General features: G+C 35.4%; 5 protein-coding genes, 1 long non-coding RNA gene and 2 other non-coding genes across 8 annotated transcripts; 5 read left to right on the forward strand and 3 right to left on the reverse strand.

Moving 5' to 3' along the window:
* Nucleotides 1–18,656: 18,656 nt before the first annotated feature.
* On the forward strand, nucleotides 18,657–19,862 carry LOC145637080 (uncharacterized). Its single transcript, XM_081688591.1, has 2 exons — nucleotides 18,657–19,185; nucleotides 19,689–19,862. Exons 1-2 carry the CDS (start codon nucleotides 18,832–18,834, stop codon nucleotides 19,860–19,862), a joined length of 528 nt encoding a protein of 175 aa, XP_081544717.1. The 5' UTR covers nucleotides 18,657–18,831.
* A 1,319-nt stretch (nucleotides 19,863–21,181) lies between these two features.
* Nucleotides 21,182–22,835, forward strand: LOC145635033 (uncharacterized). The gene is made up of 5 exons (XM_081686336.1): nucleotides 21,182–21,279; nucleotides 21,382–21,483; nucleotides 21,561–21,671; nucleotides 21,806–22,210; nucleotides 22,578–22,835. The coding sequence occupies exons 1-5, from the start codon at nucleotides 21,196–21,198 to the stop codon at nucleotides 22,644–22,646; spliced, it is 771 nt and encodes a 256-aa protein (XP_081542462.1). The 5' UTR covers nucleotides 21,182–21,195; the 3' UTR covers nucleotides 22,647–22,835.
* Nucleotides 22,836–24,773: 1,938 nt separating this feature from the next.
* LOC145637081 (cysteine-rich receptor-like protein kinase 10) lies at nucleotides 24,774–112,050 on the forward strand. Its single transcript, XM_081688592.1, has 11 exons — nucleotides 24,774–24,810; nucleotides 26,415–26,984; nucleotides 58,753–58,790; nucleotides 82,846–82,957; nucleotides 83,049–83,170; nucleotides 85,982–86,192; nucleotides 90,483–90,625; nucleotides 99,781–99,886; nucleotides 102,167–102,315; nucleotides 102,410–102,759; nucleotides 111,594–112,050. Exons 1-11 carry the CDS (start codon nucleotides 24,774–24,776, stop codon nucleotides 112,048–112,050), a joined length of 2,295 nt encoding a protein of 764 aa, XP_081544718.1.
* Nucleotides 36,807–38,070, forward strand: LOC145636013 (uncharacterized). The gene is made up of 4 exons (XM_081687452.1): nucleotides 36,807–37,001; nucleotides 37,085–37,357; nucleotides 37,446–37,561; nucleotides 38,061–38,070. The coding sequence occupies exons 1-4, from the start codon at nucleotides 36,978–36,980 to the stop codon at nucleotides 38,068–38,070; spliced, it is 423 nt and encodes a 140-aa protein (XP_081543578.1). The 5' UTR covers nucleotides 36,807–36,977.
* Nucleotides 56,024–56,129, forward strand: LOC145637549 (small nucleolar RNA R71). The gene has a single exon (XR_014114321.1). It is a non-coding gene; the product is annotated as a small nucleolar RNA R71 (small nucleolar RNA).
* LOC145635034 (uncharacterized) lies at nucleotides 59,941–61,217 on the reverse strand. Its single transcript, XR_014113749.1, has 3 exons — nucleotides 61,204–61,217; nucleotides 60,999–61,097; nucleotides 59,941–59,975 (listed from the first exon to the last, which is right to left on the reverse strand). It is a non-coding gene; the product is annotated as an uncharacterized LOC145635034 (long non-coding RNA).
* LOC145637413 (small nucleolar RNA R71) lies at nucleotides 111,323–111,429 on the reverse strand. Its single transcript, XR_014114201.1, has one exon. It is a non-coding gene; the product is annotated as a small nucleolar RNA R71 (small nucleolar RNA).
* Nucleotides 112,051–129,136: 17,086 nt separating the features above from the next.
* LOC145637082 (uncharacterized) lies at nucleotides 129,137–135,244 on the reverse strand. The gene is made up of 6 exons (XM_081688593.1): nucleotides 134,906–135,244; nucleotides 134,752–134,823; nucleotides 134,391–134,654; nucleotides 130,601–130,965; nucleotides 130,317–130,499; nucleotides 129,137–130,224 (listed from the first exon to the last, which is right to left on the reverse strand). The coding sequence occupies exons 1-6, from the start codon at nucleotides 135,242–135,244 to the stop codon at nucleotides 130,116–130,118; spliced, it is 1,332 nt and encodes a 443-aa protein (XP_081544719.1). The 3' UTR covers nucleotides 129,137–130,115.
* Between the last annotated feature and the right edge of the window lie 8,935 nt (nucleotides 135,245–144,179).

Genomic DNA, 144,179 nt, shown 5'->3' on the forward strand with positions numbered 1-144,179 from the left:
TTCCAAAAATGGATTGTCGTGCATTTTCTTCAAACGACAATTTTTCCAAGATTGGATTGTCATCTTTGGCAAAGTTTCCAAGTGTGGATTGTCGTGCTCCTTCTCTGTTTGGCAATTTTTTCCAAGTTCGGATTGTCATCGCTGGTAAGTTTTCCGAGATTGGATTGTCATACACCCAGTTCCCTATGGCAAACCAAAGGATTGTTGTAGGTCTCTGTTCATCATAAATTTCAGTAAAGGTTCCTCAACGTGGATTGTCATTAATTTCAGTAAGTGGCAAATTTTCCCGAAGTGGATTGTCGGTCGACTCTTTTTTGCAAATGTTCCAAGACGCGGATTGTCAATTGTGGCAATATTTTCCTAAAAGGATTGTCGCATAGCGTTGGCAAATTTCGAAGGTGAATTGCTTTCAAGAGTTATATTCCAAGATGTGGATTGTCGATCGTAGAAAAATTCTTATGACAGATTGTTATGAAGCATTGGCAACTTTTCCCAAAAAAATTGGATTTTGGCAAATTTTCCGAGATACGGATTGTCACTTCATCGTAGCAACATTTCCAAGGATGGATTGTTACGAAGCATTGACAACTTTCCCTAAATCGGATTGTCATACATCATACAAGAGTTGTGTTGGCAACTATTCCCAAAGAAAAGAGGATTGTCATCACAGCAAAAGGCACCGACACACTGGTTCATTTAGAAAGGCACCGACATACTGGTTCATTCAACGAAAGGCACCGACATACAGGTTCAAAGCAGCAGAAGCGCTGACGTATAGGCATAGCAGAAGCAAAGTTCAAGCAAGCTTTTAAAGATCGACAAGCGGAGGTCTTCGATAATTTCCTTTGGAATATTATCACAACAAATGAGGATATCTTCAAGCGAGGATATCTTCTACAGCATTCCCTAGCTTGCGGAGAGTTGTCACAAACAACTGAAGGTGATTTCAAGCGAAGTTGTCTTCGATCGTGTTCCCTAAGATGTGGAAGATGGTCACAAAGCGGAAGAGGATCGTTTCAAGCAAAGCAATCTTCGATAGTGTTCCATGGCTTTCGGAAGATTATCAAGGCAAAAATTGGAGGCAGTTACAAGCGTAGCAGTCTTCAAGCAGGATGGCATTCTGTAGCTTGCAGGAGGTTGTCAAAAATACAGAAATACAGCAATACAGCAGCAAATCGGATACTTTAGAGACGTGTGCTCGACGGTGCAAGATACGCGTTTCTTAATTGATTTTATCTGTTTAACTAACGCTAGTTTGTAGGTATCGGCATTACAAGAATGATTTAGGATCGCAGAACGTCCTGAATCATTCTCCGTCCCTATCGCTACTTTGACTTTTATTTTCGAAACTTGCGTTTCTCCAAACTCAGTCAAAGTGGGGGGTTCTGTAGACACCCATTTGTGTCTCCCCAAAACCAAACCCAGTGATGAGTATCTTTCACGTCGAATCATAATCGAATGAAGTGAAAGTGTGGAAAGTTTAGTGTTGCAGAAAGTTTTAATTTCTTTTCTCATCTCTCTGTTTTTTTTAAAATCTATTTTAAGAAAACAGCCAATATAGTTTTGTTGGTCCATGATATGGGTAAAACAATAGTGTAGTTGGATAGGGCTTGAAAAGAGCTTTCCAACGATATATTATAGGCCCAATTCCGATGAATATTGAGGAAGTTATGGCCAAATTACTGAACTGGGCCTGGTTTGAGCCTTATATGCGGCCCAATGATCTAGGGGAGGGCCTAACATAGATTTATCATTCCTAATGCAATTAGGAATGGTTTTAGTCTTCTAGATTCTTCTAGAAGGTTCTTTTCATTCCTAATTCAATTAGCATTGATAAATTGACTTTTGTTGACTTTTTAGAGTTTTAATCAGAATAAAAGAACGTTTTTGAGGAAAATACGATTTTATCCTCCTGTACAGCAATTTCTATCTGATTTTTAAGAAAACGCGTCATTTTCTTAGTCAGCGCCAAACGCCAACTGTAGCGCCTGACGCTACGCTTGGCGCCTGGCGCTAGCCTTAGCGTCTGGCGCTAACGTCAGCGTTTGGCGCTAATCTCGTTTTTTGCGTCATAACTCTGTTTTTGATGTTTTATCTTTTTGGCTAATTTTTCTATAAATAGCTTCTTAAAAACTCCGTTTTTATTCACCAATTCTCTCTCTCTCACCAACTCTCATCAAGAATTTCTTGATTCTCTCTCTCTCTTTCTAGCCTAGCTTTTTACAAACACAATTCCTCATACATTAGCACTAGAAACACCTAGCATAATTTGAAGTTGCCTTCGCCCTAGACGTGAAAGGTTTTAATATTTATGAGGGTTTGGTCCCAAATCTCTATTTCAATTATTTAATTTAATTGTTTTAATTATTATTTTCCTTGAAGTTACTAACGTGTGTATTTTGTTATTAGAAAGAGGTACGAGGCATCAAAATAAGTATTTTAATGGTTTAATTGATATTATGATATAGAAATCTTGTTTAGGTTGTTATTATGATATTCCTAGTATCATGTCTAGGGTAAATTTAGTACTAAATATGATTGTTATGATGCCTTTTATGTTTTTCCTAATATATGATTATTAGTATCATGTTAGGGCTATATATTTGATTTTTATTGTTTAGTGACATGCTAGGGTTTGTTATTAATCTTGTTAGTATCATGCCTAGGATCTTGATATTCTTATGCTTTAACATGATTCCTGATTATTTTATCCTTATTATTATTTTTGTTTATAATTTATTGTTATTATATTTATTATTTATTGCATGATCACACCTTTTATGCATGTTTAAAGGGAATTCGTACTTGTAATCATGCTTAATAAGATAATTAATAATCTTGTTTAGGGTTAATATGATTATAATTCAAGTGATCACCAATAATAGATTTATTTGTGCATTAATATTTAACCAACATAGATAAACAGGTTTAGGGTTAATCCTACTGATTGCATGTTAGTCAGAAAGCGCACATGAATACGATCAGAATAAAGTAGAGGCCTATTATTAGGGCAAGTTCAATCTCTTTTAGGTTGGATTTTTACCTTCATCCCCGAACCCTATTTGGTTCAAGACCTTATGGAGTTGACGATCTCTTGGATCGTTAAGGGGTGTAACCTTCACCTCGTGAACGGTTTACAAATTCCTAAAAAAACTTGTTGGCGACTCTTTTGCTCTATCTTCTTTCCCTTTGGACGCCAGCGTACTTTAGTGTATGATTAAAGTGGGGTTCAAGCTGGTGATTAATGCTTGAAATATTCCCTACAGTGTTACACTTGTTAAAACACGACAACATTTGGTAAGTGTAACCTTTATTAAAACACAAATAGAGTAATAAAATAATCATTAATATTATGAGTAAATTAATATAAAAATATAATGTGACCAATGATAATAATTTTTTTTTACATTGTACCAAATGAAAAATGAGAAATTAAAGATGGGTGTTGCAAAGATAACTTTTCAATTGAAATTAAAGCATATATTTAATTCTAAAGCTTCAATAAACAAAGATATTGGAAATTGACCCTTGTTTTCTTGGTAGTTGGTTTTCTAGGTAGTTTTTGGTGGGGCTTAGGGTTTCGTGGACCGAAAACATGTGATTGGTTTGAGGTCGATATGAGGGGCCAATTTCTGGAGTGGTTTTGGGTAGGGGTTGGGGGTCGAGTTTTGGTAAATGGATGGATCGGAGGGGTATGGTAGGGTGTCAAGTGGTGGAAATGAGAAGGAATGGGGGAAGAGAGGAGGTCGAGGTGGGGGCGCGGGGGGTTGGGGGGTGGGGTGGGGTGGGGGCGTCGTCGATGATCGGGATGTCTAACTAGAGGTAGGGTCACCACCCCCTTACTAGCAGCCCCCTCCCCTTCCCCGGCGATGGGGAGGAAGGGGGTCAAATGAGAAGAGCCTTATAATGAGAAGAATGAGAAGGAATCTCATTCATTGAAATAGAAAGATCTAATGACTCTAATGACATACTTCACTAATGGCAAAACCGTAAATGTTGTAAAAAAAATTGTCATTTCATTATTTCCTCACGTGTTCATCTTCCTTTCATTTCCTCCATACATTCCCCCATTTTTTTCTCTGATTTCTTTTTCCATCTATTTCTCTTTCTCTCTCCTCCCATTCATGATTGCTCTCCTTCTATGTGAAATTTTTTCTGTGGAGGCGGATGCACCATGCTTGGTGCATCCAGTGTTCTTTAAAAAAAGGCGGAATGAACATTTAGCTATTCAGTAAAGAACATATAGGTTTTTTGTAAAGAACATATAGCTATTTTATAAAGAACATCCAGTTTTATATGTTTTTTTGTAAATCTAAAGAACATTTGTAATATTAGTAAAGAACATGATAATATTAAAGAACATTATTCATATAGTAAATGTACATTTGGTATAAATGATCATGTATGTATATGAAAATGTACATTTTACTGTATTATAATGTACATTGTATTATATTCTAATGAACATACACTACAAAAAAAAATGAGAAAAGGCAACGGACAAAATTGCAACAAAATGACAAACGTTGCCTTTGGTAGTAAAAGGCAACAATACTTGTTTGTTACCTTGATCTTGAACAATTTGTACTATATGACAATGCAACGGTTTAAAAAGTGTTGCTTTATATTATGTAAGACAACAATATGTAAAATGTAGCCATTTATTTTTACATAAGAAAACAATTATTTTAAATGTTGTCTAAAAATATCACAACAATTAAATTCTTGCTAATGCAATAATTTTAAAAATGTTTTTTCAAGGTATCTAAGACAACGAATGTTTTATGTGTTTTCATTTCCTTGCATAATACATGTTATTATTTAGAACATTGGTTTTAAAATAATAATAATAAACAAATTATTGTCAATAGGAACAAAATTATTATCTATTCAATAATTTGAAAACGTTAACGTCAAGTTGTGTATGACAATGATAGTTGATGATTAGAAAAAATGACTAGCACTGGTAATTCTAACCTTAAAGGCTCACAAATTCAACCAGGCCAGTGCATATATGGTTGGTGAATTTGACATTTCACAACAGCATTTTTAAGCTAAATCAATGTAGAAAATAGAATATATATGTAAAAGTTTTTATTTACATACAATTAGAATTTGATGTTAATTATACCATACAAATAATTTAAAAATAAAAAGAATTACAAAAAACTGGCTTCTATGTAAAAAAAAAAAAATAGGAAAAAGAAGACAATAATAATGTGCAGCAGCAGCGCAATGTAGAAGGCGCGAAGGCGGGTAGCAGTAGTATAGCAAGGTAGCAGCAGGCCATTAGTAGGCACTTCTTAAAATCAAATTAGAACACAAATCTAATCATATTCAGAGAAAAAATGTGCTAGTGATACAAACAGAATGTGAATAACTCAAGTATCATTAAAGTCTCCTGCCAGTTCAAATGACTGTCAAATGTTTTCAAGAACTCTTCACAAACTGCAACTTCTTTCTTTTGATTACATTATTCATCTTCTTGCTATAGCAAAATAGGCTGATAGCCTCTTCCTCCCTTGGTGGCAGTATTGTGTGGCATCTTTAATTATTTTTAGGGTAAATATGAAAATCATTCCAGGTTTTCTGTACTCTACAATCCCTTCACATCAATCAGGAATATGATTGATGTGAAGGGATTGTTCCAACTGCCTACTGCTAGAAGCTAGCTGCTGCTGATGGTGATTGCCTGTTGGTGGCAGCTAGCTGCTGCTTGTGGTTGGCTGCTTGCTGATTGGGACAAAAACTCGGTTGTTACAAGACCAGCACTTATCAGACGCCACCCACATATCAGCACCTCTTCTTCTGCTGATTTGTACAATGTGCAGTGTGAGATTAAGATAAAGGCATCCGGAAAACATAAATCATATTTATAAACATGGAAATGCATCCTAAAGAAACCATGTTTATAAAATAGCTTTTAAACAAAAAAATATATATATATATATATATATCATTATTTCAGCCCAAAATCTAATTCTAAAAAATTATAATTCCAAAATCTAAAATGGCAGCAGTAAAAATATCATCAATATAATCAACTCACAAAATCCCCACAATATGATAACTTTTGTGTATAATTGGGATATATACCATTTATCTGTGAGAATTCTAGTACGTATAAGTATCTAATTTTAGTTACCAACATGATTTCATCCAAAATAAAATTTTCTCAAACGAATTCTTATTCTTTGTCCGAATTAATCAATACTTTTGTAACCAAACCAAACCAAAACTGCTAAAGCTAGAATGCTTAATTAAGCATGACGTAAATTCAGCATATTTTTACCCGATTTAAGCAAGAACTGATATTATTCCAACATCTACATGCTGCTGCCTGTTGCCTATGGCTAGCTACTGCTGCTGCATGTTGCCTGTGGCTAACTGCTGGCTGGATGTAGTCGCCTGCTGGTGGCAGCTGGTTGCTCCCTGCTGCTTATCAATATGCATTATCAAGCTGATAAAGCTCAAACATTGAATAGCAAATTAAGATAATCAAACTAAAACCCATAAAACAAAAGCAAATTGATCCTAAAACTTTACAAATCAAACTCTCAATCAAAAACTAATATGAGAATTGTAAAATCAAGCTACAAATCTAACATATCACATGCAATTCATTGTTGAATGAAATCATATAACAGGAATGATAAAATGCTTAAATACACACAAAACTTGAGCGAAAGGCTAAGAAGTGGTAGGGTCTTTCCATCTGGAGATGCAGCAGAATGATCATGATTAGCTTCACCACCTGCACATGCCTCATCAGGTGTAAATAGTTGCTCAGAACCATGAGTTTCACTTCTAAGTCGCTCCTGTAGTATCCTTGAATGTACAACCTCTTCTGCATGATCATTTTGCCTAAGGTTAAGAGCAAGTTGACATCAACACTTCACCAAAGAAAACGACATTTTACCCTCAAAGAAGCACATCCTTTAATCTCGATCATTTCTAAGCTAAACAGTTTCATTTAAGAGGAATATTAATGCAAGGGCTTAATGCTTTAACATGTAGCCAGAGAAATTCTCTTGTAGACGTATTGCTAATAAGTAACCTGTAAATCTTCCCTACAGTCATGTGTAATGTCCCACATTACCTAGGATGTGGTATACTTCAAGATAATTACTCAGCTGGCTCTTATCTTCATGAACCTCAAGAAGCGTTGTATCTTCTACATCAAGAGACGTGGCAGGATGATCCATTGTTGTTTAATAAACTGCAGATTAAATAGGGGTGGGCGTAATGACTAAAGAGAAAACAACATTGTATTTAGAATATTCTCTGTAGTATGTACGCAAAAATGTTGCAGCAACTTACAGGTTTGGGTGGAATTGGTTCGCAAAATCTATTGTAACCAAAGTCTAGCAACTCCAACTCTTTCAAATTTCTATATTCTTCAGGTATGAATCCAGAAAAGGAATTGTTCCTTAATATGCTGCAAAAGACTTCAGAGTGACATAAATGCAAGATAAAAGAGAACAACAACTATATACAGTATTACACTTCATTTGTTTTAATACTACGTATATTCTTACATAGACTTTATGTGTAGCAGTTGGTGAAGTTCCGGAGCTAGTGTTCCCTTAAGGCAAAGAATTTTCAAGTTCCTGTTAAATTTACTTCAGCTTAGGACATAAACAACACATGAATGAATGTATACTTGAATACTCAACAAACACCAGCACAATAATATTCCAAAAGTGTACCACTATACCTATTATAAAGCTCATAATTTTACATACATAAAATTTTCATGCATCACTTAGCTAATGTAAACAAGCATATCATAAAAATCAATGAAATAGATTGAGAGGAACTCATGCTTTACTCCAATTCAGAGCAAAAATTGTGTGTAAAGGACTAGAGAGAACTTTTTGGCAGCTAATGGCAGAACGAGGGGAGATTTAGCTGATACATGGTTGTAAACTTGGAACTGAAAATGCTTCATTAACACAAAACTAGACCTAAAATGATCAAATCATGACTTAATACCCCTAACTATGTGTGTTAGTGTCTTAAAACATGAAACAAAGGTTATTACTCATTAGGATTAATAATAGTGTTATTAGTTGATTTTTGCAAAGTTGGGATAAAAATCAGCTGTATTTATGCAAAACATAATCCAGATTTATCGAACAATGATTTAATGCCCCTTACTATGAGAGTTAGTGTCTTGACAGAATCCAATTTGGTATTGTTCTTCAATCTAAATCAATACCACGCAAAGAAGCACAGGTATACATAATCACACACGCAAAATCGTGCCATACTGCCATGTCACATCACCATATGGGCTAACATCTCATCAGCAGCAACCTTGTGGCACTGCCACATTGGCAGCAAGTGTATAGTTAGGGGTGCAACAACTCAAATCAACTGGGCAACAGAATTAGAGTTTCAACAGCAACAGGTAACAACAACAGTATAGCAGCAGCAGTACACTAAGACATCAACAAAGAGAGGTAGAGGTCAGAGCAGGGCAGCAGGTGTATAAGGTCTGGCCATTAGGAAGGAATACAACAAAAGGAAACTTCTCACTACCTTTCGAAATCTGTAGAGAAGTGGAAAATTTGCTATCAGTACGTGTTTAGAGTTAATAGCAAATCAGAACATTCAAACAAATTTCTTTACGACATTATTCAAGCCTGAAAGCAATTGCTCTAGATAGAGTTTGGGAGTAGAGGGAAACACACCTCATCAAGGCTTGATCACTACCAATAGAAATTATAGCATTGGCATCCTTTTTAATAGCCTATTAAATAAAACTAGAAAATGAAATCAGTGCAGCCAACAAAAAATTGAAGATAACAAGTTACTAATTTTTTTTAAGGAAAATACCAGAAGTTATACCTCTCTTATTATATCAGTTACGTGGCTGGGACCTGCTGTAGAAGACTAACATATCTGGATAAAATGAAAGTAGCTTCAGTAACCAGCAAAGGTGTATAAGTGCAAAAACAGTCTATATAATCCTTTCCTTTGAAAGATAATAAGAAACCATACCAAAAACTCATCATACCTCATTGTTGCACAATCATTTCTCAATATTCAACCATACCCCTATGACAATATGATATCTTCAACTATTACTAATCAAGCATCAACAGATTAACAAATAATCCCAAAAAAAAAAGACACATTTGATCATTAAAACAAAAACATTTTTGCAGTCAAACCAAATAAAAACTGTTTAAGCTAAAATCCATAAGCTTTTATTACTTCATAGTACACTAAAAAAAAAGAATACTAGAAAGGACCAATCATATTTCCTAAGCTTCATCTTCACTTGCTTGCATGAAATCCCATAGAGTATCGTCCTCGATTTCATCATCCGAATCATCAATTTCCGGCTCTGCTTGCATATCTAACATGTATTCTGGAACGTCGACAGTAGTGGCAGGCAAGTCCTCTCTCAACCAACTAACATCATAGTCATCATCAATAGTTGCCCCTGGGTGAGCACCATCGCTAGTAGATTCATTCCAATAAGAAACTCCAACATCACCATCTGATTCTTCAATCATATCAAAGAAGTCTCCGGGGATAGTTTCCATAACATAATGCAAATGCTTTTCCTTGGAATCTTGCACATAAAAAACTTGGTTTACTTTATTAGCAATCACAAAAGGGTCATTAGTATAGCAAAACCTTTTAAAATTTGCACATGTTAGCCCAAACTCATCTTGCTCCACTTGGAACCATTTACAGCGAAACAATAACACTTTAAAATGTCCAAAATAATCTAACTCAATAATATCCTCCACCACGCCATAATATTTGACGTCCCCTACAACAGGATTTTGATCCCTAGAACTTGCAAAACTCGACATTGAAGATGTTACACTAACTCCACTACATTGAGTTTTCCTTTTTGACTCATGTGCAGTTGTATGAAATTTGTTACCATTTATTAGGTACCCTTTAAAACTTCTCACAGTATAGTCAGGCCCTTGGGATAAAGCCTTGATTTCTTTGGAAACATTTTCTTCCCGTACACGGTCCTTGAACCATGCTCCAATATAATGACTATGTTCTTGTGCTCTCGCCCACCTACTCCGCTTACTCCGTGTACCTTGACTTCTTTGACGATTCACTAAATCTTGATGTTCACTACATATATATCACAAAGCAACTTAATTGTATAAGTCAATTATAAATAATAAAGATTAAATATAGTTAATATGAAATTATACCAATTTAAAATTACTTACTGACCTTATGTAATCACTGATTTCATCACAATTAAAGAGTACATAGCGATGAGCTTTCATCAAAGTGTCTTCATCTAAAGAAACCTTTTTGCCTTTACTTTTCTTTTTTACCCCTAAAGGTCGTCCAACATTTGGAAAAAGGCTTTCATCTTCATTGGATGCAGTATCATCATCATTTCTAGGAGCTCGATTCAACTTTGAACTAAAATCATCGTGAAGATACCGAGAACAAAACACAAGGCATTCTTCTTCCAAGTAGGCCTCTGCAATGGAGCCTTCCGGTCGACTTCTATTTTTCACATATGACTTCAATTTACCCAAATAACGCTCTTTTGGATACATCCAACGGCCTTGAACAGGGCCCCCAAGCCTTACCTCATCAACAAGATGAAGTGGAAGGTGGACCATTATGTCAAAGAAACTTGGGGGGAATATCTTCTCAAGTAGGCAAAGTATCTCTATGATTTCGGATTCAAGATCGTCAAGATCTTTAGGCTTTAGAACTTTTTTACATAGACCCTTAAAAAAGGATCCTAGCCTAATAAAAGTCGATGCTACTTGTTTAGGCAAGGTATTCTTTACAGCAACTTGGAGCAAATAATGAAGCATAAAGTGGGCATCATGGCTCTTGTAACCAGTGACCTTCCGCTCATTGGATTGGACATATCTGGAGATGTTTGATGCACAACCATCGGGAAACTTAGCACCTTTTATCACACTGCAGAACAAGTCTTTTTCATTAGAAGATAACAAAAAACAAGCTTTGGAGTATAAACGCTTCCCTCTATTATTAGTTCTCTTTGGATGGAGTTCATTTCTTATACCCATATCTTGTAAATCAAAGCGGGCTGCCACATGGTCCTTAGTCTTTCCTGGAATATCCAGCAAAGTACCAAGCACACTGTCACAAATATTTTTCTCAATGTGCATTACATCAAGATTATGACGCAAGGTATTTGTTTCCCAATAAGGAAGCTCAAAGAAAATTGATTTCTTCTTCCAAGGAAAATTCTTCCTGCCCTTCTTTTGAGTTTTCCCAAACTTATTTTCAAACCCTTCTAAATCTTCCAATACATCAGAACCCGACAATCTAGTAGGAGGAGGCCTTGTCTCTACATTACCATCAAAAGCTCTTTTATTACGACGCCATGGATGATTTTCTTTCAAAGAGCTACGATGCCCCATGTAACACATTTTCTTACTATACTTCAGGTATTTGGACCAAGTCTTATGATTACAATTCGGGCAAGAAAATTTTCCTTTTGTGCTCCATCCCGACAACATTGCATAAGCAGGAAAGTCACTAATTGTCCATAAAAGGCTGCCCTTAAAGAAAATGTTTCATCTTTCACAACATCATAAGTGTCGACTCCAACTTCACATAACTCCTTCAATTCCTCGATTAATGGTTGCAAGTACACATCTATATCATAACCTGGAGAAGATGGACCAGGTATAATCAAAGACATGATATTATACTCAAACTTATTATACAACCAAGGAGGCAAATTATAAATGGATAAAACGACTGGCCAAATGCTATATGACACACTCATAGTTCTGAAAGGGTTTAAACCATCAGTCGTAAGACCAAGCCTCACATTTCGAAAATCACTTCCAAATTGAGGATGTGTAATATCGAAATCTTTCCAAGCTTGTCCATCGGCAGGGTGCCTTAATTTGTCATCTTTCTTACGATCAGTTTCATGCCATGTCATGAGTTCAGCCGTCTTAGAGCACATGAACAACCTTTGTAGACGAGGTTTCAGAAGAAAGTAACGCAAAACTTTTGCAGGAACTCCTTCGTCGGGTAGTGCACCTTCCTCTTTTTGTTTCTCATTTAGTTTCCACCTAGAAGCTTTACAAACATGGCAAGACTTGTCATTTGCACGCTCTTTCCAGTACAACATACAATCATTGGGACACGCATCAATTCGTTTGTAATCAAGTCCAAGGTTCTTCACCATTTTTTTAGCATGATGAAAAGAAGTAGGGAGCTTTGCAAATGGAAAGGCAGCACACTGAAGCTTCATCAACTCATCGAAAGAAGAATTGCTCCACCCATTAAAGCATTTAAGGAGATATAGTCGCACTGTGTATGAAAGCACTGAAAAATCCTTAAAACCTGGATATAATTCCTCTTTTGCATCTTCTAACAGTTTATAAAACTTTTTAGCAGTCTCATCAAGACCCTTGTGAACCCCTTCTGCTTCGGAGATTGAACCTCCCATAACATCTCTGAATAAATCATTAATCATCTCACCCATATTGTCTAATGTGTTTTGATTATCACGTTGATGCCCGCCTCCGCTTAAAGAAGACCCTGCTGTCAATCCTTCGCCATGAAAATTCCACACTTTATACCTCTTGTTAAATCTATGAGCAATTAAGTGATTATATACCACTTCTCTAGGGAACCAGTATCTATTAACACACTTCGTACATGGGCATAAAATTTCTGGTTCATCATCTTCCTCAACGTCCATGGGTGAATTTAGAAATGCAAAATCAAGAAAATTCTCAATTCCTTTGATATACTCTTCGGAAATTTAGGGTGCATCAATCCAATCTTTATTGGATTTTTCCATAACTTAATACTCTGTAAGGACTGTAACACTATAAGTTATAAGGAGAGTCAACAACAAGGGTAATAAAGTAAGAGACAACTAATAAATCCTTGGTCAGGCTAAAACAAAATAAAAAAACAATAATTATGTGATTAAAATGCATATTTGGAAGCTTTATCAACAAATTCTGGAAATAGCTACCTCATACTAAATGTCCCTACTATTTGAAAGCTACTTTGATACCTTAAATAAAAGGGTAATTTGAATTTTAGTACCTCGAATATGGGGGTAATTGAATTTTAGTACCCATCTAAAATTTTATTTTAAATTAGTACCTCCAAAATGACAAAACTATAGGTTTCAGTACCTCCGTCTAGTTCCGTTAAGTTTTCCGTTAGTGGGGCCCATTAACTAATTATTTAATAATTTAATTTATTAAAAAAAAGGAAAAAATTTTGTAAAAAAAAAAACTAAAAAAATAATAATAATAAAGACAGCCACTGCCACCAACGCCGGCGCCGGCTTCCGGCTGTTGGTGGCCGAATTCCCCTGGCACCGGCGCCGGCCACCCCTTCCCTTTCCCTCCCTGTTTTCCCCTTCCCTGGCACCGGCGCAACCACCACCATCTTCCCTCCCTTCCTCGTTCCTGGTCGCGACACCCCACCCCTCCCTTTCCCTCCCTGTTTTCCCCTTCCCCGAAACCCTAGCGCAACGGTGGCCGTCACCCTAACCCAGCCCCATCGTTCGTTGTCTCCCCGACACGAAGCCGTCGCCGAACTACCCAGATCAGACCCCAACCCAAACCAGCCCAGCGAGAAGCCCCCATCGTCATCTCCCGACTCCAAACCAGCGTCGAACCACCTAAACTAGCCCAGCAAGAAGCCGACTGCAACAAATCAACCCACCACCGCCCCAGTTTTCCTCTCCCTTACCCAAAATTGTCGTCAAACCAAGGTACAGTTGGGCTCGTTTCGAAGGTCGATCGAGCTGAGGGTGGTCGGACGGCTGGTTTCGTGGTTCGAGGAAGGTCGGCCGGCTGACTTTGTGGGTCGAGGGTGGTCAATTGGGATGGGTGACGGCGGTGGGGGTTGGCGGCGCCGGTGGTGGCTGGTTAAGATTTTAGGGATTTTTCATTTTTTTTATTTTTTTAATTATTTTTTTAAGTTTTTTTTTTATAAAATGTTTTTTCTTGTTTTTTTTAATAAATTAAATTATTAAATAATTAGAAATGGGCCCCACTAACGAAAAACTTAACGGAACATGGACGGAGGTACTGAAATCTACAGTTTTGTGTTTTTGGAGGTACTAATTTAAAATAAAATTTTAGATGGGTACTAAAATTCAATTACCCCCATATTTGAAGTACTAAAATTCAAATTTTCCTAAATAAAAGCCACATTATTTTACAAAATGTAGTTTTATAAAAGCAACATATCATCTTATATTGAGGACAAAAGGTTAGATCAGCAAAGTTCACTCACATCAAAACTTAGATGATAAACAGTCAAAGAAAAAGTAGTATATTTTATTCCAAATTAATTAAAGATTACAATACCATAATTGAGTCATACCCTAGAGAGGGGAGTACAGAAATTGCAAGATTTCATAACTAGCACAGACACACACAAAAGAACAATTATAGCTACTTATGCTAGTTGAAAAGGAATACAACACGATTATGATTGTAACATAAGCATGGAAATCAATTAAACCCATGAGTACCAAATAAAAAATGTAAAAGCTCACAGTCAAACTTGGATGTAAGAAAAGAACTTTAGCCAGAGTGAACAATAACAAAAACCAGAAGATCCAATACATCGTATTCTAATGACAACACAGGATCATCTACTTATGTTACCCCCGCAATACATCGTATACTGTTAACTATGATATAGTGTCATTCTCTAGATTGCTTATGTTAGTAATAAAAAATTTAAACAGGAAAAAGGGAATAGCAGAGCACCATAGGAGGAAGTAGGCAATAGCTAAAGCCAAATCAAGAACGACTATTGTCTACTAATCTTGAAAAGGTCCATGAGTGTACAATATATAACTTGGCATACCATATTAATTAACCTATGCATTTTATATGATTGTGACAATAAAAACGAGCTGAGTTCAGACTACTGAGCTATAATACAAATATCAAACTAATTACAAAATTAGCTACCTATAAGCCTTTATTTCAGCAATGATAATCAATAGTTCATAATCCACATTATAATTTGATGAATTGTCAATTTAATACTACATTCACAATTGAAATAAAAATTAGGTAATAATGTAATATCAAAACCTAGATTGTGAAATTGACATTCTAGCAATTATAGAATGAAATCTTACCTCGGAAGATATATCAATGGTGGAGAGAAATCTTAAAAGATGCTTCAATGCAGATTTTAGAGTACGCTTCAATGGAGGAGAAAGAAGAGAAGGAGTGTTGCTGCATAAAATTGAATAGTTAGGTATGAAATAAAAACGAAACCATTTGAGGAAGATTAATGACATGATGTTAATTCGGGCACCATAGTTTTGGGCCAGGTTAAATCGGGTCATGAGCAGTTTTGGATATAAAAATGGTTTTAGAAGTTTCGAGTTAGATCGAAATTTTTTTAACTAAAGTTAGATCGAATTTAGATCTTCAATCATTGGAATTTATTGGTTTTGAATAAATAATGAGTTGATCACAATTCAGTTTAGATTGCTAAGTACCGGGTAAAGTCGATTTGAGGCAACTTTGGGTTTAGTTAAGGTCAACACCAAGTCTAGTAATTGGATTTTTTCAGGTCGAATTTTAGATAAGGTCAACACCAAGTCAGGTAATTGAATATTTTCAAGTCGAATTTTAATCAAATTGAGTATAAAATGAATTAATAAAAGTGTTGTTAGGTTGATTAGATCGAATAAAATCGGTATGTAGTTTAGTTTTATTTTATTTTATTTTTTTTTGAAAGAAGTATATAGTTGAGCATAGGGCCTGTTCACATTTAATGAACTGAGCTGAACTGAACTGAACTGATTGGAGCTGAACTGAACTAAACTGAACTGAACTGAGCTGAAATAAATATTTTATGAGAGAAGGAAATTAGGAGCTGAACTGAACTGAACTGATTGGAGTTGAACTAAACTGAACTGAACTGAACTGATTGGAGCTGAACTGAACTGAGCTGAAATAAATATTTTACGAGAAAAGGAAATTAGGAGCTGAACTAAACTGAACTGAACTAAACTGATTGGAGCTGAACTGAACTGAAATTAAGTAAATATGAGCAGGCCCTAAGTCATGAAAATCCTTAGTTTGATCAACTAATGCCTAAACACAACAATGGATGGAGTTTGGTTAGATATAATTGCATGGACATTTTGTGACTATTGAATTAAATACTTTATTTCCCTAATAATCTATACAATTTTACTTTCACATTTGTGGGGATTGTAGTATTTGGTTATTTTGATAGTTTTTGTTCATTTGTGTATCATAAAAAGAGGGGGTCTTTGGTTCTCCTTGTAATTGAGTGTGTATAATTTTTTTTTCATATTCCAAAGACTGTAAGTTTATTTTTACTTATTTTATGACATATAAGTTAACAGAAGGTTTTGAAAAGGTAATTTTTTAAAAGTTCATACGAGGGACTAATAAGTGACTTTCAAGTACCGAGTACAATTTACCATTCAACCAAGGGGGTGTTTGATTTGGTTCATTAAAATGTACCGAAATGATATACTTGGAATCGATCGATCTCATACCAGAAATAACTCATACTAGTGTAATTATAGTTGTTTAGTTATTATTGTTGGAATGGATTCTATACTTCTTCATTAATACAATGAATTGAAATTTTTTATGGGGGGAGGTGGGTATGAGAATTGAGATTATAGGGTATTGGGTAGATTTAGAAACCCTTAGGTATTGAGGATTGATATTTATTTTGATCTCTACATGTTTTTCATTAATCTATCTATCTATACTATAAACTAATATCAACTTAACTAACCCATCCATCTTAAATTTAAAGTCTTTATCTTGATTTATTCTTCAAAAATAATCTTTACTCACATATTCACATGATCTGTTAATTTTATTATAGTGAAAAGTATAGATTGGTCAAATAAATTATATTTATTGTTAAGTTTCATTATTGCTAAAGAGTTTGAAATGAGCTGAAATGAATATTTTATAAGAGAAGAAAATTAAGAACTGAATTGAAATGAACAGATTTTAAAGTACCAATTATTTTCACCAAAATAAAAACCCTTCATTTAATGATTTACAGGGTCACTTGTATGTGTTACTTGTATTCTGAGTAACTCCTACCAGTAACCTCCGACCAAACCCCATACCAAACCAGTAACACCCTACAAGTAACCCCAGAATATAAGTAACACCTATAAGTAACACCCCGACAAAAATCAGTAACACCTTACAAGTAACCCCAAAATACAATTAACGCCATACAAGTAACCCTTGTCGCACCATGTGACCAGCCGCGTACAAAATTTGTAAATGTTTTATTTGTGAATAGATAAGAGTGAAAATAAATTAATAAATTTAAAAAAAAAAAAAAAAAAGTAGTACACTAGTACCGTTGGATGGGTGATGAAACCTATGAATCTAGACAATATATTAAGCTATACTAAGATTATATACAAGAATAACAGATAGAACTTGGACATTTATTTCCAAAAAAAAAAAACAAAGGTTTGCCGGTTTCATCTCCAAAACCCGCGAACATGGTGAAATTTTTTTGGCTCCAACAATTTCCCACTAAGAAACAGTTACTCACGTTTCACTTCTTGATCTGCTTCCCTCACTATCCAGTTACACAATTGCCTTTATATATGCTGAGGTGCGAATTGATTAAGGGTGTATTTATTTTGCAATGAATTAGTTGATTTGCTTTTTTCTGAACCGCTCCTTTGCTTTTGAGATTGACCTTTGGTACTGGCGAAAACGCCGTTGTTCTCTGTATCTCATTAGTAAGTCTTCATTGCCTCCTTTTATATCTGAAGTAAATGGTTTCTTTATAATTGGTTGTTTAATTTTGATGTTAGATCTGAGTTGATTTTTATGACGGGTATATACTAATTTGTTTTGATCTGAGTTGATTTTTATGACGGGTATATACTAATTTGTTTTGGATGTCTTTGAATTCCATAGATTTTACTTGAAAAGCATGTGTTGATTTTACTCTAACGATTGTATTATATGCATGTAATTTTAATTTTCATTTATTGTACTGTGGAATTTCATCAATAATGTAAGTTAGGCACTTTGGCATACAAACAGTGACGTTGAAAGAAAACATCTAATTTTGGATGTATAATTTCAAATATTAATACTATAAGAAATACCCACTTTCATTTACTCTATTTTGCATATTATTCATTGGTGAGAGAGATAAAGAGAGAGAGGGGGTGGGGGGAGGTTTAAGACAAGTTATGGGTAGGTCGTAGGCTATAGGGTTCTATTATGTACTATTGTACATTACCAAAATTTAAATTGAAATTGAGAAACTAGATGTTGAGGACTAGTATTAGTTACTAACAACACATGATGCTGACTATGCAATAATTCATGATCCAATTGATTGACCAATAACAAAGTGCTCTAATCCAATCTTAATTTCGTTTGGTTTCTTATGTGTACTTCAATTTTTCATAAATTTAAATTCCACTTATAGTTTGATTCATACTTCGAGGATTTCTATTTTCATAATGTTGTAGATGAACTCTAATTGAGTTTTAAAGGTTTGATTTGGCGTATGGATAGTGCATAAAGTTCAAACCCACATAGCATGAGACTAGTAGTTGCAGAAACCTGATTTACTACGGTTTAACACTACTGCGTCATCAACTTGATGCTTTATTTTTTTTTTCTCTTTGATTAATTATTTGTGTTTTGTTGGTTAGTTTACATATATTTACCCCTTAGCTTAGTTTTTGCTTTTCATTTTATACAAGCTTGCTTTGTGACAGCTTATATTTGTACATATATGTGTTTTTTTCTTCTGTTTCATTGGATTTATTTTTAAATTTTATTAGCTTCAAGTATGGCAAAGAAAAAATTAACTAAGCTTGGTGCTATAAGAGGTTCTGGTGATCAGCATCAGACTCGTGAACCAAGAACACTGGGATATGAGAGAGTTAGAATGGAAAGGATCAAAGAAAATGTGTCTAAAATGAAAGAGCTAGGTTTGAAGGATCAGGCCAAGTCATTGATGGCACTAGTTCAAAACAATAGAGGCAGTCGTAGTAAGGCTAAAATAAAAAAGGTTTCAAAGGATAATGAGCTTTATCAGCCTAACCAAGATTCTGATATGGAGCATGAGCTTGTTTCCTGCGGTGAAGAGTTACCTATTCCACATTCTAAATGTAATCTCAAGTCCAAGTCTATTCCATGGAAGGTAATTATATTCATGAAATGAATTATCTTAGCATGTCTCTATTCTTTACACTTGTTAATGCTGCTTAAATAATAAAGTGTTGTGATGTTATGTGCATTTTAATTGTAGTTGCTTAAAAAGTTTCTAATGTGTGCACTATTCCCATCCTTATGGCCATGAAAATATTTTATTGTTGTTTTGTTTGTATGCATAATATATATTGTGAAGGTTAGAGATTATTAGAGTATGGAAAACTTAAACAAAGAATAGATGAATACACCTCAAAATAATCTGATCAAATATTCTAAGAATATATCAAAAGAGTTGTGTCTTATCTTGATTTTGATACTATTTAATTATTCTTCCATGGAGATTGAGGAAGCTATAAAGCATGGTCAAAGATAATTTAATATTGAGTGTGGAACTTTTTTTTAATTAGATAGACATTGTTCTTTTTCATATAATGTATGTATATATGTTAGAGTATCGTACTTCTTTCTTTATTTTTTTTTTCACATTCACAGATTCGCAAAATGAAGGCTGTGACTCAAAAATCAGTGAAAATTGCTTCAGCTTTTAAGAAATGTCGACAGAAAGTTCATATGGCTTCTTCATCTTCTTCATCTGGTGGCTCATCTACCCCTAGTCATGCATCACAACATCATGTTATAAGAAGAGAACCTGTAGAAACACTATAATTGGAAGTCAGACACTTAGATCAAAATGAGAATGATAAAGAAAATGGCAAGCTCTCTTTCTTTTCTATATTTAAAAATTATAAAATGTATACCTACATATGATCAATCATTATTTTATATAATTTTGGAATATCTTTGTTCATGTTAGGTGGAATGGATAAGCCTAGAAGAGGACCAACTATGTGCTATAAAGTCCATGGACGCAGCGAAGAAGAACGTTTAGAAATTACCTTGAATGAGCATGGACAGCCTATTGGTCCTGATGACAAAACTTGCAACGAGTTCACTAGCTTCTTAGGAACAATATCTCGAAAAGTAAATATCCTACCATTAACTGTCCAAAATTGGCCCATATTAAGGAACGAGAAGAAAGATGAGCTGTGGGAATATGTCATGGTGAGTTACTTTAATCAATTAAGTAATTATGCTATCATTGTTATATAAGTGTCTATACTATATGGCTTTTATATGCTGTAAATTAGTTTTATAAATTTAAGACATTTTTGCAGAGATTTTAAGATTTTTAATCGTCTTGCTGGTACTGCTGGAATGTCTCCTGTTCTTGGCACTCCCTATCAGTGTGTGTGGCTGACGTTTGTTGGGTATATAATATGTGCTAGAAGAACACAGTGGTGCAAAAGTGTGATGTAGGTGTTTCCGTGTGTGCAGCAGTAGTGTATTTTAAGAACTCTCACAAGTCTACCCTCAACTAGGTAGCCAATGAAATTTGTTTTAATCAAATAACCTGTAAAAGAATGGACTTGAGCATTCAAATGTGCTACAAACAAAATTAACAAGAATAAATAGAAAACAATTCTACGTGCTAGTAGCTACTAGTAAGAGCTAATTCTTGCCTCCAGAAGCATGAAGTAACTCCAGTTTTCCTATAGTTTCTTTTCTGATTAGTCAAACTCTCATGTAACTTAGAAACACCAGTGCTGTTTTGGTCCAGTTCTTTGCATTAAATAACCTGTCATACTATATCTGTTTTATAAATATATGTCCAATTACTAGTAACATCAAATTAACAAACTTCATTACTTCCAATATATACACAATGCAATTTTTTATGCAAATAGTCTACACTCCTTTATGTCATTTAATAAGTAATTCTACTAGGATCTCTGAATAATTTTGAAGAATTGGAAACATTGCTTTTTCTATATTGTTCAGATTTAGTATTACTTACTTTTTTTTTGTATTGCTGCAGAAACATTACATAGTTCCTATTGAGGGTAAGAAATGGGTTTTGCAAACCATTGGTGCTTGTTGGAGAGCCTACAAGTGTAGTCTGAAAAAAAATCATTATTTTAAAAAATATGACAATGATAAGATGAGGATGAAGAAGCGCCCAATACGGGTTCCAAAAATAATGTTTAAAGAATTATTGAAAATTTGGCATAGTGACAAGCATAAGGTATGTAAAATAATAATTTGCTTTGACTTCCCTCCCTTATAAATGAAGTATGTAAATTCCTTGTGTTATAAAGATATTTATTAAGGTAAAATTTTTTTTCAGGAAATTAGTGAGCGAAATACAGCAAATCGTCTAGTGGGAAAAGAAAAAAATGTTATGCATACGGCAGGGCCAAAGAGTTTTGCTAGGGTCCAAGAAAAGTGGGTAAGTATTTACTTATCACATAATATGTTTATTTCATTTACAAATTAATATTATCAATATTTACCAAACATGTGTAGAAAAAGGAGAGAAAAACAACAAAAAAACCAACACTAGCAGAAATGTTTATTGAAACACGCAAGGAAAAGCAGACAAAGCGCACGCCGGGTGACCCAAGGGACAAACTAATTGTAAGATTCAAATTATATATATATATATATATATATATATATATATATATATATATATATATATATATATATACTAAATTCACTTGCTGCACACATTATTCTTTGCATTAATTTTCTTATCTTTTCAAAACTAGAGAGAACTCAGAGATATAAATTCACCAAAAGATGGTGATAGTGTCGTTGCTGCTGTATTTAATTCTGGTGACAAAAAGAAGGGTAAGTTATGCCTTCAAGGAAGAGGTGTTTCTTCTACTCAATTAAATCAAAAGGCTATGATGAAGGAGACCGAAAAGAAGCATGCAAACGAAGTTAAAGCTATTGAAAAATATTATGAAGATAGGAGGCAGCAAGATAGAGTGGAGTTAGCCAATGGTCTTCGATCCCTCTTCTCTCAACTTCAACAACAAATTCCTCACACGTCTTTTGACCTTGGTGTGTTTGGCTCTTTATTGCTTGATGATCACTTGGAGAAGGATGCTAATTGTCAAGATAATATGGAAGGAATGCTTCCACTTCAGTCTGCATCTACATCTAATCAGGTACATAATATTTTTAAAAAGAGTAAATTAATAGTGTAATGCTGAATTTGAGGACTGTTTTAATACCAACTTAAGACATACTACTAATCAGTAATAATCATCTCAAATACTTAGTTGGAGAGGAGGTTATTTTGAGCGAAGTTAGTTTTGACATTGTATAGATTATTTGTAATGAAATCATCCCAATTGTGATTATTCAATGGGCAACTCTATTTCAGGAATTGATTTGAAATTATAAATATTTTTATTCATGTACTACAATTTCCATTATCTATAATACAACACTAACAAAACAATAATAAAATTTTATCACGAAAATTCCTATTTAGGAATGTTGTTGAATTATTTATTTCATTTTATTTTACAGGGGGTGAACCACATGACTGATGAACAAGAAGAAGAAGCCATTGAAGACGAAGATGAAGACTTAATTTGATCATGCATGATTGACACTTATGCTAGTCCATTATTGTCACTCCATGGAGTTGTATAAACTCTACTGTCTAAATTTTCTTTATTTTGTTATATATATTTATAAGTAGTATGTACAATCTTAGACATCAAGTTTATTGCACTATGTGAATCTAATTGGGGATCAAAATTTATGTAGTTATGGATGCTAATATTTGCTTGAATCTTTGAAGTTTATTGTAAAAATTTTTATTATGATAATTGTTTCTTACCTAGTGATTAACAAATTTGTCTTAAAAAATTATTAACATCACAATGAATATTTCACAGGGATCGCATATGGTGCTCAATTTAAGAATAATTCAAACAATTATCATAATAAACAATAATTATTTGGTGGGCAGCAAATTCTAGGAGGTTGTATTTACGGGCAACAACTTATAGTTGTTGCTTTTGAAACAATTGGCAACACTCCCTTTTAATTATTAACATATACGACAAACAAATAATTGTTGCGTATTGGAGATTAGGTGATAGTTTTAAATTGTCACTAAAGGATGCAACAATTATAACATGTTGCCTTTGTAAAACTGTTGCCTTAGGTATCTCTTAGACTTGTTTTTAAAATTGTTGCCTTTGTATCAAAATGTGTTGCCTAAAGAATAGGCCACGGAGGTAAATGCTACGCCTCAATTGTGTTGCCTTAGATACAAGGCAACACTTTTTTAACATTAGGTAACACTTTTTTGTTGTTACTGATGTCTTATTTTGTTGTAGTGATATATGTTATAATGTTGGTTACATGTTTTATGTACATTGTATTATTTGCATCATATAAGTATATGAAAAAAGATTATTTTACTGTATTTTAATGTACATTGTATTATTTGCATCTACAACTTTTTCTAAATTTGTCTATTTGCTTGCTTTCTTCTTCCAAAATATATTAAACGGTTGATCTTCTTCAAGAATTTCATTTTACTTCTCATTGCAACAAAAAAATTATATCAAAATCGCAATTAATTTTCAATAAAATCAAATATTACAATTTTCAATCAAATTTATAAAAAACAAACACTCAAACTCAAAATAAACAAGTATGAATATCAAATAAACAAGTATAAATGTCAAATAAACAAGTATAAATGTCGAATTTGGTCTTACCTTTCGTTTTATTTGTCATCTTCAACAATCTTGGGCTCAAAATTTCGAATTTTTTGAAATTTTGTTTGAGGTTTGAGGAATTTAAATGGGTTTGAAGTTTTGTTTGGAGAGAGAAAGTGAACTTTTGGTAAAAAAAAATTGAAATGATTTGTAATTAATGTGTGGTAAAAAAAATTAATTATAGTACTATTTATCTATTTCATTATACAAAATTTCTTATAAAAAAAATATATATACAAAATTGTTGCATAAAAAACTAATGTACATTACAAATGAACACTATGTTCTTTTATGTATATGTCCATGTGCATTATAAATGACTACTATGTTCTTTTATATGACTATGTTCATTAGTATATAGCTGAATGTTCATTCCGCCTTTTTGTATTTTGGAGCGGATGCACCATGTGGATCGTGCATCTGCCTCCACGAACCAACTATTACCTTCTATGTGCTCAATATTCTCTCTTTTCTTAATTTTTCTCCTCGATCTTTAAATTGAATGTGCATCATTCGTATACAAAATATGCCTTACTAATCTACAAAATGTGCATTATTCTTGATCAAAATTGTGCAGATTTTGTGCAGATTTTAAAAGTGATACATGCATATTTACAGATAGAAACGTGCAAATCTTTTGTACTAAAGATGTAAATTATGCTAATGAAATGTGCATAATAATGTTGAATGTTTTGTACGTAGTATATACATGAGGAAGGTATTTCAATCAACCTATGTTCAGTTGATTGATTGATTTTCAAAATCTATATTTGCTAAGTTATAATCTAGATCCTTTTTTTGGTTAACGTTATAAATTTTTATTCCTAGAATAATGTTAAAACACTACGACGAGTTCGAGAATGCGAATCGACAAAAGAACTAATCTACTTAACAAAGCCTCAAATACTATAGAGTATGCAAGTTGTTCACTACCACTATTACTTTCTCATCATTATAAATAAAAGCTTGATCTTTAAAATAAGTTTGAATGGAGAAATCTAAGTGTTTCGTTACTCTAAAGAGAGGTATTGAAAGTAAAGATTTGTGTGCATAAATTTTGTATCAAATATGCAAAACTTTTATATTAAATTTGCATTTCGGCAGATGAAATATGAATCGTGGGATTTACATGTACGATCAAGATTTTTTCTCATTCTTCTCATTTTAATATCCTTCTTATTGGATCACAACCCTATATATATATATATATATATATATATATATATATATATATATATATATATAATATTTGACTATTAGGTAATTAAGGGTTACAAAATATGAGTTTTAATTTTTGCTTTCTAAATTAATAATCACAAAATATAACTTAATTTCAGTTCAGTAAAAATAATTTCAGTTCAGTAAAATTTAGTTTTCTTAAAGAAGAATTATAATAGAAAATCAGTAAAAATAATTTCAGTTCAGTAAAAATAAGTTCAATTCAGTAAAAATAATTTCAGTTCAGTAAAATTAAGTTCAGTTCAGTAAAAATAAGTTCAGTTCAATAAAAATAATTTCAGTTGAGCAAAATTAAGGTGAATCAAATAGGGCCTAAACCATATTTTCAGTGCAATTTAGTAATAAATGCGGTTTGGTGTGGTTTGAGAAAATTGCAAACTGTAATTTTGTGGTTTGGTATAGATTGAGATCTTAACCGTACTAAATCGGATCGCGAACAACCCTCAAAAGTTTTATTGAATGTGAGATAGGACTAACCCATAATTTTGTATACGAAGTACTCCCTCCGTTTCATAATGTTAGTCTCACATGGAATCAATCACATAAAATAAGAAAACAAATATATTTGGAATCTAACATTAAAGTACAACATGATTCATTATTAGTTTACCTTATTTAATTTTTTTAATTTTTTATTAGGAAAGCCCAAGTCATAATTGCATGATTTAAGGTAAAAATTTCCTTACTTAAAGTCATGTCATCAATCCATAATCAATTAATTCCAAAAAAATCAAGTTATAAATGAAATATATTCAATATGGGTAGATTTTTTTGAAACGTCCAAAATAGTATATGAGACTAACATTATGAAATGGAGGGAGTATTATATTAGAAAGAGAGATACATTAAAATTAGTAATAAGTCAATTTTCTAAAAAGACTGGTTAAGAAGCAGTTTATTATCACCGTTGAAAAATAAAAATGAGTTCAAAGTATTGTAAAAGTGAGAAAGTAGTGGATTGAATCATGGGTTAGGAATTTAGAGATTCATTGTGGAGACATTTTTTTCAAAGTGTGGAAGTGACTTTTTTAAAGTTAGGAATTGAAGTGACTTTTTTTTTTTTTTCTATTAGTCTTTTTGTTTGTTGAAACAAGTACCCACCTTGTATTATATATGAGCTAATATATATGAATTGATGTTCTAGTCTCAAACAAGCCGAAAACTACAAACACAATACGGGTAATCACTAATCAGTGTGTTTATCAAATCTTCATGGTGCTCATCATCTTAATACTAGCAATTTTACAATTTAATGTGTCAAATTCGTTTTATTTAGATTACACACACTTGAATTGCTCCAAAGCCTTGTCGCGAACTTAAACTTTTCAAGGCTTGTATAACACCAATCTCCGCCATCTACTATCTAATTTAGTCTCCAAAATTTCTACAGCCAATGATGGTCTTGTTACTCTAAAGCAAGGCTTAGAAAATGAATATCCTGTTTATGGCCTTGCCTTGTGCCGAGGTGACATTTATCGCGTTGATTGTAACGATTGTGTCAAGATAGCTAGCGAAGCCCTAATCGCGTGTCAAACTCAGGAAGCAATAATTTGGAAGGAACAATGCACACTTCGATGTTCAAAATTTTCTTTTTCTGATCTCCTACAAGTAAAACCAAACTATGTGCTATACAATGTTAACAATGTCACGGACCATGTCGAAGATTGGACTAAGTTGCTCAACGATACCTTGAGAAACGTAACGTCTAAGGCAGCTTCGGACAAGTCCGGTAACAAGTATGCCACTACAAATACATGGTTTTCACCCTTGAAAAAGTATTTGTACACTTCGGCTCAATGTACTCCCAACTTGACTAGAGAAGATTGTATCGAGTGCTTCAGTGTAGCTAAAACTTATTTTAATAGCCTATTGTGGCAAGGGGGAATTGTGTCAACGCCTAGTTGTAATCTAAGGTATGAATTATATGAGTTTTTTTATTTAACAAAATTGAAGCCGTCAAGCTCACCAATATCAAGCATAGTGCCTTCTCCTACACATATTGCAAGAATAATTCCAGGTATGTAATTTACGATGTTTTAGTATTGCTCATTTGAAATATGTAAATTACGCGTAGATTGATTTATTATATGTTATATTTAATGTGTTTTGTTATTTAAAACTTTTAACTTTTATAATGTAGCCGCTATGTTTATCCTTTTTCTAAAATGTCTCCCCCAACACGATGTATTCTACCTTAATTAACTTTCCTTAACTAATGAATAATATCCTTCAACATTATAGAACCTTTTAAGTACTAATATTTAAACATTTAAACTAACAAGGCTAAGGAATACCTTTTAAGTAAAATGTAAAAAGTTGCAGTCCAAAATACCTAAATTAATAATTTGGATTATCATAATTCACATCATCATAAATAATGAAAATAAAAGAGTGTGTTAGTTATTCTAAGGGGGTGTTTGGTTCACATAATTAAGATATAATGTATGGGTTTAGCATGGTATAAACCCATACCTTATGGATGTTTCTACATCGGTCGTATAAAATATGACTACCTTATTATTTTAATGATTAATAATATGAGCGATCCATTTTTTCTAGTCATAAATTGGACACAATTAGTATTCTAATTTCTATAGTGCAAATATAATTTTTGAAAATTTTAATCCAATATAAAATAATTTTTTTGAGAAAATGTAAAATAAGAATAAAAATTACATAAATGGAACTAAAAATTTAATAAATTAAAAAAAATGTTGATAGTAATATTTTATAGCAAAGATAGAATAATATAATCAATTACTTGGATAAAAATACGTTAAATATGAATTATATAATCATTAAAAAATTATGATAGTCATATTTCAAACGATCATTGCATTGTAGAATTTTCAATACCTTATGTTTGTTTTATGATTTTAAGAGTTTCAAACCCATACCTCAAACTCCCAAGGTTGGGGTTTAGAAAGCTTGGGGGGAGGTGGGTTTGGCTCATTCCCTTACTTTTAGGTATCAAATAAAAAAAAAAAAAAAAATTGCATTCCATAATCATACCAAGCATATGGTATTAAGAATCAAATTCCAAACTCATACCACTATGATTTCATTCCCGATTCCAACCCCATACCAGTTTGCGAACCAAACGCTCCCTAAATGAAGAAAATACTGTTTTATAGGATACCTAACGTGACATAATTCCGTATAAGATAATTGGGTGGGTCTATTATAAGTGAAAATCTAGTGTGGAAATTAAGATTGAGATATCTTATTTATGTGAAAAATACTATATTATTATTAACTAGCCTTATGGCCGTGCAATAGGTTGATCGTAGGTATATAATATAATATTTATTTATTTTTATTATTATTTTAATTTATTATTGTAAAAATGAATAGTTCATAAAGAAAATGAAGAGGTCAAAATGGAATAAACTTATAAGATAGATAGAGATACTAAGTTGGGGGGAAATAAACTAAACAATACGAAGTATATGTATTGAATTAAGGCTTTTTTTAATGTTAAAATGGGGATAAAAATAATAGGTTGAGTGAAGTGACACCTGACATTGTTAAATTAAAAAAAAATGTCATATGTAATGATGTTTGTGTTTGTATATATTAAGTGAGAGTATAAAAATATATTCCTGGGTGTCAAGACTGTTAAACATCAATTTAAGCTTTTGGTTGATTTAGTCCTCTAACATGATATCAGAACCGGGTTGACCCTAAGGTCACAGATTCGAATCTCATTAACCCTCACCTTTAAGTGGAATATTAAGCGTTGGGTATGAGAAGGACCCATGCTGCATCCGTAGTTCTAGCCCAAACGGGCTTTCGTGTGAAGGGCGTGATAGAGTGTAAAAACATATTCATGGGCCTCATCCATTAGCTTAACCTTTTGGTAGAGTTGGTCCTCTAACATGGTATCAAAACCAACGTGACATAAAGTTCACGAGTTCAAATCTTATCTACTCCCACTTTCAAGTGGATTATTAAGCACTGGGTATGAGAAGAGCCCATGCTGCATCCATACTTCAAGCTCAAATGGGCTCTCGTATAGGGAGCGTGATACTCCTGAAAAATGTGAGCAACTACACGAGCACCTATATCCTGAGTCCATGCGAACGTCTGAACCTGCTTCAGCAACGCAACAATATTATTTTCAAATTCCCCCAAAGAAGAAAAGGAGAAGGGAAGAAAACCATAGCCAACAGCTCTGCAACGTGCCCTATAGTTGTCCCGCTTCCGCTGAGCAGCGACGGACATAACACGACCAGGATTAAACTCAGACAACCCTGATTGTGTTAAAGGAAAAGACCTCATCAAGTTAACACATACATCAAGGCCTCTATCCCAAGAATAAAGCAACACATCTACAACTTCAAGAGCCCCATCGTTTCCTCCAGTCAACCCAACATTAACCTCCTTTCGAGCAGAAATTCCAGACCAAAAAACAAATATCAACAAGGGTATTGCGAACAACATTATGTCGATATTTAATACCCACCATCCCACCACAAGACAATACATGATCCCCAAATGTATCCCCATCGAAAACCCTTGATCAAGCAGAACACGGTGTCAAAACGGTGAACAAAGGAACACCGAATTTGTAGCAAAAAAATGTCTTACCATTCATAGTTTGAACCAAACCTGATATTGGGAATGCCTGGAACCAGACAGAAGTGTGATCCCCATGCTGGGATATCCATAAGGCAATCTGACGAGGAGATAAGGAGAAAGTGGATGTTGTAGAAGAAGTAACCTTTGTGAAATATATATCTCATTAGAGTTACGCATTAGGTCAGTCTCCACAGTCTTATAAAAGACGAAGAGCATCATCAAAGACTGGTCTCGTACCAACAATACCAGAATAAGAAACGTACCCTGAAGACCAGTAGATTGTAAACATGACGCAAGGAAAGCATATATAGTGTCGAACATCATCCGATGATTAAACACCCAGATCACCATAAGCAAAAGGCAAGGTGGCAATTCTCCTTTGCAAATCACCAAAACCAGGCCCCGAAGTGGTAACAATGCGCTTCAAAGAAGCTCAAAGGGCTACATTTAAAGAAAATATGGGTCACTTAAAAAATACGAGGGGGACAAGTGCGCATCGCAAAGTAGAGTTTTGAAACCACATTACACGCATGAAATAGTAACAAATCACATTGGAGATCATCAAGTTTTGCAACATCATCCATAAGCATAACACTAGTAGAAAAAAAGCATTAGGCACCCCCCATATGGCACCGGTTCAGGCCAAACCGGTGCCAAAAATCGGCCCAAAATTGGGCGGGTTTTTAAACAAAGGAAAAAGGCACCGGTTTGCATTGAACCGGTGCCTATTTTATTTTTGGCACCGGTTTGAACCGGTGCCAATTAAACCGGGTCTTTTTTCAAACCTTAAAAAACGCGGCCTTCCTACTTCCTTTCTTCTCCTTCCTCTCTTTCTCTTTCAATTCATTCCTTTCTAACCTGACTTCTTTCATTATAGACGAATTGAAGAACAACGAACCTCCCCCTTTTCCCTCCACCACAACCACCACCTTCACCGGCCACCGGCCTCCAGCCACCAGCGTTGTTCGAATTGAAACACCGCCCTTATTTCTCCCCTGCCCTTGTACGAATTGTCGAATAGAAACACCGGCCTTGTACGAATTGAAACACCACCAGCATTGTACGAATTGTCGAAAACCACCCCCCTTAATTCTCCCCTGTCATTGTCTTTTCCCTCCCCTGCCCTTCTCTGTCTTTCACCGGCCTCTAGCCACCAGCATTGTTTGAGTTGAAACAGCAGCGCACCGCCTCCACCTCAGCGTTGTTCCCTCCACCAGCGCCCACCGCCTCCACCTCCGCGCTGCCTCCACTAGTGCGCACCACCGCTGCTACCTCCACTAGCGCGAGGGTCGTCCTTAATCTCTCATCCCCTTAGCTTCTTCCACCTCCAACTAATTTAGGGTAAGTGTTTATTTTGAAATATGTAATTCTATTATTTTCAATAGCATTTTGAACAATTATTGTTAAGAAAATTAAAGTCAAGGAATGTATATAATTTTACCTAATTTTTTTAATTTTTGCATTGGTTGTTTATTTAGAAATTTTGAATACATATTATACATTAGGGTAATTTTGTATGTTTAGAGTAATTTTGAATACATATTATAGATTAGAGTAATTTTGCATTACCTTGTTCCTTAGTTGAAAAATTTGTATGTTTTAATGGGTTATTTTGAGGTTGATTTAATGATTAATTATGAATATAATAGAGATTAGTAAAAATGTTACTTAATTAGTTGAGTTTTTGTATGTTTTAATGTGTAATTTTAGGTTGTTTTAATGGGTAATTGTGAATATATTAAAGAATTAGTGACCTTGCTTCTAATTAGTTGTGAATAAATTAGAAAATTGTGAATAAACTAGAGAATTGTGATTACATTATAGATTTGTGAATAATTTAGAGAATTGTGATTAAATTAGAGAATTGTGCATAAATTAGAGAAATAGTGATATTGCCACTTAATTAGTTGTGAATAAATTAGAGAATTGTGAATACATTAGAGAATTGTGAATAAATTAGAGAATTGTGAATACATTAGAGATTTGTGAATATATTAGAGAATTAGTGACGTTGCTAATTTTTGTTTTTTTTAATATATAGATTCATATGTGAATTGAAGCAAGAGTTTAATTAGCTTGAGGACTACGTACATATATATTGAGCTCAAGTGGGTATTTGCCATATTGGTATGACTACTAAACTTTACTTAGCTATATTTCTTTCTATTCATCCATTTAATAAAAGTTTATTCATGAAATTGCAACTTGTGTATTGTTTAATTGCAAATAAATACAACAATATATAGAATACTTGAATTGCATCATCATATGCCTAGATACCCGTTCAAGGCTTTCTCATTAGGAGAAAGTCTTGAATAGTCCCCAGTTGGGACTATTCTTGAATGTGTACTCTCACTTAGGTGGTGAATGTATGTTTTCTTTTCAATTTTAAGGAACATCTCGGCTTACCATTTCCTCACTATGTTCTCTGGGTACATATGTGGGTAATTAATTATCTACATCGTGTACTTGGAGAACTAGGGGGAAATGCTGCCGGATTTTCCTTAAAATTGGAAAGTTGACATACATTCACTAGTGAGAGTAGACATTCAAGGATGGGTTAGGTTGGAGTGATAAGGACCCTTTGGAAACATGCATTTTTTCACTATATGAATGGCATATTCACGTTTTGTACTTGAATTTGATTTACATAAAATATGTAGCACTTACACATTATAATTATATGGTGCTATATATATGTTTAGAGACAATTTACTAAATGGAGAAGGATCGTGGTTGGATGTATGGTAGACGCGATACATTGGAATTTTGGAATGGGGTTCAAGAGTTTTGCGAGAGGGCTTTAGCTTATCAACGCACACTGGGAGGCAAAGGCCTTTATTGTCCTTGTGTTGATTGTAATTGTGTGAATGTGGTCGATAGTGTTGAAATCATTAGAGATCATGTATTATGTCGTGGGTTTAGGCAATTTTACCATGTGTGGATTTGGCACGGAGAAAGTGGAGAGTACAGTGGGGATCTTGATCGGAATGATGTGCGTGTTAGAAGCACTGAGATTCATGTGGACGAGGAATACGAGAATGATGAGTATATTGTTGATAATGGTGAGGATGGAGCCGATGAAGATCAGGCGGATGAGGTCGAGGATGAACAAGTGGATGAGATGTTGCAAGGTGTTGAAGGTGAAGTGTTTGAATTATTATCGGAGGCTTCCAAAAAGCCTTTGTATCCCGGGTGCAAAAAATACTCCAAACTATCGGCTGTGCTAACACTTTTCAACATTAAGTCGAAGCATGGGTGGACGTACATCAGTTTTACTTCTTTGTTGACCGCATTAAGTGATATGTTGCCTGATGGGAATGAAATTCCTAAGTCTTATTATTACGCAAAGAAGCTCATGTGTCCCTTTGGTTTGGAGTATAAGAAGATACATGCATGTCCTAATGACTGTATTTTGTATCGAAATGAGTATGAAAAACTGCAGGAGTGTCCACGATGCAAGCGGTCGCGGTACAAGCGCATGAGTTGCAATCCTGGCACGGAGGAACCTCCTGCTAAGGTGTTGTGGTATCTTCCCATTATTCCAAGGTTTAAGCGTCTGTTCTCAATACCAAAAGACGCTAAAAACTTGAGGTGGCATGCAGAGGGAAGAAAGAAAAACAGAATGCTGAAGCATCCAGCTGACTCTCCACAGTGGAAGAACATTGATTTGAAGTTTGAGGAATTTGGTAATGAAGTCAGAAATTTAAGGCTTGGGTTGTGCACGGACGGGATGAATCCATTTGGCACTCTTAGTACCCAACACAGCACATGGCCGGTACTTTTAGTGATTTATAATTTGCCTCCTTGGCTGTGCATGAAACGTAAGTATGTAATGCTTTCATTGCTAATAACTGGTCCTAAGCAACCTGGAAACGACATAGATGTTTACCTTGCGCCGCTTATTGACGACTTGAGAAAGATGTGGGACGAAGGGGTTTCCGTTTTCGATGCTCATCAGAACGAGATGTTCACATTGCGTGCAGCCCTTATGTGGACCATGAATGACTTCCCTGCATATGGCAACTTGTGTGGGTACAAGGTCAAAGGGAAAAAATCATGCCCCATATGTATTGATGACACATCAAGCGTATACCTGACTCATTCTCACAAAGATGTGTACCTACGGACTCGAAGGTTCCTTAGGCGTGATCATCCGTACCGTAGGCAGAAAAAGGCTTTCGATGGAACCGTGGAAGAGGATATTGCGCCTAGACCATTGACTGGTGCTGAGATTAGTGCTCGGGTGAAAGGGATACAAACGGTGTTTGGAAAATCAGAAAAAACTATGGTCTCAGCTGCTCTGTTTAAGAAAGAATCAATCTTTTGGAAGCTGCCGTACTGGAGAGAACATGACGTTAGGCATTGTCTTGATGTGATGCATATAGAGAAGAATGTGTGTGATGCTCTTTTGGGGACGCTTATGAATATCCCAGGCAAAACAAAGGACGGAAAGGGTGCTCGGTTAGATTTGCAAGAGATGGGGATTCGTCCAGAATTGTGGCCTCAAGAAAAGGTCAGAAAGGGAAAGGAGCCGAGAATAGAAGATGAAAGTGTTTCGAAAAAAGGGAAGGAGAAGAACAAGGGAAAGGGAAAGGCCAAAGATGCGTCAAAGAAGAAAGATAAGGGTAAAGGGAAGGATGAAAAGAATTATTTACCCCCGGCTTGCTATACATTGTCAAGGGTAGAGAAACGTATGTTTTGTGCATGTTTGTACGGCATTAAGGTTCCATCAGGGTACTCATCTAACATGAAAAGATTTGTAACCTTAAATGGAGAATTGAAGCTGACAAGTATGAAATCCCATGATTGTCACATTATGATGCAAGTATTCCTACCGATTGCAATCCGTGGAATTCTACCGAAACACGTGAGGGAAGCGATTACAAGCCTTTGTTCGTTTTTCAATACAATTTGTAGCAAAGTTCTTGATCCTTGTACACTAGATGCTTTGCAAGCTGATGTGGTTGTGACTTTGTGCAAATTTGAGATGTATTTCCCACCCTCATTTTTTGACATAATGGTTCATCTGGTTCTTCATTTGGTGCGTGAGATTAAGTTGTGCGGTCCAGTGTTCATGAGGTGGTGCTACCCTTTTGAAAGACACATGGGTACATTACAAGATAAAGTACGGAACCGAGCTCACCCTGAAGGAAGTATAATGCAAGGGACAGTGGGTGAGGAGATAGGTAACTTTGTGGCGGACTACATAGCCCTTGCTCAACCTATTGGTCTTTCTACTTCTCGACATGAAGGTAGACTTGATGGTCATGGCACAATTGGGTCGAAACGAATGTCACCAGACCGAGATCAGTTCTTACAAGCACACCTTTATGTGTTGCACCATGTTTCAGATGTGCACCCATATTTAGACGAGCACATGGCTTGTTTGCGTGCCGAATTTCCATCCAAAGGTGAAAGGGCACTTATGCAGTTGCATAATAAGAAATTTGTTGATTGGTTTCGTGAACGAGTAATGAGTGGATTGAATGATACTAATGTGACCGATACAGTACGGTGGCTTGCGTACGGTCCTAGGGATGATGTCCGTTCATTTGAGGGATATGACATCAATGGGTACACTTTTTGGACCGAGGCTCGTGATTTGAAATCTTCCTCCACCCAAAACAGTGGTGTAACTCTTGTGGCGTCGTCAAGGGAGTTTGCAAGTTCTAAGGATAAATCACCTGTCGATGCAGAGTTGTCATACTATGGTCGAATTCAAGAAATATGGGAGCTTGATTATTGTGACTTCACGGTTGCTCTTTTCAAGTGTAAGTGGGTTGATAATATCAGGCGAAACGTCAAACATGAGGACTTTACTCTTGTAGATCTTGGCCACTTGAATGATAGTGCGGAACCATTTATCCTTGCATCTCAAGCTAAGCAAGTGTTCTACGTAACTGACCCAATGGATTCAAAATGGTCTATAGTGCTAGCTGGCAAAAGAAGAATCCTAGGCATTGGAGATGTTGAGGATGAGGAAGAATATGATGCGTTTGATGATTCAGCACCTTTCACTATTCCTAGACCTAGAGTACTAAATGACATAGACAACGAAGCAGGTTATATGCGATCAGACCACAACGAAGGAATTTCAGAATGAGTTAGTTTGATTAAAAGTTAGTAATGGTTTCATTGCAAATATAGTTTAGTTATCATGTATATAGGAGCATAAGTAAGCGAAAATGATATATTTGTAGTTTGAAATTGCCTAAGTGTACTCATTATCATGCATATACAAGGTTATAGGACCATAAGTAGGTGAAACTGGCATAAATAGCTTCTACTTAACCCAACTCCTTTGTTTTGTGTATGAACTAACATTTATTCATTCTAACAACCTATTTTCCATATGTAGATTGAAATTGGCATTTTGTACTCATTATCATGCATATACAAGGTTATAGGACAGTAATAAGTAGGTGAAATTGGCTAAAATAGCTTCTACATAACCATAATAACTATCATGCATATACTTTACTATACACTAATATTGTTTTATGATTGCTTTGACAGGTGCTTATATCTCATGGCGGACGATCATGATCCTCGTTTGGTAGAGGACATTGACGATGATGAGTATGAGGACGAGTACGAGGATGACGACTCCGATGATAGTGATGCTCCTTATGATGTGAATAAGGAGGATGACTTGGGTGAGCCAGAGGATCAGGCTCAAGATGAGTTCGAGCGTAGGCTTGACGATTTTGAAAAGTTAGCTGAACGTGCACCGGCCATTGAAAATACAGCACGTGAGATTGTTGGTGAGAACCCGACTCCTGAAAGTCAAGGCCAAGGACAAGATGAAAACAACATAGGTGGTGGAGGGGGGGAAAAGGCACCGGCTGAAAGAAAAACAAGGGGTCCGACGAGAAGCTTTAAGAAACCGGACGGTCCCATGGTCTTGGAGTATGACAACAAAGGCCAACCCGGGCCCAAATGGCGTCGACAATATGCTAATCAAGTTGGCTTATGTTCGCGGAAAATCCCCATTACACTTGTAATGCGGCAAGTACCTCCGGGTTTGATTCAAGCATTTTGGGATGATACAAGGGTAAGTGTGTTTTTGGCACATTTAGACAATTTAAGATACCTTAACCTTATGATTGTTTTTAAATAGAAACCAATAATCGGTTTTAATTTGTGCTTGCAGAGGCAGTTTTCTATTCCTAATGATCCCGAGAAGAAAAAGGTGTTTGTCTCTTTATTAGCGGAAAGATTCAGAGGCTTTAAGACCAAGTTGACTAATCGGTGGATCCATAAGAAGAAGAAGGTGCAAACAAAGAAGAAGAATGCCAAAGAGGATAACCGTCTCCCGTGGCAAATATGGCCGACCGTGTCAAAAGATGATTGGGAAGAGTTCGTTAGAATGAAGAGTCAAAAGAAAGCCATTGTAAGTTTGTGTAAATCTGATGTCAATTGAATAATAGCTTGACACTTTTTGTATTAATGAGACTAACATTTTTTGTTTTGTAGGAACTTCGAGAGCAAAATCAAGCGAATGCAGAAAAGAAGGAATACGTCCATCGTATGGGTCCTAAGACTTTTGCTGAAAAGAGACCTGAGTGGGCCGCTTCGGGTTTATACCCTAAAGCGCTTCTAGTGGCATCGAAGGAACCCTCTAGTTCCACGATCACTACCTTGGTGAGTCGTGCCGGTGATTTCTTTTGTTCTCTCCATTCGTTTGATAAGAAAACCGGAAAATGGTTCATCAAGGGTCCGGAAGCTAAAAAACTGGCGGATAAGCTAGTAAGTTACCTATGAATTGTTGAAATTAAGTCACTTTTGCATCTAACCATTAACTGTTTTACTGACCTCATTTTTCCTTATGCTATAGCTTGAGCACACTCAAGAGATGGTGGAGGGCAAATTTGAACCAAGTATTGAGAATGACCCTTTCACCATGGCTTTGGGAAGGCCATACCATCCAGGACGAGTAGTAGGTTCGGGAGGGTCATTGCTTGGATGGAATAAGGTGATGGGTCCCGAATACACAAAATCGGGTACATCTCGAGCCAGTGTTAACTCACCGGGGGAGTTGGATGCCAAGGTGGCATCAATTAAGGAACAAGTACGCAACGAGTTAGTTGGTGAATTTAATGCTTGGGCGAAGCTGATGAACTTACCGACTTTGCCGTTCCTCACGAGTACCCCGGTTGACTCATGTTCTGAACCAAAAGGACAAGGAGAAGGTGATAGACATGGAGGAGATGAGATACGTGGTGAAGATGTGTCACCTCAGGTAAAATCAACTGGGTTATTAAAAGTTTTAAAATACCGAGTTAATTGAGATTTTAGGTGCAATGATTGATGTACTGTTGTAGGTTCCTACTCCTACACATGCGGACTCGAGGGAGCTTGAAAATCCAACACCGCATGAATTTCCAGAGTTACAGGTAATTTGTAACCCTGTACCTTAATGATATTTGTTATATCTATGTTGTTGTAAAAGTCCTACTTAACTATCTTCTTTTTATATATTTACTTGTGTAGGAAGACACCCGGTGTGCACTTCTAGCCCCGGGGCATGCAAATAGTACCGTGTTGAGTTTGGTGGCGTATGGTAGTGCCCAACCGACGACGGGTGCTACGGCGGGGCCACATCATTACTCTGTTGGGATCGATTCAGTGGTTGCGGGGTTCGAAGACATCCCACTACCCGTACCGATAGAAGAGGTTGAGATAACAGCACTTTGGCAAGCTGTAGGTAGCTTCGTTGATTGGCCACGTGCATGGGTGAAGTTGATTAATAAGGAGGTAAATTAGCTACTCACTTGACTATTTCATCATTTCATCAAAAAGTAGCCATTTTGAGCCGAAATGGCTACTTACTTGCCTTTTTTCTTCATTTCTCAACTTAAAAACTTCTTGCATCTCAAAACAACTCATAATCACATATTTATAAGTGTTTGTCATTTGAAATTACATAAAAATCGCCAAGTTCTAAGTTTTTGGGTCAAATTCATAAAAAAAAGCCATTTTGAGCCGAAATGGCTACTCACTTGCCTATTTTCTTCATTTCTCAACTTATAAACTCCTTGCATCTCAAAACAACTCATAATCACATATTTATAAGTGTTTGTCATTTCAAATTACATAAAAATCGCCAAGTTCTAAGTTTTTGGGTCAAATTAATAAAAAAAAAAGCCATTTTGAGCCGAAATGGCTACTCACTTGCCTATTTTCTTCATTTCTCAACTTATAAACTCCTTGCATCTCAAAACAACTCATAATCACATATTTATAAGTGTTTGTCATTTCAAATTACATAAAAATCGCCAAGTTCTAAGTTTTTGGGTCAAATTCATAAAAAAAAGCCATTTTGAGCCGAAATGGCTACTCACTTGCCTATTTTCTTCATTTCTCAACTTATAAATTCCTTGAATCTCAAAACAACTCATAATCACATATTTATAAGTGTTTGTCATTTCAAATTACATAAAAATCGCCAAGTTCTAAGTTTTTGGGTCAAATTCATAAAAAAAAGCCATTTTGAGCCGAAATGGCTACTCACTTGCCTATTTTCTTCATTTCTCAACTTATAAACTCCTTGCATCTCAAAACAATTCATAATCACATATTTATAAGTGTTTGTCATTTCAAATTACATAAAAATCGCTAAGTGTCTATTATAAGTGATTGTGAGTTGAAACTTATTATTTCCCAAACTATTTCAGATTTCCAATGGAAGCAAAACTTCAAAGAGAAAGAGGGTGGAGAAGCCTAAAAGAATTGATCAACCTAAGAAGAAGCTTAGTGAACAACAGTCCAAGAGTGAACAAGCGTCGAAGTTGCACTCTTCGAAAGGTTCACCCATGCCACCTACTCCAATTGTTGAAGACATTGTTCTTCAATCGCTCTCTACTGACATGACCTTTCTTCACAACCGTGCTTGTCATTTGGTCGATCCCATGGAAGTTGCACTTCCTAAGGCAATGTTCCAATATGATGAGGATGCAATTGCATGGATCAGCAAAGAAGATGTGAAGGAATTTCTACGTGGTGCAAAGCTTAACATTTCCCTCATTCAAACATTCATGAGGTAACTTCAATGCCTACATAAAGTTCATACTTTTTTCAAGTTATTCAAATTGATGGTGATTATCCTACATCTGATAAATTAATCAATGTTCATGCACGCAGAGCACTACAGGAGCACTTAACTGACACTGATTCTCCGTGTAAAGTTGGGTGGTTATGCCCCGAGCAGTTATCCACTACTAAAATCATAGGCAACCCCCATGACGTGTTGTACTATGTTGAACAGAGTATAAGGGAATCAACGCGTGCGGGAGACAAGTTCATATTCGCCCCATGTTATAGAGAGTATGACTAACCATGTCAAATTCAATCGATTTGGCCTCATTATATGTTGACTCCTAAATATTAATTACCTTGTCTATTGTGAACTTATGTAGGAAGCATTGGAGCCTCATGGTGATTTGTAATTCCACTAACACAATTTATCACCTTGATTCAGCTCGATCATCGGAGAAGTGGCTCGTGAAGTCTATATTGCAAAAGTAAATATATATAGCAACCTATAGTGATGATTATTGCTAATAATAACTAATTTAGTAATCATACGACTAATCAAATTTGATTGTATTTTTTATACTACAGTGTTATGAAGAAGCTACATTGTCGTGCTCCAAAGGGTCCAACATGGAAGACACCGTTGGTAATTTACATGATATTATTGTGATTATCTTGAAAATCTATGGTAGTAAATATTTGCTCATTTCCTTTGCATGTTTCACTGATGTGATTTGTTTGTCATATGCTAGTGCGCACAACAAGAGAATGGACTTGATTGTGCTTTGTATGTGATGAGATTCATGCTTGACATTGTGACTAATTGTACGGACACTCAACAGCTTGATGAGGTAAGTCCTAAAATTTCTTGAAATGATATATTGATGTGATTTCTAGCCTTAGACACCTAATATTATCCAACAATGACATGTTATGAGAAACAAAAAGGCTATTTCACAAGAAAGGTAGAAAATGGGTTGAATAGAAGTCATATGGGCCATATTAGGGCCATTTTGTGTTAATATGCTCTTTTGATGTGATTTCTTTCCTTATACACCTATAACTAGATAATATTGACATGTTATGAGATAAATAAAGTTCATTTAATAAGAAATGTAGGAAATGGGCAAAGTAAGGTCATATAGGCCATATTCGGGCCATTTTGGGTAAAAACCGTCATAAACCTTAATAAAATGCTCTCCTATACAATTTTAGGGCTTACACACATACAACTACCCAACATTGACATGTTATGAGAAAGAAATAGTTCATTTGATAAGTAATGTAGAAAATGGGCTACATAGAAGTCATATAAGCCCTATTTGGGCCATGTTGAGTAAAATGCGTTGTTGAACTTCTTGAAATGCTATATTGATGTGATTTCTAGCCTTAGACACCTAATATTATCCAAAAATTACATGTTATGAGAAACAAAAAGGCTATTTCACAAGAAAGGTAGAAAATGGGTTGAATAGAAGTCATATGGGCCATATTAGGGCCATTTTGTGTTAATATGCTCTTTTGATGTGATTTCTTTCCTTATACACCTATAACTAGATAATATTGACATGTTATGAGATAAATAAAGTTCATTTAATAAGAAATGTAGGAAATGGGCAAAGTAAGGTCATATAGGCCATATTCGGGCCATTTTGGGTAAAAACCGTCATAAACCTTAATAAAATGCTATCCTATACAATTTTAGGGCTTACACACATACAAATACCCAACATTGACATGTTATGAGAAAGAAATAGTTCATTTGATAAGTAATGTAGAAAATGGGCTATATAGAAGTCGTATAGGTAATATTTGATTAAATACATATTTTTTGCCTAATTAATTATTTTTAAAATAATGTTTTTGTATTTCAAGTTTTGCAAGGTCCAAAAGGATGGTCCGTTGACAATCAAGGAGCTTAATGAAGTTCGTGACATGTTGGCGTCTTTCATCACCTTCAACATGTAAATGGCATGCATTGTAATTGTAAATTATTTATGTTAACTTTTGAACTATATATAACTTATTATTCATTTGTATATAACTTATTATTCATTTGTATATGTGTACTTACTATTATTTGTATATATGTAAGCAACTTTTTGTTTTTTTGTATTGCGTTTGGGAATATTTATATCTATATATATATATAATTGAATTCTTGTATCTAATATTATTTTTGTATATAATAATTAATAATATTATTATTAGTTATTATAATAATAAAATTATTAATTATTATATTTAATATAATTGCTGGAATTACAGGGTATTATTATTGCAGGTTTTTTGTAAAAAATATTATTGCACGATGGAAAAAAAAAAACGAAAAAAAAAATATATATTACAAAAGGCACCGGTTAGGCAGGAACCGGTGCCTAAACTATCCACCACCCAAAAAAAAAAATGGCGGGAGAGCAGTATTAGGCACCGGTTAACCGGTGCCTATTCCACCCTATGGCACCGGTTAACCGGTGCCTATTAATCCCTATGGCACCGGTTTTGAACCGGTGCCAAATATGGGGTTTTTGGCACCCCTCAAATAGGCAGCGGTTCAAACCGGTGCCTTAGACCGGGTTTGAACCACTGCCTAATGCGTTTTTTCTACTAGTGTAAAGGTATTCGACACTCTTTGCGAAACATGCTCACCATAGAAAGAGGAGTTTGCACACTGCACAAGACGAGCAATGTCTAAAGGAAAGACAGTGACGAAACGGCTATGTGGATCCTCCGCGGGCCAGAATACTTCCGTTTAATCAACGTTTACATGGAGGCCGAGACGAGGTCCCTCCACCAAATTCAACTACATAACCTTTCCTACTACTAAGGTGTCACCAATAATAGTGTCGTCAAAAGAATCCCTTATTTGGCACACCAACCGATGTAGCACCAAAGCAAAAGGCAAAGGGCCAAGAGGATCACCTTGCTGTACTCCTTGACTTGACCATAAGATATGCTCCCTATAGAACATCCTGGAAACCCATCGCTAGAGAGTAGGACAACAGAGACTAACCTCACGCAACAAAGTCGTACGGTCAACCAAATTAAAGGCATTCTAGAAATCCACCAGCTACATGGAGAGGCCAACATCACCACCACAAGCTTCAACCAAACGATTAACTAGATGAAGAATAGCCTCACTTCGTGCTTGCACCCCAACACCAAAGTGAAGACCTCCTAAATAGTTACCCATATGTAGACCAATTAAAGTAGCCCCAACCTTCGAAACTAAGCACCTCAAAATTGTACCCCAAAACAATAGGTCGAATACCACCTCCAGGCTTAATAAGCGACGTGAGAGGAGCACTAGAAATATACTCTTCTAACTCAGCACAACATTTCCCAACGAGAAAGAGATTAATCACCTGCGTAATAGAGTCCACCAACTCATCTGAAATAACAACATCAACACTACTCAAGCAACCCATAAGGTTTTTAGCACGCAAGTCGTCACTACCACATAACGTACAATGAGGAAATCCCTTAATCTGGTCTAAAATAATAGCATGGGTAACAATAAGGGGCCGATCAATGCGGATATATGCTAATACAGGAGCCGAAAAGGAAGGGTGCTTAGCTTGTAAATCTACAACAGTAGAATCATTGTAAGGGGCAAAACCAGGAGACGATAGAACACAACAGTGTAATAATTTCCGTCGCTAATTTTTCTCTTACATTACTTAATATTACGCTTAGACAAATCATGGTCCTCATCATCATCCACCAAAGGAGGAGACACATCAGACGTGTCCCACACAAGATTCACATAACCACCAGGATCACACCAAGTAAGAATAGCAGCGATGATACTCTCTTCCAGCCATTGCCGCCTAACACCCGAAGAAAACTCACAAAAGCTACTCAGAGAAAAGGTTTTAAGGAAACGGAGAGGAAAATCAATCAATTGGACCTAATAAGGAAGGTCACCAAGCTTGCAAATCACCTTATTAAGTGCTCCTTTGAGAACCCGAGAAAAACCCAAGCGATACTTAGAAGGGATGGATTTCACTAAATAAAACCGCTTAGATAGCAAATTATCAAGGAGAGAAACATCAAATGCAAAATGAGGCTAACGAGGCACACTAGAAACAAGATCAGATATGACAAGGCAATAATCGTGTCGTTGAGCGACTACACCTAAATCAAATGAATTTATAACGCTCCACTGACCTAATACAAGTATAGGGTAAATAGAGGGGTCGAACCACAGGGAGAAATGCTTAAGCACTGCATTCATTACCTAGGGTCTAAGCTATCTCGGAACAAGAAGTGTGAATAACTAAGAGGTTAAACTAAGAACGAAATGGATTAAAATTAATATAGCTAGGCACCAAGGGAAATGGGTAGGTGAAGTTGACGCTTGATCATGCAATAACAAAGTAACAAATCAATGGTAAACTAAACATGCATGAATACCGAAGTAAAGGGGTCCAATCTAACCGTCTTTCGGGGTTAATTGGCTTCTCCTAACATAGCCTTTATGTTTCCACATTAGAACCATATATAAGAAGGTGCAAACAAAGAATTATCGATAGTAATGAATCTCAACTAAGTCAACTTCCGTTACTTGTTAGCAAAGACTCATCTTTGATCAACTAACAATGTGCACTTGCAAGAAGACCAAAGAATACCAAGCATGCAAAGACTTTAATCACCATTAACATAACCCCAACATTATAAGCATGAACAATTAGCAACTACACCATCCCCACACCCTTGGCTAGGTAACTACTCACAAATCATATTGAAAACAATATCAATCATCAAATCAATAAGCATCAACATGATTAATAAGCAAAGAAGAAAAATCAAAGCAAATAAGCAAAATAAAAAACAAAGGTAAAGAGAAAGAGTAAGAGATTGCTCATTAATTGAAGATGAAGGTCTACAAAGGATTGAACAAACTCCTTCTTCAAAATCCAAGTTCATCAATGAAGAAAACCACACTTTCTCTCCCTACCAATGAAGACTAATAGTGTTTCTCTCTCTAGATTAAGTTAAAAATGTAGAAAAATTAAAACTAATTAAATCTCATCTCTCCAAAACGTTCTAAGATGGGACTTATATAGTCCGTACAGAGCCAGCTGATAAAAGAAAAGGTCCAACCGAACAATGGGAAGGTTCGGCCCGACTACAGGGTAGGTTCGGCCGAACCATGGGTAGGTTCGGTCGAACCTCCCTGATCCTGGTCTGGTCGAACTCCTGTGGTTCGGCCACTCTTGCAAAACTGCCAAATTTCATCTTGTCCCTGCCTCGGCGTTCGGCCGAACCACTGAGCAAGTTCGGCCACACCTTGTTTCGGCCACACCTTCAGGAGGTTCGGCCGAACCTCTTCTGAATCATACTTCCTCCAGCTTCCCTTGAGCTTAGCTTCCTCCTCTTGAAAATTCCGATGGTTCCTACAAAGCATAAGCATGAAAATCACAATAAGAACAAAGCGAGAAGACTAAGAAAAGAGAAGATAAAGGAGAGTCAAAGAGGAAGCAAAACTAAGTAAAAATGCTTAGAAAAAGGGCCAAACAAGTGCAAATGAGGGGAGAATCCTTAGAGAAAAAGTATAAAAGAGTGGCATAAATGCCACTCATCAAAATCCCCCACACTTGCCTTTTTCTTGTCCTCAAGCAAGGAATACTAAAACAAAAAGACAACACACACAACAAGCATAATATGACAAGGGTTAAGAAAATCAATCAAGCTTCACGATGGGAAATGCTCCAAATGGACTCTAACATAGGGACATGAATCAAAGAATGCTTACTTTTCTCAACTCAAAGAGGGGGAACGCATTTTCAGATGCTCATGGTTGAAGGAGACAAACCTAAGCTAAGCGTAGAGAACTAATGATTTCATCCTCTGCCCTAGCCCAAACCAAGACGGTCCGCGTTCTCTCCACTAGCTTCAAATCATCCCCAAGTTAGCTCCTCATGATTCCTCGAGGGAACCGGAAAAAGAAATTCTATGTGGAGTCATAAGGTTATCCCGACATCTCAACTATGCACACTCTCTCCATAGGGTTGAAATCTATCTCCCTCCACCGTTCTTTGACCGCACTCCAACAAGTCCAAGGGTCTTAACTCGGGTTGTAATGTCATGGCTAGGGGTTAAGGTTGGGAATTAATTTGAAAATTTTGGTGGCAAATCCTAAGTGAAGCAAAAGAGTGGCCATCTCTCAAGAACAACCTAAGAATTGAACCTAAATTCAAATTGCAACCTTCAATACAAAATTTCACAACATTACTTCATTTCTCTCATCATTTTCTCTTTTTTTTTTTTTTTTCTTTTTTCAACTCTTCTTTCTTTTTTTTATATTATTTTTCCCCTTTTTTTTCATTACTTTTTTTTTCCTTTTGGTCTTCATACGTTGCATCCTTCCTCAAAAACTTTTTGCAAATATTTTCTTTCATGAACAATTTTCAAAATCTCACTTGAACCAATATTCACAACTTTCTTGCCCTAAAACCAACACTCTCAAATTTGAACCTCAAAAGCCAATGCTTCACTAACTACAAGGGTTGGTAGAACATAGGCCGATAAGTTTGTAATATGGCTAGATCAAGAAAGGGGAATGAGGCCCAAATTGGTTAGCAAGTGGGTAGATGTAAAAATGAAAACCAAATTTGTAACAAAACACAAAGAAAACAAAGAAAAATGAGAAGAAATTCCCTCTTCCTCCTTTAAAGTTTTTTGGTCACGATCTCGGGAGCTAAATACCAACACAAAGATTAAGAAATGCATAGTTAAGGATCCAAAGCTCCGCTCACAAGAATGATGAAGGCTAGAACAAATGGCGCTCACACGGGATAAAAATAAGCAAATACCAACCAAGGAAATCCTATTCACTACGGAGAGCAACACCATCTTACCACTTTCCCGTGAACTAGGGGGTTCAAATGTCATCAAAAGTTCTAAAGCGGGCTACCTTAGCTTATAATGTATCTAATTCCACCTTAAGCATTCTTAAACCGTGTAAACCCTCATCAACTGGGAAGGTAAGTATTCAAAGTCATGTCATCAAAAAGGTACACAAATTCTCGAATCCAAATGAATGAGCAAATCCACATCAAAAATATTTCAACTTGTCATAGTTATGCTTGTTACACAAAAGAGAACAAGAAAAACACACAAAAAGGAGGAAGAAATTAAAAAGGTTCATAATCGAGGCATGTAAATAAAATAAATCCCAATCGACATACAAGTGATCGTTGATATCAACATCAACGATCCCAGGTTCCTTGGAACCAAAATCAATCAACCTCTTCAACTCTTCCTAATTTAGACCTAAACTAAGCACTCAAAGAAAAAGAAAAAGAAAGAGAGGAAAGGTCTCACCGAATGCCGCTTGAAATATAAGACAAGGTAATATATCCAATCTCATCAAGGGAGCTAGTGTTGCTCCTTAACGTCCTACATCTCCGCTTCAAGCTTCAATAAAGATGAGCCAAACAAAAGAAACTACAACAAAACAAGAAAAGGTTAGAAAACAAAGAAAAAGACTAAAGAAATAAACAAAAAGAAGAAAAAATAAATAAATAAAAAGCTATCTAAAAAGTTTGGATTAAGGGGATTTGGATTTTCGGGAAATTTGGATTTTTCTCTCGGGAGCATCTCCACCTACAAAAACTCAGGAATCATCAAAGAAAATCATCAGAAATCAGCAAAAATAATCATAAAACATCATCATCATCATCACATCACCACATCAATATCATCACAACATCACCATCTCATCACATCACCATCACAACATCACCAACATCATCACCACCATCACAACGTCACATCAATACCACAAGGCCACTATCCTCACTATTCTCCTTATGTGCAAGCAACTACCCTACCACTCTACCTTCCTTTGTATATTTCAACCAACCAAAAGGACATCCTCCCCCACACTATTCTTTTTCTCGTCCCGAGCAAAAGTTACAAGAGAGAAGATCGGGGGGGAGGGAAAAGAACCCTCATCACTGGTTATCATCTCCTCGCCCCCTAGGTTGAGGGGGGTTATCAGGATCAAACCCGAGAGTGTCCATGAAAGGGTGGAAGGGTTGGTTAAAGTGCTCATAGGGCCACCCTTGGGCACCCCAACCACCATCAAGAGGATCGGGGGTGGATGTGGATGCCGGGACATAAGCCGGATCACACCCACCCAGACGATAGGGGTCGTATGGTGGGGTGCCAACGCGTTGGGTAGGGTCTATGGGACCTTCCCAATAGGCGTAGCAAGGGGGGGTGGGGTGTTGAGGGTCATAGGGTCCCCAATGATTGACCGTACCCTCTTGAGGAGGGTGGTAAGGGTAGTTCACATAAGGCGCTTGAATGCCCGCTTGCACAAGATTGTCATAATTTGCCCTCGCGTAGTACCCCTATTGTTCAATGGAAGCTTGATTGTCTCGACGGATATCATCGAGGGTACTACGAAGGGCATTGAAATCAAAAGGAGGAATGGAAGAAGAAGAAGATGCCTCACCTCCCCCGCTAACGGGGGGGGGAATGATTTGCTCCTGATGGAGGACCGGCGGAGGTTGAGGAACTCCACCCCGGGCTCTAGTTCGTTTCAGCTCATTGGGGATGTTTTGCTGAGGGATCTTCCATTTGAGAGGAGCGGAGTGGTCCACTGTAGTGAGGTCGGGGTCCGGGAGGACACACCATTCAATCTCCCTATCGACCAAGAGGTTGAATCGGCGCTTGCTAGTGATGTAGTTGAGGAAGCGGCTGTGACGGAGGGCGCTTATGGAAAGAGCATAGGGAGGGAACTCGTCTGTGAGCTCTTCTCGGGTTTGGTGCACGGGTTGGAGCAATTCAATTTGATCTTTGTATGCTCCATTCTTCAAAGAAAGAGCAATGATAGTAATTATGCCACTCATAAAGATCTCATCACCGAGGCGGTTATCCCTAGTATCCAAGAGCCATTGGATGAAGGTGGAAGAGCATTGAAATTTGAGCCGTTGAGGGTTATCGGCCAAGAATAGGCAAGCAACCTCGTCTTTTACCATGGAGCCGAGGTTTGCTTTGAAGAACACGGCATATTGGAGAAGCCGCACAAAATACCTCAAGGCTATATGAATGATATTGTTGACCTTTGAGGTATTAGTTTGAAACCTATCCTTGTTGGTGATACTCCTCCACCACTCTTGCTCGTTGTAAGGAATTCGATGAGAGGAGGTCATTTCGGATGGGTGATCAAGGGCCGGTGGCATGCCAAAAGAAGATCTCATTTAGATCACTTTCCGTTAAAGAGTGATCCTCGTTGAACATTCTGAAGTGAATCATAAGTTGAGGATCCTCATCGATATCTTCCGGCTCAAAAACTTCCTTGCGAAGAGAGGCAAGGAATTCCAAAGTCACACGCTCGTAAGTGTAAGCGTGGAGGTGAATGAAGTGCCCCCATCCAAATTTTTTAGCCAACCTGACCTTCTCATCCTATATTCCCAGCTTCCTCAAAGTTTGGGGGCAAAAGAATCTTGTAGACCGAATCGGACGCTTGACGAGTGACTCATAGATGGGCCAAAGTTGCTCGTCCGAAGAAATAATGCCATGATCATTGATGTCGGGAGGAGGTGGGAATTGTGGTCCTGAAGATTCTCCCACTCTCTTCCTCTTTGACTTTCCTTTTCCCTTGCCAAACATTTTGATTCTACAAATTCACCAAGAACATATCATTAGAACAAATTGATAAGAAATGACATAAGAAGCCAAGTAGCTAGCCAAGGTAAAAGTGTATGCATGAGAGTATACAATTCAAGGCATGCATGAATACATTTGAACCAAGGTTTGAATAAGAATTCCTATGTCATTCCCATATTAGTCCTAACAAGGTCTAGGTGAAATTTGGCATGATGTCCCCTAATTTTCATAATATCCATTCATCAAACCATCAAAAACAAACCAAAACAATGAATAACAATCTCCAACAACATCCAACTCATGCATTTCTCAATCATAAAATGGTAACATGAACACCCTAGTATGAAATCAACATTCTTAAGAAAAGACATTGAGATCAAAATAAAACCAAGGCAAACATGCATAATTATCATAACAACATGTTCTACTATCAACAACCAATCAATTGCAACAAGTAAATCCAAAGAACCACATGAATCAAACAAGTTATTACTAACAATTTCAAGAATACCACAATTCATACTTAAATATGTAAAACATGGTAAAACTATGGTAAATTGAAGAAATAAACTTGTAAAAGCTAGGAAACCATACCACAATTTATTGGAAGCAAGTAAGAACCCAAAAACACCAAAGCACTCAAACCCTTGAAATTGGGGAAAATGAAAAGATGGGATTTTTGTAAGGAATTTTGGTGGAGATTGTAGAAATTGAGTAGAGGATGGAAAATAAGTGAGAAAGGGTGAAGATTGGAGTGATTTTGATGGAGATTTGAGGTTGTAAGGGGAGGTGTAATGGAGGTTTAAAGTGAGAAGGAGGAGAAAGAGGGTAGGTCACGAAATGGGAATGAAGGGCACGAAAATTTCAGCAACATAAGAATATGGCAACAGCAATTTTTTTCAAATCTGAAGAAAGGTTCGGCCGAACCAAGGGTATGTTCGGTCGAACCATAGTGAAAGTTCGGTCGAACTCACCTTTGGTTCGGTCGAACCATGGCCAAAATTTGTTTTTCTAAAATCCAGGCAGTAAGTTCCAGCAAATTTGCGAAAGTAGAGGAGTGACCGAACCTGGAGAGAGTTCGGTCGAACTACAGAGCATGTTCGGTCGAACCTCCCAGGGGTTCGGTCGAACCTATGCTGAAACTTCATTTTTGCAAATTTTGGCAGAATGTTGCTGAAATTTTCTAAAAATTGAGGAGTGACCGAACCCAGGACAGTTCGGCCGAACTACAGTATACGTTCGGTCGAACCATCATTAGGTTCGGTCGAACCTTCTGCCAGAATGCAAAATTGAATTCTTGGCAGAGTGTTGCCATAAATCCTTAAAAATGCTACAGTGGCCGAACATAAAGTGGTTCGGCCAAACTCCCATAGAGAATCGCACAAGAAAAAATAGTCCTTAACACACATCTAAACACCATACAATCATGCTAGATGCAAAGCATATCAAGAACCCAAACACAATCAAAACTCATAAATCCCAACAATCCAAAGTTGTAGATGGAAAAATAGAAGCAACATGAAAAGAAAAAGTAGAAAAGGGTTAGAAACTCGGGTTGCCTCCCGGAAGCGCTTTTGGTTAACATCGTTAGATCGACGTTCCTTGAGTTGATCAAGGAGGGTCGAATTGACGATGCACATCAAGAAGTGTAACAAAAATCGGTTCATCACTTGGGAATCCTTCATAATAGGGCTTGAGATGGTGACCGTTGACTTTGAAAGGAGAGTGGTCGTCTTGGGAGATTTCGTAGGCTCCATATGGAAACACTTCCGTGACAATGTACGGCCCACTCCACCTTGACCTAAGTTTGCCCGGGAAAATCTTCAAGCGGGAGTTGAATAGGAGGAATTTTTGGCCTTTGACGAATTCCTTCTTGACAATTTGTGCATCGTGCCAAGCCTTAGTCCGCGCTTTATACATGCTTGGGCTATCGTAGGCATTCATCCTCAACTCCTCTAACTCATGTAGCTCTAGAAGCCTTTGCTCACCCGCACTATGGAGATCAAAGTTGATTTGCTTGATTGCCCAATGCGTTCGATGCTCTGTCTCCACGGGCAAATGACAATTTTTCCCATAGACAAGCTTGTAGGGAGTGGTCCCTATTGGAGTTTTGAAGGCGGTCCTATAAGCCCATAGTGAATCAATGAGTTTGGAGGACCAATCCTTCCTTGTCCTAGCAACCGTCTTCTCCAAAATCACCTTGAGCTCTTTATTGGTGACCTCCGCTTAACCACTCGTTTGAGGGTGGTAAGCAAGCCCTTGCTTGTGAGACACCCCATACTTATCAAGTAGTCGAACGAAGGTGTGGTGCTTGAAATGCGATCCCCCATCACTAATTATTGCTCTTGGAACACCAAATCTCGGGAAGATCACTTTCTTGAAAAGATTGACCACCACCTTAGAGTCATTCGTTGGAGAAGCCACGACCTCCGCCCACTTAGACACATAGTCAACGGCGACCAAAATATACTTGTTCCCATGTGAAGAAATGAAAGGGCCCATGAAGTCTATAGCCCACACATCAAAAACTTCAAGCTCAAGGATGGGGTTTTGCGGCATTTCATCCCTTCTAGAAATATTCCCCATCCGTTGACATCTATCACAAGTCTTTACAAATATCCAAGCATCCTTGAATAGAGAAGGCCAAAAGAGCATAGATTGAAGGACCTTTGAGGCGGTCTTTTGAGCACTCATATGCCCACCACAAGGAGAAGAGTGGCACATATGGAGAACACTTTGAACCTGTCGTTGGAGATGCATCTCCTCAACAAACCATCGACCCCTCTCTTCAATAAAATGGGATCATCCCAAATTTATCTCTTGGCCTCTTGCTTGAGTTTTCGACGTTGTTGCGAAGTGAAATCCGGTGGTATGGCACTATAAGCTATGTAATTCACAATATCCGCATACCATGGCTCCTATTTCACTTCAAGGACATATAGCACATCATCTCTTAGAGCCTCCTCTATTGGCAAGCCATCATCTTCAAACCTTGCACCGCTCAACCTTGAGAGGTGATCCGCCACCACTTAGCTTTCTCGGCTCCCTTCTTGTCTCTCATCTCATAATAGAAGTCTTGGAGGACTAAAACCCATCTCAACAACCTTGGTTTAGCTTCCTTCTTCCCTATCAAATATTTGAGAGCCGAGTGGTCGGTATACACAATTGTCTTAGAACCAATGAGGTAGGTTCTAAACTTCTCGAATGAATGGATAACCGCTAGGAACTCCTTCTCGGTAGTTGTGTAGTTTCGTTGGGCATCATTGAGAGTTTTAGACAAATAATGTATGACATGAAGTTTCCCATCCTTTCGTTGTCCAAGAACCGATCCAATGGCCTCGTCGCTTGCATCGCACATGAGCTCAAATGGAAGAGACCAATCCGGACCTTGGAAAATAGGAGCGGTGCATAGGGCTTCTTTCAATCTACAAAAGGACTTATGATAAGCATCATCAAACACAAACTCCTTATCTTGTTGCAATAGGGATGTGAGAGGCTTAGTGATCATTGAAAAATCTTTTATAAAGCGCCGATAGAACCCGGCATGGCCAAGAAAAGACCCCACTTCCCTCACGTTGGTGGGGGGAGGAAGTTTTTCGATGACCTGAACCTTGGCTCTATCAACCTCAATGCCGGCATGGGAAATTTTGTGCCCAAAAACAATCCCACTTTCCACCATAAAATGGCACTTTTCCCAATTCAACACGAGGTTAGCCCTCTCACACCTTTCTAAGCAACGAGATAAATTAGATAGACAATCTTCATAGGTGGCTCCTCCAACGGAGAAGTCATCCATGAAGACTTCAATCTCATCCTCAATCATATCACTAAAAATGGACATCATGCAACGTTGGAATGTTGCGGGGGAATTACAAAGCCCGAAAGGCATCCTACGATACGCATAAGTACCGTAGGGGCATGTGAAAGTCGTTTTCTCTTGATCCTTGGGGTCAATCGGGATTTGGAAAAATCCCGAGTAACCATCAAGGAAACAATAGAAGGAATGCTTTGTAAGCCTTTCCAACATTTTATCAATGAACGGTAGTGGAAAATGATCTTTGCATGTGCTTGTGTTAAGTTGGCGATAGTCAATACACATGCGCCAACCAGTAACAAGTCTAGTGGGTACTAGTTGATCGTAATCATTTTTCACTACCGTCATGCCCCCTTTCTTAGTCACAACTTGCACGGGGGATACCCAATCACTATGAGCAATTGGGTAAATAATTCCCGCATGAAGAAGCTTAGCCACTTCCTTCCGCATAACCTCTTGCATGGAAGGGTTAAGCTTTCTTTGCCTTTGCCTAACGGGTTTGGCATCTCCCTCTAGATCAATTTTGTGCATACATAAAGATGGACTAATACCTTTGATATCATTAATGGTATAACCCAAAGCTTTCTTGTGTTTTCTCAAAACATTGATCAAGAGGGAGGTTTGCTCCTCCGTTAGGTTAGAATTTACAATCACGGGGAAAGACTCATCGGGACCAAGAAATGCATACCTCAAGCCCAAAGGTAGAGGTTTCAAATCTACCTTTGGTGCTCCCTTACCATTGGGGCTCTCCTCTCTTTCTTAAACTTGAAAGAGGTCATGAATGTAAGGAGCCTCTTCTTCCATGCTTGCGCCCTTGCACTCCTTCTTGCTTTCCTCAAGCAAATCTTCATAGAATTGTATGTCTTCTTTGTGAGTACCTATCTTTGATTCATTCAACAACACAATTTTAAGAGGATCATTAGTAGCATGCAAGTGGGAGCGAGAAAATTCATAGAACGGTATCAAGAACATCTACCCTAAAGCATTCACCACTTGAGGAGGGTTGTTGCATGACATTATTCAAATCAAACTCAATAGAATCATTGTCAATCTTCAAGGATATCTTCCCCTCCTTCACATCGATGATAGCTGTAGAAGTAGCTAGAAATGGCCTACCCAAAATTATAGGAATCCTCTCATCCTCATCCATCTCTAGCACATATAAATCCACGGAGAATGTTAACTTTACTACCCTAAGGGGAATGTCCTCAACTTTGCCCATGGGGAACTTAACGGAACGGTCCGCTAGTTGGAGAGTAATGTTAGTGGGGGAGAGGGTTTCTACACTAAGCTTTTGGTAGACGGAATAGGGCATGAGACTCACACTTGCTCCTATATCACACAAGGCTTTATCAAATTCAATGCCATTGATAGAACAAGGGATGGAAAAGTTACCCGGATCTTTCAATTTGGTAGGTAGTTTGTTAAAAAGAATTGCACTACAATTGGCGGTCAAACTCACCGTCTCACACTCCATTCTCCCACTCAAAAGATCTTTCAAAAATTTGGAATAGTGGGGCATTTGCTTCATAGCATCAACAAAAGGGACGAAAATATGCAAATTCTTAATGACGTTCAAAAACTTCCCAAATTGGGCATCAAGTTTAGCTCTCACAAGTCATTGTGGAAAGGGTAGCTTTTCCTCTCTAGGTTGGCGATTTAGGGGCAAGGGGGTGGATTCTTTTTCCTTGGGCACCTCAACATGTTTTTCCTTTTCAACACTCAATGGCTCATTGGGTTTTTCACCCTCATTCTCTAACTCCACCTCTTCTTGGGGTTCTTGCTCAATTAAAGGGTCACTCCCTACTACCTTCCCACTCCTAGTTGTCACGGCATACAAAGGTTTTGGGTTGACTCCTTGACTTGGGATGTGAGAAGAAGAAGAAGAAGGGGATGAATTAGATGCAAATTAAGAAATTTGGGTCTCAAGCATTTTCATATGAGCATTGGTTCGTTTTTGGGCCTCTTCATGTTTCTTTTGATCCTCCTCACGCATTTTCAAAAGAGCATCTAATTTAGCCATCACGGGATCGATTGGAGGGGCTTCAAGTTGAAGAGGTTGTTGAGGTGGAGGAAGTTGGGGTTGATGGAAACCCGAAGGCCTATTAGTTTGGCAATAGTTAGAAACATATTGGCCCCTATTGCCTCCGGTGCCTTGGTTAGGAACATTGCTTTGTTGATAATTTCCCATGTTACCTTGGTCACCAAAATTTTGATTTTGATGGTCATGGTATCGGGAATTGGGTTGTTGGTTTTGATTACCATACCCCCTTTGGTTAGAGTAGCCTCTTCCATTGAAATTGGAAGGACCTCCCCCACCATGGTATTGGTTATCATAACCACCACCACTTTGGTTCCAACCACGGTTTCCACCTTGATTCCAATTCCCCATTTGATTGGAGTTTGGCCTCAAGTTTCCTACATTTCCCATTCTAGGAGCAAAATTCATAGCATTGACATTTTCCATATTATCATCATGTTCATGGGAAGGGGGTTGAACTTCACAAGCATATACACAATGAGAGGTATCATGATCATAGGTTTCACAATTAGAGCAAAACATGCATCCTTGGGGCATTGTATTGTAAGAAGAGGTGGAGGAAGTATCCATACCATTGCCTCCCTTGGTTGAAGGGGAGGTATTACCACGAGGGTTGGACCTTTCTTTCATCAATTCATCCGTTTGCTTGGTCATTTTGGAGATTTGGGTAGAAAGGTTGTTGATTGCGTTGGCTTGCTCCAATACATAAACACCCTTACTAGAAGTAGCATCCCTTTCTCCTTCGTACCAATCATCATAGTGTTTTGCGGCCTCCTCTATAATACACTGCACTTCATGCTCTCCTTTGTTCATGATTGGACCGCCGGCCGCGGCGTCTAGGCTTGTCCTTCCTTGAGGTGTGAGACCTCCATAGAAAGTGTGAATGAGTTGATACTTGGGTATCCCATGGTGTGGGCATTGACGTTGAAGCTCTTTGTATCGTTCCCATGCCGCACTTAGAGACTCACCACTCTTTTGGCAAAAACCTTGAATCAAAGACCGAGCCTCAGCGGTCTTCCTATGGTTATAAAACCTCCTCAAGAAAGTCGTAGTCACTTGGTCCCATGTTGTGAGAGAATTAGGGGGCACCTCCTTCTCTAGCCATTCTAGACCTCTCCCAATTAGCGAAAATGGAAACATTTTGAGGCGAATATATTCTTGAGTCACTCCATTGGCCTTTATTATGTCACAATATTTCTCAAACTCTTTTAGGTTCTCATGAGGACTCTCAAACTTTCCACCCGAGAATTGTTTCCTCTCAATCAAGGCAATCAAATTAGGCTTGATCTCGAAATTGTTGCCTTGAGTAGTAGGAGTTAGGATCCCACTTTGCGCTCTAAAAGCTTCGGGGGCCCCAAGACGACTCAAAGGCGTATTCTCTCCCATTTTAGAACCTTCTTCACTCTCGAACTTATAGGTTGAGAAAGGGTTGATTTCTGAACTCGAAGATGATTTAGGGTTATCTAATTATTCACTTGAGGGTGAAGAGAGTGGAGTATCTTCTAATTCTCTTAATCCTCTCGTTGGAGTGTTGGAATTTCTACTCCTTGCTCTTGCTTCTCTTCGAAGTAGGGACAAAGACCTCTCTAGCTCTGGATCGATGGGAATCAAAGATCTTGAGCGGGTTCGTCCTCTGTTCATACAACAAAGCTAAGAAGAACGTAAGCACTGACAAGTAACAAAAGTAGCAAACACTAACAAATAAAAGATGAGATAGTCTCAAACAAGCAATGAAATAGCAATGGAAGCCGTCTCCCCGGCAACGGCGCCAATTTGACAAGGCAATAATCGTGTCGTTGAGCGACTACACCTAAATCAAATGAATTTATAATGCTCTACTGACCTAATACAAGTATAGGGTAAATAGAGGAGTCGAACCACAGGGAGAAATGCTTAAGCACTACATTCATTACCTAGGGTCTAAGCTATCTCGGAACAAGAAGTGTGAATAACTAAGAGGTTAAACTAAGAACGAAATGGATTAAAATTTATATAGCTAGGCACCAAGGGAAATGGGTAGGTGAAGTTGACGCTTGATCATGCAATAACAAAGTAGCAAATCAACGGTAAACTAAACATGCATGAATACCGAAGTAAAGGGGTCCAATTTAACCGCCTTCCGGGGTTAATTGGCTTCTCCTAACATAGCCTCTATGTTTCCACATTAGAACCATATATTAGAAGGTGCAAACAAAGAATTATTGATAGTAATGAATCTCAACTAAGTCAACTTCCGTTACTTGTTAGCAAAGACTCATCTTTGATCAACTAACAATGTGCACTTGCAAGAAGACCAAAGAATATCAAGCATGCAAAGACTTCAATCACCATTAACATAACCCCAACATTATAAGCATGAACAATTAGCAACTACACCATCCCCACACCCTTGGCTAGGTAACTACTCACAAATCATATTGAAAACAATATCAATCATCAAATCAATAAGCATCAACATGATTAATAAGCAAAGAAGAAAAATCAAAGCAAATAAGCAAAATAAAAAACAAAGGTAAAGAGAAAGAGTAAGAGATTGCTCATTAATTGAAGATGAAGGTCTACAAAGGATTGAACAAACTCCTTCTTCAAAATCCAAGTTCATCAATGAAGAAAACCACACTTTCTCTCCTTACCAATGAAGACTAATAGTGTTTCTCTCTCTAGATTAAGTTAAAAATGTAGAAAAATTAAAACTAAGTTAATCTAATCTCTCCAAAACGTTCTAAGATGGGACTTATATAGTCCGTACAGAGCCAACTGATAAAAGGAGAGGTCCGACCGAACAATGGGAAGGTTCGGCCGGACTATAGGGTAGGTTCGGCCGGACTACAGGGTAGGTTCGGCCGAACCATGGGTAGGTTCGGTCGAACCTCCCTGATCTTGGTCTGGTCGAACTCCTGTGGTTTGGCCACTCCTGCAAAACTGCCAAATTTCATCTTGTTCCTGCCTCGGCGTTCGGCCGAACCACTGAGCAGGTTCGGCCACACCTTGGTTCGGCCACACCTTCAGGAGGTTCGGCCGAACCTTTTCTGAATCATACTTCCTCCAGCTTCCCTTGAGCTTAGCTTCCTCCTCTTGAAAATCCCGATGGTTCCTACAAAGCATAAGCATGAAAATTACAATAAGAACAAAGCGAGAAGACTAAGAAAAGGGAAGATAAAGGAAAGTCAAAGAGGAAGCAAAACTAAGTAAAAATGCTTAGAAAAAGGGCCAAACAAGTGCAAATGAGAGGAGAATCCTTAAAGAAAAAGGATAAAAGAGTGGCATAAATGCCACTCATCAAGATACCTGCGAAGAAGGACCTCGCGGTTTCGGAAAACCATAAAGAGAAAAACGAACAACACCATCGCTTGAATCAGGTTGTGCCACAAAATTATCAAAACTAGGACCATGTTAAGACTTAGTACATAGATTATGTGTCTTGAAACACTCCCCATAAAGCCAAATGCCCACACAACGAAACGTTGACTCTGCCTATAAGAAAATAGCCAAATCAAAAGTAAGAGAGTTTCAGGTGATATCTTATGGTTACGGAGATGAGTGATCAAATATGCTTTAGAGAGCACATTTGCTCCAACATAAAGACACCCATTAAGACCAAAAAACGGCAATCAAAGTAAACAGAAGGAGGCATAACACCCACCCCAACTTGCCATGAGAAAATCACAGTACAACACAACACAAATTGAGCATGAAATGACCAATATCGCACCAAAACTATTACATACCCAAATCACACCAACACTACACCAAAAACAAAACCAAATCCACATCGCAATTGCACTAGAAACACACCAAAAGTGCACCAACAACAGCACCAAATTTGCACCATAAACTACACCAAATACATACTAAAACTGCACAAACTCACCTCTTAAAAACTGCAATCCCTAATTAAAAACAGCACCAATATTTGAGAGAAAAACTACAAGCAAAACACTACAAGAAAAACATTTTTGGGTGAAATTTGGTCTTTGAATTGATATAATCTGCTATGTGAGTCGATTGATTTAACATGCAAGGTAGAAATCCCATTTTATTTGTCGAATTATAGGAAATTTGAGCGTTTTTATAGAAGTCGATTGATTAATCAATGAATCCTGTTAACAATGGTTTTGGTTCGTTGTTTATTCTCTTTCAATTTTGTTGCGATTATGTGTTTTTGGTTCAAATATGTTTAGTTTCTTGCTAATTTTGTAGTAAATTGTACTGTTGTTTTCACTAGTAGAAAAAACGCATTAGGCAGCGGTTCAAACCCGGTCTAAGGCACCGGTTTGAACCGCTGCCTATTTGAGGGGTGCCAAAAACCCCCTATTTGGCACCGGTTCAAAACCGGTGCCTAATACTGCTCTCCCGCCATTTTTTTTTTGGGTGGTGGATAGTTTAGGCACCGGTTCCTTCCTAACCGGTGCCTTTTGTATAATTTTTTTTTTTTTCAATCGTGCAATAATATTTTAAAAAAAAAATCTGCAATAATAATACCCTGTAATTCCAGCAATTATATTAAATATAATAATTAATAATTTTATTATTATAATAACTAATAATAATATTATTAATTATTATATACAAAAATAATATTAGATACAAGAATTCAATTATATATATATATAGATATAAATATTCCCAAACGCAATACAAAAAAAAAAAAAAAGTTGCTTACATATACAAATAATAGTAAGTACACATATATAATGAATAATAAGTTATATATAGTTCAAAAGTTAACATAAATAATTTACAATTACAATGCATGCCATTTACATGTTGAAGGTGATGAAAGACGCCAACATGTCACGAACTTCATTAAACTCCTTGATTGTCAACGGACCATCCTTTTGGACCTTGCAAAACTTGAAATACAAAAATATTATTTTTAAAATAATTAATTAGGCAAAAAATATGTATTTTATCAAATATTACCTATACGACTTCTATATAGCCCATTTACTACATTACTTATCAAATGAACTATTTCTTTCTCATAACATTTCAATATTGGATAGTTGTATGTGTGTAAGCCCTAAAATTGTATAGGAGAGCATTTTATTAAGGTTTATGACGGTTTTTACCCAAAATGGCTCGAATATGGCCTATATGACCTTACTTTGCCCATTTCCTACATTTCTTATTAAATGAACTTTATTTATCTCATAACATGTCAATATTATCTAGTTATAGGTGTATAAGGAAAGAAATCACATTAAAAGAGCATATTAACACAAAATGGCCCTAATATGGCCCATATGACTTCTATTCAACCCATTTTCTACCTTTCTTGTGAAATAGCCTTTTTGTTTCTCATAACATGTCATTGTTGGATAATATTAGGTGTCTAAGGCTAGAAACACATCAATATAGCATTTCAAGAAGTTTAACAACGCATTTTACTCAACATGGCCCAAATAGGGCTTATATGACTTCTATGTAGCCCATTTTCTACATTATTTATCAAATGAACTATTTCTTTCTTATAACATGTCAATGTTGGGTAGTTGTATGTGTGTAAGCCCTAAAATTGTATAGGAGAGCATTTTATTAAGGTTTACGACGCTTTTTACTCAAAATGGCCCGAATATGGCCTATATGACCTTACTTTGCCCATTTCCTACATTTCTTATTAAATGAACTTTATTTATCTCATAACATGTCAATATTATCTAGTTATATGTGTATAAGGAAAGAAATCACATCAAAAGAGCATATTAACACAAAATGGCCCTAACATGGCCCATATGACTTCTATTCAGCCCATTTTCTACCTTTCTTGTGAAATAGCTTTTTTGTTTCTCATAACATGCCATTGTTGGGTAATATTAAGTGTCTAAGGCGTGAAATCACATCAATATAGCATTTCAAGAAGTTTTAGGACTTACCTCATCAAGCTGTTGAGTGTCCGTACAATGAGTCACAATGTCAAGCATGAATCTCATCACATACAAAGCACAATCAAGTCCATTCTCTTGTTGTGCGCACTAGCATATGACAAACAAATCACATCAATGAAACATGCAAAGGAAATGAGCAAATATTTACTACCATAGATTTTCAAGATAATCACAATAATATCATGTAAATTACCAACGGTGTCTTCCATGTTGGACCCTTTGGAGCACGACAATGTAGCTTCTTCATAACACTGTAGTATAAAAAAATACAATCAAATTTGATTAGTTGTATGATTACTAAATTAGTTATTATTAGCAATAATCATCACTATAGGTTGCTATATATATTTACTTTTGCAATATAGACTTCACGAGCCACTTCTCCGATGATCGAGCTGAATCAAGGTGATAAATTGTGTTAGTGGAATTACAAATCACCATGAGACTCCAATGCTCCCTACATAAGTTCACAATAGACAAGGTAATTAATATTTAGGATTCAACATATAATGAGGCCAAATCGATTGAATTTGACATGGTTAGTCATACTCTCTATAACATGGGGCGAATATGAACTTGTCTCCCGCACGCGTTGATTCCCTTATACTCTGTTCAACATAGTACAACACGTCATGGGGGTTGCCTATGATTTTAGTAGTGGATAACTGCTCGGGGCATAACCACCCAACTTTACAAGGAGAATCAGTGTCAGTTAAGTGCTCCTGTAGTGCTCTGCGTGCATGAACATTGATTAATTTATCAGATGTAGGATAATCACCATCAATTTGAATAACTTGAAAAAAGTATGAACTTTATGTGGGCATTGAAGTACCTCATGAATTTTTGAATGAGGGAAATGTTAAGCTTTGCACCACGTAGAAATTCCTTCACATCTTCTTTGCTGATCCATGCAATTGCATCCTCATCATAGTGGAACATTGCCTTAGGAAGTGCAACTTCCATGGGATCGACCAAATGACAAGCACGGTTGTGAAGAAAGGTCATGTCAGTAGAGAGCGATTGAAGAACAATGTCTTCAACAATTGGAGTAGGTGGCATGGGTGAACCTTTCGAAGAGTGCAACTTCGACGCTTGTTCACTCTTGGACTGTTGTTCACTAAGATTCTTCTTAGGTTGATCAATTCTTTTAGGCTTCTCCACCCTCTTTCTCTTTGAAGTTTTGCTTCCATTGGAAATCTGAAATAGTTTGAGAAATAATAAGTTTCAACTCACAATCACTTATAATAGCCAAGTGAGTAGCCATTTCGGGTCGAAACGGCTTTTTTTGATGAATTGGACCCAAAAACTTAGAACTTGGCAATTTTTATGTAATTTCAAATGACAAACACTTATAAATATGTGATTATGAGTTGTTTTGAGATGCAAGGAGTTTATAAGTTGAGAAATGAAGAAAATAGCCAAGAGAGTAGCCATTTCGGGTCAAAATGGCTTTTTTTGATGAATTGGACCCAAAAACTTAGAACTTGGCGATTTTTATGTAATTTCAAATGACAAACACTTATAAATATGTGATTATGAGGTGTTTTGAGATGCAAGGAGTTTATAAGTTGAGAAATGAAGAAAATAGCCAAGTGAGTAGCCATTTCGGGTCAAAATGGCTATTTTTGACGAATTATATCCAAAAACTTAGAACTTGGCGATTTTTATGTAATTTCAAATGACAAACACTTATAAATATGTGATTATGATTTTTTTTGAGATGCAAGGAGTTTATAAGTTGAGAAATGAAGAAAATAGGCAAGTGAGTAGCCATTTCGGGTCAAAATGGCTTTTTTTGATGAATTGGACCCAAAAACTTAGAACTTGGCAATTTTTATGTAATTTCAAATGAAAAACACTTATAAATATGTGATTATGAGTTGTTTTGAGATGCAAGGAGTTTATAAGTTGAGAAATTAAGAAAATAGGCAAGTGAGTAGCCATTTCGGGTCAAAATGGCTATTTTTGACGAATTGGACCCAAAAACTTAGAACTTGGCGATTTATATGTAATTTCAAATTACAAACACTTATAAATATGTGATTATGAGTTGTTTTGAGATGCAAGGAGTTTATAAGTTGAGAAATGAAGAAAATAGGCAAGTGAGTAGCCATTTCGGGTCAAAATGGCTTTTTTTGATGAATTGGACCCAAAAACTTAGAACTTGGCGATTTTTATGTAATTTCAAATGACAAACACTTATAAATATGTGATTATGAGTTGTTTTGAGAGGCAAGGAGTTTATAAGTTGAGAAATGAAGAAAATAGCCAAGTGAGTAGCCATTTCGGGTCAAAATGGCTTTTTTTTATGAATTGGACCCAAAAACTTAGAACTTGGCGATTTTTATGTAATTTCAAATGACAAACACTTATAAATATGTACTTATGAGTTGTTTTGAGATGCAAGGAGTTTATAAGTTGAGAAATGAAGAAAATAGCCAAGTGAGTAGCCATTTCGGGTCAAAATGGCTTTTTTTGATGAATTGGACCCAAAAAGTAACCATTCACCCATTCCAAAATTCATCTACTTTAGTAACAAGCAAGGTTACTAATCTCAAATTAATTCAAATATACCCATCAAAACAACTTAATGTTAACCGTTTAAACATTCCAAAATTCAACTAATTTAATAACAAAGTTAAATAATCTCTAACTTATTCAAAATAATCCATCAAAACAACTTCAAATTAACCATTAAAAGTAAAATACCAAATTTCACCTATTTAAGTACCAAGGTTAATATATATTCTATAATTATTTCAAAATTATCCACCAAAACACATTAAATTAACCATTAAAACATAATAAAATCCAACTAATTGAGTAACAAGGTAACTAATCTCTAATATTTTCACAATTTCCCAATTATATTCAAACCTAAAATTGAGAAAAATTGTATTCAAACCTAAATTTTAATTTACTAACAATGGTTTAAAATGCAAAACAAATTAATATATATATAATTATATAATTGGAAAATAATGTAAAAAAAAAAAATTAAAAAGAAACCTTGAATAAAAGGAGAGAAGGAGGGCAGCAGCTAGGAGGAGACAAGGAGGGCACGCAGCAGCTAGGAGGACGACCCTAGTAGTGGAGGAAGCAATGGTGGTGCGCAATGGTGGAGGCAGCGCTGCGGTGGAGTGGTGGAGGCGGTGCGCGGTGGTGGAACAAGCAGCAATGGGTGTTGAGTTTCGAACAATGCAATTAAAGGATTGAAAGAGAAAGAAAGGGAAAACAGAAGGGCAGGGGAGGAATGACAGAGAGGGGCGGTGGTTTTCGACACCTCTGGTGGCCGGTGAAGGTGGCGGCTGTGGTGGAGGGAAAAGGGGGAGGCACGCACTTCAGTTCGCTCTGGTGAAGCTAAGGGATAGAACGAATGACGGGAATGAAAGAGAAAGAGAGGAAGACGAAAGGACGAAAGCCGCGGTTTTTTTTTTATTTTGAATTTGGCACCGGTTCAAATGGCACCGGTTCAAACCGGTGCCTTTTTAATTTTTGGCACCGGTTCAGGCCAAACCGGTGCCTTTTCTCTTTTGGTAAAATCCCGCCCATTTCCAGACCGATTTTGGGCACCGGTTTAGCCTGAACCAGTGCCATATGGGGGGTGCCTAATGCTTTTTTTCTACTAGTGTTTATTTACAATTTTATTGTGATTTTTATTGAGAAATTCTTGCAATTTTAGTTGATTGATTATACTTTATATCTAGGCAATACTTAAAATGATCATTACATGTAATTTACATAATCAGATTAATATTTGCATAGATAATATTCATTCTGTTGGACATATCTTGGGATTTTTCTCATACAGTGGGTCTAATTTAAAGTATTAAAAGAAAAGATGGATAACTTGACTACCTGCACAATCTTTTGATACTTAAAAATGGAATGAGATTGATGTATTTGAGCTGTCTTTGCCTAAAAATTGAGCTGCTGCTTGTTAAGAATCTTTAAACTATATGTTAGAATATATTGGGATATATTATGACTTTGTATATTTGTTATATATGTTAGGAGTATAATTAGCTTTAGATGTATCCCTTAATTAGAGCTAATCAGTTTGTATACTCTGCCTAACTTCACGCTTGTAATCTTGTATATAAGCCAAGGATGCTTAATGAATTGAGGAAGGAAAGATTCCCCATAATTCTTTCACTATACAATCTCATTCCAGTTAAAACTATAACTTTGTGTCAAAAAAAAGTTAAAACTATAACTTAATAACCATATTAATATTTGCATTGATAATTAGGTATCTTACATCTAGAGGGTTCAAAAGATATATTTCCCTTTAATTCAGATATCTTTATACTAGGCACTAAACCAAATTTATAATATTCAATTAGAAATGCCTTAAGAAACAATTAAATTGGCACGGCATCATTCCATAATATTTAGTATTAGTTAGTCTAAAGTCTAAACTTTAACAGACCAATATAAATAATGCAAGTAATAAAGTTTCAAGTTTAACTTGAAGTTCCTATTATATAAAAAATTAAAACCTCCAAATTTTTCATCACTTGTTTTGGTATGTTTGTTTTTGTGATGAATCTGATGATATAAGATTTTCTTGTTCACACGGTTAATAGCTAAACTATCTAATGTGATCATTTTTTTGTCGCTAATGTTTTTTTTTTTAATTATTGTTTGTAAGAATGAATATGGATCGAAGTTGGATGAATCATAATGGTGTAAAGGATAGACAAAAAAAGGAGTACATAGCGGGTGTTAATGAATTTCTACGGTTTGCTTTTAGGGGAATAAGTGGTGAAACAATGTTGAAATGTCCTTGTCTTAACTGTAGATTGGTTATGTCACAAACTCGTAAAAATATGCTATGTCACTTGCTAGTATATGGCATTGATCGTAGTTACAACCCATGGTTGAGTCACGGAGAAAGTGTAGAGCAAATTGATAAAAATAAAGATCAAGGGTATGTAGCAGAGGTTTCAGATAATGAGAGTGAGGATCGTCCTTTTGATGACATGGCTCCATTTGTTTTCGATGCAACAAGCGCGTGGAATTCTATAAACTCTACATCAATCAATGAAAATGAAAGAACCACATATATAGGATCAAGTAGTGGCACTAGTGAAACTCTTATGTTGCTCCAAAAATTAGTGGAGGATATGGAGGCTGACTTGTATCCGAGATGTAAAACATTTAAGAGATTGGAGTTTATTATGTCATTGTTGCACATTAAAGTTAGCAACAAGTGGAGTGATAAGTCTTTTTCAATGTTATTGAATGCATTGCATAGGGCGTTTAATTATGATAACAATTTGCCTTCAAGCTCTTATGACGCAAAAAAATATACTAAAGCGCTAGGGTTAGATTATGTTAAGATTGATGCATGCGTCAACCATTGTGTTTTATTTAGAAAGGAGTTTGCAAATGAAGTTAAATGTCCTAAGTGTTCAGCACCTAGATGGAAGTAGGATATTTCTCAAGATGATGAGAATTCAGATGAAGATGAGGGTGTCCGTAGAAAAACACGAGTACCTCAATTAGTCTTGCGCCATTTTCCACTTATTCCAAGGCTCCAAAGGATGTTCATGTGCTCCAGGCTAGCAATGCACATGCAGTGGCATAATAAAGGACATGCTGGTGATAATGACGACGGTATTATGAGACACCCAAGAGATTCAAAATCGTGGAAGTCTTTAGATGAGCTATATCCCGAATTTGCTGCAGATGCACGTAATGTACGCTTGGCTTTAGCTAGTGATGGGTTCAATCCCGGGGCGAACATGAGTAGTAGATATAGCATATGGCCTGTTATGTTAGTACCTTATAATTTACCTCCTTGGATGTGCATGAAAAGTGACAACATGATGTTGTCATTATTAATTCCCGGCCCTAAATCTCCTGGTAATGACATAAATGTTTTTTTGCAGCCTTTGATAGATGAGTTGAAGGAATTATGGGAGAGTGGGGTACAAACCTTTGATGCCCATAGTAAGTAGACATTTAATATGTGAGCAGTGTTAATGTGGACAATTAGTGATTTCCCAGCATATGCCAATTTTTCTGGCTGGAGCACTAAATGGGCGAAGGCTTGCCCTAATTGCCACAAAGACACAAATTCCGAATGGTTGAAATATGGACACAAATGGTGTTATATGTGTCATCGTGTTTTTTTAGAACAAGATCATAAGTGGAGACTTAATAAGAGGTTCTTTAGTAAGAAAGTTGAAAGGCGCGCACCACCTAATCCATTATCAGGGAATGATGCTTTGGTGCAGCTACATGGATACCCTAATGTGAAATTTGGTAAAGATAATAAAGGGAAACGAAAAAGAGGCGAAAGATATATTGTTCACCGGTGGAAAAAGATTAGCGTTTTTTTTCAATTGCCTTATTGGAGACATCTGTTAGTTCGACATAACTTGGATGTGATGCATGTGGAAAAAAACGTTTGTGAAAATATATTAGGCACATTGCTTGACTTACCTGGAAAGAACAAAGACTCTGTAAATGCTCAGTTGGATTTAGAAGCCATGAAAATGCACGATGATCTTCGACCGAAGAAAGTAAGGGACAAGTATCAAATACCGCGAGCCCCTTTCAACTTGACCTTACATGAAAGGAGGAAAATTGTCACATTTTTATCGAAATTAGCGTTCCCCGATGGTTATTCATCTAACATTTCTCGATGTGCTTCTTTGCAAGATGGAAAAATCATAGGAAGGAAAACTCATGATTTTCATGTTTTCATGCAAGATTTGCTTACCCCGACCTTTCAAGGTGTCTTAGATGAAAAAGTTTTAGAACCTTTAAGAGAGCTTAGTTTGTTTTTTAAGCAGCTTTGCGCTAAGACCTTAAAAGTAGCCGACTTGGAACGAATGGAAGCAAATATAGCAATCACATTATGCAAGCTAGAACGTATCTTTGTTCCGGCTTTCTTTGATGTGATGATTCATCTTCCCATACACTTAGCTACAGAAGCAAAATTGGCTGGACCTGTGCATTATCGCTGGATGTATCGATTTGAAAGGTAAGTTTAATTTATTGTATGTCTAAATATCTAAATATAAAGTGAATTTTATTACACTTATTCTAGTCTTTATTATTAGAGCAATGCGTTCATTTAAATCATTTGTACGGAACAAAGCGCATCCTGAAGGATCAATTGCCGAAGGGTATATTCAGAAGGAATTACTAGTATTTTGTGCTAGATATCTCTCTAAGATTGAGACACAATTCAATCGTTTAGATCGAAATGAGGATATGAACTACCCACAACTTCATAGTCTTTCGGTGTTTTATAACACCGGCAAGACATTGGGGAAGCCAAATTTAAAGCAATTGAGTATTGAAGATTGGAGAAAAGCTCAATTGTATGTTTTGCAGAATTGTGAAGCACAACCTTTTTTTGAGTAAGTATATAAAATTATAATTATATTATTATACGATTATACGGACTAAATGTTGCTAAACAATTTTTTTTTGTTCGTAGTGAGTATGAGAATGACATAGGCCATCGAGATGTTGAATTCTGCAAGTGGTTTGAGAATAGAGTAAGATAGTGCTTTATTCCTATATATATATATATGTATATATATACACATAAATACATTAAATTCTGCACATATATTCATTTTTTATTTGTATTTATATTGAAAATAATTAGATTATACAACTTTGGGAAGATAAGGATGAACGAGTTACAGAAGAATTATTGTGCTTGGCACGAGGGCCAATGAAGCGTGTTGTAACTTTTGATGGATCTGTTATTAATGGGTTCACACTAAAAAGCGTCAAAGACATCGAAAAACCCAAAATAGTGGCGTTATTGTATTAGGGGATGCAGAGAGTGGAGGGAAGGACTTTTACGGGACTTTAGATGAAGTTATTATTCTGGAGTATGATGCCTTAGAAAACCGAACAAGTCCTAAGGTGGTATTGTTTAGGTGTAAGTGGTTTGATGTATTCAGCGACGGAAGAGGGATTAAAAAGGACAAATTTGGGTCTACGCTTGTCAATGTTTCTCGTACATTGCAAACAAATGAACCTTTTGCATTAGCCTTTCAGATTGAACAAGTTTTCTTTATCTCTTCTTATGATGAGCGACATTGGAAATATGTAATTAAAGTTAAGCCACGTAACTTTTTTGATTTCCCTAATGATGAAGACGCTGAACAAAATGAAGATCTATGGAATATTGTGGAAGAAGGAGCAACTAACCTTGAAGAGTTCATTGCACTTAGTGATGAGGAAATCAATATGGTAAGAGATGATGTTGAACCGGAGTTGGTTGATGCAGAGGTCATCTTAGAATGTACTAATAACATTGTTGACACGGATAATGACGATGAGCAAGAAGAGGAAAGTGAAGAGGAAGATGAAGACGATCTTGATACAAGCTTTAGCGTGCATGAGATAGATGAGAATCTTGAGGATGTAGAATCCGACAGCGATAGTTCTACAGATTCCCCTTCTTAGTTTCTGGTAATTGATGCTTTCTAAACTAAAATGAAGTAAATAAGTCACTTAAATCATTTTTTCTTCATTAATAAATATATTGTATTGGTATAATTGCAGTTACCCGGCACCCGCGGAGAATGTTGCAATTTAGGCGCTACTACAATCTATAATCAAATCTTTGTTGCTCTTAGTTAGTAATTTGCAAAACTATTTTTATGCATTAGTGGTTTTCAGCTCATATGGTGACAAGTTAATCACTTGACATAAACTAGCTCTAGTCTTTGTACGTTTTAATCTGTTCTTTGTGTTAGTTTCTTTGTTTTGTAGCAGCTTTCTTTTTTCAATTTGTTTGCTTTTCTTGTTTGGTTTTCTCTTGTTTGGGGTCTTCCCTCCATTGCAATGCAACTGCCAATTTGTTGAGTAAGTCTTTTCATTTATATGTTGCTTTACATAGATTGGATTTGATGGAGTTTAATTTTTCATAATTTTATGTTGCTTTTATACTTATTTGAATATCACTAATATTATGCACAAGAAATTGTTATAGGAAAATGGCAATTGAGCAAGTGCAGCGGGATGCATCACAGTTGCCTAAGACAAGGCAAGCGTCAAGTACAAGGCAACATGTGTACAATGTGAAACAACAGAATACAAAGCAGCAACAACAACAGAATGCAGAACAGCAACAAGAAACTGTCCAGCAGCAACAACAGCAGATTGTGGGGCAGCAACAACAAACTGTCCAGCAGCAACAACAGCAGAATGTGCATCAGCAACAACAACAGCAGATTGTGGGGCAGCAACAACAGCCGAATCAGGTGCAGAAGCATCAACTAGTGATCAGTCCAGAGAGCAAAGATTGACATACCGGGAGAAACGAAGGCTTGAACAAGCTGAACATCGACTAAAGTTTCCTTATCGTAAGAGGCGTGGGCCAACTAGGGGTAAGAAATATGTTACTAAGATGTGGAATCCTAATTCTGAAGAAAAGATTAAAATAAATTTCATGGATGAGCTTCGACGGGTGGTTGGTGAAAAGGCAGATGAATTCATATGTGATTGTAGCAATTCGGTGAAAGAATTTTGTCCCCTCAAGTCATTGTATGTGCTATAACTTACAAGTTTTTTGAATATATGCTGCTAAAGTTAATTTTCATGACTCTAAATTTACTTTATTCATGACAGGAATTGGGCTAAAATGGATTCAGGTGCAAAAGAGAGGTTGTATAAAAAGATTCGAGTAAGTTTTGGAAGTATTTGAGACCATGAAAAATGTCTGAATGTGTTTAGCATGGATGCATATTTATTATGATTTACGTTGGCAGGCTAAATATGATTTACCTGATAAAGTTGTTGGTGCTGATGTTACTAATGCGTTGAGCTTTCAGTGCTCCATGTTGTATAAACATTGGAGATTCAGGCTTAAAGAGCAATACTTTAGAAACAAGTCTATTGTAGATGCTATAAATAGCAGACCAGATAATATTGATGCTAACCAATGGACATGGCTAGTATGTGAGTATTGGAATGATGAAAAGCAAAAGGTAAAATTCCATTTGACTCTTTTTTTACCTGACCATTAGTTGAATTTATATTATGATAATCTGATAGTGCCTTGTTTTTTTATGGCTTGTAGCGTATTAGTAAAGTTAACACGGATAATAAGCTTAAGCAAACTGAAACTCCTGCAAATGGTGCAAGGTCTACCGCAAGAATTTTCCATGAATTGGTACGGCTTTTATATTTTTACATTGATTTATATAATAATTTGTTTAAAGTGGTGCAAATGAACAATTTCATGGTAGATTAGTTCTGCTAGCTTTTGGACTGTAACTATTATTTGAGCACTGATCACATTTCATTGTATAATTTGGCATTGCTTATCATAAATGCATATGAATGTGCAACAAACTCAAGGTAGTCAAGAACATGAAGGATCATCAGATAATCCACATGAAACTCAACAGGATCCTCTGTACATCACCTTATTTGAGAAAACTAAAAAGTAATCAATAGTCCCTTGGTGGTTTTTTTTATTATTTTTTTATATAAGTTTTTTAAATTTTATAAATCATTGAATTGAGTTGTTTATTCTTGTGCTTGATTTAATATGCTAGGCATAAAGACAAGGGATTTGAACCTAATGCTGAAAAAGACTATGAAGCGCTTAGAAACCTTCATGAAAAAGAAGTGAAAGAGCATGGTGAAGATACACTAAGTGTCAAAGCAGCATACATGGAGGTTTTCAAACCAAAGTCTGGATATGTCAAGGGACTTGGTCCTGGAGCTCGTCCACCTAAGAAAAGAAGAGTTGAAGGAGAAACTAATGAAGTTAGAGTGGAATTATTGGCTGAGATTCAACAATTAAAAGAGGATGCCGCAACACGTGAGGGTGTACTTGTATCTCAGATTGAATCCCTGAAGGAATCTAATGAAGAGCTTAGAACCTCAAATGAAGAGCTTATAGCATCAAATGATGAGCTTAAAGCGACCGTATCTAGAATCAACATAGAAGCTCAGAAACGTGAAAAGAAGCTCATAGATGATATGATGAAAATGTTTGAGCAACTTAGGTATGACACTTACTCATCTTCTATTTGAGATATATATTTTTAGTTATTATCAAAAAAATATGTTGTTGCGTGTTGTTGCTGTTATGGTTCTTGGTAGTGTCTATTAGCTTTTTATGAAGTTTATGAAGCAAGCATACTGAATATTTGGATGGAGTATGCAGTCAAATATAATTCACTTCTATAAACATGTAAAATATAATATCTGCAAGATCCGACTCTTTCTTGGAATTGGACCTAGTCCTTGTATACTATGTCTATGGTGTCTATCATCATCCCTATCACTCTCCTATGTAGAGCCTGACTGTTTCTGTAGCCTTGAGTTCTTTCTTACATCCTTTTTAGCATAGCACGTGTCTTTTCCTTAAACCTCGAACTTTTCCTTCTTTTCTTTTGTTGCCTCTTTTCGACCTTTACAAACCTACTATCATTAGGACATTGAGAAGCACTGCTGGTTGATTCTGCTTCATCTTTTATCGTCCTTTATTTTTCCTTACCACGACTGTGTTCATCTTCCTCATTGTCCTGACTATCACCACAACTTTAACTGGAGATAAGTGCATGGAGCTATTATATGAACCTGTGAAAGAGTAGAGTTAATAGCTGACTCCTCTGCTCAGCCGACTATATGTATTTTAAGTTGTCGGCAGAGTATGCAGAATCCCCTCTCGCCTTTGTGTTCCTCTATCTGCAACTTTGGTTTTGCATTACTTGTATTTTCAGAGGAAGTTTTAGAAACATCAGATTTGGTAACTTACAAGATCTACTGACGGAAGATGAAGTTATTCCCGTGTAATTTGCTAAATAACTCGCTGTACCAAAACTTTCTGATGTGATACAATTGTTTGAGGATGGGATTCCTGAGAATTCCTAGGCAGGTTGAAAGTCTGTGGACTTTCGTTTGCCCTTGTATGACTATTGACTAGGTTCTGTTTCGGAAAAATGAGTAGATATCATATGAGCAAGTTATTATTTGTACAAATACATGCTTTGCTTGGAATGAATAGGTTTTTGGTCGTTGTTTGTGCAAGCTTTCTGGTGTTAGAGTACTGATAAAATACCCTTTCAGTTCAAAGATATTGTTGTGTGATGTAGGGATAAATGGTTTTAAATCTAATTTCTATTATTGGGATCTTTGGGCATATGCATATTAGCTTCTTTACTAATACAGATTTACATCTGTAATCAAGTTTAGCAAGGCAAGGCAGGATTTGTGTCATATCTAAGACTGAACTTGCGAACCACCACAGCTAAGACTAAACTTGTGTCATATCTAACCTGATTCAGTATCAGGATTACTTTACTAATTAGACAGGATGGGTGAGCCAGTCAAGAATTTCTAGCTTCTTTTGGAAAACAGTTAATTTGAAAAATATGCTTCAACTAAGCGATGCCAATTGTGCATTGGTCTTATTCACACTTAATTATCGACCTCCAGCTATGAAACCACGCACCTAAGACTGAATCTGTTCCATATCTGAGCTGATTCAGTACCAAGCTTAATTCCGAGCCAGTCACAAAATTTATAGCTTCTTCTGAATATAGACCGGTTTTAAAAACCTGATATAACTAGTCAATATCTATTGTGCGTTGGTCTGGCTCAGGTCGAAAAGATTGACCTAGAGCCTGATAACAGAACCAAACCTATAACTAATCCTGTGGCAACTTAGTAGTATACATTTTGAGTGTCGAATTCTAGATTCAAGAAAAAAGCTTGTGAATTTTTTAGGCAAGCATTGGGTGGAGGCCCGTGTTCATCATCAATGAATTTTCGTGAGGTATGCTTTATCATTTGGAATGAATTTTTCTGAGGTATGTTGAGTCTCAAATTTTGTAGGACAAAGGTATATTATTTTTTTGAAAGGAAATGTAAATTCTTCTTGCATCCCCTTTGATATATCCTCATTCGCAAGGTGAAAATAACTAGTATATATTTTTGGATGCAGCAATTTTAATACTATTGTGTAATAAAGTTTAGATTTGTGAAAATGATTGCATGATTTATATACTAAAATATCGGATGCTTTCAATAATTATTTTGATGTTACTAACTTATGTTTCACTTACATAGGAATAACATGGGCTAGCAATGAATTCGAAAGATGGATGGTCGCAACTATTGAAGGTGGTATATATGAGCAGCGTTGAGAAGGGGTCGATGTAATTAAGTTTGTAATTAGTGTTATTTTATTTAATTTTTAAAGGATCATGTACCTTGTTGACAAAGTGGGATTATCTTATAATTTACACATTTTCTTAATATGTTTTTATAAATTAAACTATTTCATATAATAATTATTCAAAATGTTTGGTATTTGAATTCATTTTCAGATTTATTTGTTTTTTAATAGGTTGTACTACCCATAGTAAGAAAATAATAAAAACACCCGACCCTATTAAAAAGCATATGATCGATACCGACAAATATGGACAACGAGTAACTTTGTTGCACAAAGTACTATGGGAAACGACATAACGCATATTGGGCCATTGGGGCAAAGATGGGCGTTGATTAATTTCGTTGCCCAAAATACTATGGGCAACGAAAATAATTTGTCGCCTAAAGTATCAAATATAGGGCAACAAACTTGGTCGCCGCCTAAAATATTATGGGCGACGAAATGAACATATCATAGGCAACAAACTTGTTCGTTGCACAAAATAACCTTTGTGCAACGAAATAAAAATTTGTCGCCCAAAATGTAATGGGCTTCGACCTTAGGGCTTCTGACCCATGTCTAGACCCAATTCGTCGCCCAAGGTTTTGGGCGACGAAATACTGGTTTTGGGCTTCGAGTTTAGTGGTTGCCCAAAGTCGAATTTCTTGTAGTGACCATATAACAGCTTGAAATACGCACTAAAAATAGAGCAGAATCATGCATGAAAACTGAACAAAACTACACTTTAATGCCACCAAAAAAGGGACCTTAAAGCCTCTTGAAAACGGACCAAAACCGCCCAGAAACAACTAGAATATCACACCCTAAAACGTCATAAACAACCTGAATATTCGCCGGAAAATGGATCATGAAACCTCCCACAACCTGATCCACGCTTGTGTTTTTAATCCACCGGAAAATCTTCTTGAAAAGGACGTTGAACCTGCCCAAAATACGCCTAGAAACAACTTACAAAACAAGCTGAAAATGCATGGATTTTGAAGGAATTTTGCCCTGCTAAACGCCTTGAAATAGATGATCACCAAACCTGAAACTTCGCCAGAGAAGCAACTGAAAAAAAAGAGGTGGAAGATGACGGAAAAGCCTAACCCTAATGCACCCTTATTATTATTATTATTATTATTATTATTATTATTACTACTACAGACAAAATTAGTGGGAATGCGAGATAAAATCTAGGCCCCTACTTTTTTAGCTATACCAAATCATATCCTAGTAAATATATGAGCAGTAACTCGTGCCTCAATGTCTTGCGTCGTAGAGTATTTCTGAACCCGCGTCAGCAATGCAACAACCTTCTACTCTAATTCCCCAAGTGAAGTAAAGGAAAGGGAATGAAACCATATCTAATCGTGTAGCTAGATTTGTTCTTGACCTGCTTCCGATGAGCCGCATCAGCCACATCCCGTCCAGTAACAAAGTCAGATAGCCTAGAATGTGTCAAAGGAGAAGACCCTGTCAAGTCAACACAAACATCGCAACAACGATGCCAGAAATAAAGTAACACATTTGCAAGTCTAAAGGCCCTGTTAGTTGTTCCCTCTACACAACCTAATGTTTACCTACTTTCTTGCTGAAATACCATGTTGATATCAGACATCAATAAGCGTATCTCAAACACCATTATGTCGATGCTTAATATCCACCATACCAGCACACGACACCGCGTGATCACCGAAAATCTCCCTATAAAAATCCCTTAAACAAGCAAAGCACGAAAGTCGATACAGGGAACAATGAACCACCTAACCGATAGCACAACACACATCGGTAAGTATTTGTGTTCATAGTCTGACCCGACCCTGAAATACAGACTGCCCGAAGCTAATTAGAGTTGATCTCCCTGCTCCGATTTCCACAAGGCTGATTATTGGAGAAATAAACACTACCTAAAAAACGGCAGTAGAGAACGGTTGAAATAGGCCTTATAGAATGCCTCGAGACCGTTCTTCTTCTAAGCGATGTCTAAAGTTTAGAGAATAGTTGAAAACTGCAATTTGTTTGCAAAATAAAAGAGAGCGGTTGTATGAGACAACTGTTCTATTTTCCCTCTCATATCATACTAAAAATTCAAAGGAAAAGAGAACCGTTCTTACACACAACCGTTCTCTTTTCTAATATTTTTTTTAAAAAAAACAAATTACCACCTGCAACTTTCACGTCAACGACAGCATTGGAATATGATAATTGTACTAGATATATTCATCATATTACTCAATAACTATAATATCAATATCGATTTAAGTGTTTCCTCATATTAAAACTCAATTTAAATGCTATTCAAAATAATGTACAAATTTAAATGATTAATAATAAAGGACAAATTAGAGAATTGAAATTTAAAAATAATGTATGTGGGAAGAATTGTGAGAAATTCTTTCTTCTTCATCTGAAAAAATCTGCATCAATAAAGATAAAAGGGAAAAAATATTAAGGTAAATAATCAATTCTATGTATGCTTAACTGTACAATTAAGTATAAAATTCATACACTCCAAAAAGAAAAAAAAAATTTAGGTCTAAATATTAAATAAAAATAACTGTTGTGAATGAAGTACGAAATTACAATCCAAAAATATAATAAAACCGCATATTCATAAATTTTAATTAAAAAAATTGACACTCGTACATCAATTAATCAAATTCTAACACTTGTGAGACCAACAATGATGATTTACTCGTTTCTTCACCAAGAAATGTATACTTGGCACCAAACTACTCACAAATCAACATATTACAACATACAAGTAATTCAAAACATAAATTTCAACGAAAATCAAGTAATTAAAAAACCCCTAATTCAATTTCTAGAGCATATTAGACAGATTTCAACATTAACCGAACTAAATTGTTGTAAAATTAGGTCAGATTTCAACATTAAGCAAACCAAATTCAATGAATCGTAGCAAAATTAAATCGTAACGTGATAGTTACATGAAGTTTCAAGCCTTCATCGAATTTATTTCGCCAGAGTTCTTCACTGGATGGCTGAAGCGTTGTTCTTTGTTATTGATCTATCTAGTAGTACTAAAGAAATTAAAGCCATTGGAGAAGGTGATGGAGAGGAGATGGTATTGATTAGAGTAAGGGTTATATTAGAACCATGGAGGAGCTCTCAATGGGCCGGATCTAAGAAGGAGAGAAAAAAGCCGAAATTTTTGAATACATGTAAGCTATGAACGACTGGTTGAGAATGAACTTAGATACAAAAAAGAAAAAGAGTAAATCCTTGGGTAAAAAGGGTTTGCCAGTGCTTTTATTTTTTTTTTAATTTTTTTTAAATCAAATAAAACGGTTAACTAAGTAAGGTGTTCTGTATTGTGAAGTCGGAATTTAATATAAAAAATTAATAAATCAAATAGATCGGTTGACTGAAGAGGCATCCTATATGAGTCAACATACACATCGTATCTCTAACATAGGCGTTCTTTATAATCTTAGAGATTTTCTACAATACATAATCGTTTTGTATCATGCGTTTCATATTCTAGTTTTTGTAGTAGTGAAAAAAAAGGTGGATTCTGCAAAAGCGGTAACATTTGTGAAATATATATTTGCCAATATCTTCATGGGTTTTAGGGCAGTGACCTCACTTGGGTTAATCAAAAAGTCAAACTCCACCGGTCGATTAAACAGACTCAATGCATCCTTAAAAACTCAACCAAGATTAATAGTACCAGCATGACGTAGAAGCATAGTATGCAACCCAGCAGACTGTAATCGAGATGCAAGAACATCTCATGCGGAATAACCACCAAGGCCTCCAAACACAAATGATAAGGTGGCAGGTCGCCACTACCAATTGCCAAACCCAAGCCCTAAAGCAGCAACAATACGCTTAAAGGAAGATTGAAGGACCCCATCTAATGTGCGCCGAGGCACCTCAAATGTACTAAGAGGAAAAGAACGCAAGTCAAAGTGGAGCTTAGAAACTCTGGTATATGTCCTAAGCAACAAAAACTCACACTGAGGATCGTCAAGCTTAGCAACCTTATCCATAAATGCAATGGTCTTGGTCAATCGGGATCACTAGCTCACCATTAAAACCGGGATCAGAACTAGGGGGACCCCCAAGAAACTTAAAACCATGTAAAGGTTAAGCAATTATAGGGGAAAATACACTCACAATCTTGCTTCAAGGATCCTATGTAGGTTAGAAAACTTCAGTTTTTTCCACGTTGAGATGTAACCCAAAACGAGTCCCTTCCTCCACAAGCAATTGTAGAACCTTCCCTACCACCAAAGTGTCCCCAATAATAGTGTCATCATCTAAATACCACGCTTGAAGACATACCTTAAAACCATCTCTGGTTTTACAAACCACGGTTGTAAAACCAAAGCAAAAAGCAGAGCACCAAGGGGATGACCTTTCTACACCCTCTGAGATGACCATAAAATATGGTCCCTATAATACAATCTGGTTGAATTAGAGTAGCAAAATTCAACCCATTGCAAAATGTCTGGACAATGACGACGAACTTCACATATATAGCATGACCGCACGATCAACTAGATTGAAGGCATTTAGGACATCTACCAACAACATCAAGATCAGAACCACACTCCTTAATCAACCGGTTCACAACATGAATAATTGTCTCACCACCTGAAGAAACCCTAACACCAAATTGAAAACCAACAAAGTAATAACTTCCCAAATACTATCAACCTTAACCGCACCGACCATCAAACTAGACATCGCCAAACATTTTCCACATCTATAGGACGAATCCCACCACCGGGCTTGACAAGTGGTGTAAGAGGAGCATTATGAATACACACTTCTAATTCTGTAGGACATCTTCCTGCTAGAAAGAGATTATCCACCCCGGTAATAAAGACAACCAACTCATTTAAGACTGCCAACAACAGCACTAATCAAGCAATCTATAAGGTGTTGAGCACGTAAACCATCCCTACCACATGATGTGTCATGAGAAAAACTCGTAATCTGATCCAAAAATACAATAGAAGTCGTAATGGGATGAAGGTGATCAACAGGTATATCAGGCAACAGAATCCTCTGCCAAAGTTTCCCTCACAAGTTGCATACTACCACCTAGTGCACTCCAAGAACAAATAGCACGGGAAACACTCTCTTCCTGATGCCGACGTTTTACCGAAAATCAAGGCTCACGACTACTTCGCAGACGAAAGGTTTTAAGGGTGTAAAGAGGTAACACCAACAAAGAGGCCCAATTAGAAATGTCATCATTTTAGAGATCACCTTATCTAGAGCATCTTTCAGAACCCGAGAAAATCACCCTTTTATATTATTATTATTATTATTATTATTATTATTATTATTATTATTATTATTATTATTATTCTGGTAATACGATTATATGATAGTAAGTTGTATGGTACAATATAACCAGTTTTATGGTACTACTTGCCTAAGCAATTTACATGTTCGGATATCAAGCAAAGTTTGGTGGAGTTAGTGGGGAACCTACCTTGTAACTTTCAGGTCACGAGTTCGAGACTCACCAACTACATTTACTTGAGAGTAGGGGGATTTCCTTATCTCCCCCCTATATTATCGAGCATTAACTTGCGGAGCTGGCTCACTTTTACCTGTGAGAGGTTCAGTAGGGTTCTTTAATGAAACCTAAAGATTTACATGTTCGGATTCCAAAGCCAATTAATCCGACACTAAACATTCTTAAAAAATATAAATCCGACAATAAACCAATAATTTTTACAATTTTAATGAAATCTAAAGCTACACCCACTAATACTTAACAAAATGCATAAAAATAATTTATCGTTTTCTTATGTTAATGATCTCTACGTACGTCCCTAAACTAATATATATATATATATATATATATATATATATATATATATATATATATATATATATATATATATATATATATATATATATATATATATATATATATATATATATATATATATAAAGGGGAGTTTTTCCCGGACTTTTTAGAGAGCCACATAGGATTTAATTTTCTTAGCTCGCCATGTAGGGTTATAAATTTAAGTGGTAGCCAATTAAATAAGAGATTATTAATTTTTTCTACATTTAAATAATTCAAATGCCACGTAAGCAAAATTGGCGAATGAAATTTTAATGTTTAAATTAATTAAATAAAAAAAATATTATCTTTTGAGATTAGAAATTTTATCTAATATTTTAAAATTAATATAATAAAAATTTTAATCACATAAATATGAAAAATATTTTTTTAAAATAAAATATTAACAAATCGTGCATCACACGGGCTTCATCTAATTTTGTGCATTAAAGTTAACAATATTGTACTTGACTACTATTCGCATATTTGCCTATAAATCATTAATTGATTCATCCTCAAGATTTTTTAATTTATTATTTACTAGATTAGACTCGTGCGTTCATGATTTAAATAATTTTGTTATTGTGCATATAAAATAATTTTGTTATCATGCATAAATTAATTTTATCATTTGTGTAAAATAATTTTGTTATCATGCATAAATTAATTTTATCATTTGTGTAAAAATAGAATAAAATAAAAATAATAATTAACTAGTTTTGTGCTATGTGCGATGCCCGGATTGTTTATTTAATTTTGAGTTAAATTTTTAATATATATGTCAAATTTCAAAATATAGCTCTAATACAAAATTAGTTAGGTATTGATGTATTTTGTGTCGATTAGTAGGCATGTGAATAACTAATAATGATATTGGATTTTTTATTTAAAGAATATTGCTATTTTTTGAGTTATAATCTAATTTTTTTTTAAATAAAATTATAATTCAATTTATACATGCAATGGTGGTACTTTATCGAAAATAAAACTTTTTATTAACAATTTTATCCTAAAATTCTATCCACATTTGATTTAAAATAGAATTTTAAACTAATTTTTTTTATCCTATAAAGTCTATCTAAATATATCCAATGTGGTGCAACAGTTGGCGAAAAGTTGGAATGTCAAGTGTCGCTTCTCTCATGGTCTGGCTAAAAGTTTAGATTTATATATTAGTTATATGATGACATCATCAATAAAAATGGAGGAAAACTTTTTAGTGTAAGAATCACAAGTAGGATAATTTAAGGGATGATGATGTCAGTAATGTTTTGTTTTAGTAATAGTTAATAGATAGGCCAGGCATTACGGTGTAGAGGAATGAGTAAAGGAATCTCTACAAGACCTGGAAAAGGGGTCGTTCATGTCAGGTCAATTTCGGGTCAATCAATATTTGAGTCGGGTCAGGTCAATTCAGGTTTTAGGTCAGTTTCAGGTCAATGGTTATTCAGGTCGGGTCGGGTATCGGGTCAAAACTTCGGGTCGAGTTTGGATCAAGTCGGGTCGAGTCAGGTTAGTCTTCAGTTCCAATTATCGGGTGAAGTTCGGTTCGAGTCAAATTCGAGTCGGGTTGAGTTCGGGTCAGGCCAATTCGGGTCTGATCATTCTTCATCTATATCGATGTAGAAATTTGACCAATAATATATTATAATTATCAATAATTATAAAGTATAACACTTGAATATTAATAATTATTTACTTCATTAGACAATTCTAATAGTAGTATATACACAAGATTGTATTGTTTCATATATATATGATCACTATCATTGAATTGGTCAAAATTCAAACTAGATATAGTGAATATTAGAAAAAAATTCAATGGAACACTTAAAAGAAGAAGCTACGAGTAAAAGTAAAAATAACAATAACAATAACTAGTTTTCCTAATCAAATGAAACTCTTTATGAATTATGAGTACTAAATTACACGCATATTTCAACAGTATTATACATACAATACTATACTGTTAAATTTAGGTTAATTTCAATATGTTTTCATTTGGGTAAAATAATTAAGCCCTAAATAAGTTAGGTCATTCTGAGTATTTGTTAATTTTGGATCGGGTCATTTCAGGTATAGATCAAGTCGCTTTGGGTTTCGGGTCCGTTCGGGTCAATCAATTCGAGTCAAAATCGGGTCGGGTCACTATAGGTTTTGGGTCACTTCGGGTATCGGGTCAATTTCGGGTCAAGCCAATTCGGGTATCTGGTCAACTTCAGGTTAGGTTAATTTGGGTCGAGTCAATTCAAGTATCGAGTTAGGTCAACTTTACTAGGGGTAGGTCGGTTTAGCTTTGTGTTCGGGTCAATTTTGACTCTACGTTTTCGAGTAACGAGTTGGAACATTCAAGCCGGTCAGGATTACTAGCTTTAATCTCTACCCACAAGGACCTAACTAACTTCATTAGGTAGAATTCAAACCCAAAACCTTTAGGATCTGGTTTGGGGTAAGAACCTTATTAGGTAAGCCAGATATTAATCTATTATAAGGATTATAAGCAAATGTTTAACATGTCACAAATTGTTATATATGGTTGGTCAAACTGTGTGACCAGTTATTATAGAAGTTACTTCGTTAGTGTAAAAGAGGTTACTTGATCAGTATTATAGGGAAACTCGATTAGTATTACAAGAGTTATTTGGTCAATAGTATAGGGGTTACTTTGTACTTTTAATAAGTGATCACACGGCGTTTCTAGTCACACATAAGATGGCTGTTATCATGCATGCATGTGGTAGGTATTTTAATTTTGTTAACTTCCATGAATAATTAAGAGTATTTTTGGAAAATTCATTGATAACGATGCCTCTACAGGAAACAAAAAGGCAAATACCAAGAAAATAATTGTAGCAACCATAGTGCCTTTAGCTCTCTTGGTGCTGCTAATTACAGGCATTTGTCTCTTTAGAAAGAAAGTAAAGAAGCACCCTTCTTTAGACGCTAAAAAAGGTACTTATCCCTTTTTAATCTAAATTTCTTCAGAACTTTTAAGGTTAGTAGGTTACATGCTGCAGCTGGCTCATGCTTTATTTTGCTATAGTGCTTGATGATTTGGTAACCGCGGAGTCCTTGATGTTCGATTTGAGGACACTTGAAGCCGCCACGAATAACTTTTCCGATGACAACAAGCTTGGTCAAGGCGGATTTGGCAGTGTTTATAAGGTAACCAATGGGTCACGTACTTCTTTCCTATCAATTTGAATATGGAATTAGTCTTTTGTGAGATATAATATGTTATGCACAACTTTGATGTATTATTTGAGAGATATAAAATATTTTAAAATTGCACATAATAACTTTTAACGGAGGTAATATACACAATATAAAAAAAAAAAATTTAAAAAAACTATAGCCTTTTGACCAATGTTATATACGAGTTCTATTAAGTAAACTCAGGTTAAAATTAATATTTTTTTAACAATTATACAATTTTCATAGGACAAAAAGAAATAGTTAGGGAGAGGAAAGCTGAATATGATACGTTTTTATTAACATTACTAAGTTATAGAGAATATGAAAGAAAATAATTAAATATATAGATTGAATAAGCAATATATTTAAACTTTTTTATTGAAAAAAATTTAATCAAAGAAAGGGATGCCACTTCGTTCTAGTGGTTTGCATGAGTTTTATTACTTTTATATGCTAACTTGCTAAATATGGATATAGATGAGTGTACTAAAATATAATTCAAATACAGAAATTACGTAGCAAGTTAGCATATAAAAGTAATAAAACTCATGCAAAACACTAGTAGAAACTTGCTAAGTATGTATGTAAATATTGTTTAAAAAGTAATAAAAATATGTCAAACGCTACCTGCTAGTTTTGAACGCTACTATTTTTATTGTTTGAGAAAAGCTACCTAAACGCTACCTCTACCAACCTAATATTCCTAAAAATACTCGACCCAACTATTGACCCAAATTCCTAAATAATACAGTAATTCGTAGCTAACTCCTCACGCAGATACCGCTACTTTGAAGCACAACAACCAGCAAATTATACGTAACGACTAATATTTTTTAGGAAAAATAGTCATAAACTACTCGCTTAATAGGTCAATTTGTGAGCAAATACTCGCTAAATAGTTGTTCGAATAGCACTAATTTTTTTTTTCATCTTCCGACAATTAATTCTGGCAAGAGATTCACATTTATTATATCACAAAATTTTAAAAAATCGGGTGTACAATAATTATTGTACATCCATTATAAAGATAGCATAAAATGATTAAAAGTTACCCCTGAAATGAATAAAAGTTACCCCAATATGCGTAAAAGTAACTCAATTCAAATAAAAATTATCTACGCTTTATTAGTAAAGAATCACATTTTAATTGACTAAGGGCCTGTTCATATTTACTGAACTGAGCTGAATTGAACTGAACTGAACTGAACTGAACTGATTGGAGCTGAACTGAACTGAACTGAACTGAACTGATTGGAACTGAACTGAACTGAACTAAACTGAAATGAATATTTTATGAGAGAGGGAAATTAAGAGCTGAACTGAACTGAACTGAACTGATTGGAGCTGAACTGAACTGAACTGAACTGATTGGAGCTGAATTGAACTGAACTGAACTGATTGGAGCTGAACTGAACTGAACTGAACTGAAAATAAGTAAATATGAACAGGCCCTAAAAATCAATTATTAGTGATTGAATGTAATTAAATTACCTCTATAAAACTTTTCTTGTTATCTATTTATATAAAAATTGTATTATGTTTAAAGTTATCCAAAGAAAGGCAAAAAGTTACCCTAAAATTAGCTAAAAGTTACCCTTATACTGCTCGATGTACACTAATATTAGTGTAAACCGAATGTAACAAAAGTTTTTGTTATTATATTCCCTCCAAAAGAACATTCACACCCTCATATATATTAACCCATCCTCCTTGTTTTTGCAAAAGCCAAACACAAAAAACCAAATCGTTTTTCTTTCTTTAATTGGCGATATTTACAAAGGTTTAGTTCTTAAGATTGAGTTTATTCTAAGAAGAGCAGGGCTGGTTAATATATACGAGGATCATGATTTTTTTGGAGGAAAAATAATAAATAGGGCCCACTCGCCAGATTTAGTTGCCGAAAAATGAAAATGTAGTGCTACCCAAATTTTTAAAATTTGGAGGGTAGTTTTTTTAAGAAATTTTTAGTGAGTATTTGTTCACAAATTCACCTGTTAACCGAGTAGATCTTGATATTTTTTTTCTATTTTTGAAGTGGAGATTAATGGAGGAGAAAATGTTGAACTTATTTGATTTTTTAAATACCGTAACAATTACACTTTGTATAATTGGATTGAAGGAAATAGAGGGAAGAAAGGGAAGAGAAATTGAGGGATACATACTCTCTAATTTGGATAGCAAATGAGGAAGGAAGAGAATTGGAGGGGAAAGAAATGAAGGGATAAAATTGCAAGAAAATGATCTCTCCAACAATGAAGAGATTTGGAAGGAAAACTCTTCATTCTTCACTCTCCTTCCCTTCCCTTTTCCTCCCTCCCCTTCTTTTCCTTCCCCCTAATCCCTTCTTTTCCTTCCCCCTAATCTATCCAAACGCACTGTTAGTATTTAACAAAAGCTTACATATTTTTCAGCCATACTTTTGACCAATGAATAAAATTCGAAGTCTCCTACCAATAACAAGGAGTTGCAATTTTTAAAAATATACTACCTTATTTCTTTTTAATTGACACGTATTCTTTTTTAGAAATTTTTTTTTTTAGTTGACACGTTTTCTTTTGGGATAACTTTTTTACCTTGCATTTACAAGCTACCCCACTTGCTTTTTCATTCTCTCTCTCTCTATCTCCTCTCCTTAATATATGTGCCTGAATCAAACTCGTCAACTAAATAGAAACGGAGGAAATATAATATAGTACTTGATATTAGTGTAATAGTAATAATATTTAAAATCTGCTAAAATATTTTTCGTAAGCCTCGTAATTGAACGCCTTCGTCTCATAGGGAACTCTGGAAAATGGAGAAGAGATAGCAGTTAAAAGGCTATCAAAGATATCTAGCCAAGGAGCAGAAGAATTCAAGAATGAGGTGGTATTAATTGCCAATCTTCAACATAGAAATTTGGTTAAGCTATTGGGATTTTGCTTTGAAGGAAAAGAGAAGTTACTCGTGTTTGAATTTGTTCCCAACAAAAGCCTCGATTACTTTCTATTCGGTATGTTCCGTGACAAACTTTAATCTCAAAATACTTCATTTGTTCTATAATAATTGACATTTTTTACTTTTAATACTATTTAGATATTAACTAGTTTTGTGCCCTGTGCGATATAATGCATGATCTGTACACTAGGGTGCACCATGGGCATGGTGCACCGGTTAAATAAAAAAGGCAGAAAGAACATTCACATGTTTGAAAAAGAACATTCACATATTTGAAAAAGAACATTATGTTGTTTGAAAAAGAATATATTTGTGTTTAACAAACTACATGCATTAATAAAAAAAACATAAATACATTACAAAATGAACGTGACAAAAACTTCATTAGAATTTCATGAAAATTACACATTAACAGAAAGAAAAAAAAAACTTTCACCAAAGATATCATTTTCCCAAAAAAATAGTTTTTTGTCTCCAAAAATTTCAATTTTCCATAATAATTTTATTTTTCTCTCTCTAAAATTATTTTCAACTAAAAATAATTCAAGATTTCATTATCAATTTAAATTTCAAATTTTAAAAATATCATATATTAAATGAACATAAGTTATAATGTAAAAAACATAAAATTCATACCCAAAGAACACACAGATCAAATTCAAAGAACATACGATAATAAATAAAAAAAAATTAATATGAAATATGATATTAAAAAAAAAAAAATAGAATTTGTGTGTCACTCATCACCACAAAGAACATATGAGCCAAATTAAAAGAACATACAAACCAAATTCAAATAAAATACTTTGAATTATTGAAACCCAAAAAACATGTTGAGTATATATATATATATATATATATATATATATATATATATATATATATATATATATATATATATATAAGTTTTGGCGAAAAGTTAAAACGCTACATGTGTTGTTTATTATTTGGTATTTTATCGAAAATAAAACTCTAAACTGACCATCTTATTCTAAAATTCTATCCTAATTTGATTGAAAATGGAATTTTTAACTAACTTTTTTTATCTTATTAAGTCTATTTAAATCTATCCAAGGTGGCGCGACACTTGGCGAAAAATTGTAATGCCAAGTGTCGCTATTTCGTGACTTGGCTAAAAGTTGTAATGCCAAGTGCCGCTATTTCGTGACTTGGCTAAAAGTTTAGCTTTATATATTAGTTATATGATATTGACTATAACGTTTTTATTTTCAATGTAATAAATACATATATATTTTATCATCAATGTGTTGTTAAATAAGTTTTAATATAAAGTTTCACAAATTATTTATTAAAATTGTTTTATTAATATTTCATTATATAAAAATAAGGTCAAACTAGTGAATCGGCATGTGAACAAAGTTTGAGTGTGTCAATTATTTTGTAACTAGGTTAGTTTCCGTGCCATTCACAGTAATATTAATATTCATTATTAAAGAATAATTATAATTAGTTTATTATAAACAAAAAAATATCTAAAAACATTGGTGACAAATTTTGATCAAAATAAAGGATTTCAAAAGATTTGTTAGACAAAATTGAAATATATAATGATCAATGTGTTATAAAAATAAAAAAATTTGTGAAATAATATTTAAATATTGAAATGTATAAGAAGCAAATTTTATTGCTTTGTGTAGGACAAATTTGTACTCCCTCCGTGTTTTTTTAAGTGTTACACTTCCCATTTCCGGCCGTGTTTTTTTAAGTGTTACACTTTCTTTTTTGGCAAAAAGCTACATTAAAATATTATATCTCTCTCCTCTCATGGTCTCCACCCAAACCCACTACCATTTTTTTTATATAATATATTTCCTCTCACATTCATTACTTTTTAATAAACTATTAACCCCATTATCTTTCTTTTACAGTTTTTAATACTCCAACTACCCCACTTACCTCTTATTTTATTCAAGTCAATTAAATTGCCTAAAACTATGTGCCGGTCAAAGTGTAACACTTAAAAAAACACGGAAGGAGTATTGTTTGTCAATAGGAAGATTTGTAAAATATTTTGGAGATTTTTTTTTTCTACAAGAAGCATTGGAAGAAAGAAAAAGATTGAGATTGAGGAAGAAAATATTAATAATAACAATTTACTTTAGTTTAATTTTACATTATAGTTGTTTGTTATTTTAATAGTTTTGCATATGTTTAATTTGGAGGTATTTTCATATTAACATATTAATATTTTAGTATTTTAATAGCTAGATTTGAGTATAATAATTTAAATGTAGTAGAATTATTATGGTGACTAATCAATGACTATGTAGACAAATATTTTTAGGTAAAAAAAATATATGAATATTTTTTTTTTAGAATTTATTGCACCAAGAGATGACATGTGTCATTGATGGTGTATCTTTTAGTATATAGGTTAAGGTTATTGATAGATGGAGTACTAATTTAGGCACTGTTCTCTTCACCTTAATTTTGCTAAACTGAAATTATTTTTACTAAACTGAAATTATTTTTGTTGAACTTAAATTATTTTTACTGAACATAAATTAATTTTACTAAACTGAAATTATTTTTGCATAACTAAAATTATTTTTACTGATTTTCTATTATAATTCTTCTTTAAGAAAACTGAATTTTACTGAACTGAAATTATTTTTACTGAACTGAAATTAATTTTACTAAACTGAACTTATTTTTACTAAACTGAAATTATTTTTACTTAATATTATTTTTTTAAAGTGAATAGAACAGGGCCTTAATGTATGTTTTAAAATACCTGTGTATCAATGTTTATAACTCTCTTCGTTTATGTTAATCAAACACGTTTTAATTTTTTTAAGATTGTTGTTTACTAATATCTTTAAATACGTATTCGTAAAAATTTTAGAAACTTCAAATTCCAATAATACACATTGATGAATCGAACATGATAGTTTTTTTTTCCTTTATTTCAAAGGATCCAACATTCCTTCTTTTTTTTTTTTTTTTTTTTTTTTTTTTTTTTTTTTTTAAGGAAAAAAAGGATCCAACATCTTAGTTAATAATACGTAATATTTTAGTTTGCAAAAATTATACTTGTAGTATATACCCCATACATAATAATATTAGGAAAAATGAAAATTAAAAATCCAACTCTTCATTGGTCTTTCCTAAAAAAATCCTATTTTTTTTTACTAGAGCAACCAATGCGCGCGTAATGGCTAGCCTTTGCAACTTACTTTTACTTGTCTTGTGTTTGCACTTCACATGGAGGAATAAAAGACCGGCAAAGGAATATATGTAGTATTTCTATTGCATAGGCATTGCTTGTTTGTAGTCGTGCTAAGTTGAATGTTATGTATGAAATATCTCGTATATTGAAAAAAATCTTTATTTTATTATTTGTATATGGTGATTCTTTTAATTGGAATACTATGTAGAGTCATTGTAGAATATAATTCTTAGGTTTTTCAATGATAATGCAGAAAAGGAACAAATGTTAGAATTGTTGTTTGTTTATTTTTGCAGTGTTGATATTAGCATTACTTAATTGTGGTGGTACAATACGAAATAGAGAAAGAACCATCAATTATGAAACCGAAACGACCAATTCCTAATCCACCACAGAGGCTAACAATATTAAACCGCTATATATTGGTATTGTCAATTCCTAATCCACCACAGAGGCTTACAATATTAAACCGCTATAGATGGAGTCATGGAGAGGAGGAGAGAAAGCTCAAATGTGTAAGGAAATGTAGACGGGTAATAACAATTTGAAGTTGGACTGTTGGAGTACAAAATTACAAATAAGGGTACAAAGGTAAAACACATTTTGAAGGGTAAATAGGGGTACAAAGGTAAAATAAAATTTTGAAGGGTATAAAAGTCCGTGCACTATTCATAAGAACAACTTTCTACTTTTTATAAGGTAGGGATTAAACAAAGTTCATCTCCTCCCACCTAGCCACCTCCCAAACTCCACGGTCACCACCTCAACTGCCACCCTACCAAATTAAACAAACAACCACCACCTCACCTTCACTCTAAGCCGAAACCACTACCTCCAACCACTTCACCTAACTGCAACCCCCATTCCCACCCCACCCCACCCCACCTTAGTTGAACCTTAAACCCTAACACCACAAATTAAACCCTATTACGCAGCCGCTGCAACAGCCGCCACTAAACGAGCAACCACCACCCCCCTCCACTTCACCATTGTTCATAGCTAAGCAACCTGCAATAATCACCATCGCAGTAGCCAGATATTCAATACGACGGTGGTTGATAAGAGTACGGTTTCCATCAGCTTTTTCGAGTGATTTTGTGGGTTGATATGGTGATGGCCCGATATTCGTAATGATGATGGTTGATATGGGTGTAGTTTATGTTAGTTTTGTAGGGGGATTTTGTGGGTTTAGGGGCGAGTACGCGGATGATGATGGTGGGTTGGATTTCCAAGGAAGGAGAGTTGGGGATGGGGAGGAGATGTCGATTGGTTATTCTAATTTGGATGGTGGCGCAGTGGTGGTCATGTGGCAGTAAAAAGAGGGGCTAGCGTTTTTTTCATTTGGCAATGAAAGTTTCTATAACTACTTACCTCCGTTTTTTATTAGTTGATACGTATTCCTTTTTAGGAAACTTTGTTTAGTTGACACGTTTCTTTTTTGGGTAAGTTTATACCTTGCTTTCTAAGTGTATCCCACTTGCTTTATCATTCTTGTAGGGAATAAATTTCAAGCGTTAACCCCTAGCTTGAACCCCACTGTGATCATACACTTAAGTACGGTGGCGTCCAAAAGGGAAGAAGATAGAGCAAAAGAGTCGCCAACAAATTTTAGGAACTTGTAAACCGTTCACAGGGTAAAGGTTACACCCCTTAACGATCCAAGAGATCGTCAACTCCAATAGGTCTGGAACCATGACTGGTACTTCGGGGATGAAGGTACAAATCCAACCTAAAAGAGATTGAACTTGCCCTAATAATAGGCCTCTACTTTATTCATATCGTATTCATGTGCGCTTTCTGACTAACATGCAATCAATAGGATTAACCCTAAACCTGTTTATCTATGTTGGTTGAATATTAATGCACAAACAAACTATTATTGGCGATCACTTGAATTATAATCATATTAACCCTAAACAAGATTATTAATTACCTTATTAAGCGTGATTACAAGTACCAAATTCCCTTTAAACATGCATAAAAGGCGTGATCCAGCAATAACAATAAATATCATCAAGCAACATAATAATAATAATAAATAATAATCGTCATAAATAAAATAATAATCATCAAAATAATAATAATAATAATAATAATAATAATAATAATAATAATAATAATAATAATAATAATAATATTCATAATCATCATAAATTATGACAATCATAATCATGTTCATATTAATATTAAAGCATAATAATAGCAAGATCCTAGGCATGATACTAACAAGATTAATAACAAACCCTAGCATGTCACTAAGCAATAAAAATCAAATCTTTAACCCTAACATGATACTAACAATCATAAATATTAGGAAGAACATAGGAAGCATCGTAAAAATCATATTTAATATATTTGATATTATAACCTTTTCCCTAAACATGATACTAAGAATATCATAATAACAATTTAAACATGATTTCTACATCATAATATCAATTAAAACCATTAGAGTACTTACTTTGATGCCTCGTACCTCTTTCTAATAAAAAAATACACACGTTAGTAACTTCAAGGAAAATAATAATCAAAGCAATTAAATTAAATAATTGAAAGAGAGATTTGGGACCAAACCCTCAGAAATTAAATCTTTCACGTCTAAGGCGAAGGCAACTTCGAATTATGGCTAGGTGTTTCTAGATCTTGTGAATGCGGAATTTTGTATGTAAAAGAAATATTTGCAAAAGAGAGAGAAAGATAGAGATGGATGAATGAATTAAAAAGAATGAGAATTGAAAACTGATTGTAGGTGAATATAGATTAAAACTGGTTGTTGATGAATGAAAACGGAGTTTTTTAATACATTATTTATAGAGAAATCTGCCAAAAAGATAAAATTAACAAAATAGAGAATTGGCGCACGTAAAACAGAGCTGGCGCCAGCACCAGCTAATTGGCGCCAATGCCAGCGCCAGGCGCCAGGTCCTAGTGCCAGGCGCCAATGCCTGGCGTCAGGCGCTAGTCCTGTTTTTGACGCGTTTTCGAAAATAAAATAAATTTGGCGTACTGAAGGATAAAATCGTATCTTTTCCTCGAAAATGCTTTTTGATTTTAATTAAAACTCTAAAAAGTCAACAAAAGTCAATTTATCAATGCTAATTGAATTAGGATTGAAAAGAACCTTCTAGAAGAATCTAGAAGACTAAAACCATTCCTAATTGCATTAGGAATGATAAATCATATTAGGCCCTCCCCTAGATCATTGGGCCGCATATAAAGCTCAAACCGGGCCCAGTTTAGTAAATTGGCCATAACTTCCTCAATATTCATCGGAATTGGGCTTATAATATCATTGGAAAAGCTCTTGTCAAGCCCCATCCAACTACACCACTATTGGACCCATATCATGGACCAACCAAACTGGATTGGCTGTTTTCTTAAAATAAGTTTTCAAAAACAGAGAGAAGAGAAAAGAAATTAAAACTATCCGCAACACCAGACTTTCCACACTTTCACTTCATTCGATTATGATTCGACGTGAAAGGTACTCATCACCGGGCTTGGTTTTGGGGAGACACAAATGGGTGTCTATAGAAGCCCCCACTTTGACTGAGATTGGAGAAACGCAAGTTTTGAAAACAAAAGTCAAAGTAGCGATAGGGACGGAGAATGATTCAGAACGTTCTGCGATCCTAAATCACTCTTGTAACGCCGATACCTGCAAACTAGCGTTAGTTAAACACTTCTGCAAGCTAGAGAATGCCATCCCGCTTGAAAACTGCTACGCCTGTAACTGCTTCCAATATAGAAGACTGCTTCTCCTGAAACGATCCTCCTCCGCTATGATAATATTCCACGTCCAAGGGAATACCATCGAAAATTGCTTCTCTTGAAACAATCCTCAATTGTTTGTGACAACTCTCCATAATCTAAGGAACGCCACCTTGCTGTTTCGATGTTCACTCGTCTCTGAACAAAGAGCTTCCTTTTTTTTGATATGTTCACGCGTCTCAGAACAAAGAGCTTCTTTTTTTTTTTTTTTTTTTTGAATATGTCCACGCGTCTTTGAACGAAGAGCTTCTTTATTATATTCTTTTTTAATATGAACTTCTAAATGATGTGTCCACACGTCTCTGAACAAAGAGCTTGATAATAGGATGCCCACGCGTCTTTGAGCGAAAGAGCTTGAAAATAGGAGATCTTTGATGATATGTCCGCGTGTCTCAGAACAAAAGAGCTTTTGAATGATATGCCCACGCGTCTCTGGAGCAATAGAGCTTGAAAAGGAGTGTCCACGCGTCTCTAATTAAAAGAGCTTGATTGATGTGCCCACGCGTCTCTGGAGCAATAGAGCTTGAAAAGGATTTTCCACGCGTCTCTGAACAAAAGAGCTTGATTGATGTTCCCACGCGTCTCTGGAGCAATAGAGCTTGAAAAGGATTGTCCACGCGTCTCTGAACAAAAGAGCTTGATTGATGTGCCCACGCGTCACTGGACAATAGAGCTTGAATGAAAGGAATGTCCACGCGTCTCTGAACAAAAGATCTTGAATAATATGCCTACGCGTCTCTGGAGCAAAGAGCTTTGAATGGATATTTTCACGCGTCTCTGAACAATAGAGCTTTGGTACTTGAGCGTTTATTGCGATAATATTTTGAAGAAAATTTCCAAAGACCAACGTTTGTCGATCTTTAAAGCTTGCCTGAATTTTTCTTCCGCTAAAACCCGTACGTCGGTGTTTCCGTGATTAGGCGCTTTAAGCTAAGTGAGACGATTTTTCATCAGGTCGGCCACTTATTGTGATTGTAATCAAACCGACTACTTAATCATGTCAAATTGCTTATAAGGGCTAACTGGCGTACTAAGGAACCCAAAATTGTTGTATGAGGTCGAAATCACCTTTCTGAGAGGCTTCGAGCTCTGTCGTTGCTGAGATATCTCTGGCGACAAGAATTGACTCTGTCGCCGAACGCTGTGATAGGGTCTTCCCTATTCTGCTGCACCTGTATTTATTTTGACTATAGAACTTTGCCAATTTCTTTAATCATCTTAGGGTTGACCTAAGGTTTAATGTTGCTTTACTCATCGACTTGACACAACTCAAGGTATAAACTTGACTCGATATGATTGACTGACTCGAGGTTGACTCGACTCAAAGTGAAATGACACATGTGTTAGACTCAAATCAAAGTGATATGACACGACATGACTCAATGTGTACATGACTCGTGTGTGCATTGTGATGTGATCGTGCGACTCGAAAAAGCAAAAAATTTCCGTCATTTTTGTGGAGGGTACCGACTTTCTCGCGAAAAAGAAAGACGCGAAAAAAGAATCGAAAATTTGAAGATGCATATTGAATGATACTATCTCTCAAGGTGCAAGGATTAATTTATCCTAGGCTATCTCAATGGTTGACTCAATGATGAAAGTATTTAGGTAACTTAGGCACGGAGGCTAAGCACTTCATACTTCGTGATGCAACGATGATTGATAAGTGATGAGCGATGTGACAAGGCATGCTTTATGTTAAGATTCCATGACAAAGGGGTTCGTAAGGGAAAGTATATTTGGTCATGTATCTGTGCAGTGCGTGAAAGTGACACTTAAGTTAGGCCGCAAGAGCTAAGTGTGTGGAGAAATATTATTTGTTAAAAGAGTCAAATGGTGGTGACTCTTAGGCTAGGTAAACTAATGCTTTATGTTAAGATTCCATGACAAAGGGGTTCGTAAGGGAAAGTATATTTGGTCATGTATCTGTGCAGTGCGTGAAAGTGACACTTAAGTTAGGCCGCAAGAGCTAAGTGTGTGGAGAAATATTATTTGTTAAAAGAGTCAAATGGTGGTGACTCTTAGGCTAGGTAAACTAATGATGTAGGGATCAAGCCCCCAAGTCTAACTCTAAGTGAATAGGGATGAGCATTGGAGATCCCATGATATGATCATGGTGTAAGTGTGTGAATATGAATATGAATGCATGTTTATTATGGCCGCACCTCGATGTGAGGTTGGCTACGTATCCGTTAGGAATCAGGCCGAACGTAGCTCTAGCCGAACCTCGCACAAGTGTATATACCTCAAAAAGGTCTTTTTAAGGGTTGTAACGTGGTTAGGCTAAAGGCTGAAGAAGAAGGGGATAAAGGCTCAAGACCCTAGATAAGCCCCCAAGGTGTGCAACCTTGCTTTTGAATCTTTGTATTTTAATTTTATGCTTGAGTTCCTACTCTTTTTTATCTCTTTTTGCTTTAGCATTTATTTTGATAAGCGTGGGCAATCCTGATCATGCGGTCTATCACTCACTTGGCATTCATATTTCTCAGGCACGGTACCGAGCACGATAAGAGACGCAATCTGAGACGTGTTCTTATCAAAAACATTTTCATATCAAAGACATTGGAACACTTACCCTTTTGTACACTTTTATTTATTTTTTGCTATTTTTAATCTTTTGAATTACTCAAGCTTTTATGATATTGAAAATTGCATAAGTTACACACCATCCCATCCCAAGGTTAGGTGGATGTAGGTCGAAAAAGAAAGGTTTATCGTTAGACGAGGCTCAAAGTGGTTTATGAAGAAAGGATTGTATATTAGAAAGGTGAAAGGAGATATGATGTGGCTACAAGGGGTGCCTCAAATCATTGGTATACCTTGTGCTTAATTTGACATGGATTTTTTTTTATTTTTTATTTTTTTGATGCAATGTAATGCAGTGATCATATGCAAAGAAATAAATGCTCATTTTATTTAAAAAGTAAAGGGTAAAAATTAAACTCTAAGAAATAAATTCAAGGAGGATGAAGGGTACCTATGCTAGACTTATTAGGGAAAGGGTTTGAAAAAAAAGAAGAAGATCGAAAGCATGAAATCTTGATTAGAAGCTTGCCTTGTGCATTTGTTTCATCATTACCCTCATTTTTTTTTTGTCAATCACATGACTCAAACTCGATTCAACATGCATGGATGGAAAAAGGTAGGAAGAATGAATATTGTGATATGGAGAAAGATGATGTATATGGAGAGATATGAAAAATTAGGAATAAAATGTACTCCCAACTCAAATGACGGAAAAAACCGACTCATGCATGAACCTAAGACATGGTTATGGTGACATATACTCAAAGTGTGTGCTAAGACTAGTGAGTGTAGGTGACATGTTAATAATCGTGTCATGACCATGTGGTTAGACTATGTGACTAGACTCAAGCAAAGACTAAGTTTAGACCTCACGTATATGCATTAAACTGGACAGACTGTGGTATTTTAGTCATAAATTTTTATATGTGACTCTGATTGAAATCAAACCAGTGCCAAATTAAAGATAAAACTCGGGGCTATAGATCCATAGGTTATGGGACTCGTAGTTCTTCCTAGAACTCCGGCTATGACCAAAATAATTTGACGTTTGTGCAGTATACGGGAATAAAAATCCGGGTTGACTTAAAGGGACTATGACTCGATTTTAGGTATATTTTTTAGCTCAAATTAATTAATTAATTTAACAAAGTCCTTTACTCATTAATTAGTTTATTTAGACTTAACACAAGTCAAACAAACGGGTAGGAAAAATCACATAGAGTATGCACAACAAATAATGCACAATTAGTCAAGTAGGCACAATGTGATGCAATGAGTTTGCAACCTAACCATGGCTCTAGTTCTCTAAAGTTCGGGACATGGGTTTAGTCAATAGAGGGTCCATGGTTAATTGTCCGGATGCACTGCGCGGAAGCCTAACCGTGAAGGGTTGGCGCGAGTGGATGGGACACCGCGAGCTTTAGAAAAACTCGCTTCCATGGTTTGGTGAATTCAACATCTCGGATGTACCCTTTGTTGCACGGAGCGTTCAATCGGGTAGATGGAGCATGAATTCCAAGAGGGTTATGTCCATATGTAGAACACATATGGGTTTCAGAAAAGTGAGAAAAAATTCAATCTGGAAGTAGGATCGAGCAAACAATCCGAAAAACCGGTCGAAATTAGAACGCATATTTCTTGCTCGGTATTGGGGGAAATTGGCGCAAGCAAACAGAGACTGGCGCCAGTTTTTAACTGTAGCGCCTGGCGCCAATGCTGGCGTCCGGTGCTACGGCTAAAATTTTGGCGCCAAGCTCTGGCCCCTGGCGCTACTTCCCACATGCCTCAGCAGCTTTCTGTGCTCGATAAAATTTTCCAGTTTCGCGCGGTGTTATTTTGGTCCTAGTTGTGAAAGATATTTCTCAAATTTCCTACGTGTAAAATCCTATGTTTTTAACTCATTACGGATGGTCTTTCCAATGAGAACTTTTTTATGCATATGACAATAATGTTAATCAAAATTACGCACATGAAATACTTAGAACGTTTCGAGTCTCATCCACTTATTCTAAATCATTGCCGAAACAAATTCAGGAATTAAAATAGAAATCGTCCCCAGTGGAGTCGCCAAAAACTGTAGGGAATAAATTTCAAGAGTTAACCCCTAGCTTGAACCCCACTGTGATCATACACTTAAGTACGGTGGCGTCCAAAAGGGAAGAAGATAGAGCAAAAGAGTCGCCAACAAGTTTTAGGAACTTGTAAACCGTTCACAGGGTGAAGGTTACACCCCTTAACGATCCAAGAGATCGTCAACTCCAATAGGTCTAGAACCATGACTGGTAGTTCGGGGATGAAGGTACAAATCCAACCTAAAAGAGATTGAACTTGCCCTAATAATAGGCCTCTACTTTATTCATATCGTATTCATGTGCGCTTTCTGACTAACATGCAATCAATAGGATTAAACCTAAACCTGTTTATCTATGTTGGTTGAATATTAATGCACAAACAAACTATTATTGGCGATCACTTGAATTATAATCATGTTAACCCTAAACAAGATTATTAATTATCTTATTAAGCGTGATTACAAGTACCAAATTCCCTTTAAACATGCATAAAAGGCGTGATCCAGCAATAACAATAAATATCGTCAAGCAACATAATAATAATAATAAATAATAATAATCGTCATAAATAAAATAATAATCATCAAAATAATAATAATAATAATAATAATAATAATAATAATAATAATAATAATAATAATAATAATAATAATAATAATAATAATAATAATAATAATAATAATAATAATAATATTCATAATCATCATAAATTATGACAATCATAATCATGTTCATGTTAATATTAAAGCATAATAATAGCAAGATCCTAGGCATGATACTAACAAGATTAATAACAAACCCTAGCATGTCACTAAGCAATAAAAATCAAATCTTTAACCCTAACATGATACTAACAATCATAAACATTAGGAAGAACATAGGAAGCACGTAACAATCATATTTAATATATTTGATATTATAACCTTTTCCCTAAACATGATACTAGGAATATCATAATAACAATTTAAACATGATTTCTACATCATAATATCAATTAAAACCATTAGAGTACTTACTTTGATGCCTCGTACCTCTTTCTAATAACAAAATACACACGTTAGTAACTTCAAGGAAAATAATAATCAAAGCAATTAAATTAAATAATTGAAAGAGAGATTTGGGACCAAACCCTCAGAAATTAAACCTTTCACGTCTAGGGCGAAGGCAACTTCGAATTATGGCTAGGTGTTTCTAGATCTTGTAAATGCGGGATTTTGTATGTAAAAGCAAGGTTTGAAAAAGAGAGAGAAAGATAGAGTTGGATGAATGAATTAAAGAGAAAGAGAATCGAAAATTGATTGTAGGTGAATATAGATTAAAACTGGTTGTTGATGAATGAAAACGGAGTTTTTTAATACGTTATTTATAGAGAAATCAGCCAAAAAGATAAAATTAACAAAATAGAGCATTGGCGCACGTAAAACAGAGCTGGCGCAACTAAAACAGAGCTGGCGCCAGCACCAGCTAATTGGCGCCAGGTCCTAGTGCTAGGCGCCAATGCCTGGCGTCAGGCGCTAGTCCTGTTTTTGACGCGTTTTCGAAAATCAGATAAATTTGTCGTAATGGAGGATAAAATCGTATCTTTTCCTCGAAAATGATTTTTGATTTTAATTAAAACTCTAAAAAGTCAACAAAAGTCAATTTATCAATGCTAATTGAATTAGGAATGAAAAGAACCTTCTAGAAGAATCTAGAAGACTAAAACCATTCCTAATTGCATTAGGAATGATAAATTATATTAGGCCCTCCCCTAGATCATTGGGCCGTTTATAAATCTCAAACCGGGCCCAGTTTGGTAAATTGGCCATAACTTCCTCAATATTCATCGAAATTGGGCTTATAATATATCGTTGGAAAAGCTCTTGTCAAGCCCCATCCAACTACACCACTATTGGACCCATATCATGGACCAACCAAACTGGATTGGCTGTTTTCTTAAAATAAGTTTTCAAAAACAGAGAGAAGAGAAAAGAAATTAAAACTATCCGCAACACCAGACTTTCCACACTTTCACTTCATTCGATTATGATTTGACGTGAAAGGTACTCATCACCGGACTTGGTTTTGGGGAGACACAAAATCAGCAATCTTTGGATGCAAACATGAATCCAAAGATTGCTGATTTTGGTTTGGCAAGAATCTCCGAGGTTGAACAAAATGGAAATGCCACCACCAGAATTGTTGGAACATTGTAAGTTATATATTTATTTATTTTTGTGAGGAAAATTTTTAATTTCCCTTTTCAAAAACTTTTTCTTTTTCACATACTTAAGTAAATAAAATTAATAGTTTTCATATTTGAATTATTTCGTATTACATAAGTTGAAAAATGATAGAATAAAAAATTGTCAAAAATAATACGACATTTAAGCAATATCCTAAAATTTGTAACAATCTTTTGATTATTAGAAAGTACTGAAACGACTTTTTCGGACATTTGCCAGAATCGGACGTGGCCGGTTGATAACTTGTGAACTAGCTTAAACGAGACTGTCACATAGTGATTGGTTAGATATTTTAAATGCCAGCTCCCCCATGGCACGGTACCATAACCCCTAGCTCAACAACCACAACATTTCTTACCCACTCCCTTGTAGGGTGTCAAAAGCACACCCAACCCGACTCGATCCGAAATATATCCGATTCAGATTTGAACTCGCGTGGACATAATAATTTAGTATAACTCAACTTTAAAAATTTACCGACCTGACCCGACCATATCAAACCCGATACGATTATCCGAACTGACATCCTTGCCCTTGCTAGTAGATTACTCTTCTTCCTTGTCAGAACCAACCCCCTCCTCGCCGGCAATCATTGATGAAACCCCTTTTCCACTCACGTACACCATCACCAGTCTCCTCAAAGCCCAATGCACCCTAGCCATTGTACCATTTTAGAAATCAGCGCACCCATCCTGAAACTAGAGGTGATAAAAAAAATCGGATTTGGGTCGGGCCTTAACATAATATGTTATGCTCAAAGCCGCAAAAAAGTAATAGGATTTTTGTGCCAAAACGGGTGTTTCAGGCTTTTTCGGCCGGGTTATGGCTTTAACTAAATATGCGTTTTAAGGCTTGCCCAACCCGCCATATTTTCGAGTCAGACTGGATCGGGCTTATATTGATCACCTCAACCCAAAACCCAACCCTACTCATTCACCCTGAATGGTCAAGAGTATGGCTGTAGAAGGGAATGTTAGAAAAATTACAATTCAGAAATAAAACTAAATAAATAAGAACAATAATCAAACTAAAATAGGACGATTTAACTATGTCCTTGGGATAATATTAGCCCTCTAATATATATGCTGTTGAGATCAATGATGATAATTTACCCCCAAGATTCTCTCAAAATAATTGCCATTCAATACTAAATTATTAATTTAATTAAATAAATGAAAATTAAATGGACGGACAATCTTCATTCCGTACACACACACGCCACGTGCCTATATGCTAATTGTTAAGTGTTGATTAATAGTAAATATACTAGGTTAGTCACCATATAATATTTGTTTTGCTTATTTATTTGTATGTAATACATATTTAAGAAAAACACTAATGAATCGTATGCCTTCTCATTAGATTAAATTAAGCTATTACGAAAGATATTATATTAAATATAGAGTATTATAATCATATATTATACTATATGCTTCGTAATTTAAATAAAATTTAAAACTTATTTATAAATACGTCTTTATATATTTTTAAGCTTACTTAAAGATATATATTTTTATGTCTATATACAAAGAACATAAATTACTATTGACTAAGGTAGTAAGTTGTGTGATCTTGTATCAATGAGGTTTAATATTCAAAACTTGTTGGTTATTTTTTCCCTATTAACTAATAATGACATGGAATGGAATAATTGTTGAAAATGCTAGTAGTGACATGACATAATACTAATTAAATGGTGATATGTCACAATGCTAGTGCATATTTATGATGTGACACATAAATGTTTTTTGGCACGTTTTTAAATATATAAAAGTATAGATTAGTTAGTTAGTTATTGAGAACTTTTTTTTATTTACTATTATTGACAAAAGACTTCTCATCTCCAAGCTAGCACTATAATTCCCACTAAGGACAACACTTTGAGCAACGTGGGATTTCGGTTAACCTTCACCTTCTTTCAAAGTATCTAACTAGCTAATGTGACCGAGTTGACCCATAGAAGATTCTAAGATGGTAGGATAGTTCATCTTATTTACTAAAATCATGTATGGGTTTGATTTAGTATTTTGGTTGTTTAAATTTATAGGTTAAATATACAATTATATCAACTCTATGAAAACAACCATTTTAATTAAGATTTGCATTTTAATTAAGGAAGCAATGGCCCTCAACAACCAATGTACGTTTTATTTTGTTCTAAATATACATACAAGACACACAATTTACATTTTTGTGTTATTATTGTTTTAACTTTAAGTGAAGTAATTGTTTATAATGCCTTGTAACGGTTACATGGCTCCAGAATATGCAATGCATGGACAATTTTCCGTGAAATCAGATGTTTATAGTTTGGGTGTTTTAGTTTTGGAGATTGTTTGCGGTAAGAAGATTAGTGCAAGATTCCATCCATCCACGGGAGACCTCTTGACCTATGTGAGTATAAGCTGCTATTTCATCAATCATATGGTATTTGATTTAGTTTCAAGATAATTAGAAGATCATAATTTAAATTCTTTCTTTTTTATAGGCTTGGAGATGTTTAACTAAGGATAAACCATTGGAATTCATGGACCCAACTTTGAAAGATTCATACTCGAGTGCTGATGTATTAAGATCCATTCATTTAGGCTTATGGTGTGCGCAAGAGGACATAGAAGCGAGACCAACCATGTGTAAAGTTGTCGTCATGCTCAATACTGATTTTGCCAACGACACAATGCCTATACCTCAACGCCCTCAATCTTTTATTTATAGTAGTAATGAATCATCTCTTGTGTCGAGGTTTAGACAACCTTCAACGACGACATCAAGCAGTGCTAATAATAAGCCAACGTTGTTTTCTGAAAATCAAGTTACAATTAGTGAGTTGCATCCAAGGTAATTCTGTAACTCTGTTGTTGAAGAAAATTATTCAAAGTAGATTTTCAATCCAATTACACTGTTAACTTTTAATCAAAGTAGATTTTCAATCCAATTACACTGTTAACTTTTAAGCATCTACGATACATATATAAACACTTTCCTTGTATGTTTTATGCAGCGGCCATCAGCATTTAGCAAATGTATTTTGGTTGTATTGTGTATTGTCTAATGTTCGTATATCTATATTATAATTGTAGAGTGGTTTTTCCAACTTTTAACCACAACACTCCAAAACCCAATCTCTCAATTCTCATTCACTCTTTTTTTTTTTCCTCTTTTGTTTGCCCTATAAATAACTTCCACATGTCTTTTTAAAAACAAAAATAAAAACCCTCCAAAAAAATTTCACTATTATTTTTCCTAATAACACACACTACCCCAAAAAACTACCTACGTTGTCCAATTTTTTTTTAGAAACACCAATATTACAATAATTGCACATTTTTTTTTCCAAAATTACGTGCACTTTTTTTAAATAATATCGCCACCATAAGTTCCACTATTTTCCTTTTTAAAAATTCTTCTAATTGTTTATTTATATATTTTTAAATCAGCTAACTACGGGCTTGTTTGGCACTGTTTTTTGTTTTCAATTTTTTGTTTTTTTGAAAACAAAAAACCAAAAACAGGAAACAAGAAAAAGGTGTTTTCACTTTTCAGTTGTTAGTTTTCAATATTATCATGATTTTAATGGGTTTGTCTAATTTTTGTTTTATTATATGATATATATCATATGAGTTTGAAAACCAAAAAACCAGAAAACAGAAAACCACAACGATGCCAAACGAACCCTACCTTATTATTAATTCAATAATCATCGGAAAAAAAATATATACATAATGTTTTTTGTGCGACAACACTTTTTTTTTCCAACAAGCCAGCAGTGGCACTGGAATAAGTATAACCCATTATAATATTGACGGAGCAACCCCCTATAACACAAAACGCAAAACCCTTATAACACTGGCAGGATAACAACTATAACGCTAAACGAGTAACCCTTAAAATATTGACCGAATAATCCTTATAACATTAACAAAATAACTTCCATAATAGCTAGCTACACGGTGTATTCAGCCACATAAAGGAGCAAGTTACTATATCACAAACAACTTCACGTATTTAAAATATATTTTGTTATTAAATCTTTGTAATATCTTTCTATAAAATATATATCCCATGCATTTTGCACGGGTACACTCTAGTCTAATATATAATTTAAGAGTTTTTTTTTTTCAACTTTCACTCATAATACTCCAATTCTTGAATGGAGAAATTCTATGCATTCTCTTTTTTAAAATTTTTTTTTTTAATAATTACCTCTTTAACTTCCATTACAATAACTTCCATTTCTCCATTATTTCAAAACAAAACAAAAACCAAAAAAAAAAAAAATCTACAACTACCAATTAATTTTTCCTTTTAAATATACATAAATGCTGAGTTCTCATGCATTTATTTTTTTTATATTATTTTTTTATAAATTTAAAATTAAAAATAAAATTTTTTTTTTAAAAAAAAAACAACAATTACTACCCATTCCACAAAAAAAAAAACAATAACTACCATCCCACAATTTTATTTTTTTTTTTTTTTTTGTATTTTTTACAAGGGAATATTACTAATATTACACTTTTTTTAAGTATACTAATAACATTTCACTTTGTGTTATTTTTTTTAACGTAGTATAATAGATGACACGCAGTACCACGAGTATATAGTTCATTTATCAACAATTCACCATAACACTCAAAATCCCCAACCATTCGATTATATGTATTTTTTTAGGAAATACATACCCTCCAGACAACTTCGACTTCTCTAATAACCAAAACAAAAAAAAATATATACAACACGTTTTTTGCGAAACTGGTCTCATCGAAAAACTGTTTGCAGAAGAAGAGAGTAACTCCTACATCACTGAACCAAGTTACCCCGGTAACCTCTATAGCTTTGACAAGGTAAACCCCATAATTACTTGCCACATTGCGTGGCCACCGACATATAATAGTAGACCATGTTCTTTTAAGCTTTTGAGCAAGGCAAAGAACATAAGATTTCAGCATAGCAATTAGCAGGGAAAACCAAGTGTCAACAAATTAATAATATTCAGTAGAGCAGAGCTAAGCAGAGCAGACCAAAACACAAGTCCACAGTAGCTCAAAAGAACAGGGTCTAAGTTACAACATTAAAATCAACTTCCCGTATTCTAAGTAAATTTTTTCTTATAGTATATATTTAATATCTTTCTAATATAATATATATCCCGTGCATTTTGCACGGGTACACTCTAGTTTATAGTTATATTAAAGACATCATTTGTTTGTATCTCGTAAGCTTTGTGTTTGTAACGAACAAACATGGTGTGTTATTTATTAATTGTATAATGTTGATGCCCTTTAGTGCAAACACTTTGAAATTAAAGGCCTAGACTACATGTGCTATAATACTATAACTTTAGAGAACGGTCAAGTTTTAAACCTATTGTTAATCTCTCTAGGGAGTGATAATAAATGAATGACAATCAAATTTACATAATCCTTTTTGTCTTTGCTTTTAGATTCCATAAATACATATTGTTGTAACGGATGTGAGAAAGTATAAATGAAAATTGCAAAACATATAACACACAAATTTATGTGGTTTACAATAATGCGTTGGCTATGTCCACGGGCAGGCAAGAGAAAAAGCTTTATTGATCTTGAGGAATGTAGAATTATATATTTATAATATATCATTGGTGACTAGAATTATACCTAAGTGGTATTTATAATACTCTCCTGAAATAAAACTAATTTGGGTTAAAGCTCAAATAATAACCACTGGAACAAAAATCGTGCGCACAACTACACGACAATGTAACTTGAATCACGTGGCCGTGTATATCGTAGATCAAAATTAGTGTGCCTTGCTACAAGGTCATGTACCCTGAACCACACGACTATGTGACATGTCTTGTAGTAGCGAAACTACACGACCATGTACCATCACTACAAGAAAAAAGGTATTTTTCGACGGAAAAAATCTGTCGGAAACAATGCAAATTTAGTCGAAAAAAAGGTTCCGACGAAATTTTGTCAAAAGTTGTTGTCGGAACTCCTTTTGTAAGAAATTTGGTATTTTCCAACAAAAATTTCGTCAGAACACTAATATTTTTGACATACACATTATTCCGTCAGAAAAGTTGAAATGTCCGACAAATTTGTATCCGTCAGATATTTCCAACGAATTCAACAATTCCGTCAAAATATATGTGCTTTCCGACAGATTTTTCCGTTGGAAAAGGTTTTTTACATCGGAATATAATTTAAAAAGAAACATAAACTTCTACAAAACCCTACACGTTTACACCTCTTCTCTCTCTCTCTGTCTTTCCGTTTCTCTCTCCTCTCATTCTCCTCTCTCCTTTTTTCCCTCTATCTCCTTCTCTCTTCTCTGGTTTTCCTCTCTCCTTTGCTTCTCTTTCGTTCTCCTCTCCTTCATTCTCTCCCGTTCTTCTTCTCTTTCTCTCCTCTACTTTCCTCGCTTTCGACCACCTCGTATCTCCCACCACCACCAGCAACACTAACCATTGACATCAACAACAACACCACCAACACCGACATCAACAACAACAACATCACCAGCATCAACATCAACAACAATTTTTGTCTGTTTTCGCTCTTTCTCTCTCTTCACATGCTGAAAACTTCAGGTCAAATTTGACCATGAAAAGATTAAAATCTAATTTCGAGGTTATGTGTTGTCGAATTAAGCTAGGTATGTATTTCTTTTTTTTTTATTTCATTTTGTTGTTTTATCGATTTTTTTTTTTTTTTTTTTACAATTTATGGTGGTTGGTGGTTTCTGTTGGAGTTTAGGTGTTGGGGGTTTGGGTTAGGATTTTAATTTTCTTTCTACAATTTTTTTTTGTTAATTTTTGGTGGTGATTGTGGTATTCGGCGGCCATGGTGGTGGTTTTAGGCGGATGGTAGGGTGGTGTGGTTAGGTTGGGGAGTTCAACCGAATTTGTTAGAGTTAGGGTTTTAGATCTGGTCTTGGGTTAGGTGGGGTAGGTTAAGGTGGTGGGTTTGGTCGTTTTGAAAGGAATGGTGTCCTTCGAACAACATTACTATTTCGTTAGTGGTTCAGAATTATTAGAAAGCTAATATATTCAGTAAGGTCAAGTGATCAGAATGCCTGGGTGGAGGCCGCTTCTGATCAGTAATATTAACACATAACTAATATTAATTGTTTATGTTTATGGTTTTATTTATTGAGAGTGCGGTCTTGTTTTTGGATTTGTTTCCGCGGTGAGTCGGACTCACCAAACCCCAGCAACGGTATCGGAGCCTCGCTCGTTTATTTTTAAAATCATAATATATTTCAAGGTATTTTTATGGCTTAATTTTTCTGGTTTTAAGTTGCTAATATAATTAGATTAGTAGCTCGTTTTATCCATTTTAACCTCGTATTAGAGCTGACTTCAGCTCCCGAACCCAGATTTTGACCCAAAATAGTGAATTTTGGGTGGAAAAGGCATTCTGAAAATAGTTTTACCCTATAAGGACTTGGTTTTAAGCCAAAAATCACCAGAAATGCATTTTTCGAGGGGTTTTTCGTTTTTACGAAAAATTTTAAGTCTTTCTAACCTTGAAAATTAATTGCATATTTATGGTGGTTATGTAATTGGTTCAATACATATTTTATATGCAATTTTAAACCTCTTTAGGCATGATTACTTGGTGGTAATTTGTGTTTGAAAGCTTGGTTTTATTTTTCACATAATTGCAAATTGATTGAATTAAGTGAGAAATTGTTGTTCTTTGAGGCTTCCAAGTACTAAAGATTCAATATTTTATTATGTTAAGTGATTGAAACTTTGAGTTACTAAATTCCATGAATTTTTGTTGAACTTTGTTCATTTAATCATTTTTTAGTTAATTGGAATCATAAATTTTGAAATTTGTGATAGAAATTTGTTTATCTTCATATTGGAAGATATAATTTTTCAAGGATTCACAAGTATTGAAGTTGAAATCTTTATTGAACTTATGTTCATTTTTCCAACTCCCTTTTATTTTGTCAAAACTCAAGATTAATTTAAATTAATTAAATTAATAGTGAGTAATTTCCTTCTTATTTTTGTTGCACCAAGTTAAACCAATTTTATTAGAGAATGGTTCTTGGAATAATTTTGATTTTATGCACTTGGATGAATTTATTTAAGTTGAACTTGTTATAATTTTCATTTTTCCTTAAAATTAATTGATTCTAAAATTAATTTAGTAATTGATTAAATATATCACACAAAGTCGGGATTTTTCCTGAAGCATGAGCATCAAATCGAGGCCTAAGAGCCCTAAGCATGCTCTCGGCCAGTCGGGTTGCTCACGCAACCCACATGGGGCTACCGAGGCTACCAGGTGCCTCAAAATGGTGCACATGCGCGTGGTGGCTGCTGCACGTGCAGCCCTTGGCGCACCATGGCAGCCTTGTGGCTTGCCGTGGGTAAGCCGCCTAGGGTGCTTGCATTTAAGCTTACTTGAGGATTTTTTTTTCCATAGCTTGGTACATCATTGAGGGGAATATGCGTAGACATTGCTTCACAAGCAATGTGGTGCAAGGAGATCGTGCGAGTTGTTAGCACTCCAAATCTTAGTGCTAGGCACTTGGATATTTTGGACTATGTAAAGTTTTGCTTACTTAGCCGTTTTAATTATTTTAATTAACCTTGTTTATTTTAATTAAAAATTTTGGAGGCTAGGCCTCGGTTTTTGAGCGGCATTGGCAAAATTTATTTTGACAAATTTTGGGTTCTACCTGCTTAATTAATTGGATTAATTAAGATGGATGCGGAATTAAGTGGGAGCTTCAACTATTAATTGCTTGTTTACATAATCGGTTAAAACAACTTTGACTAGTTTTAATTAGGCGTGTTAATCGGATTAACCACCTAGATTAGTTACTAGTGCGGGCGTGTGTTTTATGCATTGTTACTTGTTTATGGTTGTAAAATGCATGGGCCATTCACAAATAGTGAATGGATGAATGGAATGTATATTCTCTCACAGGTTTTATGAAATGGCAACTAGTGGAGTCCGATTAGGATAGAAAATACGGACTGCGATCCGTGATGTATTTTTGTAAATCTAAATACGGTCTGCGTACCGTTGATTATTTTTGTACCTTAATATTTAGATTAGTCCTAATCGTAGATACTAGTAGTTGCATTTATTTTGGTCAAGTCTTGGAAGATGAAGCCATGAAGTTGCAAACGAAGACCTGTTGAAGATTTGAAGATCTCAAGGGGTCATGCTAGTTGCCAAATGCATCTTTATTTATGTTTTTCGATATATATATGTTCATGTATATAAATTATATGTTAGATGCATGTTTAAGATTTCAAATGTTGTGATGATGAATTAAGTTTACATAAATCAACCAACATAGAAACCTGATGAGTCTATTTTATATATAATTTTATTCCCCGTCCCACGGTCATATATGTGCTTATTTGAGCTCTATGGAGCTATTTTAATTACTAATATACGTTTTCTAGTGTTTTTGTAGAGTTGGTATTATTTTGTAGGAATCTGCAGATTTATTATAATTCCCGAGTTTATTGAGCCACTACAAAGATATTAGAATCATATCGTATTTTATGACCGTAATATTTAAAGCCCAAGTTCGAACTAATTAATTTTTGGTTCGTTTGGTTCGTCGGAGTACAAGAGTATTGTTGCAAGTTCAATACTAAGATATAAATAAGAGAAAATTTAAGGCCCAAATAATCAAGGTCCAAGTTGTTAAAAAAAATCAGATCAGTTTTGAATAACTGACTGGGCCCGATCGTAGCTGATAATTTCGGTTTGCTAGTTTGTAATGTCAGCTACTCGTTTTAGTAGGCTGACATAGAGGAGGTCAGCTTTATTGCTTTTCTTTAGTATTAGCTGTAGTTTTTGGTTCCGTAACTTCTTACTTCATATTAGTTTTTAATCTTTAGCTTAGTATTAATTTTGTCTATAGTTTTTAATTCTTAGATTATTACGCCTACTACTAAAGATCTTTTAGTTTTGTTATTTTCTCGCTTCGTCTTTTTCGTCTTGCTAGTTGATATTTTTCAAGCTTTAAATACTCTTGCTTTTCATTAGTTTAATGATTATTATTATTTTTATTTTCTTTAATTGTTGTTCTTGTTATTAATCTTGCTTTATTTAATTGTTTTTAATTAGATTAGTTTTAATTATGTGTGAGTAGTTTTAATTCTAGGGTTTATGGGGATCCATAATTAATATGAAGCGATAATTTGTTATTATTGATTATTGGTATTGCATGATAATTTCCTATTGAATTGTTTTAATTCTTTGCAATTAGATTATGAATCGAGCATATGTAATTTGATTGTGAATGTTTAGCAATATTGAATTGATAAATCGAGCAGATGTTAATTTAATGTTAAAGGCTATTTTTAATAGGAACTTAGATCTAGTAAATTGCGAAAGCCTGTTATATCAATGTTGATTAATAAATTACGAGAGCCTGTTAATCATGTTATTTGTGCAATGTTAATTATTAATTATTATGTTTTATCCCGGAATATTAATTATTGGTGAACCTGTGACCCTAGGCCTTCTTATTATCGTTTTTCACCCTAAACTTATTCTTCGTATTATAGAATTTATTCCCAAAAATATTGGTTACTTAGATAATTTAGATTATAATAATTAATTAGGAGTAAAAAGACTTGTTTCCCTGTGGAGTTCGACCCTACTTCCCTATCTACTTTAGTTAGAGGACTTAGGTATTTACTTCTGATTAGGGGATATGACTTTATCCTATCAAAATTTGGCGTCATTGCCGGGGAAACGGTTTTATTTTTAATTCTGATTATTTTTGTAGTCTAGGTTATTTCTTTTTGTCTCAGAGAACGTTAGTTCTTTGAGGCAGGTCTCATATTTGCTTTTAGTTTTTTTTGTTTATGCCCAGGTGTTCCAGATCAGGGTACATCCCATTCGATCCTGAGATCGAACGATCCTTCCATAGACAGAAGAATTTCTACAAGCAAACACTGGCGGATTCTAGTGATAATAATAATCACCGAGATCCTCCAACTGATTCTAGCGATTCTGAGGTATCATTAGATCCAGAATCAGAGATGACGGCTCCAAAGAAGCTTAGTGATTACTCACAACCAAAGCTTACAGATTTTCCACACCTTACTCCCACTCCGGCTCTTGATGGGGTATAGTTTGAGATTAAACCCCAATTTATAACGATGATAGAAAGGAAGCAATTTAGTGGAGCTAAGGGTGAAGACCCAAATCTTCATATTGCATACTATTGTCCGTACTGTAATACCATCAGGCAAGCTGGGGTCACACAAGGCCAAATCAGGGAGATTCTCTTTCCTTTTTCTTTAACTGGAAAAGCCAAATTATGGTTTAACGGTTTAAATAGAATTGCACTTGGTATAACTGACTGAGAAACTCTTGTTTTGAATTTTTATAACAAGTATTATCCTGCAGAGAGAACAGCTGTACTAAGGAATGCTATTCAGAACTTTGCCCAAGAGGCCGATGAAACTCTATATGAGGCTTGGGAGAGGTTCAAGGATCTACAGAGAGAATGCCCCCACCATAATCTGGCACAATGACAGTTAATCCAAGCCTTTTACAATGTACTTGGAAATTCATCTAGATCCATTCTAGATTCTGCAGCTAGTGGGAGATTCATGAATCTTATTGTGGAAGATGCAGGACAGGTTGTTGAAGAGATGGATATTCATAATTCCCAATATGGGAATCCAGAGGGTTTGCAAACAAGGGAAAACACCAAGTCGATTCTATATCCTTTTTGCAGACACAATTGACTTCTATTAGCCAGAAACTAGACATTATTAATAATTCTAATTCATCTTCCGTTGCTAATGTTTCTGCTATTGGTACTAACTCTACAATATTTTGTGAAAATTGTGGTCTTGTAGGTCATTGGGCATATGACTATAGGAGTTCAATTGAGAAGATTAATGCTTTTCAAACCTATAAGCAAATTAGTCCATACTCTAACACCTACAATACATGGATGAAAAATAACCAAAATATGTCGTACAATAGTACGAATGTGCTTAACCCTCCACCACAGGTACAACAACCACAACAGAGGTGCTACCAACCTCCACATCAGAGACCACAACAGGTTGTTACTCCTCCATTTGATTCTGGCCTATCAGAAATCAAAACGATGTTAGCCAATATGCAGAAGTAGATGCAGAGTAGAGATGCGCAAATTGACTCATTAATAGCACATAATAAAGTAATAGATACTCAGATTGCGCAACTTTCCTCTACTATGCAAACTCGCCAGCAGGGAGCCCTACCATCACAGCCAGAACAAACAACAGAATACGCAAATGCAATTACTCTGAGGAGTGGTTCACACTATGATGGGCCTCCTATGCCCAAAGATGATGAACCTGCTACAACAAAAATTGCTAATCTTGATTCTGTTAAACCAAACAATGTTGTTACTAGCCCTGCAGGGCTACAGGGTAAAACTAACTTTTCTGATAATTCTTTGCAGGGTAAACCCCAAGATAAGAGTGTAGATGTGCAGGGTCTTGCTATCAAACTTCCATTCCCTAATAGACATTTAAAGAGTAAGTTGGATAAGCAATTTGGTAAGTTTCTTGAGGTTGTGAAGAATTTGCAGGTAACAGTTCCTTTCACAGATTTAATTACTCAAGTTCCTGCATATTCTAAATTTATGAAAGAAATTTTGACTAGAAAAATATCTATTAGTGAGATAGAGACTGTTGCTTTTACTGCAGAATGTAGTGCTATATTACAGAATAAATCTCCACCTAAACTAAAAGATCCGGGTGGTTTTTCTATTCCATGTCATATTGGTAATCTGATGATTGAAAAAGCTTTATGTGATTTGGGTGTTAGTGTAAGTGTTATGCCATTATCTGTGAGCTCTAAATTAAATATGGGTAAATTAAAATCTACCAATATTACTCTACAAATGGCTGATCGTTCTGTTAAATACCCTATAGGTGTTTTAGAGGATGTTCCTATTAGAGTAGGTAAATTTTATATACCTGTTGATTTTGTTGTTCTTGATATGAAGGAAGATTTGCAAATTCCGATTATTTTGGGTAGACCATTCCTTCATACTGCAGGGGCAATAATAGATGTCAAAAGTGGTAAACTTACATTATGTGTTGGGGATGATAATATTACTTTTAATCTAAATAATGTCCTTAAAAAGCCCAATGTTAGAGGAAAAGTGTTTTAGTATTGGAGTGGTTGATGTACATAATTTTTCTAATAAGCCCCAAGCTCCCGTTAGAGATCCCTTGGAGGCGTTATCTTGTGTTGCATCTTCTGCAGAAAAAACTAGTACATGAAAAGATGAAGTGGATGCTATAGAAAGAACTTTAAATTGTGTTGGACTCGGGTTTGAAGATAAACTAGTGAAGATTGAGAAACAAGTTGTAGAGTTTGAGCCCGTAGTGAAAGTTCCACCCGATCGAGTGATAAAATCTTGTGGAAAAACGAAGGAAATCAAGTATAGAAAAGAATTTGGAGCAGTAAGTAAGAAGAAGACGCCAGTTCGGAGCTTAGAGTCGGGCCCGATCGGGCCACTCTCGCCCGATCGGGCGCGAGAGTGTGACAGCAAAACTGCTCAACTTCGACCGGCCATAACTTTTGCGTTTCTCAATGAAATTTTGCGTGTGACCTATCATTGGAAAGCTCTTCAAGTCTACTTTCCAATGCAATTAGAATAACTTAATTATCATTTGTATAAAAAAGTTTATGAGCAAAATAGTGGACCTGACTCGTTTTTGCTTCTTCTCTTACTAACACTTTGTTTCTATTTTGTTCAAATTTGTACCCAGGTGATGCATTTCAATGTTTGGGATGGTGATGGATACGAGTTTAATGATGAGGGGTAGTCACTTGGATTACTTGTTTCCCTTTAAGCCAATGAGGACATTGTCTGATTTAGCTTGGGGGGATTTCTTGTACATATAGGTATTTTTCTTTCCCTTTTCTTTTTATTTTCTTTAGTGTGCTTATTTTAGTTTTTAATGCTTTCTTAGTATAGATTTATTTCTTTCTAGTGTAGTTTTTATTGCTTTCCTATATGAAAAATACAAAAAAATTGAAAAATTAAAATATCAATACGTTTCAATGAATTATAAATCATGCTTCCCTGTGCCCCATACTTGAGAAAATTGTTTTGATTCTTGGTTATTGATGATAAATATTGTGGATTAGTTGATCATGATTTGAAGTTTGATTGCTTAGAACCTTAACATGCGTCAATTTTGTCCAACTACTTGTGAATATAGTGCTTGACTAGTTGATTTGGTTAGGAATGTGTGTTAGTTCCTGGCATGTCAATGAATTTGAGTATTGGTTTGCAACTATAATTAGTGTTTCATGTCTCATTATTATGTACATGTGGAGGACGAAGGCGTTCATTCTTTTAGGTAGCCTTCAAATGATATTAGATACATTTGTTCCCTTCTTGCTACCCATATTGTTGCTTGTGCCCTTTTTGTTGTTTATAGCCACATTACAAGCCATATTTGCTCCATTGTTTACTAGTCCCAAGCTTGGCTTGGGGGAGCTAATAGTGAGTGAGGTGAGGGAGTTTGTAGTGTGCACATTATTTGCACAATTTGGGTGGGTTTTGAGAAATAATTTGTTCTTGATCATATTTTTGTTTTGATGAGTTTAAAAGTTGAATATTCTTGAAAAATAGAAGTGTAATGAAAAAAAAAAAAAAGTGAACTTCAAACGAAAAAAAAGAGCAAAAAGAAAAAAAATGTTTAATGTTCAAGTGTTCTAATTGAAGGTTGATCAAAAGAAAGAAATAAAAAAATAGAGTCTCAATGAAATAAAATCAAGTTTGATGAGTTAAAGTTTGTTATTCGCTCAAGTGTTACATTATTATATCTTTATGAGTGAAATTTGTAAGTGTTGGGATTGTTTGATTTGTTAGGAGTTATTTTTGGTGGATTTTTGTTGGAGTTGAGTATGTTGGAGATAATTGGTCATTATTTATTTTGATCATGGGTTTTATTAGGATTTGGCTCCCTTTAAGCATAGCTTTTCTCTCACATATTCCCAAATATATCCTACCCTTTACCCTAGCCTTACATTACAAGCTTTAAAGACCTTTCGACCTTGTGCATAGAGTTGTGTAGATGTGAAAGTGTTGCTTATCAATGCAAGTTATGACTTGACATATTCCGAGTCGACTATTAGGTTGAGTGTATGTCTTTTTAAACACACGAGTGCGTGAGTTGGGAGGGTATTGTTCACATAAAAGGGGTTGGTTGGAGAGCGATCGAGTACATCTTTTACTCGCCACATAAATGAGAGTCGAGTGTGTAAGCACTAGTCTTGAATTCTATATGCTCTTGTGGTTTGCTCTATTTGACAATCGTTAGGGAAGATTGGTAGTTAAAGGGATTTGATTGATTGACTTTGATACTTATTTGTCGCATTTACCTTAAATTATATTTATTGATTTTAAATATATTTGGGGTGAAGTATTGATTTATTTATTCATTGCTTTGCTTAAGGACAAGCAAAGGTCTGGCTTGGGGGGAGTTTGATGAGTCTATTTTATATATATTTTTATTCCCCGTCCCACGGTTATATATGTGCTTATTTGAGCTATATGGAGCTATTTTTATTTCTAATATACGTTTTCTAGTGTTTTTGTAGAGTTGGTATTATTTTGTAGGAATCTGCAGATTTATTATACTTCCCGAGCTTATTGAGCCACTACAAAGATATTAAAGTCAGATCGTATTTTATGACCGTAATATTTAAAGCCTGTTGCAAGTTCAATACTAAGATATAAATAAGAAGAAATTCAAGGCCCAAATAATCAAGGTCCAAGTTGTTAAAGAAAATCAGATCAGTTTTGAATAACTGATTGGGCCCGACCGTAGCTGATAATTTCGGTTTGCTAGTTTGTAATGTCGGCTACTCGTTTTGTAGGTTGGGTAGTATATAAATCCTATTAGTAGGCTGACATAGAGGAGGTCAGCTTTATTGCTTTTCTTTAGTATTAGCTGTAGTTTTTGGTTCCGTAACTTCTTACTTCGTATTAGTTTTTAATCTTTAGCTTAGTATTGATTTTGTCTTTAGTTTTTAATTCTTAGATTATTACGCCTACTACTAAAGATCTTTTAGTTTTGTTATTTTCTCGCTTCGTCTTTTTCGTCTTGCTAGTTGATATTTTCAAGCTTTAAATAATCTTGCTTTTCATTAGTTTAATTATTATTATTATTATTATTATTTTCTTTAATTGTTGTTCTTGTTATTAATCATGCTTTATTTAATTGTTTTAATTAGTTTAGTTTTAATTATGTGTGAGTAGTTTTAATTCTAGGGTTTATGGGAATCCATAATTAATATGAAGGGATAATATGTTATTATTGATTATTGGTATTGCATGATAATTTCCTATTGAATTGTTTTAATTCTTTGCAATTAGATTATGAATCGAGCAGATGTAATTTGATTATGAATGTTTAGCAATATTGAATTGATGAATTGAGCAGATGTTAATTTAATGTTAAAGGCTATTTTTAATAGGAACTTAGATCTAGTAAATTGCGAGAGCCTGTTAGATCTATGTTGATTAATAAATTGCGAAAGCCTGTTAATCATGTTATTTGTGCAATGTTAATTATTAATTATTATGTTTTATCCCGGAATATTAATTATTGGTGAACCTGTGACTCTAGGCCTTCTTATTATCGTTTTTCTCCCTAAACTTATTCTTCGTAGTATAGAATTTATTCCCAAAAATATTGGTTACTTAGATAATTTAGATTATAATAATTAATTAGGAGTAAAAAGACTTGTTTTCCTGTGGAGTTCGACCCTACTTCCCTATCTACTTTAGTTAGAGGACTTAGGTATTTACTTTTGATTAGGGGATACGACTTTACCCTGTCAAAACCCTAGGTCCCTAAATATTGAGTAAAACTTGCCATTCCAAAACAATACTTACCAACCGAACGAGGGTAGTGGTGGGCTACGCCAAAGCGAGGCATCACTACTTCTCCAACGAACATAAGACATACCGGGTATGCAAGTTGGTTTTGGTTGTACGTACTCAACGATATGAGTGATGGAGTCCTAAAATGTCGTGGCAAAGTGAATAAATTGTTGAGAGAGCATTAGATGCGACGATTTATTCAACCAAGAGTGGCTTGGAGCCATTAGCAAAGCGTTGCTTATCTTAGGAGATTGAGTGTTAAGACAAGCTAAAGCATGCTTAACCACTCCTTGTTTCTTTGGATCTAGGAATCGACTTATTCTCGCCAAATGGGGACAATTTTAATGCGTGGATAAGACGTTTAATAAGATTGAAGATTTGCATGAACACCTTTTAATTTTCAAACTTATTATGTATTTACTTGATAAATGGTTATACTTTGCACTTATATTTAAAGTATTCTAAATCAAATAATATTGTTTCCATGATAGGTAAAGGAAATCTTTGAGAATGGTTCTCTAAGAAAAGTAAAGCATTTCTAAAATACAATTCTCATAAATGACTTTTAAGGACGGTTGGACATCGTGTATTCAAAATACTAGGTAGTTTTGATAAAACATGAAGTATTGAGTTGCAAACTCAAATTGTCAATATTGACAACCAACATATCTTTTCGCTTAATACATAGATGAGTAGGACTCATTGATGTAGTAATTCAAGCGTGAATTAAAGGAAAAGAGGGAACTTTGTTTTATGTCGCATTAGATGCTTAATTATGCCTAACAAAGTATAAAAGTCAAAGAATCTTAAAGAAATGGTTATTAAAAGATTATGAGATAAAGTATGATAAGAAATATAGGAAACGAGGAATGAAGAAAAGGAATAAGATTCCATTTCAACCCATAAGTTCATGTTATTGTAGTTAACTTAGCAATTCGTTATCTTCACAAGTATCGGATACTGCTTGAGTGATCCACTTTGAAAGTGACCTCAAACTATTGAAGATAAGCTAAGTTATCGACTTACAAGCTAAGAATGAAGCAAGTGGTGCTACATCAGTTGTAAGGTCGTATGCTTTGTTAAAAGATCTTTAAGCTAAGGTTGGAACAAATAAATGGTTATTGTGTTCCATAATCAGCAATTGATCCGTTTACACACGGAAAGACTCACATTCAAAGAAATGAGCAATAGTTCTAAACCATGAGTCAAGAATGCTTGATTATAAACAAACATTTTCTTAATATGATAAACTGGCAAAAGCTCAAATTCATGGGCATGATTTGCGTTCCGAACATCTTTAGCAATGTTTCATCGATAAGAACGTACTAAAGGATCTATTAGATAGGCTCTTGATAGTTGATTGATTCGGAATCGTTCTAAGACAAGCAAATCTTACTTGTTGAAACCGACAAAGTAAAGAGCTATTGTTCTTGGTATAGACAATTGACTCCGAAAGCTAAAGAGGATTCATTTACTTCAACGTTTCACAAAGAATTTGAAAGAATATGACTATATTCATCAAACGTGAACAAACTTGACCTTGAATAGTTCAAGAGTTCAGTGAAGTACAAAATCGACTTGGCAAGATATCAAAACGTCTAAATTAGATCGAGATATGTTTGCTTGAGCCAAGCGTGACCATCACAAAGTTATGAATTTGAAATTTCATAAATAACTCCACAAAGAACATAGTGTGACTTCACGGAGACCTCCATGCCATTTAAAAATGACTCGAACAATGATGGATCACATCCCTTTTTATAAAAGTTCTTAAAATTTACACGAAGGACTAATGTTACACTAAACAAAATGTCAAATCTAAGAAAGGACGCCATGTTCAGTTATGGATAGAATTATCTTCTAAATGTCTTTTCAAGTATATGTCTAAAACTCTTAGCCACAGTGGGAGTTCATTGGCTCAGTGGGAGCTCACTGGCTTAGCAAGAGCTAGGTGGTTTAGTAGGAGCTTAATAGCTCATTAAAGGCTAAGATAGATCAAGTGGGAGCTAACTGTTTGTTTTACAACGAACTTTTACCCAAAGACAATATACATGTCTCTTTGTAAGCATTCAAATGAGACCATGGGCATTACCTCCACAACCTTATTGAGAACATAGCGTTTATTGCTCTAAGTGGTGTCTTTCTGGAAAGTAACACGTTTCCAAAATGACAATTGGGAGGAAAATGAACTCGATGACCATCGAGCTTAGCAACAAACTAGAACTGAGAATCTCAGAAGAGCTTAAAAGGATTTCGTGAGAATGCTTGATCAAGAATACTCAAAAGGACTTTACAAGTGTCTTAAAAGAGAATTCATTACTTACAAAACATCAGAAATGTTGTAGTAAGATCAACATAATAAAAGGTCTTTGGAAGCGCCTTGAAACTCAGTGGTTGATGCAATTGCCCCGTATAGGTATAGAATTCACCAAAGGCTTGGATTGAATCCTATAAATTTCTATTAAGTTAGAAATAAACCTAAGACTTACAAGCATACTATTTACTATTAGATAGTAAAGGAATAATGTATTGTAAGATAGCTACGACAAATCCAAATTCCGAATAATGGTTAAAGGCCATGAAAATCTGAAACAGACCCCATGTTTAAAAATCATGTTTGAAACTTGATTAATTTGCATGAAGGGTGAAAGACCCATCGATTGCAAATAAATTTTCAAGGAGAAAACTAACAAATGTGGAAATGTATATGCATACATAGCTAGATTGGTTGAAAAGGATAATATTAAATTCATGGAGTTGATTTTAATAAAAACCTATTCACCAATTGGAATGCTAATGTCTTTTCGTGATTGTTTTAGCAAAATTGCTCATATGAAATATGGAAAAATAGATACCAAAACTCCCTTCCTAAAATAGAATTTTGGAAGTGACTATGAAAATAACCTAAGGGTTTTGAAAATCTAAATAAATGCTAGATTTAAAAGCAAGCTTAAGGAATCCGTCATGGGAGTAATGGAAGCATTGCATATAGGAATTGGAACATGTTTTCTCATGAAGTTAATAAGAGGATTGACTTATGGAGAAACATAGAAATTCCTATGAATAAGAAGTTTACTGGGAGCAAAAGTAAATTATATAAAGGTCCAACGAAAAGTTTGTGAACTCTGTTGTGAAATAACTATCAAATGCTAAATGCTTACATTTGAAAGTATTTTCGACAATGGACCAAGCAAAAGACGATACTTAGTACATATTGGTATTAAGATCTATTGTATAGACTTAATAAAATGTTTGAACGTGTAAAGGATTTTACCGTGTTAAACATGAATTGAAGGACTTTAAAAGACTTTCCACCCGTATGTATAAAACTAAGTAAAATTTTGAACTAAGTATAAGCTAGGCTAAATACTAAGTCAAACATGAAAGACTCTAACAGAGACTTTCAACCATATCACACAGCAAACAGTTTAGCAAGATTCAGTGAAACTGAATGAGCTAAAATGTCACATGGATGGAATTATATTGAGAATTACTCTGCAATTTAATCCATCATGTATGCTATGATATGGGATCATCGCACGACTTAATTGCTTAGAGCATGTGAAGTATGTATGTAGTACCAATCAACCTGAACCTATGTAATAGATCGTTAGATTATGGCCAAGAACATCAAAAGTACTTGGATAAGTAACAAGATGAGTTCTTGACTCGAGGAAACAAATACAATTTGAGAATTGATGTTGCAAGCACAAACCTTAACAAGGATTAGATCCTTAACAAGGAATCCATTTATAAGCACGAGCTAACAATAAGTCGTGGCTTGAGAATGGTAACATGGATGTGCATCCATGTTTAATGTGCAGGAATTTAAGGAAAATTTCCATGATCACAAGTGATTAGGGTATCCCAAATCATTGTGAGCCGTTTGGAGTGAAACCCAAGCAAAGCATCATCAGGAAGTCTACTAAAATATATGTTGAGAATATTGCTGCCTTAATGGCGATAATAAAGAAGATGTTCTATGGAAATTTCGTTGCTGAACGTTAATGATTGTAGGTTGTCTAGTTGAAAGTCTCAATCATGAAAATGAGTGGGAGCTATCACTTGGATAATAAATCCTAAATCACATATAATCCATGACACTCTCAAATTTCATCATCTTATTATGAAAGTGATTAGTAATGAAGATGCTAAGATTAGAAAAGTAATTATAACTAAACCTATGCAATGAGTGAACGACAACATTCACAATTTCCTGAAAGAAATCAAGCATATTAGATATGGGTGTGATTTCTATAGATGTTTTATAAAGAGTGATACTCTCAAAACATTCGGAAAAACCATTTATCATAAGATGAACCATTCAGGTTTTGGAGTAATTTAAAATTTCATGCAATTTTTTTATCACTCCGTTTGCTATTTAATTGTGGTTTAGAATTAAATAATGAGTCCATTCGATTCTTGGAATATTCAAAATAGGTTATCAAGACCAGTCTTGGTAAGGAAACACCTATTAAGTGAACATTGAATATTATAATCGAAAATTATCCCTTATCAAGGTCATTTAAACGGTGAACGATTAATGACCAATTTAGATTAGTGTGTATTCTGATTTATAGCACCGTTTCTTGTGCTACGAGGACATGATTGTCATAAATCATTTGCACATGTATTGGTTTAGAACCATACTGGATCGACCTATGAGAATACTTTAAGAGATTAAAATTTGTCATAAGTATACTTCTCATTATGGCTATCGGAACCTATTTCCTCGACCATGAGTATTGTGAGTTCTCTTGTTTGAGTACTAGTCCGCTTTGATGTTATCAAACGTCTGCCGTAATAGGGGATTATAACGGCAACTCTCGGTCGGCTAGGTCCTCTCAGTAAGAGGAGCTACATTACAAGACTGGGAATGTCCCCCCTACTAAAATAGGGAAGATGCGATGTCTTTGTTGTATACATGGCCTCTCGTAGAGTGAGACTATCAAAAATGCATGGCAGTGCTTGGATGGATTTTAGAAATCATCTGTTTATTGACAGTCGGACTCGGAATCGAGAAACACTTCTGGACGTAATAAGGATGACAAAATAATCTTACCTTATAGTTCATGAAGAGACATTAAACGACATAGGAAAAAGGTTGTACACTTAATGCGCACTTGTCCGGAAGGACAAGTGGGAGATTGAAAGGAATGGTGTCCTTCGAACAAGTGTACTATTTCGTTAGTGGGTTCAGAATTATTAGAAAGCTAATATATTCAGTAAGGTCAAGTGATCAGAATGCCTGGGTGGAGGCCGCTTCCGGTCAGTAATATTAACGCATAATTAATATTACAACTTAATCTTGACTGAACCCTTTAGGTCACACCCAAGCAACTAACGAACCAAAGCGACGAATTAATGAATAAGTCGACCGAGTAGTTAATATTAAGACGTCAGAAATTCGATCTTGGAGCATCGAAACCGAGCGTTGAAAGTTGAGTCGAAAATAGTAAAAGACGAGACGTGAAAAATCATAATAAATCAACAATGAACGAAATACCTTTAGTATCGGTAAAACCGAGTGCTAGTAGGGGCGCGGAAAAAAGCTAGCAACCCGCATCAAGTGTGCGTGGCAATGCTATCATGTGGCAACTAGCAGCCCGCACACTTGGTGCGTGGCTTGCTAGGCCGTGGCAGCTAGCAGCCCACACTTTTGGGCGCAAGTGAGGTGGGCCGAAGCCTCACAACCACCCCATGGCAGCCCATAAGGCAACCATGGTTGCCCAAGTGAGCTGCCATGTGGCGCAACTCAAATGGAGGAGAAGAAAGGGAGGTGGCCGGTTATGGGGGCATGAGTGGGGGGCAAGTTTGGTGGGAGAGCTTTTCACACTCATGCATTTCCCTAAAAATACCCAAGTTGGGGTATTGGGAAAAGCACTTGAGTAAGAGTTGAAAAAGGCATCACCATTGTGAAAACCTTTGAACTCATTAATTACTCGGGTTTTGGTCGGGCCTTGCTAACCCCAAGGCATTGGACCGTTTTTGGTGGTCGAGTTGTGGGTGGACTATCGTTGGAGGCCGTCGTAATTTCGAGGCTTGCTTTCGAAGTAAGAGCCCCTTCCGGTCGAGCGAAGCACGCTCCAAAGGTAATTGTTTTATCTTAATCTTGTGATTAATTTAATTATGTTTATGGTTTTATTTATTGTGAGTGCAGTCTTGTTTTCGGGTTTGTTTCCGTGGTGAGTCGGACTCACCAAACCCCAACACGTTTAGGGTTAGAGGAGTTTGGTTTGGTAATATGGGTTTTGATGGAGGATTTTGGTGGTATGGGTTAGGTGGGCTAGGGTAGTGGCTGGTGATGTGGGGGTAGGCGTTTTTTTTTTGTTTTTTTAAAGAATTTTCAGATAGAATTTCCTTCGAAAATTTCCAGCGGAATGCAATCCGTCAGAAATTTCCAAAGGATTTTTACGGGTCCGAAAACAACTTCCGACGAACTGATTTTTTTCGTCAGAATTTCTGTCGGAAAAGTGGTTCTGACGGAATTTCCGTAGGAAAAGGTCGTTTTTCCTACAAACTGTTTCTGACAACCAATTCTGATGGAAACAGATTTTTTGACGAATTTTTTCCGTCGTAGTAATTGGCTGTTTTCTAGTAGTGTCTATCGGAATCAGGTTTGACCCAAGCTGCAATTCCATCACAAAGTTCCTACGGATAAAAATCCGTCGATTATAAGCATTTGCGATGGAATTAAATCCGTTGGAACCAAACATTTTTGACGGATGTATCCGTCAAAATTATTATGTTTTCTGACAAAAATTTCCATTGTCGGAGTTATGTGAAAAATTTGTCGGAAATTGATCTGATCCATAATTACGTAATTCAATTTTTGTTTTGAATAAATTCATGTAAAGACTGAACACCCATAGTAACTTTTTGTTTAAAGTAAATTTATTAACGACCTAAGAAATTTTGAGGAGTTTATATAATAACCTCCCTCCATATAAGAACTCAATCTTATAAGAATCCTCATGTATATAAGAACTCAATCTTATGAGAATCCTCCTCTATATAAGAACCCAATCTTATATAAGAACAATTCTAAGCCCTTTATTATTTTTGATCTAACCATCTAAAATGATATATTAGTAATGGCAATTTTGTAATTTTGAGGAGTTTATATTAAAAAAAAATTACACCACTGTAGGGAATATTTCAAGCATTATCCCAAACTTGAACCCCACTGTGATCATACACTAAAGTACGGTGGCGTCCAAAGGGAAAGAAGATAGAGCAAAAGAGTCGCCAACAAGTTTTAGGAACTTGTAAACCGTTCACGAGGTGAAGATTACACCCCTTAACGATCCAGGAGATCGTCAACTCCAATAGGTCTGGAACCATGACTGGTAGTTCGGGGATGAAGGTACAAATCCAACCTAAAAGAGATTACACCTGCCCTAATAATAGGCCTCTACTTTATTCTGATCGTATTCATGTGCGCTTTCTGATTAACCTGCAATAAATTGGATTAACCCTAAACCTGTTTATCTATGTTGGTTGAATTTTAATGCACAAATAAATCTATTATTGGCGATCGATCACTTGAATTATAATCAAATTAACCCTAAACAAGATTATTAATTATCTTATTAATCGTGATTACAAGTACCAATTCCCTTTAAACATGCACAAAAGGTGTGATCAAGCAATAACAATAAAATAAACATCAAGCAACATAATAATAATCATGATAATAATTAAAATAATCATGTTGAAGCATAATAATAGCAAGATCCTATGCATGATACTAACAAGATTAATAACAAACCCTAGCATGTCACTAAGCTATAAAGATCAAAGCTTTAACCCTAACATGATACTAACAAAAATATTAGGAAGAGAATAGGAAGCATCATAATAATCATAATTGTCATATTTGTTATTAGAAATTTTAGTTATTACCCTAAACATGATACTATGAAGATCAAAACGCCCTAATAATTATTTCTATATCATAATAATAACCTAAACATGATTTCTATATCATGATATCAATAAACCAATTAAAGCACTTACTTGGATGGTTTGTATCTCTTTCTAATAATAAAATACACACGTTAGTAACTTCAAGGAAAATAATAAACAAAACAATTAAATTGAATAATTGAAAGAGAGATTTGGGACCAAACCCTCATAAATTAAAACCTTTCACGTCTAGGGCGAAGGCAACTTCAAATTTTTCTAGGTGTTTATTGGTCTTGTGAATGCGGAATTTTATATGCAAAAAGCTAAAGAGAGAGAAGAAATCTTGAAAACTAAAGAGAATAAGAAAAATAATTGTTGTTGATGATAATTGATGATTGAAAACGGAGATTTTAGGAGGCTATTTATAGAGAAAATCAGCCGGACGGATAGAAAAACAAATTAGAGTTTCGACGAGAATAAAACAGGTTAGCGCCAGACGCTGAACATTAGCGTCAGGCGCTAAGGCTTGCGCCAGGCGCCAAGCATTAGCGCCAGACGCTAATCCCTGTCTTCAGGCGCTAGTCATTAATTTCACGCGTTTTCTTAGTTTTGATAAAATTTATCCGTACATAAGGGCAAAATCATATTTTCCTTAAAAACACTCTTTTATTCTGATTAAAACTCTAAAAAGTCAACCAAAGTCAATTTATCAATGCTAATTAAATTAGGAATGGAAAGAACCTTCTAGAAGAATCTAGAAGACTAAAATCAATTCTAATTGCATTAGGAATGATAAATCAATATTAGGCCCTCCTCTAGATCATTGGGCCGCATATAAATATTAAACCGGGTCCAGTTTAGTAATTTGGCCATAACTTCCTCATTATTCATCGGAATTGGGCTTATAATATATCGTTGGAAAAATCTTTTCAAGCCCCATACAACTATACCATTATTGGACCCTTGCCCTGGACCAAACCAAACTGGATTGGCTGTTTTCCTAAAATAGGCTTTCAAAAACAGAGAGAAAAAAATGAAATAAAAAACTATCCGCAACACTAGACTTTCTACACTTTCACTTCATTCGATTATAATTTGACGCAAAAGGTACTCATTACTGGGTTTGGTTTTAGGGAGACACAAATGGGTGCCTACAACCACAAAATAACCAAACATTTGATTATAATACCACAAAATTTCAAACTTTTATTACAATACCACAAAAAAAACAAAAAAAAATTGATTTCACCACCACTTTCTAACGCCATCCAAAAAATCGTTAGTGGGCACCACACTTTACACGTGTCAGTTAACTATTTGATTAAAACAAAGAAAAAGAAAAAGAAAAAAAACCATAACTCCTAACCCCAGCAACCACCCTCACCAGCGGGCCGGTTCTCCCAGCCTCCACTGCCGTCATTCCATTCCCGGTTGTTGGATCCCCCAGACGACTACTTTAGACTGACGAAACCACCCCTACTTCTTTGCCGCAAGCCCAACCAAGCCTCACTAATCCAGCTTCCCGCCATCGCCGGTGAAACATCCTTACTGGAAAGTGTGTTGTCATGAAAAATAGTATGGCAAAAGAGATTACTTGGGGAATAATCAAGGAAGATTTAAGGTAGGAAAATAAGAGGATCAAATATTTAGGTGATGGAGAAATAAATTTAAGGAAAATAAGATATTTTAAGGAGATAATTGAAAATATAATTTACCAAAACAAATCACCCAAAAACCCATCATGGTGGCTGAAAATTTGAGCTTTCCTAAGCTCATATTTTTGGACATCCTTTTAGATATTTAGGGAATTAATTTGCTAGTTTTAAGGAATTAAAAATAAATGTGTAAATATTATTTATTGTATAAAATAATTAATTAATAAAATACCAATTATTCACTAAATAAAATAACTAAGAAAATTAGACTTTCTATACATAGAAGATCTGAAAATCACAGTCATTAAATTAGAAATTTTAAGCCATCTTAAATAAATTAAATATAATTTTATTTAATTAAAATAGATAAATGATAATAAATGTTATCCAAAATCTAAAAATAGTAATTAGGTTTTCAAAATACTTTTGGCGCCAAAAATTTAAATATCATTTTGGCTCTAAAAATCAAATAATAAATGAAATTACTAAAATAACTTTTTTAAAAATACTCCCCTTGTTTTTAAATATTTACTCCACTTTCCTTTTCTGGCCGTTTTAATTACTTGCTCCATTTCCTTATTTGGAAATTTTTTACCATATTTAATCAATTTATCTTACTTAGTGAACCCACCATTAATCATATTTTATTAAATTCATGTTCTCTGATCTCTCCTTCACTTCTCTCCACTACTTTTGCTTTTTACAATCTTTTATTCTTCCACCCAGCCCACTACCTCCATATTTTATTGCTTTCTTCAATTTCTCTAAAAACTACAATCCGCACATGGAGAAATGGAGAAAGTATTTAAAAACGGAGGGAGTAATAATTAATTAATTAATTTAGAAAATACGTATAAAAATATAGGGTATTGCACTCATAGTCTGAATTGTATTTTTTTTCTTTCTCAATGAAAGTACTCTTTGGATATCTTCACCGAGGCAGGTTTGTTTGTTTGCAAACCGATTGATAATCCAATGGAGCAGAATCATCGCCTTGCACGTGCTTCAAGTGAGCCGTTTGCTGATCCAAACAAAATATCGTTGGGTGGTTAGACGATTGGTTTATTTACGATCACTCGACTAAATATTCAGTGCATCTTGGGGCATAATTCTGGAGTGACCCCCAGGTTTCTCATTGGGATACCACTCTTTGTGCCTTGCTCTATCCTAAGGGTATTCCCGGACAAGACATTTTGTTACGACTTATGAAAGATTTGTGCACTAGTACAAACTTGAGCTTAAGGAGCATTCATTTGTTACACTTTAAAAATTTCATGATTGTTTGATTTTTAAGTAATACTTTTGTAACATTGTAATATTAGGTAACAGTTTTTGTAACACTCTAATATTAGGTTACACTTTAGAGTAACACTTTAATATTAGGTTATTTAGATATCACTTAATTGTAACACTTTGATATTAGGTAGAACTTGATTATAGAACCTAATTTGATACTCCCTCTGTCCCCCAAATTGTTTGCTCCACTTTCCTTTTTAAGGTGTCCCAAAAGATTGCCCCATACTACTTTTGGCATGTTTTGCCACTTGCACTTTCTCTATCTCTCTCTTCATTGATATTTGTGTCAACCCATGTGCATCATTTTTTGCCAAAGTCTTAATAAAGAAGATTTCACTAGTAGAAAAAACGCATTAGGCAGCGGTTCAAACCCGGTCTAAGGCACCGGTTTGAACCGCTGCCTATTTGAGGGGTGCCAAAAACCCCATATTTGGCACCGGTTCAAAACCGGTGCCATAGGGATTAATAGGCACCGGTTAACCGGTGCCATAGGGTGGAATAGACACCGGTTAACCGGTGCCTAATACTGCTCTCCCGCCATTTTTTTTTGGGTGGTGGATAGTTTAGGCACCGGTTCCTGCCTAACCGGAGCATTTTGTATATATATTTTTTTTTTCGTTTTTTTTTTTTTTTCCATCGTGCAATAATATTTTTAACAAAAAACCTGCAATAATAATACCCTGTAATTCCAGCAATTATATTAAATATAATAATTAATAATTTTATTATTATAATAACTAATAATAATATTATTAATTATTATATACAAAAATAATATTAGATAAATACAAGAATTCAATTATATATATATATATAGATATAAATATTCCCAAACGCAATACAAAAAAAAAAAAAGTTGCTTACATATATACAAATAATAGTAAGTACACATATATAATGAATAATAAGTTATATATAGTTCAAAAGTTAACATAAATAATTTACAATTACAATGCATGCCATTTACATGTTGAAGGTGATGAAAGACGCCAACATGTCACGAACTTCATTAAGCTCCTTGATTGTCAACGGACCATCCTTTTGGACCTTGCAAAACTTGAAATACAAAAACATTATTTTAAAAATAATTAATTAGGCAAAAAATATGCATTTAATCAAATATTACCTATACGACTTCTATATAGCCCATTTTCTACATTACTTATCAAATGAACTATTTCTTTCTCATAACATGTCAATGTTGGGTATTTGTATGTGTGTAAGCCCTAAAATTGTATAGGAGAGCATTTTATTAAGGTTTATGACGATTTTTACCCAAAATGGCCCGAATATGGCCTATATGACCTTACTTTGCCCATTTCCTACATTTCTTATTAAATGAACTTTATTTATCTCATAACATGTCAATATTATCTAGTTATAGGTGTATAAGGAAAGAAATCACATCAAAAGAGCATATTAACACAAAATGGCCCTAATATGGCCCATATGACTTCTATTCAACCCATTTTCTACCTTTCTTGTGAAATAGCCTTTTTGTTTCTCATAACATGTCATTGTTGGATAATATTAGGTGTCTAAGGCTAGAAATCACATCAATATAGCATTTCAAGAAGTTCAACAACGCATTTTACTCAACATGGCCCAAATAGGGCTTATATGACTTCTATGTAGCCCATTTTCTACATTACTTATCAAATGAACTATTTCTTTCTCATAACATGTCAATGTTGGGTAGTTGTATGTGTGTAAGCCCTAAAATTGTATAGGAGAGCATTTTATTAAGGTTTATGACGGTTTTTACCCAAAATGGCCCGAATATGGCCTATATGACCTTACTTTGCCCATTTCCTACATTTCTTATTAAATGAACTTTATTTATCTCATAACATGTCAATATTATCTAGTTATAGGTGTATAAGGAAAGAAATCACATCAAAAGAGCATATTAACACAAAATGGCCCTAATATGGCCCATATGACTTCTATTCAACCCATTTTCTACCTTTCTTGTGAAATAGCCTTTTTGTTTCTCATAACATGTCATTGTTGGATAATATTAGGTGTCTAAGGCTAGAAATCACATCAATATAGCATTTCAAGAAATTTTAGGACTTACCTCATCAAGCTGTTGAGTGTCCGTACAATTAGTCACAATGTCAAGCATGAATCTCATCACATACAAAGCACAATCAAGTCCATTCTCTTGTTGTGCGCACTAGCATATGACAAACAAATCACATCAGTGAAACATGCAAAGGAAATGAGCAAATATTTACTACCATAGATTTTCAAGATAATCACAATAATATCATGTAAATTACCAACGGTGTCTTCCATGTTGGACCCTTTGGAGCACGACAATGTAGCTTCTTCATAACACTGTAGTATAAAAAATACAATCAAATTTGATTAGTCGTATGATTACTAAATTAGTTATTATTAGCAATAATCATCACTATAGGTTGCTATATATATTTACTTTTGCAATATAGACTTCACGAGCCACTTCTCCGATGATCGAGCTGAATCAAGGTGATAAATTGTGTTAGTGGAATTACAAATCACCATGAGGCTCCAATGCTCCCTACATAAGTTCACAATAGACAAGGTAATTAATATTTAGGAGTCAACATATAATGAGGCCAAATCGATTGAATTTGACATGGTTAGTCATACTCTCTATAACATGGGGCGAATATGAACTTGTCTCCCGCACGCGTTGATTCCCTTATACTCTGTTCAACATAGTACAACACGTCATGGGGGTTGCCTATGATTTTAGTAGTGGATAACTGCTCGGGGCATAACCACCCAACTTTACACGGAGAATCAGTGTCAGTTAAGTGCTCCTGTAGTGCTCTGCGTGCATGAACATTGATTAATTTATCAGATGTAGGATAATCACCATCAATTTGAATAACTTGAAAAAAGTATGAACTTTATGTAGGCATTGAAGTTACCTCATGAATGTTTGAATGAGGGAAATGTTAAGCTTTGCACCACGTAGAAATTCCTTCACATCTTCTTTGCTGATCCATGCAATTGCATCCTCATCATAGTGGAACATTGCCTTAGGAAGTGCAACTTCCATGGGATCGACCAAATGACAAGCACGGTTGTGAAGAAAGGTCATGTCAGTAGAGAGCGATTGAAGAACAATGTCTTCAACAATTGGAGTAGGTGGCATGGGTGAACCTTTCGAAGAGTGCAACTTCGACGCTTGTTCACTCTTGGACTGTTGTTCACTAAGCTTCTTCTTAGGTTGATCAATTCTTTTAGGCTTCTCCACCCTCTTTCTCTTTGAAGTTTTGCTTCCATTGGAAATCTGAAATAGTTTGGGAAATAATAAGTTTCAACTCACAATCACTTATAATAGGCACTTGGCGATTTTTATGTAATTTGAAATGACAAACACTTATAAATATGTGATTATGAGTTGTTTTGAGATGCAAGGAGTTTATAAGTTGAAAAATGAAGAAAATAGGCAAGTGAGTAGCCATTTCGGCTCAAAATGGCTTTTTTTTATGAATTTGACCCAAAAACTTAGAACTTGGCGATTTTTATGTAATTTGAAATGACAAACACTTATAAATATGTGATTATGAGTTGTTTTGAGATGCAAGGAGTTTATAAGTTGAGAAATGAAGAAAATAGGCAAGTGAGTAGCCATTTCGGTTCAAAATGGCTTTTTATTATGAATTTGACCCAAAAACTTAGAACTTGGAGATTTTTATGTAATTTGAAATGACAAACACTTATAAATATGTGATTATGAGTTGTTTTGAGATGCAAGGAGTTTATAAGTTGAGAAATGAAGAAAATAGGCAAGTGAGTAGCCATTTCGGCTCAAAATGGCTTTTTTTTATGAATTTGACCCAAAAACTTAGAACTTGGCGATTTTTATGTAATTTGAAATGACAAACACTTATGAATATGTGATTATGAGTTGTTTTGAGATGCAAGGAGTTTATAAGTTGAGAAATGAAGAAAATAGGCAAGTGAGTAGCCATTTCGGCTCAAAATGGCTTTTTTTTATGAATTTGACCCAAAAACTTAGAACTTGGCGATTTTTATGTAATTTGAAATGAAAAACACTTATAAATATGTGATTATGAGTTGTTTTGAGATGCAAGGAGTTTATAAGTTGAGAAATGAAGAAAATAGGCAAGTGAGTAGCCATTTCGGCTCAAAATGGCTTTTTTTTTATGAATTTGACCCAAAAACTTAGAACTTGCTGATTTTTATGTAATTTCAAATGACAAACACTTATAAATATGTGATTATGAGTTGTTTTAAGAAGCAAGAAGTTTTTAAGTTGAGAAATGAAGAAAATAGGCAAGTGAGTAGCCATTTCGGCTCAAAATGGCTTTTTTTTATGAATTTAACCCAAAAACTTAGAACTTGGTGATTTTTATGTAATTTGAAATGACAAACACTTATAAATATGTGATTATGAGTTGTTTTGAGATGCAAGGAGTTTATAAGTTGAGAAATGAAGAAAATAGGCAAGTGAGTAGCCATTTCGGCTCAAAATGGCTTTTTTTTATGAATTTGACCCAAAAACTTAGAACTTGGCGATTTTTATGTAATTTGAAATGACAAACACTTATAAATATGTGATTATGAGTTGTTTTGAGATTCAAGGAGTTTATAAGTTGAGAAATGAAGAAAATAGGCAAGTGAGTAGCCATTTCGGCTCAAAATGGCTTTTTTTTATGAATTTGACCCAAAAACTTAGAACTTGGCGATTTTTATGTAATTTGAAATGACAAACACTTATAAATATGTGATTATGAGTTGTTTTGAGATGCAAGGAGTTTATAAGTTGAGAAATGAATAAAATAGGCAAGTGAGTAGCCATTTCGGCTCAAAATGGCTTTTTTTTTATGAATTTGACCCAAAAACTTAGAACTTGCTGATTTTTATGTAATTTCAAATGACAAACACTTATAAATATGTGATTATGAGTTGTTTTGAGATGCAAGAAGTTTTTAAGTTGAGAAATGAAGAAAATAGGCAAGTGAGTAGCCATTTCGGCTCAAAATGGCTTTTTTTTATGAATTTAACCCAAAAACTTAGAACTTGGTGATTTTTATGTAATTTCAAATGACAAACACTTATAAATATGTGATTATGAGTTGTTTTGAGATGCAAGAAGTTTTTAAATTGAGAAATGAAGAAAAAAGGCAAGTAAGTAGCCATTTCGGCTCAAAATGGCTACTTTTTGATGAAATGATGAAAATTGCTTAAATATTTTTTTTTTTTTTTAAAAATGCAACGGCAGCCGCACCGGGAAACCCGAGGGAGGCGCCCCCGCTGCCGGAACAGCGAAGGCAGCCCGTGCCGAGGCCACAGCAGCCCCGACAGGTGGCTGCCAAGGCTGTAGCAGCCACGGCAGGTGGCTGCCAGTCTGCTGCAGCCTTGGCAGCAGCCTGCCTGGGCTGCTGCTGCCTCGACAGGCGGCTGCCATGTCTGTAGCAGCACCTGCCGAGGCTGCAGCAGCCATGGCAGCCGCTTGTCGAGGCTGCAGCAGCCCAGGCAGGCTGCTGCCGAGGCTGCAGCAGTCTGGCAGCCACCTGTCGTGGCTGCTACAGCCTTGGCAGCCACCTGTCGGGGCTGCTGTGGCCTCGTTGGGGCTGCCTTTGCTGTTCCGGCAGCGGGGGCGGCTCCCTCGGGTCTCCCGGTGCGGCGGAAGTTGCTTATTTTTTTTAAAAAAAAAAATGAAAAACTAGGCGATTTTTATGTAATTTGAAATGACAAACACTTATAAATATGTGATTATGAGTTGTTTTGAGATGCAAGGAAGAAATGAAGAAAATAGGCAAGTGAGTAGCCATTTCGGCTCAAAATGGCTTTTTTTTATGAATTTGACCCAAAAACTTAGAACTTGGCGATTTTTATGTAATTTGAAATGACAAACACTTATAAATATGTGATTATGAGTTGTTTTGAGATGCAAGGAGTTTATAAGTTGAGAAATGAAGAAAATAGGCAAGTGAGTAGCCATTTCGGCTCAAAATGGCTTTTTTTTATGAATTTGACCCAAAAACTTAGAACTTGGCGATTTTTATGTAATTTGAAATGACAAACACTTATAAATATGTGATTATGAGTTGTTTTGAGATGCAAGGAGTTTATAAGTTGAGAAATGAAGAAAATAGGCAAGTGAGTAGCCATTTCGGCTCAAAATGGCTTTTTTTTATGAATTTGACCCAAAAACTTAGAACTTGGCGATTTTTATGTAATTTGAAATGACAAACACTTATAAATATGTGATTATGAGTTGTTTTGAGATGCAAGGAGTTTATAAGTTGAGAAATGAAGAAAATAGGCAAGTGAGTAGCCATTTCGGCTCAAAATGGCTTTTTTTTATGAATTTGACCCAAAAACTTAGAACTTGGCGATTTTTATGTAATTTGAAATGACAAACACTTATAAATATGTGATTATGAGTTGTTTTGAGATGCAAGGAGTTTATAAGTTGAGAAATGAAGAAAATAGGCAAGTGAGTAGCCATTTCGGCTCAAAATGGCTTTTTTTTATGAATTTGACCCAAAAACTTAGAACTTGGCGATTTTTATGTAATTTGAAATGACAAACACTTATAAATATGTGATTATGAGTTGTTTTGAGATGCAAGAAGTTTTTAAGTTGAGAAATGAAGAAAAAAGGCAAGTAAGTAGCCATTTCGGTTCAAAATGGCTACTTTTTGATGAAATGATGAAATAGTCAAGTGAGTAGCTAATTTACCTCCTTATTAATCAACTTCACCCATGCACGTGGCCAATCAACGAAGCTACCTACAGCTTGCCAAAGTGCTGTTATCTCAACCTCCTCTATCGGTACGGGTAGTGGGATGTCTTCGAACCCCGCAACCACTAAATCGATCCCAACAGAGTAATGATGTGGCCCCGCCGTAGCACCCGTCGTCGGTTGGGCACTACCATACGCCACCAAACTCAACACGGTACTATTTGCATGCCCCGGGGCTAGAAGTGCACACCGGGTGTCTTCCTACACAAGTAAATATATAAAAAGAAGATAGTTAAGTAGGACTTTTACAACAACATAGATATAACAAAATTCATTAAGGTAGAGGGTTACAAATTACCTGTAACTCTGGAAATTCATGCGGTGTTGGATTTTCAAGCTCCCTCGAGTCCGCATGTGTAGGAGTAGGAACCTACAACAGTACATCAATCATTGCACCTAAAATCTCAATTAACTCGGTATTTTAAAACTTTTAATAACCCAGTTGATTTTACCTGAGGTGACACATCTTCACCACGTATCTCATCTCCTCCATGTCTATCACCTTCTCCTTGTCCTTTTGGTTCAGAACATGAGTCAACCGGGGTACTCGTGAGGAACGGCAAAGTCGGTAAGTTCATCAGCTTCGCCCAAGCATTAAATTCACCAACTAACTCGTTGCGTACTTGTTCCTTAATTGATGCCACCTTGGCATCCAACTCCCCCGGTGAGTTAACACTGGCTCGAGATGTACCCGATTTTGTGTATTCGGGACCCATCACCTTATTCCATCCAAGCAATGACCCTCCCGAACCTACTACTCGTCCTGGAAGGTATGGCCTTCCCAAAGCCATGGTGAAAGGGTCATTCTCAATACTTGGTTCAAATTTGCCCTCCACCATCTCTTGAGTGTGCTCAAGCTATAGCATAAGGAAAAATGAGGTCAGTAAAACAGTTAATGGTTAGATGCAAAAGTGACTTAATTTCAACAATTCATAGGTAACTTACTAGCTTATCCGCCAGTTTTTTAGCTTCCGGACCCTTGATGAACCATTTTCCGGTTTTCTTATCAAACGAATGGAGAGAACAAAAGAAATCACCGGCACGACTCACCAAGGTAGTGATCGTGAAACTAGAGGGTTCCTTCGATGCCACTAGAAGCGCTTTAGGGTATAAACCCGAAGCGGCCCACTCAGGTCTCTTTTCAGCAAAAGTCTTAGGACCCATACGATGGACGTATTCCTTCTTTTCTGCATTCGCTTGATTTTGCTCTCGAAGTTCCTACAAAACAAAAAATGTTAGTCTCATTAATACAAAAAGTGTCAAGCTATTATTCAATTGACATCAGATTTACACAAACTTACAATGGCTTTCTTTTGACTCTTCATTCTAACGAACTCTTCCCAATCATCTTTTGACACGGTCGGCCATATTTGCCACGGGAGACGGTTATCCTCTTTGGAATTCTTCTTCTTTGTTTGCACCTTCTTCTTCTTATGGATCCACCGATTAGTCAACTTGGTCTTAAAGCCTCTGAATCTTTCCGCTAATAAAGAGACAAACACCTTTTTCTTCTCGGGATCATTAGGAATAGAAAACTGCCTCTGCAAGCACAAATTAAAACCGATTATTGGTTTCTATTTAAAAACAATCATAAGGTTAAGGTATCTTAAATTGTCTAAATGTGCCAAAAACACACTTACCCTTGTATCATCCCAAAATGCTTGAATCAAACCCGGAGGTACTTGCCGCATTACAAGTGTAATGGGGATTTTCCGCGAACATAAGCCAACTTGATTAGCATATTGTCGACGCCATTTGGGCCCGGGTTGGCCTTTGTTGTCATACTCCAAGACCATGGGACCGTCCGGTTTCTTAAAGCTTCTCGTCGGACCCCTTGTTTTTCTTTCAGCCGGTGCCTTTTCCCCCCCTCCACCACCTATGTTGTTTTCATCTTGTCCTTGGCCTTGACTTTCAGGAGTCGGGTTCTCACCAACAATCTCACGTGCTGTATTTTCAATGGCCGGTGCACGTTCAGCTAACTTTTCAAAATCGTCAAGCCTACGCTCGAACTCATCTTGAGCCTGATCCTCTGGCTCACCCAAGTCATCCTCCTTATTCACATCATAAGGAGCATCACTATCATCGGAGTCGTCATCCTCGTACTCGTCCTCATACTCATCATCGTCAATGTCCTCTACCAAACGAGGATCATGATCGTCCGCCATGAGATATAAGCACCTGTCAAAGCAATCATAAAACAATATTAGTGTATAGTAAAGTATATGCATGATAGTTATTATGGTTATGTAGAAGCTATTTTAGCCATTTTCACCTACTTATTACGGTCCTATAACCTTGTATATGCATGATAATGAGTACAAAATGCCAATTTCAATCTACATATGGAAAATAGGTTGTTAGAATGAATAAATGTTAGTTCATACACAAAACAAAGGAGTTGGGTTAAGTAGAAGCTATTTATGCCAGTTTCACCTACTTATGGTCCTATAACCTTGTATATGCATGATAATGAGTACACTTAGGCAATTTCAAACTACAAATATATCATTTTCGCTTACTTATGCTCCTATATACATGATAACTAAACTATATTTGCAATGAAACCATTACTAACTTTTAATCAAACTACCTCATTCTGAAATTCCTTCGTTGTGGTCTGATCGCATATAACCTGCTTCGTTGTCTATGTCATTTAGTACTCCAGGTCTAGGAACAGTGAAAGGTGCTGAATCATCAAACGCATCATGTTCTTCCTCATCCTCAACATCTCCAATGCCTAGGATTCTTCTTTTGCCAGCTAGCACTATAGACCATTTTGAATCCATTGGGTCAGTTACGTAGAACACTTGCTTAGCTTGAGATGCAAGGATAAATGGTTCCGCACTATCATTCAAGTGGCCAAGATCTACAAGAGTAAAGTCCTCATGTTTGACGTTTCGCCTGATATTATCAACCCACTTACACTTGAAAAGAGCAACCGTGAAGTCACAATAATCAAGCTCCCATATTTCTTGAATTCGACCATAGTATGACAACTCTGCATCGACAGGTGATTTATCCTTAGAACTTGCAAACTCCCTTGACGACGCCACAAGAGTTACACCACTGTTTTGGGTGGAGGAAGATTTCAAATCACGAGCCTCGGTCCAAAAAGTGTACCTATTGATGTCATATCCCTCAAATGAACGGACATCATCCCTAGGACCGTACGCAAGCCACCGTACTGTATCGGTCACATTAGTATCATTCAATCCACTCATTACTCGTTCACGAAACCAATCAACAAATTTCTTATTATGCAACTGCATAAGTGCCCTTTCACCTTTGGATGGAAATTCGGCACGCAAACAAGCCATGTGCTCGTCTAAATATGGGTGCACATCTGAAACATGGTGCAACACATAAAGGTGTGCTTGTAAGAACTGATCTCGGTCTGGTGACATTCGTTTCGACCCAATTGTGCCATGACCATCAAGTCTACCTTCATGTCGAGAAGTAGAAAGACCAATAGGTTGAGCAAGGGCTATGTAGTCCGCCACAAAGTTACCTATCTCCTCACCCACTGTCCCTTGCATTATACTTCCTTCAGGGTGAGCTCGGTTCCGTACTTTATCTTGTAATGTACCCATGTGTCTTTCAAAAGGGTAGCACCACCTCATGAACACTGGACCGCACAACTTAATCTCACGCACCAAATGAAGAACCAGATGAACCATTATGTCAAAAAATGAGGGTGGGAAATACATCTCAAATTTGCACAAAGTCCCAACCACATCAGCTTGCAAAGCATCTAGTGTACAAGGATCAAGAACTTTGCTACAAATTGTATTGAAAAACGAACAAAGGCTTGTAATCGCTTCCCTCACGTGTTTCGGTAGAATTCCACGGATTGCAATCGGTAGGAATACTTGCATCATAATGTGACAATCATGGGATTTCATACTTGTCAGCTTCAATTCTCCATTTAAGGTTACAAATCTTTTCATGTTAGATGAGTACCCTGATGGAACCTTAATGCCGTACAAACATGCACAAAACATACGTTTCTCTACCCTTGACAATGTATAGCAAGCCGGGGGTAAATAATTCTTTTCATCCTTCCCTTTACCCTTATCTTTCTTCTTTGACGCATCTTTGGCCTTTCCCTTTCCCTTGTTCTTCTCCTTCCCTTTTTTCGAAACACTTTCATCTTCTATTCTCGGCTCCTTTCCCTTTCTGACCTTTTCTTGAGGCCACAATTCTGGACGAATCCCCATCTCTTGCAAATCTAACCGAGCACCCTTTCCGTCCTTTGTTTTGCCTGGGATATTCATAAGCGTCCCCAAAAGAGCATCACACACATTCTTCTCTATATGCATCACATCAAGACAATGCCTAACGTCATGTTCTCTCCAGTACGGCAGCTTCCAAAAGATTGATTCTTTCTTAAACAGAGCAGCTGAGACCATAGTTTTTTCTGATTTTCCAAACACCGTTTGTATCCCTTTCACCCGAGCACTAATCTCAGCACCAGTCAATGGTCTAGGCGCAGTATCCTCTTCCACGGTTCCATCGAAAGCCTTTTTCTGCCTACGGTACGGATGATCACGCCTAAGGAACCTTCGAGTCCGTAGGTACACATCTTTGTGAGAATGAGTCAGGTATACGCTTGATGTGTCATCAATACATATGGGGCATGCTTTTTTCCCTTTGACCTTGTACCCACACAAGTTGTCATATGCAGGGAAGTCATTCATGGTCCACATAAGGGCTGCACGCAATGTGAACATCTCGTTTTGATGAGCATCGAAAACGGAAACCCCTTCGTCCCACATCTTTCTCAAGTCGTCAATAAGCGGCGCAAGGTAAACATCTATGTCGTTTCCAGGTTGCTTAGGACCAGTTATTAGCAATGAAAGCATTACATACTTACGTTTCATGCACAGCCAAGGAGGCAAATTATAAATCACTAAAAGTACCGGCCATGTGCTGTGTTGGGTACTAAGAGTGCCAAATGGATTCATCCCGTCCGTGCACAACCCAAGCCTTAAATTTCTGACTTCATTACCAAATTCCTCAAACTTCAAATCAATGTTCTTCCACTGTGGAGAGTCAGCTGGATGCTTCAGCATTCTGTTTTTCTTTCTTCCCTCTGCATGCCACCTCAAGTTTTTAGCGTCTTTTGGTATTGAGAACAGACGCTTAAACCTTGGAATAATGGGAAGATACCACAACACCTTAGCAGGAGGTCCCTCCGTGCCAGGATTGCAACTCATGCGCTTGTACCGCGACCGCTTGCATCGTGGACACTCCTGCAGTTTTTCATACTCATTTCGATACAAAATACAGTCATTAGGACATGCATGTATCTTCTTATACTCCAAACCAAAGGGACACATGAGCTTCTTTGCGTAATAATAAGACTTAGGAATTTCATTCCCATCAGGCAACATATCACTTAATGCGGTCAACAAAGAAGTAAAACTGATGTCCGTCCACCCATGCTTTGACTTAATGTTGAAAAGTGTTAGCACGGCCGATAGTTTGGAGTATTTTTTGCACCCGGGATACAAAGGCTTTTTGGAAGCCTCCGATAATAATTCAAACACTTTACCTTCAACACCTTGCAACATCTCATCCACTTGTTCATCCTCGACCTCATCCGCCTGATCTTCATCGGCTCCATCCTCACCATTATCAACAATATACTCATCATTCTCGTATTCCTCGTCCACATGAATCTCAGTGCTTCTAACGCGCACATCATTCCGATCAAGATCCCCACTGTACTCTCCACTTTCTCCGTGCCAAATCCACACATGGTAAAATTGCCTAAACCCACGACATAATACATGATCTCTAATGATTTCAACACTATCGACCACATTCACACAATTACAATCAACACAAGGACAATAAAGGCCTTTGCCTCCCAGTGTGCGTTGATAAGCTAAAGCCCTCTCGCAAAACTCTTGAACCCCATTCCAAAATTCCAATGTATCGCGTCTACCATACAGCCAACCACGATCCTTCTCCATTTAGTAAATTGTCTCTAAACATATATATAGCACCATATAATTATAATGTGTAAGTGCTACATATTTTATGTAAATCAAATTCAAGTACAAAACGTGAATATGCCATTCATATAGTGAAAAAATGCATGTTTCCAAAGGGTCCTTATCACTCCAACCTAACCCATCCTTGAATGTCTACTCTCACTAGTGAATGTATGTCAACTTTCCAATTTTAAGGAAAATCCGGCAGCATTTCCCCCTAGTTCTCCAAGTACACGATGTAGATAATTAATTACCCACATATGTACCCAGAGAACATAGTGAGGAAATGGTAAGCCGAGATGTTCCTTAAAATCGAAAAGAAAACATACATTCACCACCTAAGTGAGAGTACACATTCAAGAACAGTCCCAACCGGGGACTATTCAAGACTTTCTCCTAATGAGAAAGCCTTGAACGGGTATCTAGGCATATGATGATGCAATTCAAGTATTCTATATATTGTTGTATTTATTTGCAATTAAACAATACACAAGTTGCAATTTCATGAATAAACTTTTATTAAATGGATGAATAGAAAGAAATATAGCTAAGTAAAGTTTAGTAGTCATACCAATATAGCAAATACCCACTTGAGCTCAATATATATGTACGTAGTCCTCAAGCTAATTAAACTCTTGCTTCAATTCACATATGAATCTATATATTAAAAAAAACAAAAATTAGCAACGTCACTAATTCTCTAATATATTCACAAATCTCTAATGTATTCACAATTCTCTAATTTATTCACAACTAATTAAGTGGCAATATCACTATTTCTCTAATTTATGCACAATTCTCTAATTTAATCACAATTCTCTAAATTATTCACAAATCTATAATGTAATCACAATTCTCTAATTTATTCACAATTTTCTAATTTATTCACAACTAATTAGAAGCAAGGTCACTAATATACACATTAAAACATACAAAAACCAAACTCCCCAAAACAAGGCATCATAAACAAATTTCACAGCCAGCAACAGCTTGGAAATAATACTCAATCAACCTATGAAGAACAAACATACAATTAATTTGCATAATAACCCCAACATCTCACAAATCACAATAATTCAGATGAATAGCAGAACATACTGCCATTGTAATCAGCATATATTTTAATCAACAATAAAGTCAATCAGAATCATAAAACCCAATAATGTAGCACAATTTTAATCTTACCCTAAATTAGTTGGAGGTGGAAGAAGCTAAGGGGATGAGAGAATGAGGAAGACCCTCGCCGGTGGAGGTCGACAGAAGGTGGTGCGCACTAGCGGAGGCAGCGCAGAGGTGGAGGCGGTGCGCGCTGGTGGAGGTGGAGGCAGTGCGCGCTGGTGGAGGTGGAGGCGGTGCGCGCTGCTGTTGTTAATTGTTTCGAACAGAGAAGGGCGGTGGAGGTCGGCCGTGAAAGACAGAGAAGGGCAGGGCAGGGAGAATTAACGGCGGTGGTTTTCGACTCCTCTATGGCCGGTGAAGGTGGCGGTTGTGGTGGAGGGAAAAGGGGGAGGCACTTCAAATACTCTGAAAGAGAACGAAAGAAGGGATGAACGAATGAAGGAAAGGAAAGAGAAAGAGAGGAAGAAAAGAGAAAGGCGCGGTTTTTTTTTTTTTTGAATTTGGCACCGGTTTGAATGGCACCGGTTCAAACCGGTGCCTTTTTTGATTTTTGGCACCGGTTCAGCCTGAACCGGTGCCTTTTCTCTTTTGGTACAATCCCACCCATTTCTAGACCGATTTTGGGCACCGGTTTAGCCTGAACCGGTGCCATATGGGGGGTGTCTAATGCTTTTTTTCTACTAGTGTTTATAGTTTAAGGCAAACAATTGGGGACAGAGGGAGTAAAACCAATAACAATATACTAAAAGACACACCAGCAATGACACGTGTCATCTTCTGGTGTGTCCTTAGTATATTTTTTAAATTTAAAAAATAAAACTTGTAAACATTGGCAGATTATATACGCAAAATGTTTACTTCCAAAATTTAGGGAAAAAATCGTACAATAATATATTTATAAACATAAATATTTAACCATATCTTTGTATAAATAAATTCCTATATTAGTAATTACTTTTTAATGTATATTGATTATTTATAGTAAAAAAAATCATGAATATATATTTTTCAACTTGGTGAATGAAAAATTATGATATTTGAAATATAAATAAATTGCTATCAAGGTTCAAAATAGAAGGAAGCAATATAATATGTATTCAAAAAAGATAAAAAAATAATAAAAAAATTATGTAGCTTGATTTGAGATTTTAAAAATAATAATAAATTGATACTCTGTGACAAAAATTGAAAAACTGTGCATGACACGGATCTAACTTAGTAATAATAAAAACTCTCACATCCTCACAATTCTGTTCCTCCTTATTTCTCGGTTTCTTCATCAAGTATTCAAGCTTTCACTTTCTCTTGACATTACACCTCCTTTCCACCGCTACCCCCTTCTTGATCCCAATGCTCCACTGTAGCCCCCATAGTCCACCACAGCCTACCTCCATCGTAGCACGTTCTCCTAGTTGAAGGGACAACGATGATTGCCCCCTCTAAAGACAACGATTGTCACCTCCTGACTTCCATCTTCGGTAGCTTCCACCTTAAAGTTTGGGTTAGTGTTAGTTTCGTTTCTTCTCCCTTCCATTATCAACAAGAGTTTTGAGTTAGCTAAAGTTAGGGTTTCAACTCCCTCTTTCTAATCTTGTTGATGATTTCTTAATTTGATGTTTAATTTCACTATTGCCTCAAAAAAAAATTTAATAATAATAATTTCACTATCGTCATACTGAATTTTGTGTGCATTAGAATTGGTCGATGTATTTTGATGAGTTTGGGGTTTTTGTTTTTTCTTCTTTTCGATTATTGCTGATTTGATTTACATTGTAATTTGATCTTTGTTGACTAATATGTCCAATTTAATTTAATTATTTTCTATTCTGAATTAATTCCTCATAAGCTTGTCCAGAATCCAAGTAATTATGAGGGAAAGAGATGAAGAAATCTAGGACAATACCAGTTATAGTATAAGAAATGGTGTTTGATTACTTTAATATTCAATAAGCTACTGCCGCTATTCCTGGTACTGCCAAAACCACTACTACTAGCAAGGTTTTTTTTTTTATTATTATTTTTTAAAGCTTTGGACTTTTATTTATCGATATCTCTATACTTTTTCTTATTAGGTGTTACTTTTGTAAGAAAGTGTGATAATTGCGTCATTTGCCACATTTCCCAAGCTTTAATTTTGTGGGGGTTAAGATGATTATTTGGCTAATTTCTGCAATTTACTATTTTTTTCTTCTGGAAATTGTTTGATTTTTTTAATTTGGATTTAGGTGTCCGATGATTTTAGCTTCTACTTCACTCAAAAAACTCACTTTTAATACTATGTTTATCTCTTTCCCATGGCTACATTATAAGTTACTTCTATAGTCAAGCTCTTGATTGTACAAGGACTAGCAAATTAGCATGATATTCTTACTTTAATGTAAAGTGATACTTATAAGAGTTATTCAATGACTAAAGTTTGAATGGGTAATTAAAATATGCATTAATTTAGGGCTAGCAAGGCATGTGATTTATCTAAATCTCACTATTTAGTGTGTCTTTCCTGTTCATCTTAGTTATAAGAGCCACATTTTAGTTTTGTCCATAAGATCATCATGTGTAGCAGTACTATAAATAGTAGTTAAATCATATAGGATCACTGTGATGTTGC

This window comes from Chenopodium album, chromosome 6 (genome assembly GCF_948465745.1).
Source record: "Chenopodium album chromosome 6, dcCheAlbu1.1, whole genome shotgun sequence".
NCBI lineage: Eukaryota > Viridiplantae > Streptophyta > Magnoliopsida > Caryophyllales > Amaranthaceae > Chenopodium > Chenopodium album.

Coding starts and splice junctions, on each gene's coding strand:
- LOC145637080 (XM_081688591.1), top strand. CDS start 18,832: ATGGCAAAGAAAAAATTAACTAAGCTTGGTGCTATAAGAGGTTCTGGT. Junction 19,186..19,688: donor CCAAGTCTATTCCATGGAAG/GTAATTATATTC, acceptor TCACATTCACAG/ATTCGCAAAATGAAGGCTGT.
- LOC145635033 (XM_081686336.1), top strand. CDS start 21,196: ATGAGGATGAAGAAGCGCCCAATACGGGTTCCAAAAATAATGTTTAAA. Junction 21,672..21,805: donor ACCCAAGGGACAAACTAATT/GTAAGATTCAAA, acceptor TTTCAAAACTAG/AGAGAACTCAGAGATATAAA. Junction 22,211..22,577: donor CTGCATCTACATCTAATCAG/GTACATAATATT, acceptor TTTATTTTACAG/GGGGTGAACCACATGACTGA.
- LOC145637081 (XM_081688592.1), top strand. CDS start 24,774: ATGGAGAAATCTAAGTGTTTCGTTACTCTAAAGAGAG. Junction 58,791..82,845: donor CTTGCCATGAGAAAATCACA/GTACAACACAAC, acceptor GCAAATACCAAG/AAAATAATTGTAGCAACCAT. Junction 82,958..83,048: donor TTCTTTAGACGCTAAAAAAG/GTACTTATCCCT, acceptor ATTTTGCTATAG/TGCTTGATGATTTGGTAACC.
- LOC145636013 (XM_081687452.1), top strand. CDS start 36,978: ATGAAGAGTCAAAAGAAAGCCATT. Junction 37,002..37,084: donor AGAGTCAAAAGAAAGCCATT/GTAAGTTTGTGT, acceptor TTTGTTTTGTAG/GAACTTCGAGAGCAAAATCA. Junction 37,358..37,445: donor AAAAACTGGCGGATAAGCTA/GTAAGTTACCTA, acceptor CTTATGCTATAG/CTTGAGCACACTCAAGAGAT.
- LOC145637082 (XM_081688593.1), bottom strand. CDS start 135,244: ATGGCTTTGGGAAGGCCATACCTTCCAGGACGAGTAGTAGGTTCGGGA. Junction 130,966..134,390: donor TGAAGTTGATTAATAAGGAG/GTAAATTAGCTA, acceptor AAACTATTTCAG/ATTTCCAATGGAAGCAAAAC. Junction 130,500..130,600: donor CTCATTCAAACATTCATGAG/GTAACTTCAATG, acceptor TCATGCACGCAG/AGCACTACAGGAGCACTTAA.